Source organism: Salvelinus namaycush, chromosome 23 (genome assembly GCF_016432855.1).
Source record: "Salvelinus namaycush isolate Seneca chromosome 23, SaNama_1.0, whole genome shotgun sequence".
NCBI lineage: Eukaryota > Metazoa > Chordata > Actinopteri > Salmoniformes > Salmonidae > Salvelinus > Salvelinus namaycush.
In genome coordinates this window covers 34812657-34934552 of record NC_052329.1, presented here as the reverse complement: position 1 = coordinate 34934552, position 121896 = coordinate 34812657, and the positions used below count along the sequence as shown (strand labels likewise).

General features: G+C 44.9%; 5 protein-coding genes across 8 annotated transcripts; 4 read left to right on the top strand and 1 right to left on the bottom strand.

Moving 5' to 3' along the window:
* Positions 1–207: 207 nt before the first annotated feature.
* Positions 208–9626, top strand: LOC120018362 (tubulin-specific chaperone cofactor E-like protein). Of its 2 annotated transcripts, none has more exons than XM_038961519.1 (8): positions 208–320; positions 2842–3079; positions 3275–3414; positions 3610–3791; positions 4070–4326; positions 4622–4748; positions 5516–5632; positions 5848–9626. In XM_038961519.1, the coding sequence occupies exons 2-8, from the start codon at positions 2869–2871 to the stop codon at positions 6230–6232; spliced, it is 1419 nt and encodes a 472-aa protein (XP_038817447.1). In that variant the 5' UTR covers positions 208–320; positions 2842–2868; the 3' UTR covers positions 6233–9626. The 2 variants fall into 2 exon arrangements, with proteins under 2 accessions (XP_038817447.1, XP_038817448.1); XM_038961520.1 differs by having other exon boundaries at positions 279–320; positions 2906–3079.
* Positions 9627–10170: 544 nt separating this feature from the next.
* Positions 10171–57243, top strand: LOC120018361 (ubiquitin carboxyl-terminal hydrolase 2-like). 3 transcript variants are annotated; one of them, XM_038961516.1, is made up of 13 exons: positions 10171–10353; positions 12757–12874; positions 25437–26233; positions 49138–49188; positions 50110–50236; positions 50368–50479; positions 54202–54312; positions 54542–54606; positions 55086–55189; positions 55313–55472; positions 55847–55951; positions 56047–56167; positions 57076–57243. In XM_038961516.1, the coding sequence occupies exons 3-13, from the start codon at positions 25481–25483 to the stop codon at positions 57158–57160; spliced, it is 1794 nt and encodes a 597-aa protein (XP_038817444.1). In that variant the 5' UTR covers positions 10171–10353; positions 12757–12874; positions 25437–25480; the 3' UTR covers positions 57161–57243. The 3 variants fall into 3 exon arrangements, with proteins under 3 accessions (XP_038817444.1, XP_038817445.1, XP_038817446.1); XM_038961517.1 differs by lacking the exons at positions 10171–10353; positions 12757–12874; positions 25437–26233 and adding an exon at positions 44837–45309 and having other exon boundaries at positions 57076–57235; XM_038961518.1 differs by lacking the exons at positions 10171–10353; positions 12757–12874; positions 25437–26233 and adding an exon at positions 44838–45309 and having other exon boundaries at positions 55316–55472; positions 57076–57235.
* Positions 57244–86414: 29171 nt separating this feature from the next.
* LOC120018360 (TLC domain-containing protein 3A-like) lies at positions 86415–90728 on the top strand. Its single transcript, XM_038961515.1, has 5 exons — positions 86415–86582; positions 87221–87304; positions 89048–89264; positions 89725–89823; positions 89950–90728. Exons 1-5 carry the CDS (start codon positions 86464–86466, stop codon positions 90247–90249), a joined length of 819 nt encoding a protein of 272 aa, XP_038817443.1. The 5' UTR covers positions 86415–86463; the 3' UTR covers positions 90250–90728.
* Positions 90729–90772: 44 nt separating this feature from the next.
* LOC120018359 (gem-associated protein 4-like) lies at positions 90773–96992 on the bottom strand. Its single transcript, XM_038961514.1, has 3 exons — positions 96891–96992; positions 96705–96795; positions 90773–94097 (listed from the first exon to the last, which is right to left on the bottom strand). The coding sequence occupies exons 2-3, from the start codon at positions 96715–96717 to the stop codon at positions 90844–90846; spliced, it is 3267 nt and encodes a 1088-aa protein (XP_038817442.1). The 5' UTR covers positions 96718–96795; positions 96891–96992; the 3' UTR covers positions 90773–90843.
* Positions 96993–97291: 299 nt separating this feature from the next.
* On the top strand, positions 97292–103863 carry LOC120018358 (tapasin-related protein-like). The gene is made up of 8 exons (XM_038961512.1): positions 97292–97407; positions 97583–97765; positions 97877–98155; positions 99212–99541; positions 99823–100158; positions 102478–102576; positions 102730–102746; positions 103432–103863. The coding sequence occupies exons 1-8, from the start codon at positions 97362–97364 to the stop codon at positions 103444–103446; spliced, it is 1305 nt and encodes a 434-aa protein (XP_038817440.1). The 5' UTR covers positions 97292–97361; the 3' UTR covers positions 103447–103863.
* Positions 103864–121896: the final 18033 nt, after the last annotated feature.

The window sequence follows — 121896 nt, the reverse complement described above, 5'->3', positions numbered from 1 at the left end:
GCAAGTATAATCCTGATGACCTGGATACAATCACGTGATCCTTCCTTAACCCATATGAAGTCCCACCCAGTTGACTACTTTAAAATGGCGTAAGCACTCAATGGCAATGTCCATGCCAAAACAGGTTCATCCATCTAGAGTCAAACTATGGGAGTAAGAGAAATGTGTACTTCCTTTTATACTAATGTTACTCGCAAGTCCGTCCCACCAGCACATGACTGGCCCTCAATTCCAAAAACTGTGTTCCTCTGACAGGCCTTCTCTGCAGAAACCCACAATGAGCTGTGATAGTGGACTGGTGGAGAGGAACATTGCTGGAGGTAATACACTACAGAGCACACTTGTTCCTGTATTATCATTGTACTTTATACTACCTATTATTTTCCTCACACTCATGTATGTTAATGACATCATTTTGATCATATTAGTCAATAGCCTAATAACAACGTGTCAGTTTTGTGCAATGACAAGTATATTATGGATACTGTAATCTATCATTTCCTTTTATGGTTGTTGTAATATAACAGATATAGGAAAATTCCACTGTTGAAGAACATGTCATCATAGGTAATATTTCTGTAACATTTCATTGCCGTTCTCTTGCACTTATCAACATGACACTGTGGAACATAAAACATTTACACGCTGTGACGACCATAAACACTGACTTAGAAACAATGAGTATACAACAGGAGTTGAAATACATAAGAAAAAGTGGAAAAGTGTTTACTGTGACCTACACCTGCTGGTGAAGTACTTTAATATGATACTATAACTTTCATTTCAGTAAAACCTCAACATTATTTATATAGCCAGCAGCAGATGATGGTTTATCTAGCACAACCTGCGAGGCATTCAAAAATGTGTTTTGTTTTTTTCACAGTTGAATATCGTTCTTTTTGTCTTTTTTGTTGTTGAAATTTCACCACTTGACAACCTCATTCATCATCTCCAGCACCACCCCAATATCAACATATTTGAAAATGACGGTTTCTATGTTTTGTGGTCAAACACTACTAACGTTTGCCTGCTCATAGTTGTTTAAAATCACATGATGCACACCAGATGATGTCATCAGTGTTTCGTCAAACTTTGCCTGCTCAGTTGGTTAAACATGAAATATTATGGTCAAAGAGCAGAAGTCTATCCACGTTTTCAATTAATTCATTTTTGGTCTCAAGTACATAAAAAGAGAATCACCGGGATAGGCCTACCCTTTCCTCAGGCGTTCAGAGGGCTTTAAAGTTTAAATGGCAAAGTCTCACTGCGTTTTACTGATAAGGACTTTAGGACAGACGACTCCCTCCGTCACTCCCTTCTTTAGTATTATCACTGAGCCTCCTTTTCCCTCTTATAGGGAAATACATATTGAAATACATATTATTATGCTTTGGCTGTTTTGTCTCCAAGGAATTTATATCAAGCAGCATCAACTGAATGACCATGTAAAATAGTAACTGTTTTTTTTTAAAGAAAATGTAATTGAACCTTTATTTAACTAGGCAAGTCAGTTAAGAACAAATTCTTATTTACAATGATGGCCTACTGGAGTACAGTGGGTTAACTGCCTTGTTCAGGGCCAGAACGACAGATTTTTACCTTGTCAACTCAGGGATTCTATCCAGCAACCTTTCGGTTACTGGCCCAACACTCTAACCACTAGGCTACCTGCCACCCCAGAATCTAGTTGATCTAATCTGTTAACATTCCTGATTGAAATACTGTAGATGAAAATGGAATGTGTCGTATGTGAATAGCATACTTTTCAGTGAAGACTGGTATGTATTGTAAAGTGCATTCGGAAAGTATAGAAACCCTTATTCTAAAATGTATTCAATATTTTTTTCCCGTCATCAATCTACACACAATACCCAATAATGACAAAGCGAAAACAGGTTTTTAGAAATGTTTGCAAATGTATTAAATATAGAAAACAGAAATACCTTATATTACATAAGTATTCAGACCCTTTGCTATGGGACTTGAAATTGAGCTCAGGTGCATCTTGTTTCCATTGATCATTCTTGAGATGTTTCTACAACTTGATTGGAGTTCACCTGTGGTATATTCAATTGATTGGACACGATTTGGAAAGGCTGACAGTGCATGTCAGAGCAAAAACCAAGCCATGAGGTCAAAGGAATTGTCCGTAGTGCTCCGAGACAGGATTGTGTCGAGTGGCCAGACGGAAGCCACTCCTCAGTAAAAGGCACATGACAGCCCGCTTGGAGTTTGGCACCTAATGCACTCTCAGACCATGAGAAACAAGATTCTCGGTCTTGATGAAACCAAGATTGAACTATTTGGCCTGAATGTCAAGTGTCACGGTGGAGCATGGTGGAGGCAGCATCATGCTGTGGGGATGTTTTTCAGTGGCAGGGACTGGGAGACTAGTCAGGATCGAGGGAAAGATGAAAGGAGCAAAGTACAGAGAGATCCTTGATGAAAACCTGCTCCAGAGCACTCAGGACCTCAGACTGGGGTGAAGGTTCACCTTCCAACAGGACAACGACCTTAAGCTCAAAGCCAAGACAGTGCAGGGGTGGCTTCTGGACAAGTCTCTGAATGTCCTTGAGTGGCCCAACCAGAGCCCGGACTTGAAACCTATCGAACATCTCTGTGTGTAGATTGATGAAAAACAACAATTCAATTCATTTTAGAATAAGGCTATAACGTAACAAAATGTGGAAAATGTCAAGGGGTCTGAATACTTTCCGAATGCGCTGTATGACCATAAGTGTTTAGAAGGTGAAACGGGCTAGGCTAATGTCAGTGATGGCCGAGCCCCTCCGAGGGATTGGATGTGGGCGTGAAGGTGAATGACTTCCACTATTGTCTCAGCCAGCTGACCCTGCCAGGCTAATCTCTATGAGTGTTTGGCTCTTTTACCACTTCGGCGACCCAGCCGACCCAGAGGGGATGTGGGACAGTGGGGCCGTGGTTCCACACGAGGAGGAGGGCCGCACCTTCATGCAGGTTCTCAGCGAGAAGTACAGCCCGGAGAACTTCCCGTACCGCCGAGGGCCCGGCATGGGCGTGGTGGTAGTGCCAACTCTCCCACAAGGCTCGCCCATGAAAGGTGAGGTCTTCGATATGATCCATCCACAGTTTTACCCATTTGAACCCTGTTTTAAAAATGCCATTGGCATCCCTGAGTAGGTTCTTTCCTCTTCAGCAGCTCAGTTAGGATGATGATGATGATGAGGATTTTGATGATTGAGCGGTGGTATAGATAGGCCTGGTTTACTCAAGTTATTCTGCTCTCTCTCTCCAGATCGTTTGAACCTTCCCAGTGTGCTCGTCCTGGCTGGCTGTGGAATCAGCCATGCGGGAGAGCAGAGAGAGATCGCAGCCTTCTGTGCCCACGTGATGGAGCTTGACCTGTCCCACAACAAGCTCCAGGACTGGCATGAGGTGGGTAGGCTCAACTAGGATACTCTGCCAAGATGGGAAACATTGAGTACAAGAATTGGGTACATTTTATAGTAACTTTGTACAATAATTCCTCTACCAGTATGCAATCTCACCCATATCCTTGTAGCTATTTACATGTATGTATGAATAATTATATTGAGGATGTCACACTAAGTTTCAAGCCACTCTTTTCAGATCAGTAAGATTGTGTCAAACATCCCCAACCTGGACTTCCTCAACCTGAGCTCCAACCCGCTAAGTGAGGTTGTCTTGGAGCCTAGCCGTGCTAAGGCCTTTGCCCGAGTCCGACGCCTGGTCCTCAACAACACTCAAGTGTCCTGGAACACGGTGCTCGTACTAACACGGGAGATGCCTGAGTAAGATAAACCTTGATGCTACACTGCTTTTAAACGCCTTTTTATCAAAGGCAACTCTGATTGTTCACTTCTCAAGAGAGAGAAATATGTGTTTTCCTAAGTCAGTGAGAGGGATTTTGTGTCTTTCTCGAGTATTGTGGACTGGAGAGAGTAGTGAGTGGTCATCTGTCATGAGGTCCAGGTTTGCTGGCAGCCAACAGTACATTACAGTAGAAGCATTAAGAAAAGTTAATGGTCTATATACTGAGCCTTGTGTTGCTCCCTGCCCTGCCCGCCAGGCTGGAGGAGCTGTTCCTGTGCCTTAATGAGTACACCACCGTGTCAGCCTCTACTGTGCCCTGCCCCACACTGCGCCTGCTGCACATCACCGACAACAACCTGCAGGAATGGGCCGAGGTGCGCAAGATTGGCCCCATGTTCCCCGGCTTGGAAACTCTGGTCATGTCCAACTGTAACCTGAGCTCCATTCAGGACTCAGAAGAAATGCTGCGGCGCCTCTTCCCCAACCTACGCAGCATCAATCTGCACAACTCAGGTATCAACCAGAGCAGAATCTATTGGGGTTGTGTCCTTCACTGGAAACTGTCCTTGGACTCCTTTCAGTTCTTGAGATTGATATTTGAAGTTTACCCAACATCCTGATCGCTAACACTCACCTCTACTTTCTCTATATTTATCTCTCTATCTATCTCAACCGTTTTGTGTCAGAGCCGGGGCACAAATGTAAAGATCATTCTGTTTGACTGTTTATGGAAATGTGTTGAATAAGGTGTGTGTGCGTGCTTATGTGCATGGGTGTGTGGTCTGCTATGCGTCTCTGTGTGTGCCAGGTCTTAACCAATGGGAGGACATAGAGAAGCTGAACCAGTTTCCTAAACTGGAAGATGTGAGGCTGCAGGGGATTCCCTTACTGCAGACCTATACCAACACAGAGCGTCGGAGCCTCATGGTATCACAGTAAGTTTCTCTGGGAGCTACTGGGTGAGTGAGGCAACCACACAGACCTCACTACACAAATAGTTGAAAGATATAATTTTTCGGCTGAGTACGGTTACATGCACACAATAATGTGATTATTGTGGAATGTCAGATGAATATAATAGTTTGATTCAAATGTTTACATGCTTTGCTGGAAATAACAATTTCCCAAATAACCCTGTTTACATGGACACATCTGAAATCAGGCTGCCTGATGGGACTCTGATAAGTGCAGAAAATCGGCACTCGAAAAAAACATTCTACCACAGCAACCATGTTGTTTTTGGGAAGCAATTTTCATCCGAAGGTCGGACATATACATTTTGTATGTGAAAACTACTTCTAAGACGGATACGTTATTTTGTTCCGAACTCACTTCACTCGCTCTAATGAGGGAGACTCACTCTGCTGGTGCTGGCACATGTGCAGATCAAAGACACTGCTGGAACGCCAATTAAGTTGTTCATATGTCCTAATAATTTGAAAGATTATTCAGAAAACCAGGTGTTTTAATCGGTGTATGCTTACTTCGATTTTGACCTTGCGCCAATTATGCTAAACAGAGTAAGGTGTTGACATGACTATTGCATAATCTGCCTACTGCCATAATCAGTTTAATATCAAATTATTCCTCTGCATATAAACGTACTCACTGTGACATTGCGTTAACACACACACACACACACAATACTGCAACAGTGCCATATATCTCAAGATAGTGAAAAGCTCACCCTTTATCCTCGCAGCCTGCCCTCTGTATCATCACTCAATGGCAGTGTGGTGACGGACGGGGAGAGAGAGGACTCCGAGAGGTTCTTCATCCGTTACCATGTCGACTACCCAGAGGAGGAGCTACCTTACAGGTATAACACACTATGCTACTCCTTTAACTGGTCCAATGAGACTGCATATATCCATTCAATAGGATTTGGCACATACTTTACTGGCTTAATTGTAGTATCAGGTGCCTATTAAAATGTGCACATTCAAAATAAAATCTTCATGTTCGTTAACAATAATGACTAATATATTTAGTACGTTTGTGTGTTGCTAAACCCGTCTATACCTGCCGTTCTAGGTACCACTGCCTGGTGACCAAATACGGGAAGCTGGAACCCTTGGCTGAGATCGACCTTCGACCCCGCTGCCACGCCAAGGTGGAGGTGCACTGCGAGGACAAGGTGGCGGAGGTGAGTATCCGCCTGGACCAGACTGTGGCCGAGCTGAAGAAACAGCTGAGGACAGTGGTGCAGCTGTCGGCCAATCAGATGCGTCTTTACTACATCGACAAGGAGTGTGTCTTTGGGCCGGAGGAGATGAGGTACCACACCAGAGCCCTCCACTCCTACAGTATCCAGGACGGGGACGAACTCCTGGTGGTGCCTAAGGCTGGCCGAGGGACTACCACCACTGCCAAACCACTATCAAACCTTAACTCCAAAACCTTAACTCCCCCGCCATAGAAATAGAATTACTAGAACGGTCCACCTATCATGGCACATTGATTTGAAGGGGGGTGCGGTTCTAGTAATTATATTTCTATGCTCATACCCTTCCCCATCCTAATCTTGTCTCAAGCACTTCCTGCACCCCTCCTTACGAACGTCCTATGTTCTACATTCAGTGTGGGACACACTATCAGGAATAACAGCGACTCTGACTATGATTCTGACTGGCTTGTGTTTCACCTCACTGCACCACACATGCACGCACACCAACTAATCACAACAAATGTGTATTGTATGCTGCCTTCTAAAGTTGTGCATATTCTGTGTGACTGAGTCCCCTCTTCGTATTGGTGTAGCACCTCTGCCCTTGACTCCTAAAAAGTATTATCTTCAGGGGAGGAGCACAGGAGATATTGCAGAGTACAACCAGTGTATCTTTTATCTTTAAGACAATCAATCTCCCATTGCATACCCTGTGGTATGCAGAGGATGTTGATAAAAGGATATGGTATACTGCTGTGCCACAGACTCTGTTTTGAGTGTACTAGGGAAATGTACTGTAACGGAAGTCTTCATTGCGCTGTGTCATTCCACTTCCTCACAAGACCGAGCCATAGTTTTTGATGGGTTATTCTAAGTTAGGTTTAGTTATTCTAAGTTGTGTTCAGTAAGATTAGTATTTTTGGAGGATACTTGATATTCAAACTCAAATCACCTTGAGTTTTCAAATTGGCTTTCTTTGGCCAGTTGTACCGTAGTGTTTTTAGGCTATTGATGCCTCTGACTGAAAAAATTGATGTACCATATAGTGCTGCATGACAATGTCCTTTGCGAAGTATGTTTTTATGTAGTTTGTGTTCAGTTTTTTTGCATTAGTGTGGATCCTTCCATGTCTGGGACCATCAGTACATGTTAGGTCTAGGTTACGTTTGAACACCTATTGACACGTTTGCTTCTGTGCCAGAACCACAGTATTTTAGGTCTAATGCAGACAGAGAATTTGTGTGTTCACCAAAGATTTGTATGAACTCTGTGTACTATTCATTGCTTTGTTGACGCATTTTCCTTGTGTGTAGAGGCTCATGCTTGGTGTTATTTTTGTCATCGCGAGGGCAAAGGTCACTAGGTCAGTAGCTGGGACAGTAGAACTAAGGCATTGCTTGGTACTTCACAGCTGAGGGGCACCGCCACTTTAAATGCAAATTTCCAGGCTGCTTGTTTCCCTGAAATTTACAGAATTTTTTAGCTTTATGTCATCGTCAGATTTGGAAGACAGTAAAGTATTGGAAGATGCACTTAGCAGAGTTGGATCTCTCAAAAGATTGAACATTAAACCATAGCAATATATTTTATACTGCTTGTTGTATTTATTTTGCCATTACATAGTAATAAGCAGTAAGGGTCCATTATTTTCGTTAGGCCTAATCTTTTTATGTGGCCTAGATGGCTACTTGGTCTACTCTAGACAGCTTCCCTTGGTTAGTGACCCCACGCTTTAATGGATTCAGCATGCACTGGCAGGCACACTTAATGCATGAATGTTACTACTGAGAGTGGCACTGTATAAAGGGATAAAGATTTAATCAAATATAAAGGAATAAAACATTCATTTGAATCTGGAGTCGTGGCTCCATGTACATTTAGATAATGTCATAGGCCTAGATGTAATGGCTTCCCGTGGTTTCTGAAATAACGTTTTAGTGTAGGCAGTAGGCACCACTGCTTAGTGTGATAATTGAGAGTGGCACAGTACAGTAATTTAAGGGAAATTTAATCAGCTATTGGCTAATGGTATGCGACAGTCATCTGAGCCTGTAACCATTGCTCCCTGGACGTGCAGTTCTTACTGCAATGGTTTTGTTTCAGTTTCATCAGCATAAACATTGCACATTTTAAGGATTCTGAATCAAGTTATCAACTTCTATCTGCTAGAGTTTGACATGTTTGAAGTGCAAAAACTTGTAATACATTTTGATGGATTTATTTGTGTGTGATATGCTTTCCCTAGTAGTGTCAGCACACACTGAATTGGTGCACTAGTTATGTTCAAGATCGGTATGTTTTAGTGTGAAGGATTTGTCTTTGATCTATTCCATGTCACCACCTCACTCTTGTCTGGCTTTAATAGCCAATGCTTTAGAATTCATTCATGTGTTATTTGTTCCGGAGTAGTAAAAATATTTATCATTGTTGTGGGTCAGTGCCTATCCTGAACTGCTAATGATTTATAAAGCCATTATGCAGCTCCACAATAATCAGGTACAGTACATATATCTCCTGCTGTTGTGTTGTAGGTATGAAACCTTCTGCTTATTCAACCTAACCCAGTGTATTCTCATCATTGTGTAAAATGTGGGAAGAAGGAAGGAATACTAAAGTAACGTACCACTTACTGTTTTATTGAAGGGAATGGGTTTATGTGCGGCAAAATAATCGGAAACATTTCAGCCATTACAGGCTAGGTAAACTGGGCAGCTAGCTACATCGAAATTAGCATGATTCTAAACACCTGATATATGTGTGTTCCATGAGTTCAACCAGTATAGAGACTGTTTTCTGATTGTCTGCCTCCTGGATGTAACAGTGCTGTACAAATGTGCTTACATGCAAATGTTTAGAAAAGGTATATCTGTGTGGCATAAATATAAGTATGGAACATGGATCATTCAATGATGGCTTTATGAGTTTACATGATTGAATGCAATTTGAATGGTAAATGAGCAGACTGATGTAATTCCTCTGAACTCCATATTACTTACCTGTGTAGAGAAAGATGCATACAAGAATACATCTTTCTACAGTGTAGCATTCAATTATTCTACTGTTGCTTTGATTGTGAGATGTTGAAGACATTGATCTTGTCTATGCAGTCATTGCTATCAGCCTCCATTTTGTAAGGCTGGCTTATTATGAAGTTGCCTGTGGTATTGTTTCCAGTCCCAGTTATTTTACTTTCCATTGCATAGGTGGAAGTTACAAAAAAATGTCCCCATTTCAGCACAAATACATTGCAACACTATAAATCCAAATAAATGTGGCACATTTTTTTAGGGCATGGGACTTATAGAAGTGCTGCTACAATAATGTTAAAGATTATGTTGGCTTTCTAAACCATTATTTTCATAAGAGGCAGGGCAGGTGATAAAACATTCAATGACACAGATTGTAGATTTATGATTTGTATTATGTGAATTATCTGTGTCCCCCTGCTGAATTACAAAAAAAAGACAATTGGTCGCTGCAGTGTGAGTAACTAGAATGCAAATAACTAAATTATTCTCATCAGCTTTGGTAGCTGTGAAACAAACTAAAGGATTTGTAACCAAGGGACACACATGCACCTTTAATTTAACTCATTGAATCTTGCATTAAACATGTATTAAATATTGTATGGTGTTGGGTGTGTGAATTATGTGTTATTACTGAATTCCAAATCAAACATTTTGAAGTGTCAACCACTATCCTTATCCTTAGCCATGACGTCTATGAAAATGTCTGTGTGGTTATGTGACCAGATGGATTGTAGAAAAGCTTTGTTGTGACGTAACATGCACTCATTATGACACAACACTGCCCTCTTCCGGAATTGTCGTTTTTTTAACTTGATTATTTTCCTCAGCCGTGTGTGGTCTTGGCCACAAACAGCAAAAAAAGGAAAGGAAAGCGACGGGAGTGAGTCTAGAACTCAACGGGACGCAAGGGGAGTTGTGATAAATATACAATTGTTTGCAACCAGTTGTGTGAGCAATGTCAGGTCATATGTTAATGTGAGTGTGTGGACCTGAATCAGTGTGAAGGTCTGCTTGCTGTTTACGTCCGTCACTAAGGTGATCGTGTGGGAGGCGGTCCTCTGGTTTTACGTTCGTGGACAAGAATAAACCAATCCAGGACAGCTATTTGCTGAACCAACGTCACAGTTAAAGAGAAACGTCCGTTACTTGGTCAGCTAAAAACTATTGAAACGCAAAGGCAGTGATAGCGAAAAGTATCTAGCTATTTTGATCTGTCAAATGTTATCGGTTCAGCATACCGATTTTCAAAATTGTGGTCTAACGACTCCGATAGACTAGCTAGAAGCCACTTTGGGGACGCTCTGCCAGCCGGACTGACAATAGACGGGATGATCTCGGACTGGGGTGAGTGAAAAATGCAGTGGCCAGTAGCTGCAGGCAAACCTTGATCAGTTGCTTTGTTGCCACTCGGATAGTTTATCTAAAATGATGTGTATGCCTCATATGGGTATGCTTCATCTCTTAATATGAATGCATCTAAGCTAAAACCGGTGGTCTTGAGTCACATTCAGGTGCTTAGCTAAAACCCCCTCTGCCCCTTATAAAAAGAAATACACGCCCGCGCTCTGACTAGTTCGCGTGCACGCTCTGCTAACAAGTTAGCTAGCCTAGCTATCCAACTTGCCTGCGCTGGGAGTGGTACGAGGTTCCAACCAACTGCTGCAGTATATCATTTTGGGGAGCTGCTAGCTCCTAGTGTGTTAACCGTTAGTCCTTCATCCACTGCAAATGCATAACCGTTAATCGAGATAATTCATGAATTGCTATAGAAGCTTAAAACAACTTCTGGCTGACTTTTTAGGTCGGTGTCATAGAGGCTTGCTCTCATTGAATTTGGCGCTGACAGTAGCTAGCTGTAATGTTACTGCTTCCTCGCCCCCGTACACCCACGCCCATCCCTGCACTCAAAGTAGCTGTCAGCTCAGAGTTTCAGTTTTCATCACTTTCAACTATCCATTATTATTATTTGACCATGCTGGTCATTTAGGAACATTTGAACATCTTGGCCATGTTCTGTTATAATCTCCACCCGGCACAGCCAGAAGAGGACTGGCCACCCCTCATAGCCTGGTTCCTCTCTCGGTTTCTTCCTAGGTTTTGGCCTTTCTAGATAGTTTTTCCTAGCCACCGTGCTTCTACACCTGCATTGCTTGCTGTTTGGGGTTTTAGGCTGAGTTTCTGTACAGCACTTTGATATATCAGCTGATGTAAGAAGGGCTATATAAGTACATTTGATTTGATTATGTGATGTGCATTTCAAACCAGACTATGTAATATTGCAGGTGAACTACCCCCATTTTTAAAATAGGCCTAACGCAAATTATGACAATAGCTGCCTGTCTGTATCCAAATGGTGTCATACACCCATTATAATATAAGTATAATTTATATTTTTAATATAAAACTAGCCATGGTTAGTAGATATAAACAATATTTTCATTAGTCTTTCTCCACTTTTGGATGAAATTTATGGGGACATTTCACTGACTACCATTCCTTGTAGGTCTACAATGAAAACACCTTCAGATAACAGAGAGAGCACATCCCAGTGGTTGCTGCTGGCCTACATTGCATGGCCTATTCATGGCCTATTCGTGGCCTATAAAAAACCTTAATGCTAGTCCTTTAAGAGCAAATTGGAATGCCAGTGAGTGTTGAGTGACCTGTGGAGGTCATAGGCAACTGCTATATTTACCGTCTCTGTAACTTGATCTCTGGCATTCTGGATCGCTGTGCTCATACAATCCCTCCCTGGCTCCTTTCACTCTGAGGCTACAGCCTCCTATACAGCACCCTACTCTGCCTGTCCGCTTGATACGCCACTGGTGAGCCTCTCCACCAATTTACACGCTGTTTCCTTTTTACAAGGGTACCTTTCTGTTATTTTACCTGACAATCATTGTGTGTGGTATTGGCTGTTTGAAGCCTAGGCCTACTGTTTTTTTTCATTTTGCTTATCCATATTTTGTTTTGTTAAAGAGACAAGGGATAACATTTCTCAGAAAATCATCTTGAGAACTATTTATTAATTGGCAATTGTCTGTTGGCTGTGCTAGGCCTATTCATTGAACTTCATTGGCTGTGCCAGGGTTGTGGGGACGCAGGTCTGTTGGTATGGTGTGTTTGGACCATATTGGGACGCAAGCGCTGGATTATTAAGATACTCAACAAGTACAGTATTTCTGAAACAGGACTTTAAATAGGCATGCAAAATCTTTTTTTCCTGAAACCATGTTTTCAAGGAAGATAATTTTTGTGGATTTGACAACAAACAGTCATTATGATTTTTTATATTTTTTATACAGATGAACCTAAAATACTGACCACTTGTTGACTGGAGACCTGTGGTGAATGATCACTTGGACCTATTTCTATGCCTGTCAAGTGATGCAGTTGATGAGGAGGCATGAGGTGTAGCCTAGGCTACTTTAGGCTACCCGTAGATTTTTTTGTTGTGGGATGTTTTGCTCCTCCCAGAAAGCAGTCATAGAGCAGTCTTGTTTTAATGCAATTCATTGAATTCTGTGTAAATTGAAGAGGATAATTGGACATGATGGAATCAGTAATGCTAGAACATGTATGTTCTAATGGCTCAACATGGATCTGCTAGCCTCATGGCAGTGGCATCCAACAAAGTCCACATTAGCGAGACTGCAAATCCATTACCTTAGTCATTTTTGCCCAGGTAATGTCCGCATGGCTGTGTGATGTGTGTCTCTCATTTGATGTGTCTCTGTCTCCCCACAGGTCTGATCAGTGAGAGGTCCCTGTGACTGTGAATGTGTCTGTGAGGTACATTAGGATGAGCGGGCCCCACTCTATCGCTGCCTACGGGGACTGAGAGACACCGCTCTATACAAAGCAGGTGATCATAACTGAATAAACACACGCGCACATGCCCACATACACACAGTCAGCAATTAGCATGCATCTCACAAACACGATGAGAGGCAATACTTTCTCAAGGACTGATGGTACTTTGGTAGTGAAAACATGTTTAAAGAATGCAGTGGCTCCGACGCTCACGCAGACACGAGGCTTAAAGGGGCAATCAGCAGTTGCGACATCCATTTGTGGACTTCTAAGTGAATGATATGTACCCATTGATTCTTGAAGAATATAACCTATAAATTCCTCATGAGCTTAGTTAGATTGTCATACCCCATCAGGACCCATAATATAAACTTGCTTGTAAACAAAATAAATGTAAACAAACAGTGTATACTGTAGCCTCAAAACACGGTTAAAACTATATGTGCGAGTGTTTTTTGAGAGTGGTTACATTTCTCCAACCCCATTTCTCAGCTTGCTTTTTGCCGAAACAGGGGCGGGGAATCAATCAATCAATCAAGTTTATTTTATATAGCCCTTCGTACATCAGCTAATATCTCGAAGTGCTGTACAGAAACCCAGCCTAAAACCCCAAACAGCAAGCAATGCAGGTGTAGAAGCACGGTGGCTAGGAAAAACTCCCTAGAAAGGCCAAAACCTAGGAAGAAACCTAGAGAGGAACCAGGCTATGAGGGGTGGCCAGTCCTCTTCTGGCTGTGCCGGGTGGAGATTATAACAGAACTATGCCAAGATGTTCAAAATGTTCATAAGTGACAAGCATGGTCAAATAATAATCATGAATAATTTTCAGTTGGCTTTTCATAGCCGATCATTAAGAGTTGAAAACAGCAGGTCTGGGACAGGTGGCGGTTCCATAACCGCAGGCAGAACAGTTGAAACTGGAATAGCAGCAAGGCCAGGTGGCCTGGGGACAGCAAGGAGTCATCATGCCCGGTAGTCCTGACGTATGGTCCTAGGGCTCAGGTCCTCCGAGAGAGAGAAAGAAAGAGAGAAGGAGAAAATTAGAGAGAGCCAAGATTTTCAAAATGTTCATGAATGACAAGCATGGTCAAATAATAATCAGGAATAAATGTCAGTTGGCTTTTCATAGCCGATCATTAAGAGTTGAAAACAGCAGGTCTGGGACAGGTAGGGGTTCCGTAACCGCAGGCAGAACAGTTGAAACTGGAATAGCAGCAAGGCCAGGCGGACTGGGGACAGCAAGGAGTCATCATGCCCGGTAGTCCTGACGTATGGTCCTAGGGCTCAGGTCCTCCGAGAGAGAGAAAGAAAGAGAGAAGGAGAGAATTAGAGAGAGCCAAGATTTTCAAAATGTTCATAAATGACAAGCATGGTCAAATAATAATCAGGAATAAAAGTCAGTTGGCTTTTCATAGCCGATCATTAAGAGTTGAAAGCAGCAGGTCTGGGACAGGTAGGGGTTCCATAACCGCAGGCAGAGCAGTTGAAACTGGAACAGCAGCAAGGCCAGGTGGACTGGGGACAGCAAGGAGTCATCATGCCCGGTTTGCCGTGACGTATGGTCCTAGGGCTCAGGTTCTCAGAGAGAGAGAAAGAAAGAGAGAACGAGAGAATTAGAGAGAGCATACTTAAATTCACACAGGACACTGGATAAGACAGGAGAAGTACTCCAGGTATAACCAACTGACCCTAGCCCCCCGACACATAAACTACTGCAGCATAAATACTGGAGGCTGAGACAGGAGCGGTCAGGAGACACTGTGGCCCCATCCGAAAGATACCCCCGGACAGGGCCAAACAGGAAGGATATAACCCCACCCACTTTGCCAAAGCACAGCCCCCGCACCACTAGAGGGATATCTTCAACCACCAACTTACAATCCTGAGACAAGGCCGAGTATAGCCCACAAAGATCTCCACCACAGCACAAACCAAGGGGGGGCGCCAACCCAGACAGGAAGATCACGTCAGTAACTCAACCCACTCAAGTGACGCACCCCTCCTAGGGACGGCATGAAAGAGCACCAGTAAGCCAGTGACTCAGCCCCTGTAATAGGGTTAGAGGCAGAGAATCCCAGTGGAGAGAGGGGAACCGGCCAGGCAGAGACAGCAAGGGCGGTTCGTTGCTCCAGAGCCTTTCCGTTCACCTTCACACTCCTGGGCCAGACTACACTCAATCATATGACCTACTGAAGAGATAAGTCTTCAGTAAAGACTTAAAGGTTGAGACCGAGTCTGCGTCTCTCACATGGGTAGGCAGACCGTTCCATAAAAATGGAGATCTATAGGAGAAAGCCCTGCCTCCCGCTGTTTGCTTAGAAATTCTAGGGACAATTAGGAGGCCTGCGTCTTGTGACCGTAGCGTACGTATAGGTATGTACGGCAGGACCAACTAGGAAAGATAGGTAGGAGCAAGCCCATGTAACGCTTTATAGGTTAACAGTAAAACCTTGAAATCAGCCCTTGCCTTAACAGGAAGCCAGTGTAGGGAAGCTAGCACTGGAGTGATATGATCAAATTTCTTGGTTCTAGTCAGGATTCTAGCAGCCGTATTTAGCACTAACTGAAGTTTATTTAGTGCTTTATCCGGGTAGCCGGAAAGTAGAGCATTGCAGTAGTCTAACCTAGAAGTAACAAATGCATGGATTAATTTTTCTGCATCATTTTTGGACAGAAAATTTCTGATTTTTGCAATGTTACGTAGATGGAAAAAAGCTGTCCTTGAAACAGTCTTGATATGTTCGTCAAAAGAGAGATCAGGGTCAAGAGTAACGCCGAGGTCCTTCACAGTTTTATTTGAGACGACTTTACAACCATCAAGATTAATTGTCAGATTTAACAGAAGATCTCTTTGTTTCTTGGGACCTAGAACAAGCATCTCTGTTTTGTCCGAGTTTAAAAGTAGAAAGTTTTCAGCCATCCACTTCCTTATGTCTGAAACACAGGCTTCTAGCGAGGGCAATTTTGGGGCTTCACCATGTTTCATTGAAATGTACAGCTGTGTGTCATCCGCATAGCAGTGAAAGTTAACATTATGTTTTCGAATAACATCCCCAAGAGGTAAAATATATAGTGAAAACAATAGTGGTCCTAAAACGGAACCTTGAGGAACACCGAAATGTACAGTTGATTTGTCAGAGGACAAACCATTCACAGAGACAAACTGATATCTTTCCGACAGGTAAGATCTAAACCAGGCCAGAACTTGTCCGTGTAGACCAATTTGGGTTTCCAGTCTCTCCAAAAGAATGTGGTGATCGATGGTGTCAAAGGCAGCACTAAGGTCTAGTAGCACGAGGACAGATGCAGAGCCTCGGTCTGACGCCATTAAAAGGTCATTTACCACCTTCACAAGTGCAGTCTCAGTGCTATGATGGGGTCTAAAACCAGACTGAAGCATTTCGTATACATTGTTTGTCTTCAGGAAGGCAGTGAGTTGCTGCGCAACAGCTTTTTCTAAAATTTTTGAGAGGAATGGAAGATTCGATATAGGCCGATAGTTTTTTATATTTTCCGGGTCAAGGTTTGGCTTTTTCAAGAGAGGCTTTATTACTGCCACTTTTAGTGAGTTTGGTACACATCCGGTGGATAGAGAGCTGTTTATTATGTTCAACATAGGAGGGCCAAGCACAGGAAGCAGCTCTTTCAGTAGTTTAGTAGGAATAGGATCCAGTATGCAGCTTGAAGGTTTAGAGGCCATGATTATTTTCATCATTGTGTCAAGAGATATAGTACTAAAACACTTAAGTGTCTCTCCCGATCCCAGGCCCTGGCAGAGCTGTGCAGATCCAGGACAGCTAAGCCCTGGAGGAATACGCAGATTCAAAGAGGAGTCCGTAATTTGCTTTCTAATGGTCATGATCTTTTCCTCAAAGAAGTTCATGAATTTATTACTGCTGAAGTGAAAGCCATCCTCTCTTCGGGAATGCTGCTTTTTAGTTAGCTTTGCAACAGTATCAAAAATAAATTTTGGATTGTTCTTATTTTCCTCGATTAAGTTGGAAAAGTAGGATGATCGAGCAGCAGTGAGGGCTCTTCGGTACTGCACGGTACTGTCTTTCCAAGCTAGTCGGAAGACTTCCAGTTTGGTGTGGCGCCATTTCCGTTCCAATTTTCTGGAAGCTTGCTTCAAAGCTTGGGTATTTTCTGTATACCAGGGAGCTAGTTTCTTATGACAAATGTTTTTTAGTTTTTAGGGGTGCAACTGCATCTAGGGTATTGCGCAAGGTTAAATTGAGTTCCTCAGTTAGGTGGTTAACTGATTTTTGTCCTCTGACGTCCTTGGGTAGGCAGAAGGAGTCTGGAAGGGCATCAAGGAATTTTTGTGTTGTCTGAGAATTTATAGCACGACTTTTGATGCTCCTTGGTTGGGGTCTGAGCAGATTATTTGTTGCGATTGCAAACGTAATAAAATGGTGGTCCGATAGTCCAGGATTATGTGGAAAAACATTCAGATCTACAACATTTATTCCATGGGACAAAACTAGGTCCAGAGTATGACTGTGGCAGTGAGTAGGTCCAGAGACATGTTGGACAAAACCCACTGAGTCGATGATGGCTCCGAAAGACTTTTGGAGTGGGTCTGTGGACTTCTCCATATGAATATTAAAATCACCAAAAATTAGAATATGATCTGCTATGACTACAAGGTCTGATAGGAATTCAGGGAACTCAGAGAGGAACGCTGTATATGGCCCAGGAGGCCTGTAAACAGTAGCTATAAAAAGTGATTGAGTAGGCTGCATAGATTTCATGACTAGAAGCTCAAAAGACGAAAACGCTTTGTTATTGTTTCTACTGCTGATTGCCTCTTTAAAGGAGACACAACGTTTGAGTTGACCATTGTCCTTTAAGTATTCAGTACAGAACAACATTTCACACAGTGGCACAGAGCACGGATTGATAGTGTTTAAAATAGTAATGACGTCTAATTGAGCTAATCTTTAGGCCAATGAATAAGGAATTAAGTCACTTATAGCAGAGATTAGAGCATCAATCACGCACACATACTGCCATTTTTGAGGTCACTTTTAGCTAATGCTTTCATCTGAGTTACGAACAGAAGAAAGGGGTTGTGGTTAATTGTGCTATAACTGAGTAGGCCTATCTCTCAGCTGATCGGATGATATCAGAGTATAATCTTTACAAGTGTATGGTAGACTGTAAAAAAGCACATTTAACCAATTGCCTAATCAGCGTTATTCTGTGAGTTGGGTGCACTTCAGAAGGACAAGAAATTGAGCTAATGTGTGAACGTTTGTTCACTCAACAAACTTTGCTCACAGTGAGCTGAATGTATAAAAATTTGTTGAGGCGAATTACAAATTCATGTTTGCCTTTGGAAGGTATGTTGGTTCAGCTAGATTATATGCCCAAATGTTTAGCAAACTCACAACCCTATTGCCTCTGGTTTCCTAACAATTGTACGTTGAATCAACAAACTCAGCTTGAAGTGAGCTGAATTTGAACAAGCTTGTTGAGTAAAATTACAAATGTATGTTTGCTCAATTTGGCGGTCATTCTCAATGCAGGTTGCGGGTGATTTAAGCGCCAATAATAATGTGACTTGCAGGCTGGATGTGGCATGTAAAACAGTAGTTTCAGACCACTGCATTAGGGTGTAACTACCCATTGGGCAAACATGGGTTGAAGCAATGTTGTTTCAATGTAATTTGTCAACGTATTGTGACATGGAATCAACATGGAAAATACATTGGATATGAAAAAATGTAATAACTAGTACTGTTTTCATCTCATTTCAACCAGCGCTGTAAACATTGATATTAGGGTAAAACTTCAATATAAATATATTGACTTAACAGGTTGTTGCATCAATCTAATTTAAACATAATTATCAGAACTATGTATACGTTGAAATTGTGTTGAAAATTTCACACAGGATGAAAAATATATTTTACGTTACTATGTTCAATATACAGTACACTGAGTGTACAAAACATTAAGAACACCTTCCTAATATTGAGTTGCAATGGACTCTACAAGATGTCGAAAGCGTTCCACAGGGATGCTGGCCCATGTTGACTCCAATGCTTCCCACAGTTGTGTCAAGTTGGTTGGATGTCCTTTGGGTAGTGGACCATTCTTGATACACACTGGAAACTGTTGAGTGTGAAACACCCAGCAGCGTTGCAGTTCTTGACACAAACCGGTGCGTCTGGCACCTACTACCATACCCCGTTCAAAGGCACTTAAATCTTTTGTCTTGCCCATTCACCCTCGGGAATGCCACAGATACACAAACAATGTCTCAATTGTCACAAGGCTTAAAAATCCTTCTTTAACCCGTCTCCTTCCCTTCATCTACACTGATTAAAGTGGATTTAACAAGTGACATCAATAAGGGATCATAGCTTTCACCTGGTCAGTCTATGTCATGGAAAGAGCAGGTGTTCATAATGTTTTGTACGCTCAGTGTATATTGGGTGGTTGAAATTATGTTGAATTTTAGATTAGATGAGACATATTTTATTTGACCTTGTTTCAATGTTGATAGTAAAATGGTATGTTCGAATCAACTCAATTGTTTCAACGTCATGCTATCAACCTAAATAAAGACTTATATTGAACTAAAATGTGATGCCACAGTCCAACGATTTCTTCCTGAACAGGGACTCCTACTGGTATATGAGGGGTATTGCACTTCAGTGTGAACTAGTCCACCATCCAGATGCCTTCCTCTATGTACCCTGCTTGGCTTTTGGAATAAGCGGCGTTATTTTCAGCTGAGCTATGACGTCAACACATTTATACATTGATCACCTTCCATCAGCTTCCATTTGCATTGACTACCTAAATAGCGTTGAAAGTAACTCTAACTTTTCTTACATGTGACCTTTATTTAACTAGGCAAGTCAGTTAAGAACTAATTCTTACACAAGATGTATGTGAAAGTAAATTTGGAGTGAGGTTTGGTTGATGTAGGCTACATTAACATCTGATCTGCCCAACAAAGGACACCATGATTTCAACATCTAGCTAGGTACTTTGATTCATCCATGGCTGATTGGATCTTTGGAAGTTTAGAAGTAGTTACCATTAGCCCTATAAATAGGATACCAAATGTATGATATTGATAATACACTTTTACAGTGTCACATTTTTGGGGGAGGGCGGGGGGTGATTTCCATTTTTTGTGATTCTTTTTTATCTGCTGAAAGTTGCTTCATGGTTATCGAGTCTAAGAAGGCTGTAGGATCAGTTCAACTGTTATTTCATTCTGATTGATACAGATTTTCAAAGAAGCTTTTAAAATTGTTATTAATTAATAGTGTTGTTTTTTCTAATTAAAGCATTTGTATCCTTATCTTTCAAAATGATAACTGGTTTGCCGTCTATTCGTTTTGTGAGGGCTGCGAGGTGTTTACCAGGTTTGTTTGCCATTAAATGGTGTGCTTTATTTGAGTTTGTAGTTGTTGGCTCTCTTCAAAAGTAAAAGATCATAATTCTGCTTAAGTTCAGAAATGGTATTTTCTTTACCATGTAAAGATTTTTTGATGGTATTTTTTTAAGATAGTGATTTCGAACTCAGATTTAACTTTTGCCGAGTAAGAGATTATCATTCCCCTAATGCACGGCTTTAAAGCCTCCCAAATCGTGTTGGCTATTCTCTGTCCTCTATGTCTACATTTGTAATGGTAAAGGTCTTTATTTTTTTGTTTCTGTATTTAATACATTTCGGGTCTTGAAGATGCGCTCTGTTCATTCTCCATATTCTGTCGCTAAGCGTATTTTCTGTTGGTGTAATTAAGCATGATACAGGGGAATGATCCGGTATCACTATATCATGGATTTTAGATCCCAATGTGTTGTTGAGTGCATTTTGTTTTTAAATGTAGTCAATTCTTGAATAGCTTTTCTTACTTTGAGAAGAAGAAAAAAACTAGTCTTTTGTAGTTGGGAATTATAATAATCTCTGGGTGTCCTGTAGGAGTAACTTTGAACTTTTCAATGTTATTTAGGTAGTCTACGTAAATGAGTATGGAAGCTGATCAATGTCTAAATGTGTTGGCATGATAGCTCAGCTGAGCATCTGGATGGTAGACTAGTTCTCACTGAAATGCATTACCCCTCCTATATACCAGTAGATGTTGGACTGCGGCTTCACACTTTATTTCAATCTTTATTTAGGTTGCTATCGCGTGACATTGAAACAATGTGGATTCAGACAAACCATTTTACTATCAACGTTGAAAAAAAGGTCACATGAAATATGTCTAATCAAATATGAAATTCAACATCATTTCAACCAACCAATTGAATATAGGATGAAAAAGTTTTGTCAAAGTCATTTCAACGTATACATAGTTCTGATGATTATGTTTAAATTATATATATTGATGTAACAACCTGTTAAGTCAATGTATTTAAGTTGAAGTTTTACCCTAATTTCAATGTTTACAACACTGGTTGAAATGAGATAAACAGCACTGGTTGACTTTTCTCAAATTTGATATTTGTATTGTATTGTCATAAAGAATTTAATTTTACACTGGGAAATATGCAAATATGGTAGAATAAATTCTCAAGTTGAATTGTATGTTTGCTCAACCCAAAATTAAAAATTGAGTGAACATACATTTCAAATTCAGAATGTATGCTGGTTCAGCTATATGCCCAAATGTTGAGCAAACTCACAATCCTATTGCAGCTGGTTGCCTTACAATTGTACGTTGAATCAATGAAGTTTTTTTTGTGCATAGCGTTGTGATGTAGACTAAGCTGGCATGGACAGTTTGGTGCGATTGCCGTTGGGCCGAGTTAGGGCTTTGGCCTCAGTGTGGCACCTCACAGACACGAGTCTCTTATCTGCTCACATTTCAGGGTAAATATAGCTCCCCTCTAAGATCCAGCCAACAAGGTACATTACGTGCACTGATTTCTAACAGTATTCCCAATAGCGTTTGGTTTTGTAAGATGACCTTATATATATATATATATAATAGTGAAGACATCAAAACTATGAAATAACACATATGGAATCATGTAGTAGCCATAAAAGATTATTGCGTAGCCACCCTTTGCCTTGATGACAGCTTTGCACACGCTTGGCATTCTCTCTGAGAGAAGATCACTGTTACATTGTGATAAGTGGGAGAAGTAGGAATGGACAGACTGTGGGAAAGAGTGGCTCAGTGTGAGGTTTCAGAGTTTAGGCCCTATTCAATTATATAGCCTACACCTGCTTGGGAATCACTGGATTTTACAGGTAAAGATGGTAACAGGAATATATCCTCTTCGGCAATAAACTTGGATTAGGCCTATAGATTGAAAAGACTATCTTCCCTTTCTGTATGCTCAAGTAGAGTCCCATCTACTGGGCCCTAGGCTATAGCTATATGGACCTTATATTTCTGCAGGGCAAGGGAATCAGGAAGTCAATGGGATCAGGGCAACACCTGCTTTCCTGTTTTGACACTGAGATTGTGTGGCAGTCAAATGGTGCTTGTTGCCATGTAGTCATGGAAACCAACGTTTAACAGAGCCTTTGGGGAGGCTGAAACGCAGGGCAACTAGCATATTTGTGTGTTTTGGTTTGAGAAGTGAATAACATAATAGTGCTGTGCTACCGCCATCTTACAAATCCCATGTCCATTTAGGCTGTATACCCCATGGATGTTGTTTGCGTTTTCTTTTTTGAAGTGACGCGCCAGGCTAGCCTGAACTTGTCTCAGTCAAGGCCCTCATTTTTTTGGACGAGACACCTGCAGCAGCCTAAATGATGTGTATGTTTATAGTGAGGGCAATTAGGAATGGGTGGAAGTAGGAGTCAGGGATTACAAGTACAAGCACTCTCGGGTTTGTACATTTAGATAGACATGGCCAGGTTTGCCTTGTAGTGCAAATTGGCACTGTCACTGTTGTTTGGTAATGTGGTGGAGGGAGGGTTCTACGTTTGTTATCACCTGTTCTCTGCCTATTTAAACAACACACTAAGAGAGGTTGACTTGAAAACATTCATCCCAGCGAAAACAGGGAATCACAAACAAGCTACATTATGTCTGCGTACTTTAGGACCTAGGGGTGTTATAGTACTGCTGTTTTATTTAGGGGGGGGTTAACAAAACAATAGTGATGCAGACTACAGTAAATTGACTTGAGATACTGGCCCATGTTTATCAGCTGTGTACCTTTACAGTCCAGCCATCTTTGCGCAGGATATAGGCGAAATGGTAGGGTGCATAGGCAGAGGCCTATTATACCCACAGTGGGGTTTTGGTAAGAGCCTAAGGCTCGGTTGGGCATGGCCTAGCTAGGCTAACCTAGCAGTAGTGCTCCGGCTGGGTCTAGCTAGCTGCACAAAGCGGTATGTCTTGGCCTGGCTCCAGTGCTCTGCCTATTCCAGATCCATATGCTGAATTATTGATATATATATACACTGCTCAAAAAAATAAAGGGAACACTTAAACAACACAATGTAACTCCAAGTCAATCACACTTCTGACAATAAATTTCACATGCTGTTATGCAAATGGAATAGACAAAAGGTGGAAATTATAGGCAATTAGCAAGACACCCCCAATAAAGGAGTGGTTCTGCAGGTGGTGACCACAGACCACTTCTCAGTGCCTATGCTTCCTGGCTGATGTTTTGGTCACTTTTGAATGCTGGTGGTGCTTTCACTCTAGTGGTAGCATGAGACAGAGTCTACAACCCACACAAGTGGCTCAGGTAGTGCAGCTCATCCAGGATGGCACATCAATGCGAGCTGTGGCAAGAAGGTTTGCTGTGTCTGTCAGCGTAGTGTCCAGAGCATGGAGGCGCTACCAGGAGACAGGCCAGTACATCAGGAGACGTGGAGGAGGCCGTAGGAGGGCAACAACCCAGCAGCAGGACCGCTACCTCCGCCTTTGTGCAAGGAGGATTAGGAGGAGCACTGCTAGAGCCCTGCAAAATGACCTCCAGCAGGCCACAAATGTGCATGTGTCTGCTCAAACGGTCAGAAACAGACTCCATGAGGGTGGTATGAGGGCCCGACGTCCACAGGTGGGGGTTGTGCTTACAGCCCAACACCGTGCAGGACGTTTGGCATTTGCCAGAGAACACCAAGATTGGCAAATTCGCCACTGGCGCCCTGTGCTCTTCACAGATGAAAGCAGGTTCACACGCACATGTGACAGACGTGACAGAGTCTGGAGACGCCGTGGAGAACGTTCTGCTGCCTGCAACATCCTCCAGCATGACCGGTTTGGCGGTGGGTCAGTCATGGTGTGGGGTGGCATTTCTTTGGGGGGCCGCACAGCCCTCCATGTGCTCGCCAGAGGTAGCCTGACTGCCATTAGGTACCGAGATGAGATCCTCAGACCCCTTGTGAGACCATATGCTGGTGCGGTTGGCCCTGGGTTCTTTCTAATGCAAGACAATGCTAGACCTCATGTGGCTGGAGTGTGTCAGCAGTTCCTGCAAGAGGAAGGCATTGATGCTATGGACTGGCCCGCCCGTTCCCCAGACCTGAATCCAATTGAGCACATCTGGAACAACATGTCTCGCTCCATCCACCAACGCCACGTTGCACCACAGACTGTCCAGGAGTTGGCGGATGCTTTAGTCAAGGTCTGGGAGGAGATCCCTCAGGAGACCATCCGCCACCTCATCAGGAGCATGCCCAGGCGTTGTAGGGAGGTCATACAGGCACGTGGAGGCCACACACACTACTGAGCCTCATTTTGACTTGTTTTAAGGACATTACATCAAAGTTGGATCAGCCTGTAGTGTGGTTTTCCACTTTAATTTTGAGTGTGACTCCAAATCCAGACCTCCATGGGTTGATAAATTTGATTTCCATTGATAATTTTTGTGTGATTTTGTAGTCAGCACATTCAACTATGTAAAGAAAAAAGTATTTAATAAGAATGTTTCATTCATTCAGATCTAGGATGTGTTATTTTAGTGTTCCCTTTATTTTTTTGAGCAGTGTATATAAATATATATATATATATATAAATAAAAGAGAGAGAGAAGCCTCCCCCACTGAACCCAACACGGATCGACAACACTAGATACTTTTATTTATTCAGACGCTGCACTGCCTGTCTCTCCTCAGGAACAGACTGTGCCACCAGAAACATTCGGTGCTTCGTTTAGGTGCTTCTCCCATTACAGGATCCCCAGGGGCGCGTTCAGCTGGCAACAACGTTGTGCAACCCATCGATACGACAGTACATCACATTATCAACCATGACTTTCCAGTTGGTTGCGTAAACAGTGTTTCAGTGTTGATATTGTGTTATGTGTTCCAAGGAGGGTCACATAACATTGCTTGTCAAATGTCTGTATCCTGTACACGAGTAAAACCTCAGGCTCAAGCAATGAGCCATGGTACATTATATTCAGCCCGTTGATAAATAGTGCACCCATATGTTAAGAGTTGGATGATGCCCTAGTGACCTTTGGCATCCTACCTCTCTCGTGATCAGATGGCATCCTACCTCTCTCGTGATCAGACAAGACTAACCCATAAAAACTGAAATTGAATTTGGTGGTTATAAAGATTCAAATGTTGCTAAATAAGTTTTCATTTTTGGAAATGAAGTTTTTCCCGCTCACAGTCTGAAAATAGAAACGCACTGATTTCTGTTCTTTCTCTTGTCTTGCAGTCGATGCGGTCTTCCACCGCATCACACGTGGCTGAGAATCCAGCATGTCTCGCGTCTCCACCACCGCCAAGCGTTACACCGGCTCCTCCTATACCAGTGCCTATAGCTCCTATGGCTCCTCCCTGACGCCCTCCTCCCTCAGCTCCTACACCTCCGACCGGGACAGGCTGCCCTCCTACAGGAGCAACGCAGCCTCCTCCTCGGGCTACTCCTCCTCCAGCTACCTGAGCAGCGCCGCCAGCCGCGCCCGCAACTACAGCACCTCCTCGGAGCTCGACCGGGGCCGGCACATCCCCCGCACTGACCTCCTGAGCAGCAGCAGCCGGCGCAGCGAGAGCCTGAGCCGCACCCCGGTGAAGACCTATGGCTCGTCGGGCCTGAGCGGCGGCTCCGGTTACACTGGCTACAGCAGCTACTCCTCGTCCACCACGCCCAGCCGCTCCAGCTACCTCTCCTCGTCGCCCGGGGCCTCCAGCATCTCCCTCAGCCGCCGGAGGTCGTCGAGCCAGAGTGACCTGACGCGGGACCTGTCGTCCCTGGGCCTCACCGAGCCCACGTCCCCCTTCTCCTCCTCCTCCAGCGCCCTGAGGGGTTACCGGAGCAGGGCCAGCGATGTGGCCGACTCCTACAACAGCAGCCTGCAGAGCTCCAGCTATGGCCTGTCCCACAGCGCCACACAGGAGGCCTTGAGCAGCAGCAGCCTGAAGAGCGGTGGTGGTAGCCGCTTCACCTCCTCCTATGAGAGGAGCGACAGCAGCAGCAATGGACGATCCAGCTCCCTCACCAGGGACTCCCTGGTAAGACCAGTGTTCTTCTGTTTGTTCAACTGTTTTGCTGTGATCTTAGATTTAGCCTCTCAGGCCACTGACATGGCAGACTGACACCATGTGGGGGCACTCATGGTCAGTACAGATGCTCTGCACAGTTACTGTACAGTACTAAGATCCTGTGTTGGGGAACACTGTCACTCACTGTATAGTATAAAATAGGCCTTACACAATTGTCACAGTATTCATTCATTCGTACAGGATTGAATTTGAAAATGCATCTAGGTCAGCTAGCTATATTAGGTCTATTTCCTATAAGAAAGGAAATGAATCTCACAGAGACAAGAACATGCTTAACAAAATCTCCATGCCCCTGTATGTAAGATTGTAAACATTCCTGTTGCCATAGCTTCCATAAGGCCTTCAGAAATTTAAATTCTCCCTATGGTGATGAATCAGGAAGTTCCTCAGTGAGTCCGTAGCTATAGCCTGGTCCCAGATCTGTTTGTGCTGTATTGCCAACTCCTATGGGTCCTGCATGTTTGACGTGACAATGACCATAGGGGTTGGCAAGGCAGTGGGACCAGGCTAGCCAAACAGGCTGTGTGTCTGTCTGTGTGTCACTAGCTATGTTTCTATGAACTTGTCCAGTGATAAAAATAAAAAAAAGTAGATAAAATAGATTTATTTAACTATCGTGTGTCGTTAAAAACAGCTGGATGTAATGATGTCATACCAACAACAAAAAATGACCCGTTTAGGCAAATTGCGCATTTTATAAATCGTCGACAGCCTGATATCCCCCCTATCATGTCTCAGGTAGACCGCAAAATCCAGCATGGATAGAATGCAATAATTTACAAATTTTGCCATATTCTAATCATTCTTATGTGCCAACGTATCGCCATGGTTCGTGCCATGGTGAGACTTGCACTCCCGTAGATCTGTAATAGTTGGATGGTGAAACTTGCCAGCCAACCAGAAAAGCAAGGCAAAGCAATTCAGGCCTTTAAAGTCAGGATAATCCTTGTCCTGCAAAGAAACTTTGTTGTTGAAAGAATCGATTTTGCAAGCAGTAGCCATGTAGAATTAAATCAGGACTGGAGCTTATAGTTACGCGATTACGTCATAATCAAAAACACTGTTTCCATCATCATTGGTCGCAATAAAGAAAGTTAGAAGAAAAATCCACCCCTGTGGAACGGATAAAAATGTTGTCAATCTTTAGAAAATGTCTATATCTGCTGTTTCCATTACAAATTTCGCAAACATTTTTTTTGCGACATTGCTTTATTCGAATAAACCTGGGTCGATGGAAACCTGCTTACTGACTGTCAGAGAGGTAGGTGTCCCATTGACTAGACTCGTGAGACTTGTGTTCCCTCTATGACGCATGGAGAGTAAATAAAATAAAATGAAAAATATTGGTACTTTTTACCCCTTTTTCGTGATATCCAATTGGTAGTTACAGTCTTGTCCCATTGCTGCAACTCCCGTATGGACTCGGGAGAGGTGAAGGTCGAGAGCCATGCGTCCTCCGAAACACGACCCTGCCAGGCCGCACTGCTTCTTGACACACTGCTCACTTAACCCGGAAGCCAGCCACACCAATGCGTCAGAGGAAACACTGTATAGCTGGCGATTGAATTCAGTGTGCATGCGCCCGGCCCGCCACAAGGAGTCGCTAGAGCGCAATGGGACAAGGACATCCCGGCCAAACCCGGGTCTGTAGTGACGCCTCAAGCACTGTGAGGCAGTGCCTTAGACCGCTGCTCCACTCAGGAGGCCTCTCATTAGAGAGCGGAGTGTGAATTAACCCACTTACGGGATTAGCCCTGATTGCTGACCACTGTGGGAAGGAGAAGGAGGAGGACATTTGTTTCGCAACCAGCCAAGCCAATCTCTTTGACAAGGCTGTTTTGTTGTTGTTACGGGGCTGCTTTCGCAAACATCTATCACAATTAGCGTCAGGCTCAGGCAGGCAAAGAGGCTGTTGAGGTGCTGTACTGAAACTCTTCAGTGAAGGATGCATCGAGGCTAACGGTTGTTTGCCACCATATCCGCATTACTGAAGCCACTCAAAGGTTGTATGGAATCTTCTCGGTAATTAACAGTTATCAATCAATGAGGGAATGAATCTCCTGGACTTGGAACAGTGGAACTGGGTTGCCTATTGGACCAAGAGGTTCAGATTTTGTAATTAATGTCACGAGAGGATTTCGTGAGCCCTGTGCTCGAATGTTCTCATCAAGTCATTTTAATTATCTTTCCTAATTCTCATAATGTTCCACCCGGACCGGTTTAGAGCAGGGAGTTTATACAATAAATCCCCTTACTATGACAGGAGAGTAGCCAGAGCAGGTGAAGTAAGGGCTAGGGGGGCATGTATGCAAACTTTGTGTGATAACTGTGATTGCGCTGTATGTGGGTTTGATTTAGGAGATATGGGCTGATAGTTCACCCCACTCTAGAAGATCAACTTGCCAAAGAGGTTTCTAACCGCAAGGGTCTTTCCTGGTTAAATAAAGCTCAGCATAAATAAATATCTGCGCTGAATCTTCGTCCTGACTGTCAGGCAACCATGATTGCTGAGTCACAATGTTCCGTCAGCTCATCCAGTCCAATTGTTGAAAAGAAAGCCTTTGTTTTCGTTATGGATTAGGAGGAGTTTTTATGGAGTCATGTTTTGAGGAATGTGTTGGATTATGACTCAGAGAGACCAGTAGGACCAGCAGCTCCTCATCAGAGCAGCTCTCTCCCAGGCTGAGTGCTGGAAGGTCAGGATGGAAGAAGAGAGGTTGTGTAGGTCAAGTACACTACTGTATTGATCATTCTAGGAAGACTGATTTTCGGCCCCTCCCTGCCCACTCTCAGACATCTAATTATTCACCTCTCTCTCTCATTGATGAACAAGATGTTGTGTTTTACACAAGCACCAAAAGACAACTGGCCTAGCTGCTTACTTTAACCAGGTTTCCATCCATGAATTACCTGATGCATGAAAAAAGTCACGACAGGGCTGATGGAAACAGGACATTCCGGTACAATTTAATAATTGTTGATAAACAATTTGTTTGCTCGACGTGGTGGGATGTTTTTGTCTGTAAAATTAATGATGCGAGAAATTAAGGTGGACACGTCTTTATGCGCAAATATTGATATAATAAGCACCATATCGAAGTAAACTTGAGCTGTGTTCAAATACTCATACTAACCACACTAACCGTACTATTTGTGACATGAATTGAGTATATTGTATGCTTATCGGTCATAGTATGGATATAGTTAGTATGCCAAAAGTTCCCGGATGTCGTACTAAATTCACCAAAATATGAAGTATACACGGAGAGGAAACTATTTCCGTACTTTCTGGCCCATAATGCAATACTTCAGGAAATGGGCGTGGCTTCACATCGTTTCCAGATTTGAAGAAAATGGCGGAAAATATGCAGTCGAAGTTAAGCAATGTAATAAAGTAATGACTTTTCAAATAAATTACCTTACACGTTATATTGGCAGAATATTTGTTAGCTACAGTTTTGAAGTCGGAAGTTTACATATACCTTAGCCAAATACATTTAAACTCAGTTTTTCACAATTCCTGACATTTAATCCTAGTAAAAATTCCCTGTCTTAGGTCAGCTAGGATCACCACTTTATTTTAAGAATGTGAAATGTCAGAATAATAGTAGAGAGAATGATTTATTTCAGCTTTTATTTCTTTCATCACATTCCCAGTGGGTCAGAAGTTTACATACACTCAATTAGTATTTGGTAGCATTGCCTTTAAATTGTTTAACTTGGATCAAATGTTTCGGGCATCCTTCCACAAGCTTCCCACAATAAGTTGGGTGAATTTTGGCCCATTCCTCCTGACAGAGCTGGTGTAACGAAGTCAGGTTTGTAGGCCTCTTTGCTCACACACGCTTTTTCAGTTCTGCCCACACATTTTCTATAGGATTGAGGTCAGGGCTTTGTGATGGCCACTCCAATACCTTGACTTTGTTGTCCTTAAGCCATTTTGTCACAACTTTGGAAGTATGCTTGGGGTCATTGTCCATTTGGAAGACCCATTTGCGACCAAGCTTTAACTTCCTGACTGATGTTTTGAGATGTTGCCTCAATATATCTACATAATTTTCCTGCCTCATGATGCCATCTATTTTGTGAAGTGCACCAGTCCCTCCTGCAGCAAAGCACCCCCACAACATGATGCTGCCACCCCCGTGCTTCACGGTTGGGATGGTGTTCTCGGCTTGCAAGCCTCCTCCAAACATAACGATGGTCATTATGGCCAAACAGTTCTATTTTTGTTTCATCAGACCAGAGGACATTTCTACAAAAATTACGATCTTTGTCCCCATGTGCAGTTGCAAACCGTAGTCTGTTTTTTTATGGCGGTTTTGGAGCAGTGGCTTCTTCCTTGCTGATCTTCCTTGCTGAGCGGCCTTTCAGGTTATGTCGATATAGGACTCGTTTTACTGTGGATATAGATACTTTTGTACCTGTTTCCTCCAGGATCTTCACAAGGTCCTTTGCTGTTGTTCTGGGATTGATTTGCACTTTTCACCCCAAAATACGTTAATCTCTAGGAGACAGAACGCATCTCCTTCCTGAGCGGTATGACGACTGCGTGGTCCCATGGTGTTTATACTTGCGTACTATTGTTTGTATAGATGAACGTGGTACCTTCAGGCGTTTGGACATTTCTGCCAAGTATGAATCAGACTGGTGGAGGTCTACAATTTATTTTTCTGAGGTCTTGGCTGATTTCAAATCAAATTTATTTATATAGCCCTTCTTACATCAGCTGATATATCAAAGTGCTGTACAGAAACCAGCATAAAACCCCAAACAGCAAGCAATGCAGGTGTAAAAGCACGGTGGCTAGGAAAAACTCCCTAGAAAGGCCAAAACCTAGGAAGAAACCTAGGCTATGAGGGGTGGCCAGTCCTCTTCTGGCTGTGCCGGGTGGAGATTATAACAGAACATGGCCAAGATGTTCAAATGTTCATAAATGACCAGCATGATCAAATAATAATAATCACAGTAGTTGTCGAGGGTGCAACAGATCAGCACCTCAGGAGTAAATGTCAGTTGGCTTTTCATAGCCGATCATTGAGAGTATCTCTACCGCTCCTGCTGTCTCTAGAGAGTTGAAAACAGCAGGTCTGGGACAGGTAGCACGTCCGGTGAACAGGTCAGGGTTCCATAGCCGCAGGCAGAACAGTTGAAACTGGAGCAGCAGCAATCTTTTGATTTTCCCATGATGTCAAGCAAAGAGGCACTGAGTTTGAAGGTAGGCCTTGAAATACATCCACAGGTACACCTCCAATTGACTCATGATGTCAACTAGCCTATCAGAAGCTTCTAAAGCCATGACATCATTTTCTGGAATTTTCTAAGCTGTTTAAAGGCACAGTCAACTTAGTGTATGTAAACTTCTGACCCACTAGAATTGTGATACAGTGAATTTTAAGTGAAATAATCTGTCTGTAAACAATTGTTGGAAAAATTACTTGTGTCATGCACAAAGTAGATATCCTAACCAACTTGCCAAAACTACAGTTTGTTAACAAGAAATTTGTGGAGTGGTTGAAAAACGAGTTTTAATGACTCCAACCTAAGTGTATGTAAACTTCCGACTTCAACTGTAATTACATTACATTACATTACAAAAGAACCACATAGGATATCATTACAGCAGTATGTACCGGTATGTTGTTAGCTAGCTACCTAATGTTAGTTGGCTAATAATACTTCAAACTTGCCAGTATATTAACTATAGGCTGTCTGACTAACTACCCAACGTTTATTGACTTGATTATTCTCGTCATTCTTAGCTTAGCTAAATGGTATAGTCTTTGTGCGTTCTCAATGGATATTCGGGTGCTTTCGTAAATTCGCTGGCTGTCTACTCCAATTTCGGAGGACTCTTGTCTGAGTGTACCAGAGCACAGAATAATTCATTTACGAGCGCTCAACACCCGTTGAATATGGCCGATGTCAGTAAACGTCGGCAAAAAAAGCGTAATTAAATTGTCTACACATTGTCTACATACCACCACAGACCTAGGCTGGCACTAAAACCGCACTCAATGAGCTGTATTCTGCTATAAGTAAACAGGAAACCGCTCATCCAGTGGCGGCTATCCTAGTGGCCGGGGACTTTAATGCAGGGAAACTTAAATCAGTTTTACCTATTTTCTATCAGCATGTTAAATGTGCAACCAGAGGGGAAAAAATGAGAGATCACCTTTACTCCACACACAGAGACACGTGGACTTCCTGACGGGCCGCCCCCAGGTGGTAAGGGTAGGTAACAACACATCCGCCACAATGATCCTCAACACGGGGGCCCCTCAGGGGTGCGTGCTCAGTCCCCTCCTGTACTTCCTGTTCACTCATGACTGCACGGCCAGGCACGACTCCAACACCATCATTAAGTTTGCTGATGACACAACAGTGGTAGGCCTGATCAACGACAACGATGAGACAGCCTATAGGGAGGAGGTCAGAGACCTGACCGTGTGGTGCAAGGACAAGAACCTCTCCCTCAACGTGATCAAGACAAAGGAGATGATTCTGGACTACAGGAAAAGGAAGACCGAGCACGCCCCCATTCTCATCGACGAGGCTGTAGTGGAGCAGTTTGAGAGCTTCAAGTTCCTTGGCGTCCACCTCACCAACAAACTAACATGGTCCAAGCACACCAAGACAGTTGTGAAGAGGGCACGACAAAACCTATTCCCCCTCAGGAGACTGAAAAGATTTGGCATGGGTCCTCAGATCCTCAAAAGGTTTTACAGTTGCACCATCGAGAGCATCCTGACAGGTTGCATCACTGCCTGGTATGGCAACTGCTCAGCCTCTGACCGCAAGGCACTACAGAGGGTAGTCCGTACGGCCCAATACATCACCGGGACCAAGCTTCCTGCCATCCAGGACCTCTATACCAGGTGGTGTCAGAGGAAGTCCCTAAAAATTATCAAAGACTCCAGCCACCCTTGTCATAGACTGTTCTCTCTGCTACTGCACAGCAAGCAGTACCGGAGCTCCAAATCTAGGTCCACAAGGCTTCTAAACAGCTTGTACCCCTGACTCCTGAACAGCTAATCAAATGGCTACCCAGACTATTTGCATTGCCCCCTCCCCATGCTGGTGCTACTCTCTGTTATTATCTATGCATAGCCGCTTTAATAACTCTACCTACTTGTACATAATTACCTCAATTACCTCGACACTGGTGCCTCCGCACATTGACCCATTGACTCCTTTCCCCGCTATTGTTATTTACTGCTGCTCTTAAATTATTCATTTTTCTGATCTCTTACTTAAAAAAATTTGGTTAAGGGCTTGTAAGTAAGCATTCCACTGTAAGGTCTACACCTGTCACGTTCCTGACCTGTTTTCTGTTGTTTTTGTATGTGTTTGACGGTCAGGGCGTGAGTTTGGGTGGGTAGTCTATGTTATGTGTTTCTATGTTGGTTAAAGGGTGACCTGATATGGCTCTCAATTAGAGGCAGGTGGTTTTCATTTCCTCTGATTGAGAGCCATATTAAGGTAGGTTGTTCTCACTGTTTGTTTGTGGGTGATTGTTCCTGTGTCAGTGTATACCACATGGGACTGTTTCGTTTGTTCGTTCGTTTAGGTAGTCTGTTCCTGTTCGTGCGTTCTTCGTCTATATGTAAGTTCATTTGTTTCAAGTCTGTTGACTTCGTTTATTGTTTTGTAGTTTGTTCTAGTGTTTGTTAGTGTTTTCGTCTTGTTGTAATAAATTCAGAATGTATTCATCACCCGCTGCGCCTTGGTCCGTTCATGCACCACAAGACGAACGTTACAACACCTGTTGTATTTAGCGCATGTGACAAATAATGATTTGATTTGATAGTATGGGTATTCAAACACAGGTTTTGAGTCACGAGATGGCATGTTGTGTGGTCTTCCCACTATGACTCGGGAAAGCATGCTGTTTGTTGTCTACAAATGAACTTCGTTGATGAACTTTCCACAGGGTGGTGAAAGTGCGTGGTGATGATCTTGATACTCCTTTCCAATAAATATTGAGGGTCTTATTCTGGTGACATGATGATCGATGCATGGCTGCCATTTGACAAATATCAACTGATCTCGCTCTTATCCAAGATAATCTCATCATAATGTAGGCTAGCCTCCCGCTCTTGCTCTTGCTGGCTAGAGCGCAGGTGCCAAGACCAGAGTGGGCACATTTGCTATAATTTAATGCAACAGTTTTTGTGACAAAACCATCGGTAGAGTTTAAAATGCAATTTGTATTCTGTACATGGGAATTTAACTGCAGAAGTTATTTTCATGTGCACTACGTCATCACGCACACTTTGATGGAAACATCTATTGTGGGAACATTTTGAATATTCAGGTGAAAATCTGTCGCCAATTAAAGGGAAACCTAGCTAATGATATCAATCAATCAATTGTATTTTATAAAGCCCTTTTCCCTTGTTAATGGTCAACAGCATCATGAACTCTACCCAGTACTGGGACATTTTAGCCAAAAACCTGGCTGCCTCTGCCAGGTGGCTGAAACTTGGCTGCAAGTGGATCTTCCAGCAAGACAATAACCCCAAGCACTAATCAAAATCCACAAATAAATGGTTAATTGACCACAAAATCTACATTTTGCAATGACCATCTCAGTCCCCATTGAAAAGCTGTGGTTTGAATTGAAGAGGGAAGTCCATAAGAGCAGACAAAGGATTTCAAGGATCTGGAAAGATTCTGTATGGAGGAATGGTCCAAGATCCTTCCCAATGTGTTCTTTCAATGTCATAAAACATTTTAGAAAAAGGCTGTGTCGTTATCCTCACAAGGGGAGGGTGCTAGAGTATTGAAAACAGGGGTGCCAATAATTTTAAACCCCTATCATTTTTAGATTTGTTACTTGTTAACAAAATCTCTTTCTCTGAGCAATTGTATTAGTATGAAATAATATACATTTTTGGAGAATACAATATAGTTCAGTATTTGTATTATTAATTTTATACTGTATTCCTTGCTCATCTTTATCAAGGGTGCCAATAATTTTGGCTATTGCAGCATAGATACTGGGAACTGAGACAGGGAGGGTCGGAAGACACTGTAGCCCCGTTCAAAGTTACCCCTGGCCAACCATGCAGGATATAACCCCACCCACTTTGCCAAAGCACAGACCCCACACCACTTAAAGAGCAACTGCCCCTAAAAACCGACTTCTCATTTAGAAAACAGCCCATGTGGCATCGATGTGAGTCAAACATTTATTCTACTGTCAAAATTTACGACAAAGTGAAAATAAGATAATTTTTAGAGTTCTGTGAGAATTGTGGTCGTGACTGCATCACAACTTTAATGAAGGTTGGGTTTGTTACAATCCTGCCCACATGCCCACAGCTGGCATTACACAAGTAATCATCGATTTGGACTGCAGCTGCCTATTGGGCTAATTTGGACCATTGGTAAATTACACAATGTACATGGGACAATATGTTAAAATTCCAATATCTCCAAATTTCAATTACTTAAAAACCTCAAACCAATGATAAATTGTAGAAATTCATATACAAACATTAAAAGCATTGAATGAAAAAAATAAAAGGTGTGAAACATGAAAATATTGTCTAATTTACATTGTGTAATTTATTGACGGTCCTTAACTATCCCCGGGAGATAGGCTATCCAATGTCAAACCAACTTTGCCATGGTCGCACACCAGCTGGCTAAAGCCAATTGGCAAAATAATTTGAAACTCACGTTTGAATTCAGTCATGGCCACTACCATTTCTTAATGAACCAAATCTAAAACGAGGCCAAATCACGAAGGGCAGTTGCCCTTTAAGTGATATCAACAGACAATTGACTTACTACCCTGAGACAAGGCTGAGTATAGCCCACAAAGATCTCTCCCCACCGCACGAGCCTGAGGGGGCGCAGAACCGGACAGGAAGATTACGTCAATAACTCAACCCACCCAAGGGAGTTGAGTATAGCGAAAAAAGCCTGGCATGACAAGATGCGCTCCGGTAGGGACAGAATGGGAGAGTGAGAGCAAAATAGTGACTCAGCCCCCGTAATAAGGTTCCTAGTGGAGAGTAGGGTGGTTCGTCACTCCAGTGCCTTGCCGTTCACCTTTGCACCCCTGGGCCAGACTACACTCAATCGTAGGACCTACTGAAGAGATGAGTCTTCAGTAAAGACTTATAGGTTGAGACTGAGTCTGCGTCTCTCACATGGATAGGCAGACCATTCCATAAAAATGGAGCTCCATAGGAGAAAGCCCTGCCTTCAGCTATTTGCTTAGAAATTCTAGGAACAATAAGGAATCTTATTGACCGTAGCATACGTGTAGGTATGTACGGCAGGACCAAAACAGAGAGATAAGTACAAGCAAAACCTACAAAGCATTGTATGGACAACAGTCAAACCTTGAAAGCAGCCCTAGCCCTAACAGGAAGACAGTAGAGAGGCTAGCACTGGAATAATACAGTATGATCAAATTTTGGGGTTCTAGTCACAATTCTAGCAGCTGTATTTTGCACTAGCTGAAGTTTTAGTGCCTTATCCAGGTAGCCGGAGAGTAGAGCATTTCATTAGTCTAATCTTGAAGTGACAAAAGCATGGATTAGCTTTTCTGCATCGTGTCTGGACGAAGTTTCCGATTTTTGCAATGTTACAAAGATGGAAAAAAGCTGGTCTTCAAATATGTTTTTACATTTACATGTTCGTCAAAAGAGAGATCAGGGTCCAGACTCAGAGTAACAACGAGATCCTTCACAGATACTGATTCCAAGGTAAACTCTATGTATTCGGCTGTGATGATGCCTAGTCAACTGAAACCGTTCCTAATTAAGAGCGTCAGAAGTGGGTAGGATGCCGTGTGATTGGGTGCCACTTCCTGTGACTGTTAGCAAGCGGCATTGTAAAATATGCCTCAATGCCTATTATACTGCGCGTCCTTGGGAGTCGATCCACATAGGCCTACTGCGTGGGATTTGTGTTCAGCCTCACAAAGCTGACTGACCGACGAACCATGGGAAAACATTGTGAAGGAAATGTCCAGTTAGTTAAAACGAATGCTTTTGTGACGCCATCCTGATCTCACATCATGCCATTTTAGGTCATCCAGCCAGGCACGGCCAGGAAAATGGTTTAATCCTAAAGCTCAGTGCTGCCTGCTCCAGCTGTTGCACACTACCCAGTGCCCTGGGTTGTATTCATTAAGGCACACTGTAGCAAAATGTTCTGCAACGGAAAAAGAAAATGAGGGTTTCTTATCGGTCAAGTTCAGGTACTCCTTCCCTAATTCAGTTAGTTTTCTTCCATTTGGAGCATAATACGACCCCAATACACAGCTCCTAGTTACAACGAACAATGGCATCGACATTAGAAGTGGCACTGAGCATAATAGCTCAGTTATTTTCACCAAATCCCATAAAGTCATTTTCAATGCAAAATCACTGGTGTGGTGGCATCTAACTCTAAACTCCCTCGTGGCAGTGGTCCTAGAAATAGCCCTGGCAGTAAAGTCAACTCCATCATCCTAACTCTTTACCCGGGGCGAGCTGGCTGGCACAGTCCTGGACACAGTAATAATAACGCTGTGTAGTGCTGCACCTTCATGCACAGCCTACTGTTCTGTCTTTATACTGTACTAGAGGTCGACCGATTATGATTTTTCAACGCCGATACCGATACCGATTATTGGAGGACCAAAAAAAGCCGACACCAATTAATCGGCCGATTTAAAAATAAAAAAAAATGTATTTGTAATAATGACAATTACAACAATACTGAATGTTCACTTATTTTAACTTAATATAATACATCAATAGAAATCAATTTAGCCTCAAATAAATAATGAAACATGTTCAATTTGGTTTAAATAATGCAAAAACAAAGTGTTGGAGAATAAAGTAAAAGTGCAATATGTGCCATGTAAAAAAGCTAACGTTTAAGTTCCTTGCTCAGAACATGAGAACATATGAAAGCTGGTGGTTCCTTTTAACATGAGACTTCAATATTCCAAGGTAAGAGGTTTTAGGTTGTAGTTAATATAGTATTTATAGGACTATTTCTCTCTATACCATTTGTATTCCATATACATTTGACTATTGGATGTTCTTATAGGCACTTTAGTATTGCCAGTGTAACAGTATAGCTTCCGTCCCTTTCCTCGCTCCTACCTGGGCTCGAACGAGGAGCACATCGACAACAGCCACCCTCGAAGCAGCGTTACACATGCAGAGCAAGGGGAACAACTACTCCAAGTCTCAGAGCGAGTGACGTTTGAAACGCTATTAGCGCGCACCCCGCTAACTAGCTAGCCATTTCACATCGGTTACACCAGCCTAATCTCGGGAGTTTATAGGCTAAACAGCGCAATGCTTGAAGCACCGTGAAGAGCTGCTGGCAAAATGCACGAAAGTGCTGTTTGAATGAATGCTTACGAGCCTGCTGCTGCCTACCATCGCTCAGTCAGACTGCTCTATCAAATATCAAATCATAGACTTAATTATAACATAATAACACACAGAAATACGAGCTTTTGGTCATTAATATGGTCGAATCCGGAAACTATCATTTCGAAAACAAAATGTTTATTATTATCGCATATACCCTGACTCTGCGTGCAATGAACGCAAGAGAAGTGACACAATTTCACCTGTTTAATATTGCCTGCTAACCTGGATTTATTTTAGCTAAATATGCAGGTTTAAAAATATATACTTCTGTGTATTGATTTTAAGGAAGGCATTGATGTTTATGGTTAGGTACACGTTGGAGCAACGACAGTCCTTTTTCCGCGAATGCGCACCGCATCGATTATATGCAACGCAGGACACGCTAGATAAACTAGTAATATCATCAACCATGTGTAGTTGACTAGTGATTATGATTGATTGATTGATTGATTGTTTGTTTTTTCTAAGATAAGTTTAATGCTAGCTAGCAACTTACCTTGGCTTCTTACTGCATTCGCGTAACAGGCAGGCTCCTCGTAGAGTGCAATGAGAGGCAGGTGGTTAGAGCGTTGGACTAGTTAACTGTAAGGTTGCAAGATTGAATCCCCAAGCTGACAAGGTAAACATCTGTCGTTCTGCCCCTGAACAAGGCAGTTAACCCACCGTTCCTAGGCTGTCATTGAAAATAAGAATGTGTTCTTAACTGACTTGCCGAGTTAAATAAAGGTGTAAAAAAAAAAAACGGCTAAATCGGTGTCCAAAAATACCGATTTCCGATTGTTATATCGGCCCTAATTAATCGGCCATTTCGATTAATCGGTCGACCTCTATACTGTACTATAGTCTGGGGTGGAAAAGCCTGGGCTTTAAAAACCTTTTTGAAAGGTTTTGATCCAGTAGCCTAGCTTTTAGGCTACTTCTCTATCACCCTTAGCACTAAGTTTGAGTTACATAGGCCTACTGTGTTCTATAATCCGCAGAGCAACCCTTTTCCCTTTACCTCAGAGGGCTAGGAGGAGTTTTGGGTGGCTGAATTAGTGGCCAGGTCATTACAACAGGTATTAACACACTTTCAGAACCATTGTACAACTCCTGTCAGATGGGACCCCCGGCTTCCCATTATGTGTCCGCAACTCTGCATAAGTGATGCCAGCCTATCACACGTGGGTGAAATTTGTCTTTCGTTTGTCTCTTGGTTGCTTTAGCCTAAGTCTAGACTCCCGTGGAACCAACAATGTTTTGCATGTCTGCCACCTTGTTCAGTCCGATACAGTAGCATAATGCTTTGATTAAAATGTAACGCCAGTCTGGTCTGTGTGAGAGCTTTAATACTGAGCCCTCTGGAAAACAATTACCCAGAACGCATTAGGCATCGTATTAATTCTGAGGAGTTCAGAGGGCTGGATCGTGAGAAATAGGTCTACCACTCAGCAAGCTGCCCATGATGTCAAACAGTAGCCTAACATTCACACTGCTCAACGTCAAAATCTGGTTGGCTGTTGAATTTAAAGCCTTGGGGAGTGGATTCAAACAGTTCAGTGTGTAGCCAAACTGTATCTGTACTCTACTTGGCACTGAGAACAGCAGGCCTTTTGATGTTGGTATTTTAAGTGCAACGATGACCATTCAGAGCGTTTTCCGTTACAGTCAGTGCCCGCAGAATGACGAGTAGCCTAAATATCAACAGAAACACAAAGTCTTTTTCATTAATGTTGTGTTCTGTATTTGAGTGACCGTTGCATTTAGCCGAGTTTCAGGACTTTGAAATGTAGCCTAGCCTAGCTTTATGCTGAACCACGGTATTACTTTCCTTTTGGTTGTGCTAACCAATTTGGGCGTTTACTTAAACAAATGAATCTCCTTGATGTGCCCTTATCTAGGAAAGGTGGTTGGCAGATGTACATTGATCAAATGTGTAATGATTTGCCTAGCTAACCAGGTCTTTATCTCAGAAGTCAAAATACAAAAATTGATTTCTTTGTCGTATTTTGTAGTTTGCTATCCTTTAGGCTCTGTGTTTTCTCGCATCTCCCCTCAAGGTGGGATTGTTTTACACACACACACACACACACACACACGCTCAGCCTGGTGAGTAATGGAATGTGTTCCTTGGCTGTTTGTTGTGTACACATGCTAGGTCACAAGACTGAGCTGAGGACATACTGCTCTCTCTCTCTTTCCCATTTAGCCTACACATCACTTCAATGAAACCCAGTATGTACAATATACCTCCCCTCTTGACTCACATTCATGTTTTGATTATTTTATTGAACCTTTATTTATCAAGGTTTGTCTCATTGAGATCAAATCTATGTTTCAAATGAGACCTGGTCCAACCAAGACAGCAGTTGTAGGGGGAACAATGTTTCAGACAAATATCAGACATCACAACTTACAGACCTAGACACCATCAACAGAATGTGGTCGTAGACGACACATACATTACAGAGACAGACGCAATGCTCACGGCTTTTAATACAGTTAGTCTGGTACAATTTAGCTCAGATGAGCATGAGTCACGTCACAGCCAGCGATGCTTTTGGTAGGACATGCGAATTTAACGTCAGATTCCTTCTAGATCAGAAGCACAATTACAGAGGAAGACATTTCTAAAGCCCAAAGGCTAAAGAAGTAGCTGTGGCAGCATGAAAGCAGTTTTGGTTCATTAACCCATAATCTATGGCAGTGTTATTATATTTTAGAAGACCTATTTAGTAGATCATTTCATATGGAATCAAGGCAATAGTCTAGGTAGCCTATAGGTAGACAGGCCTCCTGGCAGCAGTCTGCTGTTCACGCTAGGCCTATGCTACTTTCTGCAGCCGTTCTCCGACTCTGACTGAGGCTGACTTGACTTGATGGCTGACGATGTTTAGACCCGCTTCATAATGTCTCCGGTTTACCAATCCCCTTTCTTGGCAGACCGCTGTTCTATGTGTGACTGGTATGGGGAAATGTCATTCTGATCTCCTCAAATGTAATAGGCAACATCATTGCAAATACAATTAGCTGTGTCAGGGACACTGTACTTTTCCAATGCTTATGTAATTTGTTTGGTTTTAAGAGAGGTGGTGAAATTGAAATGGAGTGATGGAATTTTAGCCGCATAAAGCCATCTGTATTTTCACACTCACTTTTTGAGTCCTAATAAATCAGGGTATTTTTAAACTTTGAGCAAGAGGGGTGAGCAACAAGATTGAGTGTTGAAGCCTGTAAACAAGCAAACAAGTTTGTCTCCTCATAGGTGAGAGTTCAGAACTAACAGTGCTAAATGTTTATTACAGAGGGTGCAGTCAACACTTTTGTTTGTATTGATTAACAGCAAATTGACAATGGTTTGTCAATTAATCCTATTTGTTCCATGAGGAAAACATGTTCTACCCTACAATCTGTTTTACCATGTTGTAAAACCTCACCTTTTGTACTTCTCACCTTTGGTACTGAATGTAGCTAAAATATATTAGGCCTACCATATTCTCCTTCAGCAGAATTTTCACATTGCAGAGAAGGAGCTCTTCTTTACTAGGAATTTACAAAAGGTTTGATCCTGATGTTTCTCCCCATCTGCCACAACGAACAGAAGAGCCATACTGTAGGCATTTTTACATTTACATTTAAGTCATTTAGCAGACGCTCTTATCCAGAGCGACTTACATTTAACCTTTATTTAACTAGGCAAGTCAGTTAAGAACAAATTCTTATTTTCAATGACGGCCTAGGAACAGTGGGTTAACTGCCTTGTTCAGGGGCAGAACGACAGATTTGTACCTTGTCAGCTCGGGGATTTGAACTTGCAACCTTTCGGTTACTAGCCCAACGCTCTAACCACTAGGCTACCCTGCCGCCTCATCAGCATCACAGTTTGACCTTCAAATAGCCTGAAAACCTCATGCTGTGGCTGAGTTGCAGGTGTCAGAATAACAGTCTTCCTCTGTGAAGCTAACTACAGTTGAAGTCAGAAGTTTACATACACTTAGATTGGAGTCATTAAAATTTGTTTTTCAACCACTCCACAAATGTCTTGTTAACAAACTATAGTTTTGGTAAGTCGGTTAGGACATCTACTTTGTGCATAACACAAGTCATTTTTCCAGCAATTGTTTACAGACAGATTATTTCACTTAAAATTCACTGTATCACAATTCTAGTGGGTCAGAAGTTTACATACACTAAGTTGACTGTGCCTTTAAACAGCTTGGAAAATTCCAGAAAATTATGTCATGGCTTTAGAAGCTTCTGATAGGCTTATTGACATCATTTGAGTCAATTGGAGGTCTACCTGTGGATGTATTTCAAGGCCTATCTTCAAACTCAGTGCCTATTTGCTTGACATTATGGGAAAATCAAAAGAAATCAGCCAAGACCCCAGAAAAAAAATTGTAGACCTCAACAAGTCTGATTCATCCTTGGGAGCAATTTCCAAACGCCTGAAGGTACCACGTTCATCTGCACAAACAATAGTACGCAAGTATAAACACCATGGGACCACGCAGCCGTCATACCGCTCAGGAAGGAGACACGTTCTGTCTCCTAGAGATGAACGTACATTGGTGCGAAAAAGTGCAAATCAATCCCAGAACAACAGCAAAGGACTTTGTGAAGATGCTGGAGGAAACAGGTACAAAAGTATCTATGTCCACAGTAAAACGAGTCCTATATCGACATAACATGAAAGGCCGCTCAGCAAGGAAGAAGCCACTGCTCCAAAACCGCCATAAAAAAGCCAGACTACGGTTTTCAACTGCACATGGGGACAAAGATCGTACTTTTTGGAGGAATGTCCTCTGGTCTGATGAAACAAAAACAGAACTGTTTGGCCATAATGACCATCGTTATGTTTGAAGGGAAAAGGGGGACGCTTGCAAGCCGAAGAACACCATCCCAACCGTGAAGCACGGGGTGGCAGCATCATGTTGTGGGGGGTGCTTTGCTGCAGGAGGGACTGGTGCACTTCACAAAATAGATGGTATCATTAGGAAGGAAAATGATGTGGACATATTGAAGCAAAATTTCAAGACATCAGTCAGGAAGTTAAAGCTTGGTTGCAAATGGGTCTTCCAAATGGACAATGACCCCAAGCATACTTCCAAAGTTGTGGCAAAATGGCTTAAGGACAACAAAGTCAAGGTATTGGAGTGGCCATCACAAAGCCCTGACCTCAATCCTATAGAAAATTTGTGGGAAGAACTGAACAAGCATGTGTGAACAAGGAGGCCTACAAACCTGACTCAGTTACACCAGCTCTGTCAGGAGGAATGGACCAAAATTCACCCAACTTATTGTGGGAAGCTTGTGGAAGGCCACGCAAAACGTTTGACCCAAGTTAAACAATTTAAAGGCAATGCTACCAAATACTAATTGAGTGTATGTAAACTTCTGACCCACTGGGAATGTAATGAACGAATTGAAAGCTGAAAGAAATCATTCTCTCTACTATTATACTGACATTTTACATTCTTAAAATGAAGTGGTGATGCTAACTAACCTAAACAGGGAGTTTTTTACTAGGATTAAATGTCAGGAATTGTGAAAAACTGAGTTTAAATGTATTTGGCTAAGGTGTATGTAAACTTCCGACTTCAACTGTATGAAGAGATGTATTATTACAGCCATGGTCAATAGCCTAACAGATTATGAGCATGTAGTACAGTAGTAGTAGCCTACTCTCCCCAACACGATATGCTGTACTCCTCTGAAATGTAGTCCTGCATTGAATAAATGGGTCTCACGCTGAGTAGCCCTTTAGAAAGGCCATATTCGACAGTGAATGTGTTGTATCTCATTGCTTGATGTATGGACAACGGGAATGAATGTTCCACGGGTGTCCTGTTCCACGGGTGTCCTCGGAAGCACCATTCGAGTAATAAGCATAAGCGTAATTCGTAGAAATGTGAATGGACCACTCTGACTGTGTTTGACGTCGGAGAGGTTTGTGGCAGCGGCTGACGTCTGTAGTACTAATCCGAAAAGAGGCGTGTCCTCGGGGTTGTAAAACGATGGAGAGGCAGTGGTCATTTACTTCTCAAACAGCCCGGTGATTGATATACTGCACGAGGGAAATTGTTTTGATTTGCGTATACTGAAGGTCTTCGATTTCTGAAATATATAGGGGAGAAAATAAGACATTGCTCAGTCTGTTTTCATTGCGAAACTATTTACTTCATGTAGTGTTTATGTGTTTTTTCATGATATCAGGAGTGCCAGTCTGGTATGTATCGCTTGTAAATCGAGTGTAGATGAGATGAATGGCTCGGTTTTTTCATGACAACCGCAAAAAGGAAACGAATAAGCTCGAGCAAAAATACTAATATATTCGTAACGTAGGCTACACTTTCATACAAAGGTCCTGCGACATATAATATCAGGAGATCGAGCGCAACTCCCGGTGAATCAAGAGCGCACCGGCTCTATCTGCCTGATACCGGCAGAGCATCAGAACACACCGGTAGCCGACTATATCAGACAGTCATCATGCCCAGCATGAGACAGTCATACACGGTGACCGTTCCCGAAGAACCCCCGGCCTCGGTTTTCCCGTTCTTGAAGCAAGAGATGCGGCGGAAAACCTCGAGCATGTCTGGCTCGGTGCTGGTGTCAACCTTTGTAGGACTTCTCATTAATCAAGCCAAGGTAAAAAAAAAAAAAAAAGAGAGGATATATTGGCACCAAGATAATCTATCGAATGTTTGTCTGCGTATTAGTTACAGTAATATATGTGTTGTTAATCAATAAGGAGGATTGATGTTGCGTTTCCTGGATGACAATCACTAGGGGTTCTTCTACACGGCATTGCCAGCGATATAACATTGCAGCCACTCTAGCAGTAGCCTAAACCCCGCTAAACCTCTGTGGAGGATCAGTATTCTGGCAGGTCATTAGACTAGTTATATAATCTCAAATTAATCTCACTCCATAGCAGGCCTTTGATAAATTATATTACATAGCCTAGGCCTGTATCAAAATATATTTAGAATGGGGTTTTGTATTCTTTTTTATTATGCAACATCTGTAATATCATATGGGACAATATGTCCCACCCTCTCGCTATTTTTATCCATAATTCCATGTCCTTAGAGAGAAACAAATCAAGGTAGAATTGTTGGTCAAGGGGTCTATTTTCAGACTGATGTTGAAATCATCTGACATGAGCTAATGGTGTTTACGGCTCTAGCAGTGACTGGATAACTCGTTGGTCAACAGTCATCCACTATAGTCTAATGATTAACGATTTTATTACAACCTTCAACGTTGACACTTCATTGATCGTCTTCAATAATCCGGGTTCATCCTAGAGAGAGTGTATTGTATTGAACGTTTCAATGAAACAAACTCAATAGAAGGAGCGGAGCGGCATGACTGAAAGCACCTGGCTACTCTATCTTTGGCTCCCAGGCTTCGCTCTCATGAGGTGAAAGCCTGTGGCAGACGCTGGTATCTGGCTATCACAATGAAGAGTGTGGTTTTTTTCTTCTCTCGCTTGTCCCTCAAAGGTTTTATCTATGGCTCATATTAGGTCTTGTGAGGCTTTTCTATAACCTGTTTTGGGAACGTGTTGCTATTGTTTCAGTGCATTATCTTGGTCTTGAATAGTCTGAGAGACAGTGGATGTAAATATCAATTGATTAAGCTGGTCCATGACTGGTCCATCCATGACTCATCCATGACTGGTCAGTCACTCCATGTGAAGACAGTTGGTGGGTTGCTGCTGTTGTTGTCCCCTAGCAGGGGCCAGGCACAGGAAGGTCAGAACATGCTGTTCTCCATCTCCAGCAGCTCTCACTCAACACAACACAACACTGCTGCCAGCTAATGATTATAGCGCATTCCATGGAGCAAGGTGGAACCGTGTCAGGCAGGCCCATGCCTACTCAACCCATTCAGGGCTCAACTTGTACCTGGCTGTTTCATCATGAGATAGTTCAGCTCAGTATCAATGTCAGTGACAGTGACTGCTAAGGGCCACGGAACCCAAAACAGCTAAACAACAGATAACATTTAAATCAAATGTCTCGGATTGATAGTGTGGTGGCAGTAATCATGTTATGTGTAAATACATTGAGAATGCAAGGCAATTCATTAATCAGTCTCTGTGTTATGTGAAAACTAGGCCAAATTTGTATCTGTAAATGGAATGACAGTAGACTAGAGATTGGACTACTGTAGCTACAGTTTGAACCAAACACTGCCTATTACCGAATGGCCTCCATCATGGATTGGAGTAATGGATGTGCCTGGGCATGTTTTAACGCTCCACATAGCCTGGTCCTAGAAGTGTTCTTGCATGACAATAGGAGTTGGCAAGACAGCATGGGACCTGCACGGCTAGCATTCAGACAGAGAGTACAATATTGGTCCATTTGCACAGATATTCTTCATGTTTTGCTGTCACACAACACAGGTTGGGTGCAGCACAGGGGCAGTATACAGGGATATTGAAGCCGGTAACGCTGCCTGTTCTGCAAATTTCACCGCAGGCAGCTCGGGGGGTTTGAACCGGCAACCTTCTGATCACAAGGTGATTAGTGCACTGCTATGATGATTAACAGCAGTGGGCTTCTTGCATGTGCCAGGGCTTGTCACACCACTGTGAAGACTAGAGTTCTATAACTAAGTTTATCATCAAAGGTTAATGAATAAGACATTTTCATAATGGGTGACACTGATTCATCTGTTGCTAGTCCAAAGAAGAACACTGGTCGGTCAGTCAGTTAATCAGTAAGTCACACTAAAGCCCTTGCCAGATGTTGTGAGTGTGACCAAGTGCGTTTGTCATATTGTCCTCTAGCTTGTTCATGTAAAAATAGCGTTCCCTGGGAGAGAGGCTGTCAGGATGACTTCTGCAGTGACAGTCACACCGCTCTGACAGCAACCAGCCAATGAGAACGCGGCAGCAAGTTCTGAAGGAAAGGTGCTATTTTGGGCTCTGATGATATTACTCAGCAAAGTACGGCACATGGTGACGTCATGGGGCTCATTCCGGGAAAACTGTTCTGGAGGTGAAAAGCGGTGTGAGTTTGTTATGAGCATTATCCAGTATGATCCTTGCCTTGCAGCGACCTAATAATCTGCCCGTCCTCCTGAAGTGTAGCCTACACTCGCACACTACTTGCCACCAATGTAAAAGCATTGGATTTGTGTAGGCTACAAAAGGAATCATACCAGTCAATTCCTTTCAAATGAAGGGAAGTGAACAAGTGAATACTAGGGGGAAATGAGATTATTGTCTCGGACAGTAGGAACCAACCCACTACAAGGAACTGACTGTATACCAATAACTGACAACAGGGAATGTTTTGTTCATGTGGTCGCGGACTAATAAATCACTTTATTTTACGTTGGAATTGAGAAAGAAGGATTTAGATAATCCTGAGTTAATTAAACTGTTGGATGGGTTTTTCTATTCTGTTGGGAAAGGGGGACAGATGGCGTGGGGTTATTTATGTAATAGTAAAACGCTACAGCCCGTCCCAAGTTTGTGTTCTCATAACTGGAACAAACTGTCTGGTTGAACTCCCAGACACCAGGAGCACATGGGTGTGTGTCTGTTTTTCACTGTGTGTCCCGTGGTGATTGGTCACTCCTGCGGTCATGGGGAGAGACTAGGGAGGGAGGCTATATGAGCCAGAACAGAACATGCAGGTGAGAGTTACTGGAGAGCTTAAGTCAGGGTCACTTCAGTGTTATATTGAGTTCCACTGGAAGCTGGATTGGGTTTCCTCTCCTGTTCCCCAGCAGCGCTGTGCTCTACATCAACCCATAAAAACATAATTGTGTCAGGTTTTTGGCCTGTCTGACTGCGTGAACTGTACTCTACCTATCCCAGTCTCCCTTCCTCCTGGTCTAAATGTGGGGACTGTATCATTGTGATGGGGCCTTGTGTTCACTTATGTTCAAAGTACTAGGCATAAATAGTTGATTGTAGCATTTCTACAGAGGCCTCAAAGCACAACACATTGCATTCCATATTAAAGAGATATGTACTTCATGTAAAGTTTTGTCCACAGTCGTATTGGTGCTTTGGTAATTACTTCCATTACTACTCAATTATAAAACGACAGAACTTATATAATTAAACTGCAGTGACGTCAGTCATGTTCTTTTCTACAAAGCCCTTATTCTACATTTGTAGACCGTTATCCACTTTAAAGCCTTTAGGCTATTGCTAAGCCAAGATGTTTCAGTTGTGTAGGAAACGCTGCACATCTGAGGTGGTGCGTACGGCGTGATTCCCTCTGAATTGAAACAAGACCAGGCTAATGTTCGACAAAGAATATGTCCATCTTTACATCGTATAGCATTTCTAGTAGCCTAACCTACAGTAGAACGGCCCCCGTTTTCTGAGCATGGCCCCCCATGTGTATCGCACACGTCCTTCCACCGTAGGCCCATGTAGAGATCCCATTCTCTCACGTGCTTTTGTCGTAAATGTTTTCCTTGTCGTGTTCTTCTCCTCCCCAGAACTCCAAGAGTGCCCAGGGCCTGGTGGGCCTACGGAACCTGGGAAATACCGTAAGTAATGGCCTGGGTGCACACACACACTCATACATGTGTACACACACACACATATTTCTACTATATTTAGGCCTCTATTCATGTGTGTTGTGTAATAAACGTGGAATATTGTCAGTGTACCGAAAAATAGTGTAATCCACATGTCCTATCCTCTGCCATCGGCTTAAGGGCTGTGTTTTGATATCACGAACACTTTTCCTTAGCTAGTCTATTTCCATTTGCTGAGATTATTTGCCATGCCATCTCATGGCTCTACAAACAGGAGGGGAGGGGACAGGGGAGGGGGCATTTGCCAGGCAACAGCGAGAAGGATGGGTCCCGAAATAAACTGTCTACTTGCACAGTAACCTTATCAGAGTGCTTCTGCTGCACTCTGTACCGGCTGGGGGACTTGACTGTCTCTCGCTCTCTCTATCCCTGCTACCTTTCATTCACTCAGCCGGCTGTTCCTCGTTTTCCCCATGCTAGCATGTGTAACGTGATGTTAATTGTTCATTTTTTATTTAACAAGGCAAGTCAGTTAAGAATAAATTCTTATTTACAATGACGGCCTAGGAACAGTGGGTTAACTGCCTTGTTCAGGGGCAAAGCAACAGATTTTTACCTTGTCAGCTCAGGGATTCGATCTAGCAACCTTGCGGTTACTGGCTCTAACCACTAGGCTACCTGCCACTCCATGCATGCATGTATGTAACAAAAAAAGATCTAAAAATAACTTCAGCAGACACGATTTCACCTCTGCACATTTGTCTTCAACATTGAAACCGTTATTGTCAAATTATTGTGTATGCAGGAATTATTTTTTAAATATATTTCTCAACAATCTCGATTTTGAAGCTGTAACTTCCTGCACCACAAACAGCATGGTAGTGTGTGTGTTAACCCTCTTCTGAAGACTGTGTGTGTGTGTCTCTACAGTGCTTCATGAACTCCATCCTGCAGTGTCTCAGTAACACACACAACCTCCGGGACTACTGTCTGCACAACTCCCACCGACGCGACCTTAACAAAAACAGCCGCACCAACACCGGAGCGCTCATGGAGGGTGAGACAGCTAGCCTAAGTCCCCTGCAGTCAATGAATGCTGAACATAGTATTTACCAGCCAGTCCCCCATTTGACAATGTCTGCCCCTATTCCGAGGGAATCTGATCTATCTTCCTGGTTGTGCTTCTAGAATTTGCCAAGCTCCTCCAGACCATGTGGACGTCCTCGAGCAGCGAGGCGGTCGGCCCCTCAGAGTTCAAAACTCAGATCCAGAGATACGCCCCCCGATTCGTGGGATACAAGTACGTGTTGTTCCTCAACTAACTATTCACCAAGGCTACCTGTGAAATGGCACCCTATTCCCTATATAGTGCACTACTTTTGACCAGAGCCCTATGGCACCCTATTCCCTATATCGTGGACAACTTTTGACCAGAGCCCTATGGCACCCTATTCCCTATATAGTGCACTACTTTTGACAACAGCAGAGCCCTATGGGCCTTAGTGTAAAATGTGTGCACTTTATACAGATGTAGGATCTTAATTTGAACCAGTATGCTACAGCAGGGAAATAATTCTGCAGCAACAGGTAATGTGAATTATTATGTGGATTATAATTAACAGACATTTTTGTAGAGGTTGATCCATTTTTCGTAAGGGAAAATCAAGTCAGAAATTTCAAAGTGGAAATGACTGTCACGCCCTGGCCTTAGTATTCTTTGTTTTCTTAATTATTTTAGTTAGGTCAGGGTGTGACATGGGGAATGTATGTGTTTTTTGTAGTGTCTATGGTGGTTGTAAGGTTTAGGGGGTTTATTAGAGTAGTTGGGTTTATGTTTAGTATAGAAGTCTAGCTGTGTCTATGGTTGAGTGTAGGTATCTAGGAAAGTCTATGGTTGCCTGAATTGGGTCTCAATTAGAGACAGCTGGTTATTGTTGTCTCTGATTGGGAGCCATATTTAAGGCAACCATAGGCTTTAGCTGTTTGTGGGGAATTGTCTATGTCGAAGTGTTTTGTGTCAGCACTTATGTTTGTATAGCTTCACGGTCGTTTGTTGTTTTGTTTTTTCCTTCTTTAAATAAAAAGAAGATGTACTTTCCACGCGCTGCGCCTTGGTCCTCTCTCAGTCCCTTTGACGATCGTGACAGAATTCCCCACCAATGCGGGATCAAGCAGCGTGAAAAGCGGCAACAGGAGCAGCGCAAGGAGGAATGGAAATGGGAGCGTAATATGGACTACACTACGTGGGAGGAGATCGACAGGTGGGCGATCGACCCAGGGCGAGTGCCGGAGCCAGCCTGGGATTCTCTGGCGCAGTGTGAGGAGGGATACCGGCGAATGGAGGCAGCACGACGACGCGGTAGGAAGCCTGTGAGTCAGCCCAAAAAAATTCTTGGGGGGGGGGCTTAGAGGTAGTGGGCCGAGGGCAGGTAGGAGACCTGCGCCCACTTCCCAGGCTAACCGTGGAGAGCGGGAGTACGGGCGAACACCGTGTTACGCAGTAGAGCGCACGGTGTCTCCTGTACGTGTTCATAGCCCGGTGCGGGTTATTCTACCTCCCCGCACTGGTAGGGCTAGATTGGGCATTGAGCCAGGTGTCATGAAGCCGGCTCAACGCGTCTGGTCTCCAGTGCGTCTCCTCGGGCCGGCATACATGGCACCAGCCTTACGCATGGTGTCCCCGGTTCGCCTACATAGCCCGGTGCGGGTTATTCCACCTCCCCGCACGGGTAGGGCGACGGGGAGCATTCAACCAGGTAAGGTTGGGCAGGCTCGGTGCTCAAGGGAACCAGTACGCCTGCACGGTCCGGTATTTCCGGCGCCACCTCCCCGCCCCAGTCCAGTTCCACCAGTGCCTACACCACGCACCAGGCTTCCAGTGTGTCTCCAGAGCCCTGTTCCTCCTCCACGCACTCGTCCTATGGTGCGCGTCTCCAGCCCGGTACCACCAATTCCGGCACCACGCACCAAGCCTCCTGTGCGTCTCCAGAGTCCTGTGCATCCTGTTGCTGCTCCCCGCATTAGCCCTGAGATGCGTGTCCCCAGCCCGGTACCACCAGTTCCGGCACCACGCACTAGGCCTAATGTGCGTCCCCAGGGTCCAGTATGCCCTGTTCCTTCTCCCCGCACTAGCCTGAAGGTGCGTGTCCTTAGCCCGGTGCCTCCAGTTCCGGCACCACGCACCAGGCCTACAGTGCGCCTATTCCGGCCAGAGCCATCCGTCTGCCCAGTGCCATCTGAGCCATCCGTCTCCTCAGCGCCATCTGAGCCATCCGTCTCCCCAGCGCCATCTGAGCCATCCGTCTCCCCAGCGCCATCTGAGCCATCCGTCTCCCCAGCGCCATCTGAGCCATCCGTCTCCCCAGCGCCATCTGAGCCATCCGTCTCCCCAGCGCCATCTGAGCCATCCGTCTGCCCAGCGCCGTCTGAGCCATCCGTCTGTCCCGAGCCATTAGAGCCGCCCGTCTGTCCCGAGCCGTCAGAGCCGTTAGTCAGTCAGGAGCCGCTAGAGCCATTCGTCAGTCAGGATCTGCCAGAGCCGCCAACCAGACAGGATCTGCCAGAGCCGCCAACCAGACAGGATCTGCCAGAGCCGCCAACCAGACAGGATCTGCCAGAGCCGCCAACCAGACAGGATCTGCCAGAGCCGCCAACCAGACAGGATCTGCCAGAGCCGCCAACCAGACAGGATCTGCCAGAGCCGCCAACCAGACAGGATCTGCCAGATCCGTCAGCCAGCCATGAGCAGCCAGAGCCGTCAGCCAGCCATGAGCAGCCAGAGCCGTCAGCCAGCCATGAGCAGCCAGATCCGTCAGCCAGCCATGAGCAGCCAGATCCGTCAGCCAGCCATGAGCAGCCAGATCCGTCAGCCAGCCATGAGCAGCCAGATCCGTCAGCCAGCCATGAGCAGCCAGATCCGTCAGCCAGCCATGAGCCGTCCAGCCAAGATCCGCCAGAGCAGTCATCCAACCAGGATCCGTCCCTCAGTCCGGAGCTGCCGTCCCTCAGTCCGGAGCTGCCCCTTATCCTGGTGCTGCCCCTTATCCTGGTGCTGCCCCTTATCCTGGTGCTGCCCCTTATCCTGGTGCTGCCCCTTATCCTGGTGCTGCCCCTTATCCTGGTGCTGCCCCTTAGTCCGGTGCTGCCCCTTAGTCCGGTGCTGCCCCTTAGTCCGGTGCTGCCCCTTAATCCAGTGGGGTTAATGTGGAGGGTGGCCATTTGGAGGAGGCTACGTAAGCGGGTAGTGACTATGGTGGGGTGGGGACCACGACCAGTGCCGGAGCCGCCGCCGTGGACGGACGCCCACCCAGACCCTCCCCTAGACTATGTGCTGGTGCGCCCGGAGTTCGCACCTTAAGGGGGGGGGTTATGTCACGCCCTGGCCTTAGTATTCTTTGTTTTCTTAATTATTTTAGTTAGGTCAGGGTGTGACATGGGGAATGTATGTGTTTTTTGTAGTGTCTATGGTGGTTGTAAGGTTTAGGGGGTTTATTAGAGTAGTTGGGTTTATGTTTAGTATAGAAGTCTAGCTGTGTCTATGGTTGAGTGTAGGTATCTAGGAAAGTCTATGGTTGCCTGAATTGGGTCTCAATTAGAGACAGCTGGTTATTGTTGTCTCTGATTGGGAGCCATATTTAAGGCAACCATAGGCTTTAGCTGTTTGTGGGGAATTGTCTATGTCGAAGTGTTTTGTGTCAGCACTTATGTTTGTATAGCTTCACGGTCGTTTGTTGTTTTGTTTTTTCCTTCTTTAAATAAAAAGAAGATTTACTTTCCACGCGCTGCGCCTTGGTCCTCTCTCAGTCCCTTTGACGATCGTGACAATGACAAACTTCAGAAGCGTTTTTAAACTTCAAATACACTGCAAGTTTGACATTTCCTAAGATCCTACATCTGTAGGGAATAGGTTGCCATAGAGGCACTCGAAATCGAATACCTTTGTATCAGTAATGGTATTGTAGATGATTTTCCAATGCGTAAAAAAATGACTTGTGTTTTGTCTGTCTGTGTCCCTCCCTCCAGCCAACAGGATGCCCAGGAGTTCCTGCGCTTCCTGCTGGACGGGCTGCACAACGAGGTAAACCGGGTCACGGTGCGGCCGCGGGGCAGCTCGGAGGACTTTGACCACTTGCCGTGAGTGTCTCCTGCTCTTTCTCTCTCCATGAACTACCGTGGGACTATGGTCAAGAGAATGTTAACTGGGAGAGTAGGGCACGGCCAGGGCTGCAGCATGTCCCATATTATTAGTACGCATCAGTCGGTGTGGAGGCGTGACGCCTCGTGGATTTACAAGAGGGGAGGCGTGGGAGCAGTGAGCATGAATACTGACACACCCTCTCCTGTCCGGTCGTCCCTCCCACAGTGACCGAGAGAAAGGGGATAGAATGTGGAGCAAGTACCTGGAGAGAGAGGACAGCAAAGTAGTGGGTAAGGGCACGCATCAACACCCACAGGGGTTGAGTAACACTGTGTGCTGTTAATAAATTGTGTTTCCATGTGTAGTCTGTTGATTGATGTAGTGCGTGTGTGCGCAGGTTGGCATTTATTGTCATGAATCTTTCCCTGGGGGCAGCTCTGCAGAGTGGTCACTAGCTGGCACTGCCACAAAGTCAAATAAATCTGTTTTTTTAACCTTAATCTTAACTACATCGCTAACCTAAATGCCTAACCTTAAATGAAGACCAAAAAGCAACTTTTTGTTATCATACATTTTTACGATATAACTAGGCAATTTTGACTTTGCAGCTGGCCCATCTAGAGGAAATTGCTCAGTTTTGCCTCCAGGGCAAGATTCATGACAAGAAACATCAATCTGCCGTCTGTGTCGTCTGTGTCTGTGTCTGTGTCTGTGTCTGTGTCTGTGTCTGTGTGTGTGTAATGGTCTCTCTCTGCCCTGTCCTCCACAGACCTGTTTGTGGGTCAGCTGAAGAGCTCGTTGACATGCAGCACATGTGGCTACTGCTCCACTGTCTTTGACCCCTTCTGGGATCTCTCGCTACCCATCGCAAAGGTCAGTGTCGACAATGCACACCAGCTTCTTCCCCACAGTGTTGCACATTCACCGTTCACCAGACCCACATACAGTCCCAGCGTTTTTATGTCACCTAAATGTGCCGCGTGTCCATGTGTCAAGAAGGGCTACGGAGAAGTGAGTCTGATGGACTGCGTGAGTCTCTTCACCAAAGAGGACGTGCTCGACGGAGATGAAAAACCAACGTGCTACAGGTGTAAAGCCAGAAGAAGATGCACAAAGAAGTTCACTGTACAGAAATTCCCCAAGATCTTAGTGCTTCGTATCCTTTCTCAAGCTGCTCATATTTGTAGGCTCCATTTGTCCGATAGTACTCTATCCCATTAGATGTTATAGAGGAGAGAGGAGTTGGCTGACGCCTGGTCCCAGATCTGTATATAATGTACTTATGCCAACACATCATGTATGAGACAATTGTAGTCCGAGGAGTTGGTTATGGTTCAACTAAAGCACACAGATCTGAGACCAGCCTAGAAGTGCTCTCTGTTGCTATAAGAGGCTTGCCTATGTGTTAATGTATGTATGTGAACCTTCATATGAAACCCACCCAAGGTTCCATATGAAGCCCCTGTCTCTGTGTATTTACGGACGCTTCCGCCCTACACTGCTTTTTCCTTTACCCACCTACTTGTCCAGATCTGAAACGCTTCTCTGAAGCGCGGAGAACCAGCAAACTGTCCACATTTGTCAACTTCCCCATGGAGAAACTGGACCTCAGGGAGTTTGCCTCGGAAAACAGCAGTGAGTACCATCGTCTGTCGGGTAGAATCGTCTGTCGAGGTACGACAATGGCATTCTACTGATTCCTCTCTTTCCCCTGTCCCTTTCCCCCACAGTAAATGCAGTTTATAACCTGTACGCAGTGTCCAATCACTCAGGCACGACCATGGGCGGCCACTACACAGCGTACTGTCGCAACCCCACCTCGGGAGAATGGTACACGTTCAATGACTCCAGGTATATCTTTCCCTCTCCCTTTATCAAACTACACTACCCACAAGGCTCTGCTAGCAAACCATACTGCTCAGAACTGAGCTCATTAGCGTTGAATCGACTGGAAATCTTAGAACACTGGAAATACTCCTGTTTAGAACATTCGAGCACTCTTCCACCTCACTCCATACACAGGGTACATCTGAAATGGCACCCTATTCCCTTTATAGTGCACTACTTTTATCACTAGTCTGGTCAACAGTAGTGCACCACTTTATACAGTAGGGAATAGGATGTTGTTTAGAATGGACCACCACATTGTAGGACCTCTGTGTAACAAATGATCTGCTGGGTCTCATGTTGAGAGTGCTAGAGCAGAGAGTGTCAGGGAGAGGACATGTCCTGCTTGCTGGCTACATACCATTCACCCAGAGCTACTTGCTTTCTTAATAACAGTGCTTCCCCTAAATTCTGTCAAGTGTGCAGTAGCCTACCTCCTCCCTCTCTCCGCCTCCCCCTCTCTTCTCCTCGCTCTCTCACCTCTCTCCCACTCATTGCCTCGTGAGAGCCTCTCTCTCTCTCTCTCAGCAGCCACCTGTCTTCTTTCCCTGCTCCTCCGCTCTCATTCATTATGCAGTTCTCTCTCTCTCTCCTGTTTTTTCCCTCCCTTTCCTCCTTTAACCTTATCTATGCTTAATGCACAGTATGATAGTACCCACGCAATGTTACTCTAAAAACTCTCTGCCGTAAAACTAGTACCTTTGTTAGAAAACAACTGTCTGAATACACCATCCATTTTCATGGTTTTGTGACATAATAGTGGAACATAATTGCATTTCTCCAATAACATTGTCAATTCGTTGCACCGTTATGACTGTCAACAACATTACAGCTCATTCACATGCATCCCCTCTTCCTCTCTCCCCTCACAGAGTATCGCCAATGTCCTCCAGCCAAGTGCGCAGCAGTGACGCCTACGTGCTGTTCTACGAGCTGGCCTCCTCCTCGCGGATGTGAGGGCCTCCCGGAGGAGGAGGTGGAGGGCACTGCGGATGGCGGGAGGGAGGAGGAAGAGAAGGAGGGCAAAGCCAGGCCCTTTAGGACTAATCACATCCACAAGAGACTACAACTCCCCCCTCCCCAACTCCATCCACAACAGAGAGAGGCTACTACTCCCCCCTCCCCAACTCCATCCACAACAGAGAGATGCTACTACTCCCCAACTCCATCCACAACAGAGAGAGGCTACTACTCCCCCCTCCCCAACTCCATCCACAACAGAGAGAGGCTACTACTCCCCAACTCCATCCACAACAGAGAGAGACTACTACTCCCCCCTCCCCAACTCCATCCACAACAGAGAGAGACTACTACTCCACACTCCCCAACTCCATCCACAACAGAGAGGCTACTACTCCCCCCTCCCCAACTCCATCCACAACAGAGAGAGGCTACTACTCCCCAACTCCATCCACAACAGAGAGAGACTACTACTCCCCCCTCCCCAACTCCATCCACAACAGAGAGAGACTACTACTCCACACTCCCCAACTCCATCCACAACAGAGAGAGACTACTACTCCCCCCTCCCCAACTCCATCCACAACAGAAAGAGGCTACTACTCCCCAACTCCATCCACAACAGAGAGAGGCTACTACTCCCCCCTCCCCAACTCCATCCACAACAGAGAGAGGCTACTACTCCCCAACTCCATCTACAACAGAGAGAGGCTACTACTCCCCAACTCCATCCACAACAGAGAGAGGCTACTACTCCCCCCTCCCCAACTCCATCCACAACAGAGAGAGGCTACTACTCCCCAACTCCATCCACAACAGAGAGAGGCTACTACTCCCCCCTCCCCAACTCCATCCACAACAGAGAGAGACTACTACTCCACACTCCCCAACTCCATCCACAACAGAGAGAGGCTACTACTCCCAACTCCATCCACAACAGAGACTACTACTCCCCCCTCCCCAACTCCATCCACAACAGAGAGAGACTACTACTCCACACTCCCCAACTCCATCCACAACAGAGAGAGACTACTACTCCCCCCTCCCCAACTCCATCCACAACAGAGAGAGGCTACTACTCCCCCCTCCCCAACTCCATCCACAACAGAGAGAGACTACTACTCCCCCCTCCCCAACTCCATCCACAACAGAGAGAGACTACTACTCCACACTCCCCAACTCCATCCACAACAGAGAGAGACTACTACTCCCCCCTCCCCAACTCCATCCACAACAGAGAGAGGCTACTACTCCCCCCTCCCCAACTCCATCCACAACAGAGAGAGGCTACTACTCCCCCTCCCCAACTCCATCCACAACAGAGAGAGGCTACTACTCCCCCCTCAACAGAGAGAGACTACTACTCCCCCCTCCCCAACTCTATCCACAACAGAGAGAGACTACTACTCCACACTCCCCAACTCCATCCACAACAGAGAGAGGCTACTACTCCCCCCTCCCCAACTCCATCCACAACAGAGAGAGGCTACTACTCCACACTCCCCAACTCCATCCACAACAGAGAGAGGCTACTACTCCCCAACTCTATCCACAACAGAGAGAGACTACTACTCCCCCCTACCCAACTCCATCCACAACAGAGAGAGACTACTACTCCCCCCTTCCCAACTCTATCCACAGCAGAGAGAGACTACTACTCCCCCCTTCCCAACTCCATCCACAACAGAGAGAGGCTACTTCTACTGCTGGACGTCCACCCTCAGACTATGGAAACACTACAGGAATCTGTCATCTTTGCAGTTGCCGTTCAACTCAGCCCTCCTCACTCTCTCTTCTCTCTGCCGCATCGCTCTCTCTCTGCTCTTGGAGAGCAGGGTGGTCGGAGTAGTCGGCCTGTGCCTGTGCTTGTGTGGTGCGCGTGTGTCTCAGAGAGTATGTGTGTTAGGCTAAGACAGGGGAGCATCTCCAAGCAATAAAAACCAATCGTCTCCGAAGTCACTCTCTATGCACTGCAACAAACCAAACTCTCGTCCCGACCGCACCTTCTTCTCTTCTTGTTCGAGATCGCCTCAATATTCAAAGACATTGTTTCAATTTTTGTTTTGGATTTTCTTGTTGATTTTTGTATTGGTATTACCACCACCATCACGGTGGAAGATCAACTGAACTGTGTTGCTGCGTCGCCCCCTGCTGACGGGTTGGAGTAGAACAATATGGAGCCGTCAGAAAGTCTTCTTACCACACAAACCTGAGTGCCCCCTCCTGCTGACACACTGCAATGTCTCATCCCAGTTTCTCTGTTCAGCTGTGTACAGTACTACTCTGTCCTCTCACTGCTGCTCTCTCTCTCTTTCTATCCTTGTCCTGCATCTTCCTCTCTGAAGGTGGGGGGGGCAGGTTGTCCTCTTGAGAGTGCTATGTGTTCAGAGGATGCCCTGTACCTTATGTTATTTTCTTCAGTGTGGCTGCTACTGATGTTTTAAAGTGCTGTGAATGAAAGGACGATCCAGTAGGAAGTAATACCATTGATCACAATCTTGTCAGTATGGATTTGTTCATCCTCAATTGTCATGCCATTGAACAACATGGAAAGAATGTTTTCAAAAAAAACATATCTGTATATTTTTATATTCTGATGCAATATAGAGAATGTACTATACAGTGGTGCTGAAAAGACCTGTTAGTGTGTTCAGTTCATTTAACAGGTGAATGAGAAAGGCTCTTAATTATGCTTACAGGTGACTTACATGTGATACGAGTCATACTTTTTAACAGTGGCAGTCAAAACACATGAATTTATTATATATATATATATAAATTAATTTAAAAAAAAATTGTATGTTGTGTTTATGTTAAGTCAGTTATGGGTTTTATATTTTTTTCATTACAGACATGAGAATAACATTGTGCTGCCAAGGCACGTAGCCCTTACAGAGCCTGGATGCTTGTGCACGTGTTTTAAAATATTCACGTTATAAAACAACTTGCTTTTTATTCGGGCAGCTAATAGAGCAAACAGATCTTCACCTATATTTGATTATCATCATCTACATCATATCGAGTAAATCAAGTGCATTGTTGGGTTTCTCCGTCTCTTCATACAATGCCACCCTGTGTTGTGGCTTTAAATGGTCGAAGACCGTGGTTGCAATGGTTTATGGGTTAGAGCATAGTGCCAACAACACCAGGTTTATGGGTTAAATTCCCGCTTGGTTAACATACTGAATGTGTATCACTTTCAATTTTGACCGTGTTGTAATCTCATTCACCAAACACTTCCTCCCAATGCTCGAAAACAAAGACACTGATTAACTTCCCCTTTCAGCTGCTATACACAATTAGCCTGGGGACGAGGTTAACAGTTCTGTTGCTCTGGATAAAAGGGTCTGCTAAATGATCGTGTTAATAACAAACCACCAAGCTCATCCAATGCTGTATGTCCACTTGATTGGCATGTATTCTAAAATGATTTCCCTGTATTGAGAACCCCCCCCCAGCCATTCAACACTTTGTTTATGGGAATCCCAGACTTGCCTCCTGGACTGAGGTGTTGTTCCCTTAGCTGAGACCTATTTCTGTAGCCTATGGATGTCACTGTCCTGCCGAGGGCTGATACCGTGTAAGTACAACACTCAGGAATAGTACTGCTTACTTTGCCCCCTGGTTACAATGGATGACATCACTCAACAGAGAATACTGGGAGGAGTCATTCTTAAAGACATAATGGGAAGTACATTTTTACCTCTGGTTTGCTTTGAGTCTACAGTATATCAGTAAATACACTGAGTATACCAAACATTAGGAACCCCCCCCCCCCTGCCCAGAACAGCCTCAATTCATCGGGGCATGGACTCTACAAGGTGTCGAAAGCGTTCCACAGGGATGCTGGCCCATGTTGACTCCAGTGCTTCCCACAGTTGTGTGAAGTTGGCTGGATGTCCTTTGGGTGGTGGACCATTCCTGATACACACTGATAACCATTCCCTTCGTCTACACCGAGTGAAGTGAATTTAACAAGTGACATAAATAAGGGATCATGGCTTTCACCTGGATTCACCTGGTCAGTCTATGTCATGGAAAGAACAGGTGCTCATAATGTTTTGTACACTCAGTGTATATTAGCTTGAATCAACACACGTATGACACGCCTGGTTGGTTGCATATTAACTAGAACAACTTCTGAAGAACTGTAAAGTGTCATTTGGAACTGTTATGAATGCCTTGGGCATGACTGGTCTACGATACCACTTATCATAGGGTGGGTTTGTTATACTAATCAATGGGTACTTTTGAAGCAAATAGGAGGTACTTTCTTCACAATGTAGCAGGCTAGGGAAGAGAAGAGATGTTGTGTTATCGCCGGAACGTAAGTCACAGGAGCATGGACTTGGCTGTCGCAATCTACTGCACTTCTCAATCGTAACATGAAGAGTGGCACCTTCAAATGGCAGCTCACAGTTCAACCACGCTTGGTAAGTCTTTTGACTGTTATTCTATTCTTGTATCATTAATAGTGCCACACATGCATTAGCTATAATTATAAACTGGGTGGTTCGAGCCCTGAATGCTGATTGGATGACAGCCGTGGTATATCAGACCGTATACCACGGGTATGACAAAACGTTTATTTTTACTCCTCTAATTACGTTGGTAACCAGTTTCTAATAGCAATAAGGCACCTCAGGGGTTTGTGATATTTGGCCAATAAACCACGGCTAAGGGCTGTGTCCAAGAACAGCCTTTAGCTGTGGTATATTGGCCATATACCACACCTCCTCGGGCCTTATTTCTTAATAAGATCATGTGTTGTTACTCAATAAAATGAAAGCATGAATAGATATAAAATACGTTTGAGGTGTGTTTAACTCTTTAACTCCATTAGGTCAAGGCCCATGTATTTCAAAGCGGATCCTGCTTTTACTTGGAGAGAGACTGAGTGGAAAGAGCTCAGTGGGGAACACCATCTTGGGCAAGAGGGGATTTGAAACAGGGATAATGACAACTCACAGCTCCAAGAGGAAGGGCACTGTTGCAGGAAGACAGGTGACTGTGGTGGACACGCCTGGATGGTACGTGGGGAGCAGCACCCCTGGCAGCGTGGCACAGGAGCTGGGGCGAGCCCTGTCCCTCTGTTCCCTGGGGCCCCATGCCATCCTCCTGGTGGTCTCTGCCATAGGGGACTTCAGGCAGGGAGAATGGAGGGCCATGGAGGAGCACCTGAGGCAGATCCAGGCCCCTATCTGGCAGCGAGCTATAGTGCTCCTCACCCACGGAGCTGAGATACCAAGAGGAACCACCGCTGAGGAACACATCCGAGGGAAGGGCAAGAGTCTCCTGTGGCTTGTGGAGAGGTGTGGGAACAAGTTCCATGTTCTGGACAGCCAAGCCAGGGACAACGAGGTTAAGGTCCAATTGCTGTTGGAGAAAATTGATAGGATGGTTGAGATAAATATGCGTCCAAGGGAAATACAGGAGAGGTTGTACACCCAGGTGAGAGAGAGCTTGAGGATGGGGGGAGGGAAACAGCAGGGAGAGGACATGGAAATGCTTGTCATGCAGGACATGAGGACAAGGCAGAACCAGCAGGTCACAGCAGTGGTACCCATAGGTAAGTCCTCTGCTCTCACAAGGCTCAATGATGAGCTGGGGTGTAAAATTGCATGTTTGTGGCAAAGGTTAAAGAATACCATTGCAAATAGAGAACATTAGGCTACTTAGTAGCATTGTATAACTGCACAGGCTATATTCAGATGTTTTTGTTTATTTTTCTGACAGAGACATCTAAATGTAGGCCAGCTGCATTTGGCCTTGTGCTGCTGGGAAGAAGATTTTCTGGGAAGAGTTCAGCAGGAAATACCATTCTTGGCAGAAGAGAGTTTGGTAGTGGCAAAAGAACAGTCCATTGTGTGGTGGGACAGGGAGAGGTGGAAGGGAGGACGGTCACGGTGGTGGACACTCCCGGTTGGAGTCTCTACGGTCTGTCCAACCCGAAGAAGGTCAGACTGGAGATGAGAGGCAGTGCATCCCTGTGCCCCTATGGGGTAGTTTGTACATTCCTCTTGGCCATACCTGTTGACTCCTTCAAAGAGAAAGATAGGTGTGCTGTGGAGAAATACCTGAGTGTTTTGGGTGAGGGGGTATGGAGAAGCACCATGGTGCTTTTCACCTATGGTGATGAGTTAAGAGGCAGAACCATTGAGGAGCACATTGAGGAGACTGGAGAGCCCCTCCGTGAGCTGCTGGGGAAGTGTGGTCACAGGTACCACGTCTTAGATAACAATATTAATGCCGATCGAACCCAGGTTATTGAGCTGTTGCAGATGGTGGAGCAGTTGTAGACACTGGATCATTCACCTCTGCTGAAAACACCCTGTTATATAAACATTTTAAATTATACATTGATGTTATTTGCGCAAAATTATTTAAAGTAAGTTCTTGTATGGCCTTATCTAAAACAATGTTTATGTTTCTCTGTATCCAGTCAAATCATTTAAAGGTCCACTGCAGCCAAAAAATGTGGTTTAATATATATTTCCACACCATGAGGTTGTAATAATACTGTGAAATGATTATGATAATGCTTTTAAAGTAAGAGCTGTTTGATAAAGACCACCTGATATTTCTGTCTGTTTTGGTGGGATATAGTTTTGGTCTTTCCATGGTGACATCACCATGTTGTAATTTGACATTCCTTGATTAGACTATATTTGTCACGATCGTTATATGGTGGAAGAGAGGAGGACCAAGGCGCAGCGTGATAACAATAATTCTTCTTTTAATTAAGCGAAACGAAGAACACTATACAAACGTGACGCTATAAACAAATAGTGCTGAACCAACCACTACACATAGACATAGACAATAACCCACGAACTACCCAATGAATATGGCTGCCTAAATATGGTTCCCAATCAGAGACAACGATAGACAGCTGTCTCTAATTGAGAACCAATCTAGGCAAACATAGACATACATACACCTAGACTAGACACTGCCCCATAAACATACAAAACCCCTAGACAATACAAAACACATACATCCCCCATGTCACACCCTGACTTAACTAAAATAATAAAGAAAACAAAGATAACTAAGGCCAGGGCGTGACAATATTTGAATGAAAACATAGATTATATGAATTAAATCATGATTGGCTTGATTAAGTTACCAATGTTAGATGTAGACAGTTCAAGAATACTTACTTTTTCCCTTTTGATAAGAAATTATCATACTGTATTAGGACTGTATTAAGTTTTTATTAATGTATTAAATACATTGGAAATTAAAAGTAAGTAAACCAACACAAGCTTTACATTAATAAAATGTGTCGAGTAAATTGCCACAGTAGATTCTCTCTTGTAAACGAGGAAATACCTACTATCAATTTCAACGGAATTGATAGTTCTTAAATAGTTAAATCTATGCTTAGTCTGCTCAAACATTAGGTTTAATTTACACCGAACGTAATACCCACCAGAGGGGTAAAGAGTCTTGAAAAATGTTGGCAGCAAACAGTGCAGTCAACATTGTTTTTCCTGTGTTTTGTATCACATTGTACAACAGCTGATGAAACTAACACTGTAAAAGTGTGAGAAAATGTGATCACTATAATTTCCTGATCATTGCTGGTTGAAAATACAATCTACACAGGATTTTCTAATCAGCAGGTTTGCATGGGCGAGAGTTTCGGCTTTCCATAATGGCATCACCATGTGTTAAATTGGTTAATAGCGAACCACAGTATGAGACATAATACTAATAAGTAAAATTGCAGTATTACCCAGTACTGAAGGAAGTCCCGCCTTCGCGAGAATCCCATGTGGCTTCGGCCTTAGGGATAAGTGACCCTAGTGGTGAATGTACCCTAACATTTGAACTACGGTTTACACTTATGATAATCCAGCCAATCTCAATTGATTGGATGTAATCGTCTCATTCAATTTAATAAGTTAAATTGTCGAACATACCTTTTCAGGTTCTTCCAAGTAAATGAGACATTTAAACTTTTCCATATTAATCTAGATGAAGCAACACTTTCAGGTTAAGTAAAGTTTACACAATGACTAAGTTGGATGACAGGTCAGCAGAACTCATTGAAGTCGCTGACCAAATGAATGATGAGAGAACTCAGGTGAGGCAGATGGAAATATTGATTTCTAAGCAAGCGGAGGAAATCTCATCACTGAATCTCTCATACTCATGACCTCTATCTGCAAACCATGACAGATAAGTATGAGACCGAAAGTAGCAAGTGCGACACTCACGTGTCCAAAATCAGTAGTCTAAGCGCTCAAGTGGACTCTGCAATGCAGCAGAATACCACCCTTAGGTACAATCTGGTGGAATTCCAGAACGGTCATGCGCTACAGCGTGACTACCCAACCAAGCAACCGGTATTCATAGGAGTGAAGACGATAGAAGGTTTCAGACTTTGCCTCCCTCATGTGTCCCTCAGTCTTCTCCTCTTGGCCATTTGGCACTGAGCAATATGAGCCTATTCGCCAACAAAGCCAAAGCTTGGCTTCTCCTCTTGGCCTTTCGGCCCCAATTTCCCCAAAGGATGAAGCCAACCCTCTCCACCCGCTTTACGCGGAACGCCTTGACAAACTCGCCAAAAACTCGCAAACATGATAGCTCAATGACTAACACTGTCAAACAAGCTCGGAATGAACACCCCCAAGCTTACTATCATAGGCTTCGTTCAGCTTACTTTGGCCTACTCACTGAAACAGGAATGGAAGAGCTGTTACCATTCAAACAAATGTTTCTGTCAAACATGTATCCCACCTTCATTACCTACTTGGGTCCTACAGCCCACGTTGGCTTGCCTATCTTACAACTCAGAAAGCTTGCAAGCACAGTTTTGAGGCATCAAAAGCTTGCCACGCTAAGAGCTCTGACAAGTCGGTTTTGAAGTTTGACCAGGAGCACTCACGCCAGTTAGAGGGTGCATTATCAGGTATTGGAGCATTGAGAGATGACGCACAACAACGGTTTCTACCACGAAACCACAAATCCAATAACCACCGCGGTTGACTGTAAAGTATGTCGCCAACGAAACGACTACCGCTACAATTGACCTGTTCTCTACGTTCCTGCACCCAACCCACACATAGTGTCAGAGCACAAGGTTAACTAAGGGTTAAAGGACGATCAAAACGTAGACCAATGTTCTCTAGAAGTTCCACTACGTGAAGAACTAAAGCGAGAATTATTTTAGAAAAGGGTAAAAGATAAGTCACAAGGACTAGACGGGGAATTGCCGGACACCAGGTCCGCAGGAATGAACACCCTTAGCAAGGAAGTTAAAAATCTAATTTCTCCCGCTCTCACTCGAGACCCTATCAAGGGCCCGCTCGATCGAGAAACAAGCCCACAGGCTTTGTCTATTGACTCTGATATAAAGGTTGCTTAGAAAAAGGTTAAAAGCTTCTCTAAAGCCAAGCCCACTCAAAATCAGAAAAGTCGATCTGCTTTCACCTTTAACAGAAATGGCACATGACGTCGTTGCGAACAACCATTCCACTTTGTGGGGAATATGTCCACCAAACACAACTCTAAATGGCCATACCTGGAAACAGTCCTGGAGGACTGCTTAACTTGTCATGCGCTAATTGATTCGGCGCGACAATATCGCTCATCTCTCAAACATTGCTCGATGATCTCAAAAGGGTTTTGAAGCCAACTAAACGTTGGTTAAAAGTGGAACGATGCGACACTACATTTTGAGGTTTCACTCAGACTACCTCGCCTCTCACATTGAGAGTCGCTCGTATCGCTCGTTCACCCTGTGTATGTTAAAAGTCTTGAATCTGAACCCCTGCTACTTGGAGCAGACTTTATGGATCGGTTACTCCCACTGATGGACTGACTACACTGTCTTCACCTAACGCTAGCTGCAACGCAGTCATTCATGAGGGGTATCTGTTAGGGGCACCCCTTGGGAAAAAGACGTTTCGAAACCTTTTGGTGCAGAATCCGATCCAAGGAGATATTGCGATATCTCAACACATTCCATCAGCAAACCTGATTGACCATTATTTTCATGATTTTTAGCCAGCAGTCTCTGTGAATGAGCAACTTCCCTCCTCCTTGAAGTGGTGTAATACGCTAGTTGAGATGAACTTCTCTTGCCCTTCGGACACTTCCGCAAGCCTTGCGGCCGCCTCAGCAATGACTCCCACTCAGCAATGACTCCCACCCGATGACTCCCACTGGTGAAACACTTTGCGATATCACAGACAGATATCCTCGTCTCAGTTTGCAGGTACTGAAGAGGTTGCCACACGCAGACGTGGTGGTGACTGACAGGCCTCGACAGCCACTGAGCGTTTTGAAGCACAAACACCAGGAGATTTGGTTGAAAGGTTACAGCCATTCTCATAACAATGCGCCCGCTGACAACTCGTACATAGGGTCCGATCTTTTCGTTTGTACCTCGGATACCAACACCAACCGCTGGTGGGAGGGTCCCGAGACACAAAGGGGGGTAATACTAGCCCAGACCCATGATGAGCCTCATCGAGGCCGATGGGGGAATCGAGACTACGTACAACACCGTACGAGGCCTCCAGAGCAGAAAACAAATCTAGTTGTAAACTTCCCCAGGAGAACAGAGAGGAGAGGACAGGCCCCTCTCACCAGGGGCCGAGTCAAAAATAGTGCACATGAAATGACACCAGATATAGATTCTACAGACCTTACTGACTACTTCCAACCCCATTTTTACCTCTGCACAAAGAATGTTTTTTTCTCTATAACCCAATTTTTATTTCATATATAGTGTTTTGCATTGGGGGCAATGGAATAGGCGGAGTACGGAGTGCTGCTGGATATTTATGACACAGTTCCCCTAAAAAACTAAACATTTGGTTAGTAGAGACCTTACTGAATAATTTCCACCCCCTCTAGCTGAAACATGTAGTCAAGTATTTTTCTTTATGGCCATATGTATTTTGTATACGGTGTATTGGATTGCATTGCAATGAATGGGGTGGGTGGAGTAAGGAGTCACCAGCACTCCGTATTTAACCAGTTGCCCAGCACAAGAGACCATTTATATTCTACAGAATCTATTGAGTAATTCCAATAACATATAAAGTGTGTTTCATTAAATATACATAATAGTTTTTAACATAACAGTATTTGTGTAAATCTTCAAAAGAAATGCTGTTATAAATAATACAAAATATAAAAGCTAAAAATATATTTTTTCCCCAAGGTCTTTGTTCTTACAGAAACACAGAAACTTCTCTCTTCTCCTCCAGACCTTCCGAACAATCATGTTTGTGCTGCCAGCATAATTTCCTGCTGCTGGGAGAATGGAATACAATTGTTCTCATATTTTTCACAACAACATCACACCCCAATCTAGCTAATATGTCTTGACTTGAGGTTCAGCAAGAAGTTACAAATCCTCCCTTCAAGTCATAACGATGCTAAATGTTTGCGCCAGGGTGGCGAATGAGGGATATGGCTTCAAAACGTTCCTCGATTCAGGGGTGAAAGGTGTCGCTTGTACTGCTCAATTTAGCGGCTGGGATAATGGGATAAAGTTCTACAGCTGCACCATCGAGAGCATCCTGACCGGTTGCATCACCGCCTGGTATGGCAACTGCTCAGCATCTGACCATGAGGCGCGACAGAGGGTAGTGTGTACGGCCCATTACATCACTGGGGCCAAGCTTCCTGACATCCAGGACCTATATACTAGGCGGTGTCAGAGGAAGGCCCAAAAAATTGTCAAAGACTCCAGTCACCCAAGTCATAGACTGTTCTTTCTGCTACCACATGGCAAGCGGTACCGGAGCGCCAAGTCTAGGACCAAAAGGCTCCTTAACAGCTTTTACCCCCAAGCCATAAGACTGCTGAACAACTAATCAAATGACCACCCATACTATTTACGGGTGGTCATTTGCTAGCCTTGCATGCTGACGAAAAAGGCAGTTTAATTAACCTAGCAGAGCAATAGTAATGGTGTATTTTTGTAGGCACAAACTCAGCCATGGCTCATTGGCCAAAGCCTATGGGGAAATGAATGTTTAAAAAAAAGAAGAAGATTTTTGGATAAACACCTTAAATATAGTAAACACAGGCTTAGGAGATCTTAAGTTTTGTCCTATGAGATAATATTCATCAGCTAACGTAACTTTTTGTGGATTTTGAAGCATTTATGTAATTAAACAAGCACATAAAGGCTTCATCATTCATAAAGGTCATGTTATTGGCTGATCAGATCACAGCTGTGCACACTCTTGAATTTGCAGACGTGTTGCTGTGCGTTTTGTTGCTGTGCGTTTTGTTGCCAACTTTACTTTGCTAGCTGACAACTTTACGTTATTTTTTTTTATTTTTTTAATTACCGTTTATATTTTTAGTTTTTCCATCGCAACTTTTTTCCCTCATTCAACTTTTTCACTCCGGACGCTTTATCTGGACATGGTTCGTCAGCACCTTCAACAGCCGAAGCTAAGTAGTAACATTAACATGATGCCTTCTAATTGCAGTCGCTGTACTCATAATATACAGGAGAACGATCGCCTTACGGCGAGGATAGCTGTGCTGCAAGCCCAGCTTCAGACGCAATCGTTAGGCAAGGGTAATTTCAGTGTAGGAAAGGAAGAAACAGCGTCTGTGCCACCAGTAAGTACAGATACTAACGTTAGTATAAACCCCCCCCGCACAGTCCCCGCAGCCGGACAACTTTCTCATGGCTTCTGGAGGGAAATGCTGTTGGAATGCTCAACTGGTGTCGCTCATTCAGCCGACAGAAACTTTCAACCGGTTTTCCCCATTATGTAGCGAGTCGGAGTCTGAGTCTGAGTCTTCTCTTGTCTCTACTCCTCCCGCTACGGGGTCTGAGACGCCGAAGGCTCCAACCATTAGCTCTGACAAATTGAAAACCCTAGTCATTGGCGACTCCATTACCCGCAGTATTAGACTTAAAACGAATCACCAGGCGATCATACACTGTTTACCAGGGGGCAGGGCTACCGACGTTAAGGCTAATCTAAAGATGGTGCTGGCTAAAGCTAAATCTGGCGAGTGTAGAGAGTATAGAGATATTGTTATCCACGTCGGCACCAACGATGTTAGGATGAAATAGTCAGAGGTCACCAAGTGCAACATAGCTTCAGCGTGTAAATCAGCTAGAAAGATGTCGGCATCGAGTAATTGTCTCTGGCCCCCTCCCAGTTAGGGGGAGTGACGAGCTCTACAGCAGAGTCTCACAACTCAATCGCTGGTTGAAAACTGTTTTCTGCCCTCCCAAAAGATAGAATTTGTAGATAATTGGCCCTCTTTCTGGGACTCACCCACAAACAGGACCAAGCCTGGCCTGCTGAGGAGTGACGGACTCCATCCTAGCTGGAGGGGTGCTCTCATCTTATCTACTAACATAGATAGGGCTCTAACTCCTCTAGCTCCACAATGAAATAGGGTGCAGGCCAGGCAGCAGGCTGTTAGCCAACCTGCCAGCTTAGTGGAGTCTGCCAATAGCACAGTCAGTGTAGTCAGCTCAGCCATCCCCATTGAGACTGTGTCTGTGCCTCGACCTAGGTTGGGCAAAACTAAACATGGCGGTGTTCGCCTTAGCAATCTCATTAGGATAAAGACCTCCTCCATTCCTGCCATTATTGAAAGAGATCGTGATACCTCACATCTCAAAATAGGGTTACTTAATGTTAGATCCCTCACTTCAAAGGCAGTCATAGTCAATGAACTAATCACTGATCATAATCTTGATGTCATTGGCCTGACTGAAACATGGCTTAAGCCTGATGAATTTACTGTGTTAAATGAGGCCTCACCTCCTGGTTACATTAGTGACCATATCCCCCGTGCATCCCGCAAAGGCGGAGGTGTTGCTAACATTTACGATAGCAAATTTCAATTTACAAAAAAAAAAAAGACGTTTTCGTCTTTTGAGCTTCTAGTCATGAAATCTATGCAGCCTACTCATTCACTTTTTATAGCTACTGTTTACAGGCCTCCTGGGCCATATACAGCGTTCCTCTCTGAGTTCCCTGAATTCCTATCAGACATTGTAGTCATAGCAGATCATATTCTAATTTTTGGTGATTTTAATATTCATATGGAGAAGTCCACAGACCCACTCCAAAAGTCTTTCGGAGCCATCATCGACTCAGTGGGTTTTGTCCAACATGTCTCTGGACCTACTCACTGCCACAGTCATACTCTGGACCTAGTTTTGTCCCATGGAATAAATGTTGTAGATCTGAATGTTTTTCCACATAATCCTGGACTATCGGACCACCATTTTATTACGTTTGCAATCGCAACAAATAATCTGCTCAGACCCCAACCAAGGAGCATCAAAAGTCGTGCTATAAATTCTCAGACAACACAAAAATTCCTTGATGCCCTTCCAGACTCCTTCTGCCTACCCAAGGACGTCAGAGGACAAACATCAGTTAACCACCTAACTGAGGAACTCAATTTAACCTTGCGCTATACCCTAGATGCAGTTGCACCCCTAAAAACGAAAAACATTTGTCATAAGAAACGAGCTCCCTGGTATACAGAAAATACCCGAGCTTTGAAGCGAGCTTCCAGAAAATTGGAACGGAAATGGCGCCACACCAAACTGGAAGTCTTCCGACTAGCTTGGAAAGACAGTACCGTGCAGTACCGAAGAGCCCTCACTGCTGCTCGATCATCCTACTTTTCCAACTTAATCGAGGAAAATAAGAACAACCCAAAATTTATTTTTGATACTGTTGCAAAGCTAACTAAAAAGCAGCATTCCCCAAGAGAGGATGGCTTTCACTTCAGCAGTAATAAATTCATGAACTTCTTTGAGGAAAAGATCATGACCATTAGAAAGCAAATTACGGACTCCTCTTTGAATCTGCGTATTCCTCCAGGGCTTAGCTGTCCTGGATCTGCACAGCTCTGCCAGGGCCTGGGATCGGGAGAGACACTTAAGTGTTTTAGTACTATATCTCTTGACACAATGATGAAAATAATCATGGCCTCTAAACCTTCAAGCTGCATACTGGATCCTATTCCTACTAAACTACTGAAAGAGCTGCTTCCTGTGCTTGGCCCTCCTATGTTGAACATAACAAACGGCTCTCTATCCACCGGATGTGTACCAAACTCACTAAAAGTGGCAGTAATAAAGCCTCTCTTGAAAAAGCCAAACCTTGACCCGGAAAATATAAAAAACTATCGGCCTATATCGAATCTTCCATTCCTCTCAAAAATTTTAGAAAAAGCTGTTGCGCAGCAACTCACTGCCTTCCTGAAGACAAACAATGTATACGAAATGCTTCAGTCTGGTTTTAGACCCCATCATAGCACTGAGACTGCACTTGTGAAGGTGGTAAATGACATTACCTTTTAATGGCGTCAGACCGAGGCTCTGCATCTGTCCTCGTGCTACTAGACCTTAGTGCTGCCTTTGACACCATCAATCACCACATTCTTTTGGAGAGACTGGAAACCCAAATTGGTCTACACAGACAAGTTCTGGCCTGGTTTAGATCTTACCTGTCGGAAAGATATCAGTTTGTCTCTGTGAATGGTTTGTCCTCTGACAAATCAACTGTACATTTCGGTGTTCCTCAAGGTTCCGTTTTAGGACCACTATTGTTTTCACTATATATTTTACCTCTTGGGGATGTTATTCGAAAACATAATGTTAACTTTCACTGCTATGCGGATGACACACAGCTTTACATTTCAATGAAACATGGTGAAGCCCCAAAATTGCCCTCGATAGAAGCCTGTGTTTCAGACATAAGGAAGTGGATGGCTGAAAACTTTCTATTTTTAAACTCGGACAAAACAGAGATGCTTGTTCTAGGTCCCAAGAAACAATGAGATCTTCTGTTAAATCTGACAATTAATCTTGATGGTTGTAAAGTCGTCTCAAATAAAACTGTGAAGGACCTCGGCGTTACTCTTGACCCTGATCTCTCTTTTGACGAACATATCAAGACTGTTTCAAGGACAGCTTTTTTCCATCTACGTAACATTGCAAAAATCAGAAATTTTCTGTCCAAAAATGATGCAGAAAAATTAATCCATGCATTTGTTACTTCTAGGTTAGACTACTGCAATGCTCTACTTTCCGGCTACCCGGATAAAGCACTAAATAAACTTCAGTTAGTGCTAAATACGGCTGCTAGAATCCTGACTAGAACCAAGAAATTTGATCATATTACTCCAGTGCTAGCTTCCCTACACTGGATTCCTGTTAAGGCAAGGGCTGATTTCAAGGTTTTACTGTTAACCTATAAAGCGTTACATGGGCTTGCTCCTACCTATCTTTCCGAGTTGGTCCTGCCGTACATACCTATACGTACGCTACGGTCACAAGACGCAGGCCTCCTAATTGTCCCTAGAATTTCTAAGCAAACAGCGGGAGGCAGGGCTTTCTCCTATAGATCTCCATTTTTATGGAACGGTCTGCCTACCCATGTGAGAGACGCAGACTCGGTCTCAACCTTTAAGTCTTTACTAAAGACTTATCTCTTCAGTAGGTCATATGATTGAGTGTAGTCTGGCCCAGGAGTGTGAAGGTGAACGGAAAGGCTCTGGAGCAACGAACCGCCCTTGCTGTCTCTGCCTGGCCGGTTCCCCTCTCTCCACTGGGATTCTCTGCCTCTAACCCTATTACAGGGGCTGAGTCACTGGCTTACTGGTGCTCTTTCATGCCGTCCCTAGGAGGGGTGCGTCACTTGAGTGGGTTGAGTTACTGACGTGATCTTCCTGTCTGGGTTGGCGCCCCCCCTTGGTTTGTGCTGTGGTGGAGATCTTTGTGGGCTATACTCGGCCTTGTCTCAGGATTGTAAGTTGGTGGTTGAAGATATCCCTCTAGTGGTGCGGGGGCTGTGCTTTGGCAAAGTGGGTGGGGTTATATCCTTCCTGTTTGGCCCTGTCCGGGGGTATCTTCGGATGGGGCCACAGTGTCTCCTGACCGCTCCTGTCTCAGCCTCCAGTATTTATGCTGCAGTAGTTTATGTGTCGGGGGGCTAGGGTCAGTTGGTTATACCTGGAGTACTTCTCCTGTCTTATCCAGTGTCCTGTGTGAATTTAAGTATGCTCTCTCTAATTCTCTCGTTCTCTCTTTCTTTCTCTCTCTCGGAGAACCTGAGCCCTAGGACCATACGTCAGGACTACCGGGCATGTTGACTCCTTGCTGTCCCCAGTCCACCTGGCCTTGCTGCTATTCCAGTTTCAACTGTTCTGCCTGCGGTTATGGAACCGCCACCTGTCCCAGACCTGCTGTTTTCAACTCTTAATGATCGGCTATGAAAAGCCAACTGAAAATTATTCATGATTATTATTTGACCATGCTTGTCATGTCACGTTCCTGACCTGTTTTCCTTTGTCATGTATTTGTTTTAGTTGGTCAGGGCGTGAGTTGGGTGGGTTGGTCTAGGTTTGATTTTCTATGTTGGGATTTTGTGTTCGGCCTGGTATGATTCTCAATCAGAGACAGCTGTGAATCGTTGTCCCTGATTGAGAATCATACTAAGGCAGCCTGGGTTTCACTTGTGTTTTGTGGGTGTTTGTTCCTGTGTCAGTGTTTGGGCCACACAGGACTGTTTCAGGTTAGTCACGTTTGTTGGTTGTTGTATTTTGTAGTGTTTGTTGTTTTCCTATTAAAATATGAATACTTACCAATCCGCATCTTGGTCCGATCCATGCTCCTCCTCGTCTGAGGAGGAGAACGACTACGACAGCCGTTACAGAAACACCCACCATAACAGGACCAAGCGGATTGGAGAAGGAAGGCAAGAACAACAGCAATGGGGAAAAGAGGAATGGACTTGGGAGGAAAGCCTAGACGGAAAAGGACCCTGGGCAGAGCCAGAGGAGTGTCGCCGCCCCAAAGCGGAGCTGGAGGCAGCGAAAGCGGAGAGGAGGTATTACGAGGCGAAAGCAAGGCAGAGCGGTTGGAAGCCCGAGAGGCTCACCCAAAAATTTCTTGGGGGGGGGGCTAAGAGGTAGTGGGCCGAGGGCAGGTAGGAGACCTGCGCCCACTTCCCAGGCTAACCGTGGAGTGAGAGGGCGTCGTACTGGTCAGACACCGTGTTATGCGATGGAGCGCACGGTGTCCCCAGTACGCATGCTTAGCCCAGTGCGGGCTATTCCACCTTGCCGCACTGGTAGGGCTAGGTTGGGCATCGAGCCGGGTGCCATGAAGCCGGCCCAACATATCTGGCCTCCAGTACGTCTCCTCGGGCCGGCGTACATGGCACCAGCCTTACAGGTGGTGTCCCCGGTTCGCCTGCATAGCCCAGTGCGGGCTATTCCACCTCGCCGCACTGGCAGGGCTACGGGGTCCATTCAACCTGGTAGGGTTGGGGAGGCTCGGTGCTCAAGAGCGCGTGTCCTCCTTCACGGTCCGGTATATCCGGCGCCACCTTCCCACCCCAGCCCTGTACCATCAGTGCCGACACCACGCACCAGGCTTCCAGTGCGTTTCCAGAGCCCTGTTCCTCCTCCACGCACTCTCCCTGTGGTGCGTGTCTCCAGCCCAGTGCCTCCAGTTCCGGCACCACGCACCAAACCTCCTGTGCGTCCTCAGAGCCCTGTACTCACTGTTCCTTCTCCCCGCACTCGCCCTGAGGTGCGTGCCCTCAGCCCGGTACCACCAGTGCCGGTACCACGCACCAGGCCTATAGTGCGCATCGAGAGTCCAGTGTGCCCTGTTCCTGCTCCCCGCACTAGCCTTGAGGTGCGTGTCTCCAGTCCGGTACCACCAGTTCCGGCACCACGCACCAGGCCTACTGTGCGCCTCAGCGGGTCAGAGCTGCCTGCCTGCCCAGCGCCGTCTGAGCTGCCTGCCTGCCCAGCGCCGTCTGAGCCATCCGTCTGCCCAGCGCCGTCTGAGCCATCCGTCTGCCCAGCGCCATCTGAGCCATCCGTCTGCCCAGCGCCGTCTGAGCCATCTGTCTGCCCAGCGCCATCTGAGTCATCCGTCTGCCACGAGCCATTAGAGCCGCCCGTCTGTCCCGAGCCATTAGAGCCGTCCGTCAGTCAGGAGCCGCTAGAGCCGTCCGTCAGTCAGGAGCTGCCAGAGCCGCCAGCCAGTCAGGAGCTGCCAGAGCCGCCAGCCAGTCAGGAGCTGCCAGAGACGCCAGCCAGTCAGGAGCTGCCAGAGACGCCAGCCAGTCAGGAGCTGCCAGAGACGCCAGCCAGTCAGGAGCTGCCAGAGACGCCAGCCAGTCAGGAGCTGCCAGAGCCGCCAGCCAGTCAGGAGCTGCCAGAGCCGCCAGCCAGTCAGGAGCTGCCAGAGCCGTCCAGCCAGGACCAGCCAGAGCCGTCCAGCCAGGACCAGCCAGAGCCGTCCAGCCAGGACCAGCCAGAGCCGTCCAGCCAGGACCAGCCAGAGCCGTCCAGCCAGGACCAGCCAGAGCCTTCCGCCAGCCAGGATCCGCCAGAGCCTTCCGCCAGCCAGGATCCGCCAGAGCCTTCCGCCAGCCAGGATCCGCCAGAGCCTTCCGCCAGCCAGGATCCGCCAGAGCCTTCCGCCAGCCAGGATCCGCCAGAGCCTTCCGCCAGCCAGGATCCGCCAGAGCCTTCCGCCAGAGCCTTCCGCCAGCCAGGACCCGCCAGAGCCTTCCGCCAGCCAGGATCCGCCAGAGTCATCCAGCCAGGATCCGTCCCTCAGTATTAGCTGCCGTCCCTCAGTCCGGAGCTGCCCCTTATCCTGGTGCTGCCCCTTATCCTGGTGCTGCCCCTTAGTCCGGTGCTGCCCCTTAGTCAGGTGCTACCCCTCGGTCAGGTGCTACCCCTCAGTCAGGTGCTACCCCTCAGTCTGTTACTGCCCTTTGGAATAGTGGGATTGACATGGAGGGTGAATATTGGGAGGAGGCCACGGAAGCGGGGGTTGACTATGGTGGGGTGGGGACCACGACCAGCGCCAGAGCCGCCACCGTGGACAGACGCCCACCCAGACCCTCCCCTAGACTTTGTGCTGGTGCGCCCGGAGTTCGCACCTTAAGGGGGGGGGGTTCTGTCACGTTCCTGACCTGTTTTCCTTTGTCATGTATTTGTTTTAGTTGGTCAGGGCGTGAGTTGGGTGGGTTGATCTAGGTTTGATTTTCTATGTTGGGATTTTGTGTTCGGCCTGGTATGATTCTCAATCAGAGACAGCTGTGAATCGTTGTCCCTGATTGAGAATCATACTAAGGCAGCCTGGGTTTCACTTGTGTTTTGTGGGTGTTTGTTCCTGTGTCAGTGTTTGGGCCACACAGGACTGTTTCAGGTTAGTCACGTTTGTTGGTTGTTGTATTTTGTAGTGTTTGTTGTTTTCCTATTAAAATATGAATACTTACCAATCCGCATCTTGGTCCGATCCATGCTCCTCCTCGTCTGAGGAGGAGAACGACTACGACAGCCGTTACAGAAACACCCACCATAACAGGACCAAGCGGATTGGAGAAGGAAGGCAAGAACAACAGCAATGGGGAAAAGAGGAATGGACTTGGGAGGAAAGCCTAGACGGGAAAGGACCCTGGGCAGAGCCAGAGGAGTGTCGCCGCCCCAAAGCGGAGCTGGAGGCAGCGAAAGCGGAGAGGAGGTATTACGAGGCGAAAGCAAGGCAGAGCGGTTGGAAGCCCGAGAGGCTCACCCAAAAATTTCTTGGGGGGGGGCTAAGAGGTAGTGGGCCGAGGGCAGGTAGGAGACCTGCGCCCACTTCCCAGGCTAACCGTGGAGTGAGAGGGCGTCGTACTGGTCAGACACCGTGTTATGCGATGGAGCGCACGGTGTCCCCAGTACGCGTGCTTAGCCCAGTGCGGGCTATTCCACCTTGCCGCACTGGTAGGGCTAGGTTGGGCATCGAGCCGGGTGCCATGAAGCCGGCCCAACATATCTGGCCTCCAGTACGTCTCCTCGGGCCGGCGTACATGGCACCAGCCTTACAGGTGGTGTCCCCGGTTCGCCTGCATAGCCCAGTGCGGGCTATTCCACCTCGCCGCACTGGCAGGGCTACGGGGTCCATTCAACCTGGTAGGGTTGGGGAGGCTCGGTGCTCAAGAGCGCGTGTCCTCCTTCACGGTCCGGTATATCCGGCGCCACCTTCCCACCCCAGCCCTGTACCATCAGTGCCGACACCACGCACCAGGCTTCCAGTGCGTTTCCAGAGCCCTGTTCCTCCTCCACGCACTCTCCCTGTGGTGCGTGTCTCCAGCCCAGTGCCTCCAGTTCCGGCACCACGCACCAAACCTCCTGTGCGTCCTCAGAGCCCTGTACGCACTGTTCCTTCTCCCCGCACTCGCCCTGAGGTGCGTGCCCTCAGCCCGGTACCACCAGTGCCGGTACCACGCACCAGGCCTATAGTGCGCATCGAGAGTCCAGTGTGCCCTGTTCCTGCTCCCCGCACTAGCCTTGAGGTGCGTGTCTCCAGTCCGGTACCACCAGTTCCGGCACCACGCACCAGGCCTACTGTGCGCCTCAGCGGGTCAGAGCTGCCTGCCTGCCCAGCGCCGTCTGAGCTGCCTGCCTGCCCAGCGCCGTCTGAGCCATCCGTCTGCCCAGCGCCGTCTGAGCCATCCGTCTGCCCAGCGCCATCTGAGCCATCCGTCTGCCCAGCGCCGTCTGAGCCATCTGTCTGCCTAGCGCCATTTGAGCCATCTGTCTGCCCAGCGCCATCTGAGTCATCCGTCTGCCACGAGCCATTAGAGCCGCCCGTCTGTCCCGAGCCATTAGAGCCGTCCGTCAGTCAGGAGCCGCTAGAGCCGTCCGTCAGTCAGGAGCTGCCAGAGCCGCCAGCCAGTCAGGAGCTGCCAGAGCCGCCAGCCAGTCAGGAGCTGCCAGAGCCGCCAGCCAGTCAGGAGCTGCCAGAGCCGCCAGCCAGTCAGGAGCTGCCAGAGCCGCCAGCCAGTCAGGAGCTGCCAGAGCCGCCAGCCAGTCAGGAGCTGCCAGAGCCGCCAGCCAGTCAGGAGCTGCCAGAGCCGCCAGCCAGTCAGGAGCTGCCAGAGCCGTCCAGCCAGGACCAGCCAGAGCCGTCCAGCCAGGACCAGCCAGAGCCGTCCAGCCAGGACCAGCCAGAGCCTTCCGCCAGCCAGGATCCGCCAGAGCCTTCCGCCAGCCAGGATCCGCCAGAGCCTTCCGCCAGCCAGGATCCGCCAGAGCCTTCCGCCAGCCAGGATCCGCCAGAGCCTTCCGCCAGCCAGGATCCGCCAGAGCCTTCCGCCAGCCAGGACCCGCCAGAGCCTTCCGCCAGCCAGGATCCGCCAGAGCCTTCCGCCAGCCAGGATCCGCCAGAGTCATCCAGCCAGGATCCGTCCCTCAGTATTAGCTGCCGTCCCTCAGTCCGGAGCTGCCCCTTATCCTGGTGCTGCCCCTTATCCTGGTGCTGCCCCTTATCCTGGTGCTGCCCCTTATCCTGGTGCTGCCCCTTAGTCCGGTGCTGCCCCTTAGTCAGGTGCTACCCCTCGGTCAGGTGCTACCCCTCAGTCAGGTGCTACCCCTCAGTCTGTTACTGCCCTTTGGAATAGTGGGATTGACATGGAGGGTGAATATTGGGAGGAGGCCACGGAAGCGGGGGTTGACTATGGTGGGGTGGGGACCACGACCAGCGCCAGAGCCGCCACCGTGGACAGACGCCCACCCAGACCCTCCCCTAGACTTTGTGCTGGTGCGCCCGGAGTTCGCACCTTAAGGGGGGGGTTCTGTCACGTTCCTGACCTGTTTTCCTTTGTCATGTATTTGTTTTAGTTGGTCAGGGCGTGAGTTGGGTGGGTTGGTCTAGGTTTGATTTTCTATGTTGGGATTTTGTGTTCGGCCTGGTATGATTCTCAATCAGAGACAGCTGTGAATCGTTGTCCCTGATTGAGAATCATACTAAGGCAGCCTGGGTTTCACTTGTTTTGTGGGTGTTTGTTCCTGTGTCAGTGTTTGGGCCACACAGGACTGTTTCAGGTTAGTCACGTTTGTTGGTTGTTGTATTTTGTAGTGTTTGTTGTTTTCCTATTAAAATATGAATACTTACCAATCCGCATCTTGGTCCGATCCATGCTCCTCCTCGTCTGAGGAGGAGAACGACTACGACAGCCGTTACATGTCACTTATGAACATTTTGAACATCTTGGCATAGTTCTGTTATAATCTCCACCCGGCACAGCCAGAAGAGGACTGGCCACCCCTCATAGCCTGGTTCCTCTCTAGGTTTCTTCCTAGGTTTTGGCCTTTCTAGGGAGTTTTTCCTAGCCACCGTGCTTCTACACCTGCATTGCTTGCTGTTTGGGGTTTTAGGCTGGGTTTCTGTACAGCACTTCGAGATATTAGCTGATGTACGAAGGGCTATATAAAATAAACTTGATTGATTGATGTTAACTGTGTCACGCCCTGACCTTAGAGAGCCTTTTTATTTCTCTATTTGGTTAGGTCAGGGTGTGATTTTGGGTGGGCATTCTATGTTCTCTATTTCTTTGTTGGCCGGGTATGGTTCCCAATCAGAGGCAGATGTCTATCGTTGGGATCTTGTTTTTGTACAGTTACTGTGTAGCCTGCAGAACGTTACGTTCGTTTATCTTTTGGTGTTTTTTTGGTGTTCATCAAAATAAAGAAAAATGTACGCTTACCACGCTGCACCTTGGTCTCATTCCAACAATGGACATAAAGCAAACTGACAAATCATAGAATAAAATCTATAAGATCGCCTAAGCCTGCATTTATGTAATCAAAACAAGCACATAAAGGCTTTATCATTCATAAAGGTCATGTTAACTGTCTGATATCATCTCATAGAACAACACGTATAAGATCACCTAAGCCTATCCCCAAACCCCATTAATTTCCCCTTCAGAATGGCTGAATAATCCAGAGGTAACTCATTTCCGTTTTTTAGGACCACAATTTTTATTTTATTTTTATTTCACCTTTATTTAACCAGGTAGGCTAATTGAGAACAAGTTCTCATTTGCAAATGCGACCTGGCCAAGATAAAGCAAAGCAGTTCAACAAATACAACAACACAGAGTTACACATGGAATAAACAAACATACAGTCAATAATACAGTAGAAAAAGTCTATATACAGTATGTGCAACTGAGGTAGGATAAGGGAGGTAAGGCAATAAATAGGCCATGGTGGCGAAGTAATTACAATATAGCACACATATACAGTGGGGAGAAGAAGTATTTGATACACTGCCGATTTTGCAGGTTTCCCTACTTACAAAGCATGTAGAGGTCTGTAATTTTTATCATAGGTACACTTCAACTGTGAGAGACGGAATCTAAAACAAAAATCCAGAAAATCACATTGTATGATTTTTAAGTAATTAATTTGCATTTTATTGCATGACATAAGTATTTGATCACCTACCAACCAGTAAGAATTCCGGCTCTCACAGACCTGTTAGTTTTTCTTTAAGAAGCCCTCCTGTTCTTCACTCATTACCTGTATTAACTGCACCTGTTTGAACTCGTTACCTGTATAAAAAGACACCTGTCCACACACTCAATCAAACAGACCCCAACCTCTCCACAATGGCCAAGACCAGAGAGCTGTGTAGGACATCAGGGATAAAATTGCAGACCTGCACAAGGCTGGGATGGGCTACAGGACAATAGGCAAGCAGCTTGGTGAGAAGGCAACAACTGTTGGCGCAATTATTAGAAAATGGAAGAAGTTCAAGATGACGGTCAATCACCCTCGGTCTGGGGCTCCATGCAAGATCTCACCTCGTGGGGCATCAACGATCATGAGGAAGGTGAGGGATCAGCCCAGAACTACACGGCAGGACCTGGTCAATGACCTGAATAGAGCTGGGACCACAGTCTCAAAGAAAACCATTAGTAACACACTACGCCGTCATGGATTAAAATCCTGCAGCGCACGCAAGGTCCCCCTGCTCAAGCCAGCGCATGTCCAGGCCCGTCTGAAGTTTGCCAATGACCATCTGGATGATCCAGAGGAGGAATGGGAGAAGGTCATGTGGTCTGATGAGACAAAAATAGAGCTTTTTGGTCTAAATTCCACTCGCCGTGTTTGGAGGAAGAAGAAGGATGAGTACAACCCCAAGAACACCATCCCAACCGTGAAGCATGGAGGTGGAAACATCATTCTTTGGGGATGCTTTTCTGCAAAGGGGACAGGACGACTGCACCGTATTGAGGGGAGGATGAATGGGGCCATGTATCGCGAGATCTTGGCCAACAACCTCCTTCCCTCAGTAAGAGCATTGAAGATGGGCCGTGGCTGGGTCTTCCAGCATGACAACGACCCGAAACACACAGCCAGGGCAACTAAGGAGTGGCTCCGTAAGAAGCATCTCAAGGTCCTGGAGTGGCCTAGCCAGTCTCCAGACCTGAACCCAATAGAAAATCTTTGGAGGGAGCTGAAAGTCCGTATTGCCCAGCGACAGCCCCGAAACCAGAAGGATCTGGAAAAGGTCTGTATGGAGGAGTGGGCCAAAATCCCTACTGCAGTGTGTGCAAACCTGGTCAAGAACTACAGGAAACGTATGATCTCTGTAATTGCAAACAAGGGTTTCTGTACCAAATACTTCTTCTCCCCACTGTATATATATGCATGTGCAAGTAGAGATACTGGGGTGCAAAGAAGCAAGATAAATAAATAAATACAGTATGGGGATGAGGTAGTTGGATGGGCTATTTACAGATGGGCTATTTACAGATGGGCTATGTACAGGAGCAGTTGGCGAGCCCTAATTCAATCTTCGAATTATCCCAGATCCGTGTACGGCTCGTTAAATCAATATCCGAATTTAAACAGCTAAGACGCATAATAATTTAAACTGCATGAATAAATGTTTCTTATGTTGTCCACAAGATTGAATTAATGAACAGAGATGTTGCGGAGCAGCAACAAGTTTCTTGTGCTAGCTGTTTTCAAAGTAAAAGCTGTGTGACTATCTGAAGTTACCTGACCATTGCTCCAGCTAAACTCAGCAAAAAAAGAAACGTCCTCCCACTGTCAACTGCGTTTATTTTCAGCAAACTTAACATGTTCATACAAATATTTACACATAACAAGACTGAGACATAAACTGAACAAGTTCCACAGACAAGGACTCATTTTACTGTGGATATAGATACTTTTGTACCTATTTCCTCCAGCATCTTCAAAAGGTCCTTTGCTGTTGTTCTGGGATTGATTTGCACTTTTCGCACAGAAGTACGTTCATCTCTAGGAGAGAACGCGTCTCCTTCCTGAGCGGTATGACAGCTGTGTGGTCCCATGGTGTTTATACTTGCATACTATTGTTTGTACAGATGAACGTGGTACCTTCAGGCGTTTGGAAATTGCTCCCAAGGACGAACCAGACTTGTGGAGGTCTACAATTATTTTTCTGAGGTCTTGGCTGATTTCTTTTGATTTTCCCATGATGTCAAGCAAAGAGGCACTGAGTTTGAAGATAGGCCTTGAAATACATCCACAGGTAGACCTCCAATTGACTCAAATGATGTCAATTAGCCTATCAGACGCTTCTAAAGCCATGACATAATTTTCTGGAATTTTCCAAGCTGTTTAAAGGCACAGTCAACTTAGTGTATGTAAACTTCTGACCCACCGGAATTGTGATACAGTGAATTATAAGTGAAATAATCTGACTAAACAGTTGTTGGAAAAATGACTTGTGTCATGCACAAAGTAGATGTTCTAACCAACTAGCCAAATCTATAGTTTGTTAACAAGAAATTTGTGGAGTGGTTGAAAAACAAGTTTTAATGACTCCAACCTAAGTGTATGTAAACCTCCGACTTCAACTGTAATTACATTTCTTCCCAAATCAGCGGCATTGTGGCACTAAGTGATGGTTGTATGGGGAGCTTGTTTATGGCTCTATCACTTCCAAAGTGTCAAAGGAAATGAAACTAAAAGGAATGAAAGCATAAAAAAAGACATACAAAATATACTTATCACACCTTCTAATTGGACTGTATTCTATTTACGTCCAAGGTCTTGGCAAAATGACCCTATCATGGCATTGTCTAATGTCATATCTAAGGTGTTCCTAATATGCAGTGTGTTGCTTAGGGCACTATCCTAAGTCGATAACTACACGATAAGTCTACAGCTAAGGCACCAGCTTCGGGCAGTCTACAGCGATGACCTATGGACCTCTGTGGAGAAAATGGTGAGTACTGTAGCTGTAGAGTCAAAAGGCCTAAGAGTAACTTTTCAACTTCACGAAGGCTGGTATTTTGTTCGGACCCTTAAGTGATCCGAGCATAAATCCTTATTAAATGTTCCGTTGTACGTGTGCGTTTGTGCTTCCACAAGCGCACATACCAAGGGAAAGAAACCAAGTATCCGGATAGGCTGCAACCTATTCAGAATGAGTCTGATGTCATCAGATCATTTCCAGGTCAATGCCTGGAGGTCAGTAAGAATTGATGTCGACCTCAAGACGTGTTAAGGGGACCTGTAGTAGTTTTACTACACGTCAATGTGTCTTACACCATTGTAGTGGTGATAGGTATGAAGGAGTCTATTTCATAGCTATGTCCTCCACAGAGGAGCTAACCTCACGACGGAAGTACTGTACTCTATAAGCTCTGAACCAGTCATACGTGGTGTGATCATGGTTCATGACTTATAATAATATCCTGAATGGAGGGTTTTATTTATTAGTGGCATGTGTGTTGACTATCAGAAGATTGTTCTGGAGATTCCCTTACACGTGTTGCAATCTGAGTGACTACTAACTCCTCTGTCGCTGTTATCAATAGCAATTTGACTTGTGAGGTCTCTAACCTTCTTACTGATTGTGACTGGACTGACTGTGCTGGCATTGGTACTGGTACTCAAGGGGACCAGTTGTCCTACTGATTTATTCTGAAATGTTATCCTACAGGAACACATGATTAGAGCATTGTACTAGTTGTACTGTAGTTGAACCTACACATGGCAAGGCATGACCATTTTTGTCATTTGTTTTAGAGGTGGAACGACCAGATACACCTCCGTAATATCTTAGATGTGTTCTAAGGTTATCTCCATCTGAGTAGGAGATCAAATTTGAATATTGAAACAATGTTGCAAATATCGGAGAGACAGACAGCAAGGTTTATACAAATCTCCGCTGTTGAAAACTAAATGTTAGTTTACAAAAAAGTGAGATAATGTCTAGATGCTTTTTATAGTGGAGATAACGTTTATAAATTGCCTGGCTGGGCTGATGAGACAATGTGCAGTCAGATGGAACAGAGTAAATAGGCATTTTAACATCATAGATTTAGCTGGTGGCAACTTGTGGAGACACTGGCTGGAATGGGGGTTTAACCAATCAGCATTCAGGATTACACCCACCAGTTGTATAAATTCTATTATTCTACAGGAGAGGTGATGGAGCCTGAAGGTCTGGAGGGGAGATAGGAATAGGAGAGGAATGTGGAGAGGATGGGAGGACTCGGAGAGAGGAAAATGAGGGAGGAGAAGAGAGAGAACAGAGGGGAGGGGAGAGTATAGGTGTGTATTGTGTGTACAAGTATGCAAAATATGTTGTTGGCTTGAGGATATGTTGCTTTAACACTCCTTAGTCTCCCATGAAAATGACATCAGATATAGATTCTACAGACCTTACTGAGTAGCTCCAACCCAACTTTAACCTCAGCACAAATAATCATTTTTTCTCTTTAACCAAATGATTTCCATATACTGCGTATTGCACATGTCAAACTCATTCCACGCAGGGCTGAGGGTCTTCGGGTTTTCACTCCTCCCTTGTACTTGAGTGATGAATTAAGGTCGCTGATTAGTAAGTAACTCCCCTCACCTGGTTGTCTAGGTCTAAATTGAGAGGAAAGACTAAAACCCAGCAGATACTAGGCCCTCCATGGAACGAGTTTGACACCCCTGGTGTATTGCATTGGGGGCAATGAAATAAGCGGAGTACGAAGTGCTGCTGGATATTTAGAACACAGTCCCCCTAAAAAGAATATATGGTTAGTAGAGACCCTAATAATAAGTACTTCCAACCCCTCTTTTATCTCTGAAGTTTTTTTATTTTTTATTTTTTTATTTTTTTTACATCCAATTATTGTATACCAGTCTAAACATATATATTTTTTTAAATATTAGTCATTTTTTTCATGAATATTTATCATTGTTTTCATAAATTCCTTGTTGTATTTGCTTATTAGCACAATACAAATGGCCACTGATTAATGTTAATATCTTTTTTAATCTACATTGCAATGTTTAGAAATGAGGGCTTTTATTTTGAAGGTTTCCTCATTGAAAAACAGGAAAGTCTCTGCACATTATTTTATTAGTAGCTGAGCTTTAAACGCTCAGCTACTATTAATTTGCATCTGCACCGTGAATGTTTTCTTCCTGCTTCCTCGCACTTTGACCTTGAGGCGGGTTAATGCGAGTGTATCATGTTTATGTTAGCTTGGGGCACTGCATTTTTCCCGGGATTGTTCTTCATATCCAGGAAAGTGCTTAAATCAGCTTTCAAAAGTTGGAATGATGCAGATGTGTTTGTGGTCAGCGAAAGGTAGACTTTATTACATTAATATTTACATATGCATAACCTAGCTAGTTGTTGTCCTTGAATGACTTCGCTAGTAACTGACAACGGGTATTTCAGTGAGCAGATGTCTAGTTATATCAAAACAACTCCGGAGATCAATCTATCAGAACTGAACCACAACCTGAATTTACAGGAGACATTGAATTTGGCGATTCTCCTTCAAACCCAGGAGCCATCCAACTTGCAATTCACCAGCTTTTCAATCTTAATAATGTCAAAATACGTTCGGTACTTAACAAATAATGGAGTTTCACTGAGCAATTACAGCCGCCACGGCCGATGGACTTCCAGAATAGGTCTAAATAAAAATACATGTAACCGAAAAAATGCCTTATCTGAAAATAATCCATTGTTTTTGACGAAGTGTGGATGGGCCAAATACCTCTTCTGTACCTCCTGCAATATTTGTAATGTCATTTTAAATACACAAAATATAGCCTATCTAGAAATATACAACCACTAAAACGTAGCCTATATTGTCTACTTAATAACTGGCATGACAATAAATACAAATTCGTTTATTTTAAATTAATATCAAAACAAATGAAAAACCAATTGTGTGCACTTTCATAGCCTCATCATATATCCCATCTCTTTGCAAGGTTGGTGTCCTCCATCCATGCCACTTTGGCTACTATTGTTGGGTTCATAATTGCTACTGCCTCCAGTGATGTGATGTCTGACAGGTAAGAATTCATATTTTGATTATTGCCATCAAACCAGCAATCATCACTTGTAGTGATTGAGTCATCTCCTCCCCTCTCCTCTGAGTGAGACTTGAACCAGTGATACTTTTGTTTGCCGGCTGAATGCACTACCTCCGGTGCCATAAAAACAAGCTTTTGGGGCAGAGGCAGTAGTACACTCAGACACAAGACTGACCTGTATAGGTGCCCATCACTAGAGTGATCTCTAGAGATCAAAACTTCCCCCCTGCTCCAGGCTGCAGAACATCTTAACACTGGTCAATTTACACAACCATTCCCAATGATCATATTCTCATTATCAGCAGGGGTTTGCTGTGTTTATTTCCTTAGTGACTGAAACTGTATCTCAAATATTCATAGTACTCTATACATGATCATCTCATACCAAACACTCTATTCACATCACAGGGCACAGGTTATAGATTAGAATAGGTAGGCTTCTAAGTGCAGTAGTATTAGTATTATATCGCCTTATAAGCCTACAAATATCGACTAGTCAGCTGGCATTGATGATCAGTTTATGATATAGTTTGTCATCGCTCAAGAATTATACTTTATAATTAGGGCCCTGCGTTTTGGTTAATCATGTCACATGACCTAGATTTTCCTGCCTTTTCCTGAAATTAGAATTACACCAAAAATGAAAGCAATTGTCTGAGGATGGTTCTGGACCATCTGACATAAAAGGGGTCCGTTTGTTGAAAAAGCTTTAAAGGTCATGAACAGTCAATCATGTTTTCATGAAATGTGATGATACTTGGATGAAAACAGATCAAAGTATGAAACATTACTGTTGCTTCTACAATGATAAAGTTTGATCATAAAGTTACTGGTCGATCCCCTACCCTGTGTCATAAGTGCCGTCTTGTAACCAACATCAAAGAAGGCTTGTTTGCAGAGGGGTGTGGTTTATATAGCGAGATGGCTACACGACTGGTGCCAAAATTTGACTGTAGGGTCTCAGTAAATAGAATTAAAAGTTGACCCTATTAATCTATGGCAAAGATACTTACGGTATGTTTCCCCTTTCATCTGTGTCTGGGGTTAGATATTTATTGTCTAGCTAGGTCTTCAGCCAGCATGGAACAAAAGGGGGTGTGGGGGGGGTTGTTCAAAACTCCAACGCCGTTGTCAAGTCAACACCTGTCAGTGCTGCTGTGAACCGCCTCACAAGAGACATGCCAAATGGAAGATGTATTAAAAAAAAATTACGGCATTGATGCAATTTCAGTGTTTGAGTTGCTTTGTGTATCACCAAATTTGCTTGATGATTTTACTGCAACACTTCATCCAAGTTGCTTGACATGGGTGTTTCAAAGAGCTGTCACTCAAGGCGAGCTCATGAATATATGCTCCCCGCCCACTCAGCCTGTCTTTCTCAAATTTTGAGTATTTCTATCCAAAGCAAATATTTAATGGCTGATTATTTTAGTCACTCAAAAGGTTATTTTACATGGGAATCAGAATGACTGACTGTTCGGGACCTTTTTTAAATAAATGTTCAAATCCAGGTCATGTGACATGATTAACTAAAACACAGGGACCTAATTCATATTACTTTTCTCAAAGCTCCAAAGTTGCATTTGGTGGAGGAAGAGGATTCTGAGATTTTTATAAGGATGAAGTCACATTTCTATTTGTTTCACACAACAACAAAAATCGAGTTTAAGTGCTTACTTTCATCATGATCCTAATGTACCGGTATGTCACCATCTTCTTTAGGCACAGACTGACCAATGAATTTGTGTGGTTTGGCGCTCCTTACATGGCGTTTGATATTTACGCCATGTATCTGAGTAACTACCACAGTCAAAAGGTCAAAGGGCACGAGGCGTACAGAAAGCACTCCCTCCTTACCATCAAGCTGTTCCTCCTCCGGCATCCCCTGCTGGTAGTCCATCACATGGTCCTCCTCACGGTCTTCATGCCCACCATTCTGGTGAGGAAGGAACACAAACATTACTGGACCGTAACATTAGGTCTGATGTGTTACAACAGCAGTTGAAATTTGTCATTATAAACTGGTTGGTTCGAGCCCTGAATGCTGATTGGCTGACAGCCGTGGTATATCAGACCGTATACCACGGGTATGACATTTATTTATACTGCTCTAATTACATTGTTAACCAACTTATAATAAGGCACCTCGGGGGTTGTGATATATGGCCAATATACAACGGCTTAGGCCTGTATCCAGGCACTCTGCGTTGCGTCGTGCTTAAGAACAGCCCAAAGCCGTGGTATATTGGCCATATACCACACCCCCCCAGGCCTTATTGCTTAACTATAGTCCAGTTTCTGTTATTGAGGATCTGCCGTGTCATCCTCAAAAGCTGGCTGTGATCATTTCTCAGTAAGTTAGTGTTTAATATTCATATAGTGCTGTTTTTTTCCCTCAGTTCCTCAGGACTGGTCTTGGTGGAGACTTCTTCATTGGCTGTTTCTTCATGGCAGAATTCAGCACTCCTTTTGTCTCGTTAGGAAAGGTTCTGATCCAGGTAAAGCCACACCCAGATTTATAAGCCCCTTTGTTTTTGTTGTGCTTTAGGAAGTCTGAGCATAGTATTAAGTGTACTATAACTCGCTGTACAATCAGTAAACGTTCCCTATATTTTCCTCTCTAGTTGGGACTAGAGGACTCATGGCTTCACAGAGTCAACGGTGTGATGGTTCTGCTGAGTTTCTTCACCTGCCGTATCCTGCTCTTCCCCTACATGTACTGGGTGTATGGTCAGCAGTACACCATTCCCTTCCACAAAGTGCCTTGCCATCTACCGCTCCACTGCAACTTAGCCAACCTATCCATACTGGCACCTCAGATCTACTGGTTTGTGCTTTTGTGTCACAAGGCCTATCGCCTCTACCTGCGTCAGACTAGGTCAAAGGGTCAACTTGCTCGCAAAGATGGCTCAAAAACAGATTAGAGTTGCCATCTAATTCTATGGTTAGCAACATGTAATGTCAATTATGCTTATTTTGCTGCTGGTCTTCCATGCCATGAGTTAGCAGTTATTTCAATCCTTCCCTCTGATGGAACAGTCTGTGTGGAATTTAGGACCTGCAACTGCCTATCAATACAAAATGACCAGTATTTATCAAAATTCTCAGGGGTCCGTGTGTTATACTGTCTGTACTACTACAGACGCAGCTCGCAGGAAATATTTAGTGATTTATCAGGATAACTTTTCATCCCCAAATTATTGTTCAAAGTTAACTTGAATATTTGTTAAAGATTGCACAGGAAAATATAGATTTGACATAGAAAAATGAAGTAGAGGTGAAGCACTGAAAGACCAAGCTTTTGTCAAGTTGTAACCTGGTCTTGTGTCCTAGTGTGGATGATCAGTTTTTCAATAGATGAGTTTTGATTAATAAACCATTGAAAGACATGCAATTTGTCTGTTTTTATTTTATTCAAAATAAAATAATTGTATTTTCAACACAAGGTCAGAACACATATTTTTATTTGAGGCTGGGAACAATAAACCCTCATTCATGTGCTGTCTGAAAAAAGTACATCAACCTGAAGACGACAGCTGAGCAATTTTCTGATGCAACACGGCCTTCATCTCGGCGCTCTCCAGGTTGTCTGTGATGGTGGTGAAGAAGTGGCGAGTGTTCTCGGTCTCCAGGTGGGAGCTGCTGCTGGGGTGTGCGGCCAGCACTGCCTCGTAGTGGGTCAGGATCTCCAGGGCACACAGGAACAGAGACTCGCACTGCCCGCCGGGCATCATCACATGAACGTGCTGAACATGGCAGAAGAGCTGGCTCAGTACAAACAGCACCTCCTGGCTGGCGGTGGTGGTAGCTGCCCTCTCTACCTTTGAGTCTTTGGGTGAGGTGTTGGAGGAAGACGGCGACAGCTTTCCCCTCAGGGAGTCTATGACCTCTCTCATGGCGCTGGCGTACAGCAGCCCCACGTGGGCCCAGCCCTGGCCGGGCAGCCAGTCTTTGCAGCTGGAGCCGCAGAGCAGCTGGAGGACACGCAGCAGTAGCACGGACAGACGCAGCTCGCAGGAGAACGGCCGCAGGTCCAGCAGGGGGAGAAAGTCCACATACTCCAGAGAGTAAGGCACGTGGAGCCGGCCTGAGCGGAGCAGCTCTCGCATGGCTCTCAGCAGCCTGCCCCACTCGGTGATGGTGCACCAGGGTAGGGTCTGTGTCACGGCCACCAGCAGGCCTTTGCTGAACATGTTGACGTCGTCGGGCCGGTGCTGGTCCAGAGCCAGAGAGGTCAGCATGGTGTCCTGAACCTCGTCAGAGAGAGCGCAGCACTCCATCCACGCCAGCAGCCCTGTGCCCTGCCCATACCGGGCCAACTTTAGGCCAGACCACTCCTGCTCCGGCAGCTCGCACACAGCCAACAGTGAGGACGGCACCTCGTTTTTGAAGTGATCTCCCCACACTACCTTAAGATGGAAGCGAACAGTCCAGTCCAGGGCCTCCACTTTATTGTAGAGCCAGAAGAGGGCTCTGGACCAGGTGTTGGGGGCTGAGGCCACCTCCCGTCCCACCACCTTGCCCAGTGCAGTCAGCACAGTGACGAGCATCTCCTTGGACTCCGTGGATAAGTGGTGGGGTGCGCCCTCTACAGGAAGCTCCCAGCACCTGCAGCCCTCATTCAGAATCTGGCAGAGGACGTAGAGGAGGGGGAACGGGGAGCAGTTCATGACCCAGTGTGGAGATAGATCCTGGGATTCCAGAGAAAAGGCAGAGTGGAGCAAACGCAGGCACAGCTCCAGGCTGCAGGTGCTATAGCCAGAGGAGGGGGAGAGGTGAGGCAGGACGAAGGCACACACAACCTCTTCAGGGTGCAGGAAACTCTGGCTTCTCTCTGAGCTCTCCGAAATGCTCGGCTGCATAAGTGCAACCAGGAAGTGCAGGAACTGGTCCTCCTCCTTAGCCGAGGACAGTTTAGTCATGGCAGTATCTTGAAGACAGCTGCACAGTAAGCTCCCCGCAGAGCTGCCCGTCCCCTCTGTGCAACCGGGGGCACCGCCCCTCAGCCCTGAGAGCTGCTGGAGTATGTTGGAGAGGAGGCTGTGGGCCCCATGGTTCACCACCGCTAGATGGCAGCACCGACGCAGGGTGGCCTCGGGGTTCTGAAAGGCCACGCGGGCTATGGCGGCCACGGCCAAGCTGAGGTTGTTCTGCACCGCTCCCCCCTGGATGATGCAGTTGAACGTCATGTTGAGCTCCTCACTAAAGCCCTCCATCACAGCCAGGGGCAGAGAGCCCTGGAGACCCCTCTTGGAGCAGGTTAACATTTCTGCTAACGTTGTGTTTTTCTCAGCTAAGGGGAGCTCTGCGAAAATGTTCACAATAATGTCCTTCAGCTTTCTGCAGTGCTCTACTTCACTATCCATTTGGCACTTTACAATGAGAGTGGAGACTAATTTCATGACAATGTCCTTTCGCTGGAATGCGGTTTTGTTTCTCTCCAGACAGCTGATCCACTCCTCCACGCTCAGGGACCAGCTCAGTTCAGTGGCAAATAGCAGAGTGAAATCTTGGAAGCCCTCCAAGCGGTGGTTAATGATGGCTACGGCAATGTGGGCCATTTCCTCAACGTTGCTCTCTGTGTCGGGGAAGGACAGTGAGACTAACAAGCCTCTCAAAGTGCTGTGCACATTGTTCAGTGTCTGGCGCTCACCCTCATCCATGGTCTCAGACATGGACCGTTCCTCTAGGGATTCGAGCACTCTGGCCAGACTGTTTTTCAAACGGTGTGCCAAGTCACTGGGGTCACCGCTGTCTGTCATCTCCAGCAGCCCTCTCTTCTCCCAGGCCTGAGTGAGCTGTGAGACAGTCTGCAGGGCTTGCATTAGTGTCATTCCACAGGGTTTAAACTGGGAGGGTGTGTGGGCTGCCTTCAGGTCACTGTGGGCCTCACTTATCACCTGGACCAGGTCAAACTTCTCTATCCCAGCACACCTCTTTCTGACAGTCACTGCACTGGTCAGGCTCTGAAGTTGCACCTCAGCTGGGAGGATGATTGCTTGGTCTATCAGATGCGAGGTGTACAGGGAGTCGAGGCAGTTGGATAGGGCACGGTAGCAAAGGTCAGAGGTGCTCAGATGCTCTTTCATCTCCTCCAGAGCATGAAAAAGAATGGACAGCACATCAGTGGTGGACGATGGTGATGTTGGGGTGTCTGGGTCTGACTTGAACCTCTTGGCAGCCTGAGGTGAAAGGCCGGTGGTGTTGGTGAGGCTGGTCCACCGGTTAGTAAAGACCTTATCTAGGTCGTCCTCCTCTTGCCTTCCCCCCCTGCCCTTCCACAGCTCCCACCACACCTCCAGCAGGACGCGGACATCCTCCTCAGTGCTGTTTCGGGTAACGTGTTGAACTAGCTCCTTTAGCTCTGCACTCAGGTTTGCCAATGGGAGGCAAAGCAGCAGCTGGGCGTAGATCTGAGAGAAGCCTGTCAACTTGACCAGCTCAAACAGCACTATGCGGTTAATGTCAGGTAGGCTGTTCTGCAGAGAGAAGAATGGATTCTCCCTCCAGCCTATTTCCATGTCTTCTTCGCGCTCCCTCCCCAGTAATTTGCTCCATAAGACGCAGATGATTTTCTTCTTCCAGCGGACACTGCTCAGACCGCTACCTCGCTCCTGCCCACAAATTTCTCTGACAGCCTGTAGAATTGGGTGGCCAACCTTACTCCAGTCCTCCTTCTGCAGGGCACTGAGTGACGCTGGCTGGCATAGCCTGTTGGCCAACAGAAAGCCTCCCTGGAGAACGGCAGTCTTCTCACAGCTCAGCCAGGAATCTGAAAGCACAAGCAGAACAGTGAGAACGAATGAACACATGAGTAGACTAGAGAGTAGTTAGTTCAGTACAGAAACCAGGTTGCCAGGGCCAAGTGTAAATCCATTTGAATATAATCACTTTGACAGCATCCCTTTTGTTTAAAAAAAGAATTAAATTACTTTGCATACATGTAACCTAATGCCGAAACATTCCAGAGATAAAGGAGCTCAAAGTTTACCCATTTTTCATACCCCACTATACCATGTGACATCCATGTCTTCAACACCGTAAAATAATAAATGATATCAAACTCAACCGTTTAAAAGCTTACAAATAGGGTTGCAAGCTTCAGTTGAGACAATGTGTTCTTGGATACAGGGTGGGTGTCATTTCAATCATAGAAATAGAATGGACCTATTCTTCAACTTAACACCACAAAGATGTACGCTGATCTCCCCATATTCAAATGTCAACTGAAAGGTGCCACACCTATAATTTCCCCCCCATGTGGAAGCTAGGTGAATTGCAACGGCACTAGGCTGCATTGAAAACAAAATCTCCCCCTCCACCGCATCCCATTTCCCCATAACATGGAAGAGACTTGCGCTTGAGCCTTTTACTTTAGGTTTTGGTCCACCAGCTTCAAACAGATGTAGAAACAATATTTTTCTATTTGAGATTTCACAGCGATTTAGATGGTACAATGATTCCCTACACTATTCAGTGCTTGTTTTTTGTAATTTATTTTTATTTATTTATTTCACCTTTATTTAACCAGGTAGGCTAGTTGAGAACAAGTTCTCATTTGCAACTGCGACCTGGCCAAGATAAAGCATAGCAGTGTGATTAGACAATTGAACGACATTGTAGAATTTTAGCAACCAAGAAATGACACAGCGATTTCTACATTGGCCACTTGACTCGATTTCCACTAGATAACACAGCCACAAAGTCAAAACAGCTTTCCCATTTTGACACTCTCAGGCAGAAGAAATCAATAGGCGAATATCACAGCCATTCACAACACTGGAAGGTAAGTAATACTGTGAAACACACCATCATTCCACTATTACTGCAGATATTATGGACGTTTTCTGAAATTACAACGCAATTTAAAATAATTGTGGCACCTTAAAAATGGTCACGTCTATTCTATTATCTATGAGGATTAACAGTAATTTAAAACCCGATATTCCCATTCAAGTCAACATTCCAACCATCTTTGTGATACCATTTGAAAGTTGAAATTTTTACTTATTAGTACATTTATCAGCCAAAACATGACACCCACCCTGTATTCAAGAGCATGTTGTGTCTCAACCTATGGCAGTCAAAGAACCTCAGATGATGTCAAATAGGGTCCAAGGTACAACATACAGTACCAGTAAAAAGTTGACACACCTACTCATTCAAGGGTTTCTTTATTTTGACTATTTTCTACATTGTAGAATAATAGTGAAGACATCAAAACTATGAAATAACACCTGGAATCATGTAGTAACCAAAAAAGTGTTAAACAAATCAAAATAGTTTATATTTGAGGTTCTTCAGAGTAGCCACCCTTTGCCTTGATGACAGCTCTGCACACACTTGGCACTCTCAACCAGCTTCATGAGGCAGTCACCTGGAATGCATTTCAATTAACAGGTGTGCTTTGTTAAGTTCATTTGTGGAATTTCTTTCCTTCTTAATGCGTTTGAGCCAATCAGTTGTTGTGACAAGGTTGGGGTGGTATACAGAAGCTAGCCCTATTTGGTAAAAGACCAAGTCCATAATATGGCAAGAACAGCTAAAATAAGCAAAGAGAAATGACAGTACATCATTACTTTAAGACATTAAAGTCAGTCAATCCAGAACATTTCAAGAAAGTTTCTTTAAGTGCAGTCACACCCGGGCTTGAACCTGATCTAACGTCTCTGGAGAGACCTGAAAATAGCTGTGCAGCGATGCTCCCCATCCAACCTGACAGAGCTAGAGAGGATCTGCAGAGAAGACTGGGAGAAACTCCCCATATACTGGTGTGCCAAGCTTGTAGCGTCATACCCAAGAAGACGCAAGGCTGTAATCGCTGCCAAAGGTGCTTCAACAAAGTACTGAGTAAAGTGTCTGAATACTTACGTGAATGTGATATTTCAGTTTCTTACTTGTAATACATGTGCAAACATTTCAATAAGGCTCTTTTTGCTTTGTCATTATGGGGTATTGTGTGTAGATAAGGGGTTTAAAAATAAATCAATTTTATAATAAGGCTGTAACATAACAATTTTTTAAAAAGTCAACGGTCTTAATACTTTCCAAATACACTGTATGTCTCATGGTATAGTTGGGTATGCAAAATCGGTGAACTTTGAGCACATTTATCTATAATGTTTAGCCATTCGGGTCCAAAAAGTCACTACAAATCGGCAAATATGTATGAAAGGTTTAGTTCAAATCAAAAGGTGTCCTGTCAAAAAGTGATTCAAATGGTTTTACCCGAACACATCGCTACACATTTCACTGCAGGTACTACTGACAGTAAATAATGTATATTCAGCGTCAGCTCGCTAGTTATGCAAATTCATACAGCTAACATGTTTAGAGCTATAAACAAAGCACATGCATTCAACTTAAATCTCATAGTTACCTTGAGTCATCATTGTGTTTGGGTGAGGCGCAGTTCAGTCTTCAATGTGCATCCTTTCATCCACGCTGGACCCAACAGCACGCCAGGCCAACTACAACGAAGAGCACGTGCACATTTTTGTTCAATTAATTATTATACTGATTCATAATAAAAGGAGACAAGTTAATAAATTAAATATATACTTACTTTCCAATGCGATATGACAAGAAACCAATAAAATAAACGTGTTGAACTTTTTTTTTCTTCGATCATTCAAAACAACTCGTCGTACGTCCGCATCAACGTCACGTGGGCGGGATTTTTTTTATTGAAGAGCGACGAAATGTATTTTCAAGACTTTACAGCGCCACTCATGGCATGGATGTATGGGGGGGTTTAGTTGAAGTTTTAAAAATTGTATTCCTCATTCACATATTATCTGATGATATTAGTTTACTACTACAAGACATTATTAAAAATCTAACGTTAACTTGTCTTACTGCACGGAGTGAGGCTGAAATCAGCTTTTTAGACTGTTTTAACGTATAATATTATGACTTACGAGCACGAGCAGATTCCATTTTTTTCACTTGCGTCAAATTGCCGAAATGAAAGTGAAAGTTCTTGGAGTCGAATGGCACGGGGAAAGACATCTCCTGAAGACAGTTTTGTCACATTATGCGTTTAAACGTCAATATTGGTATCTGTTTATTCCTCTGTGCAGGTATTCCTACCGTATGCGAGTATTTCTCTTTCCCCAGACGGTTTCACGCATGCTGTGCTCATTCAGAGTTCTTATGAATGGACTATTTGTTAGCCGATAATTATGATTGATCTTTAAAGGTGAAGTTAAATGTTAAACTCATTGTGATTATTCTACTTATTCATCTATTTTACAGAGGTGTCAGGAATCCAGTCTTTAGAACAGGTGCCTTGGCTGCCCTGTATGCTGGTGGATGAACGTGTAAAGTTCAATGAGGGACATGCTGAAACCGAGTACCAACACAGAGACGCTGGGCTGCAGTTTGGACATCCAGGGGACAGTGCATTGAACCCTAATGCCATCACCTTCCTTGTTACAGGTGAATGAGAGAAACAGCTAAACAAATGTGAGATTTGGTTATGTTTTCTACACTGATGGTTCATGTTTGGTGTTTCAACACTGAGAGGTGCTCTTCAAACCGTGTGTTCAGGCTCTAAGGTGGACATGAGGAAGTACATTGAAGGAGCAGTAGTGGAGCACCAGCTGCAGTGTGAGATCCGCAGGTACAGCACAGAGGGTATCCAGGTGCGTTGGCCAGGTTTAGGAGCCCAGGATCACGACATCTGGTTCACCTGCACCTTACGGCACACCGACGGCCTCTTCGTCATCACCAGCTTCCTCAGACATACCCCTGCCACGCCCACACCTGGCCAGGCAGACTACCGCAACTGGGCCGCCATCGCAGACAGAGAGACGCTAACCACCTCAAGTAATTCAAACTTTTAATGCCGTCTATTTGTTATGCAGTAGATCTCATGTCAAGCTCATTCCACGGAGGGTCGAGTGTCTGCGGGTTTTCTCGAAACACTTTTTTAAAACTTTTATTTTACTGGTCAGTTAAGAATAAATTATTATTTACAATGACGGCCAAACCCTAACCCGGACGACGCTGGGCCAATTGTGCGCCTCCCTATGGGACTCCCAATCACGGCCGGTTGCGATAAAGCCTGGAATCGAACCAGGGTCTGTAGTGACGCCTCTAGCACTGAGATGTGCTCGACCGCTGCGCCACTTGGGAGCCCAAAACTTGATTGATGAATTAAGGTCACTCATTAGCAAGGAACTCCCCTCACCTAGTTGTCTAGGCCTTAATTTAAAGGATGAACCAAAAACCTACACTCGGCCTTCTGTGGAATGAGTTTGACACCCCTGCTGTAGATGTAGACTGTACTCTGGTCCAGTGCTTCCAATTCCTGGTCATGGGGACCCCAAGGGGTGCACATTTGAGTTTTGAGCCTAGCCCTAACACCTGATTCTAATCAAATGCTTGATAAATTGATTAGTTGAATCAACTGTGTTAGTGCTAGGGCAAAAACAAAAATGTACACCCCTTGGTGTCCCCTGAACCAGGATTGGGAAGCACTGCTCTAGTCTGTAGCGTATGTCAGTGGAGGCTGCTTAGGGGAGGACGGCACATAATAATGGCTGGAACGGAGCTAATGGAATGGCATCAATCACATGAAACCATGTATTTGATACCATTCCACCTATTCCGCTCCACCAACCTCCTGGGGTCAGTGTTTCCTTTTATACCCTTGTTAATTTACTTTAGGCAGTTGTTATCTTGAGTTATGATCTATTGTAAAGTACTTCTCTCTCCTGAAAGTCTGAGTCACATTCTGTGCAGTATGTCTGTGTCACACACAACAGAATAAGTCCCTAGCTATAACCTCCCTTTTTCCCCCCAAATTCCTCCCTCTCCCTCCTCTGCACCCCATGTCCCCCTTCCTGCCCTGCCTTGGCTGTGACCTGTGTCTGTGTGTAGCTGTGATGCTAGTCTTCACCCGCACTCCCTCTGTGTGGGTGGGCCTAATGAAGCAACCGAGCCTGCACTGTCAGTTTGACGTGGACCACAAGGCAGCCGACCTGACAGTGGAATGGCGTTTGCAGCGACGCGGCGAACGCACCACGCTCTTCAGCCACTCCAGCCGCTCGGGCCAGAGGGAGGGGGGCGGGGTGGAGCTTAAGCGCATCGGTAGGGGCGACGCATCCCTGACGCTCCCCCTCACCAAGCAGAGCAGCGAGGGGACGTATGTCTGCCTTGTCTCGGTGCCTCCGCTGTTTGGCAGCCATGAAATCGCTCTGCACATCATGGGTAAGGTGGAGGGGTTAGGGGTCACGGGACATGAGGCAGATACATTTAATTGTTGAAACTTTGCTCACTCATTTGTGCTATCATTGAAAATTGAAATGATAAACAAATTACTTTTATTATCACTACCTGATATGGTATACACATGTATGAATATGTACATATCTATGACATGATGACCATAACAACCAATTAAAGATGTCATAGACTGCCATTTTGATCACTCGGTATATACCGCCAACATCCTAATTGTAATGCCAGTCATTTCTGACATCGTCCCTCAGAGCCTCCTCGCGTGTCCTTGACCGTGGACTCTGTCATCTCCTTGGTGGACACGGAGAAGCAGAAGGTGGTGTGTGAGGCAGGGGGTTACTACCCCCTGGATGTGGAGATGGAGTGGTTCAGGGAGCCCAGTGGTGGAGGTGGAGGCCTCCTACCAGAGAAGCTGGACACTGTCCTGTACTCCAGCCACCGCCACCACCAGGACGGGACCTACTCTCTGTCGGCCTTCTTCCTGCTCCACGCTTCCCTGCATGACTCGGGCTCCACGTACTTCTGCAGGGTGTCTCACAGCTCCCTGCGCATGCCCATCCGCAAGAGCTTCACCCTCATCGTCACAGGTTAGGTGGTTTAGGAACTTCTCATGAAGTCTTCAAGTAAAGGTAGTTTTCTCAGGCACAGTTGAGTACCTTACAACCCAATCTGATTACGTACAGTGATACAGTATGTGTTCATACACATTTCTGCAGATTTACAGAAGCATATTTTAAATATACAGTTGAAGTCAGAAGTTTACATACACTTAGGTTGGAGTCATTAAAACTCATTTTTCAACCACTCCACAAATTTCTTGTGAACTAACTATAGTTAACAAACTATAGACATCTACTTTGTGCATGACACAAGTCATTTTTCCAACAATTGTTTACAGACAGATTATTTCACTTATAATTCACTGTATCACAATTCCAGTGGGTCAGAAGTTTAGATACACTAAGTTTTGACTGTGCCATTAAACAGCTTGGAAAATTCCAGAAAATGATGTCATGGCTTTAGAAGCTTCTGATTGGCTAATTGACATCATTTGAGTCAATTGGAGGTGTACCTGTGGATATATTTCAAGGCCTACCTTCAAACTCAGTGCATCTGCGTTGAAATCAGCCAGGTCCTCAGAAAAAAATTGTAGACCTCCACAAGTCTGGTTCATCCTTGGGAGCAATTTCCAAATGCCTGAAGGTACCACGTTCATCTGTACAAACAATAGTACGCAAGTATAAACACCATGGGACCATGCAGCCGTCATACTGCTCAGGAAGGAGACGCGTTCTGTCTCCTAGAGATGAACGGACTTTGGTGCGAAAAGTGCAAATCAATCTCAGAACAACAGCAAAGGACCTTGTGAAGATGCTGGAGGAAACATTTACAAAGGTATCTATATCCTCAGTAAAACGAGTCCTATATTGATATAACCAGACAGGCCACTCAGCAAGGAAGAAGCCACTGCTCCAAAACCGCCATAAAAAAGCCAGACTACGGTTTGCCACCGTACATGGGGACAAATACCGTACTTTTTGGAGAAATGTCCTCTGGTCTGATGAAACAAAAATGGCCATGAAGACCATCGTTTAGTTTGGAGGAAAAGGGGGGAGGCTTGCAAGCCGAAGAACACCATCCCAAACGTGAAGCACGGGGGTGACAGCATTGTGTTGTGGGGGTGCTTTGCTGCAGGAGGGACTGGTGCACTTCACAAACTAAATGTCATCATGAGGCAGGAAAATTGTGGACATATTGAAGCAACATCTCAAGACATCAGTCAGGAAGTTAAGGCTTGGTCGCAAATGGTTCTTCCAAATGGACAATGACCCCAAGCATACTTTCAAAGTTGTGGCAAAATGGCTTAAGGACAACAAAGTCAAGGTATTGGAGTGGCCAACACAAAGCCCTGACCTCAATCCTATATAAAATTTGTGGGCAGAACTGAAAAAGCGTGAGCGAGCAAGGAGGCCTACAAACCTGACTCAGTTACACCAGCTCTGTCAGGAGGAATGGGCCAAAATTCACCCTACTTATTGTGGGAACCTTGTGGAAGGCTACGCGAAACGTTTGACCCAAGTGAAACAATTTAAAGGCAATGCTACCAAATACTAACTGAGTGTATGTAAACTTCTGACCCACTGGGAATGTGATGAAAGAAATAAAAGCTGAAAGAAATCATTCTCTCTACTATTATTCTGACATTTCACATTCTTAACATGAAGTGGTGATCCTAACTGACCTAAAACAGGGAATTTTTACTTGGATTAAATGTCAGGAATTATGAAAAACTGACTTTACATGTTTTGGCTAAGGTGTATGTAAACTTCCGACTTCAACTGTACACAGTTGAGTCAAGTTGCCTGGATGTCCTTTTGGCGGTCGACCATTCTTGATACATACGGGAAACTGTTGAGCATGAAAAACCTAGCACCATTGCAGGTGTTCACACAAACCGCTGTGCCTGGCACCTACTAACATACCACGTTCAAAGGCACTAAAATATTTTGTCTGGCCCATTCACCCTCTGAATGGCACACATACATAATCCATGTCTCAATTGTCTCAAGGCTTAAAAATCCTCCTTTAACCCGTCTCACCCCCTTCATCTACACTGATTGAAGTGGATTTGACAAGTGACATCAATAAGGGACCATAGCTTTGACCTGGATTCACCTGGTCAGTCTATGTCAAGCAGGTGTTCTGAAGGTTTTGTATACGCCGTGTTTATATAGTCTTCAGAGGATATTGATCCAAACACATACTATACTGTATGCAGCACCAATTCATGGCCACTTGATGGCAGCCCCAATACATACAGTATGCACTGTAGTATGCTTTGAGAGGAGAACATACCACAAAAAACTGCATTGACTGATACAACTTTGGTTGTTGTGTTTTATCAGAGGTTGACAGTTGGAACTTGCTGTGGTTGTTCTTTGGCTGTGGATTCATCCTGGTCATGGTGGCCACTTTGTGTGTGATGCTACCCCGCCTGAGCTCAGGTGAGCGTCTCTAGTTCTCCACCGACTCTGGCCTTTACCTTTTAGTCATTGCCAGGTTCAGTTTTGTTGATGAGTTCACCCAATTGAGATCTTGCTAGTTGTTGTTTGCTTGCTAGGACAACCTTTTGAACTTTTACTGTTTTTCTTTCACAGCAAGAAAAGCAAACAAGGTGGGTACATCTTCATACATAACGCGGGTGTGCGTGTTTTCAAGTGTTATTAGTCGTATATACGGGATGCGCATGGTATACATCATCAAACGAAATGCTTACTTGCAGATTTCGTCTCGACAATGCAACAACCATAAGAAATAATAAAATATAAGAATATGAACATAAAGTAAATGGCAGTAGAATACAATAAATATTTTAGCATAAGTATAATACAGGAAGGCAAAATATATAGTCCAATATTTACATGTGTATTGGGGGGAGAGAAGTGTTTAAACTGAGCAGTATATTAAGAGTTTGGTAGCAGCAGCTGTGATGTGTGTGTAGAATGAATGTAGGGTTGTCACGATACCAGCATTGCGATACTCCGAGGTATCGTGGCAAGGAAACAAAACATGAAGCAGACTACATTTCCTGATGGAAAACAGTCCTAATGTTGGAAACAAGCAGCCTTATGTTGTCACCCAGAATCACATGTTTCTTTAACAAGCTATAGCACACAATATTATACATAAAGCAGTCTGCTTTGTGTTTTCCTTTTTGCCATGGAGAATCAGGTATTGTAGTATCGCAATTCTGGTATCGTGACAACCCAACATGACTGTATACGTGTGGGTGAGAGAGAGAGAGAGAGAGAGAAAGACTTCCCTGCTCATTGTGTGTGTTCTGTGTCTCTCCTGTTCAGAGAAAGCCCTACTGAGAGAACATGCCAGAGTGGTTAGAGCTGATCTCCATGGATACAGACAGTCCATTCCTACCCTCCTTCTTCTCCTCCTTCTCCATCTCAGTACTTCTCTATCAGGGGGTTTATTTCGGGAATGTGGGTATAGTGTGTGTCCATCAAGTCATTTGATATAGGGTAATGTTTCTCCCGATTCTACCATTATAAAAGTACAGTAAATATAGAGAGATTGATCATGTGTTTTTCATTATTTGGGAACGAGGGACTATCCCACAAGGTCATAGTACTGCTCTATGATAATACCACTCTAAGATTGTGTAAGGTAGCTTAATTTTGCTATGACAAATACTTGACATGGAATAATGATTTTCTTTTATAAAAATGCATGATCATGTTTGATATGAAAATGTGCACTAAGAAATGTATTTGTTTGAAGTTGTTGTTTTCATTTGTATTTAATAGTTGCTGTTGTTTTGACTGTTTTTGCTCTAGAGAGTTCTACTAAGTTAGCGGGTCAGAGAGAGTGTGTGATGTCATGTCCAATCAAGCTTTATTTATACAGCACATTTCCGTCATGGAATGCAACGCAATGTGCTTCACAGGAAGAAAAACAATGAAAATAAAAACTGAAATATTTACTACACAAGAGGATAAAAACAGAAAGAATAACAATGAAAACTGAAACACTATAAAGCACCCTAAGGAAAAGCAATGCTGAAAAGGTGTGTTTTAAGATCTCTTTTAAATATGTCCACAGTTTTGGCCCCCCTTGGATTCTCTGGCAGGCCATTCCAGAGGCTGGGGGCATAATAACTGAAGGCTGCCTCTCCATGCGTCTTGGTCCTAGGCTTTGGGATAGTTAAAAGGCCAGTGCCAGAGGACCTAAGGGACCTACTGGGTACGTAACTTAAAAGCATGTCTGACATGTATTGGGGTGCACAATTGTGGATTGATTTAAAAACCAATAGAAGAATATTAACATTAATTCTAAAACTCATAGGCAGCCAGTGCAGAGGCCTTAAAACCTTTGTAATATGTGCTCTCCCTCTGGTCTTGGTCTGCAGCATTCTGTATGTTTAGCTGTTGACCAATGGCTTTCTTGGGCAGACTAGACAGAAGAGCAGAAGTCAAGCCTGCTTGTAATAAAAGCATGGATGAATCTTTATGTATTAGCCTGCGAGAGAAACGGCCGCACCTTGGCAATGTTCCTCAGGTGGTAAAAAGCTATTTTGGTCACATTCCTAATGTGTGATTCGAAATTGAGTTCAGAATCTAAAATGACGCCTAGGTTTTTTACCTGGTGTTTTATCTTTATTGCCCATGAAATTAAAATGTGCGGCCAGATTCTCTCTGTGTGCTTTGGCTCCAACAATAAGTACCTCAGTCTTGATTTAGCTGGAGGTTAGCTGAAGTTGTGAGCCATCCATGTCTTTAAATCACAAATACAGTCTAATAATATATCCTTGGAGCTAAAATCCTTTGGTGCCACAGAAATGTAAAGTTGTGTATCGTCTGTCTAGCAGTGAAGTGCAATGCTGTGCTTTCTGATAACACTGCCAAGAGGCTGTCTGTTTGGATGTGGCCTTTTTCAACCTTACTGGAGCTCTAGCATCAATGGTTGCCCTTAATTTCCTATTAAAGTTGTCAACTAAATCCTACAAGAGGACTGCAGAATAGGTGATGGAGTATTGTTCATGCATTCATTAAAATCTGTAGCAACTTCAGAGTTTTTAAATAGCGTTTCTTCTTAATAATGCGTTCAATATTACCCTGCGCTATGGTCAACAGGGTAGTAAAAAAATCCACTGTGGTGATCTGATAAAGCAACATCAACAATACAGGATATGTCAGTAGAAAGCCTCTTGGTAATAACCAGGTCCAGAGTATGGCTGTGGTTATGGGTGGGCCCAGTAACATGTTGGATACAGTCCATAGAGCTCAAAAGATTCATCAATTCAATGGCCTTGGAGTCAGTCTCTTTGTCAACATGAATATTAAAATCACCCAAAACAATGATTTAATCATAGTTCTCAAGGACAATAAACAATAGTTTAGAGAAATCTGTAAAGGAAGTGGGGCAGTGTTTTGGTGGCCTATACAGGGTTATGGCCAGCACTGGTGGCTGACATTTAAAAAGTATAGCATCAAACGAAGTCGCCAACGAAATGTCCTTACAGCTGATGGCATTAGTAAAAATAGAGGCTGTCCCCCCCACCATTTTTCCCTTTTCTGATAGAGTATGAAAAGCTGTAGTTCGATGTGTTCGACACACTATTGTCTGTCTTCTGCTGAAAACCAATCTGTTTCCTAGCTGGAAGCCTCATAGGCTTTGGAGTATTCTTGGTTATAAGGTCTTTAGTACCCTACAAATGGAGAAATACTGTGCCAAAACCCTATCTCTCAGTTGCTACATAGTCAAGTATACCATAAACCAGGGTACTCAAGTACTATTTGAGAAGGTCTGGTCATACATATTTCCGAGATGGCAAAGGTCCGGATGGATAATGTAATTTATCGGCGTAGTAACAAACCCCCACCTCGCGACCCCAAACTGCACAGCCCTCTTGTTGGCGGAGAGAAAATGTTGCAGTTTTAAAGCTAATTTCCTGCAATTCTATGCGTTCTTCAATGTCTTCTGTGTGTTTATATGATACCGGGGGTTGATGCCCAAAACATAGAACATTTTAATTATTTATTTTTTACTCGGGACGTGCCGTCCGTATTGACCCCGTTCTGAGTCCGGATCCAGTCCGCGGTCCACCAGGTGAGTATGGAAACCATAAACACTTCACTCTGGAATGGCAGCTGTTCTCAAAGGGCACGTTGTACACCACTCACCCTCACCATCACCCTCTCTTACACTTATTCAACCCCTCATTCACTAGCCCGCTTTTCCACTTTCAAGCTTATATATGTATATACTCAAGTGAACCTCCCATATTCTGCCATTCACCAAGGCATTGAAGAGATATCCCATCCAGAAAAATACTTGATTCTTCAGTGTTTCATGCCACTGCACGGACGGTGGGTCTTGAGAGGCAGAGCTCCCCACCCCAGCACTTAATTTCACCCAAGAGTAGATGCTCAGTGGCTGACTCTGGGTCTACAGTCAACAGACAGGCATGCACTCCAGAGCTGTCCAGTGGAGTACATGCCAATGCCCTGCTAGTGCAAATGCCAAGCCATACCTCTGGACTCTAGTGTTGGCACATGGGGAGAAGTGTGGCTCTGGAGAGGCTATCATCACAGAGCAGAGCCAGTGTAAAGCTGCGTGCCTGGTGGGTCAGGAGTCAGCTGAGGGCCAGGGCTCCGCTCTGCCACACAGCCCAGCTCAGAGCTCCACCAGTGGAAAGGGCTGTAATGGGATCAGGAGGCTCAAGGATGCACAGAGTAGACCCACGGGTAGTTCTAACTAAGCATCTGCTTCCTGTAAACTATGATGATGCACAATCTGGGGTCAGGATTGGTTGTGGTCTAGCTCTATTATAGTCAACTATTGTTGTGGGTTATATATTTAGTCCCTCAGATGGACTCCATTGAATATAAACTGGGAAAGTGAAGAGACAGATCTGGATGGTAACTTCCCTTCAGTAAATGTTTCCAGATGAGTTTTCGGAGATATAGTCCTTCATCAAGGGATTGTCAAAAAATCTAGGTGTAGCAAGTGTATTTGCAACAATGATTCATGCCAATTGTTGAAAAGCATGTTCCTCTTAAGAAACTGAGAACTGTGAGCCCCTGGATTGATGATGAATTGAAAAATTGTATGGTTCAAAGAAATTATGCAAAAGAGGTGGCAAACAAGTCCGGCTGCTCAGCTGATTGGTTGGCATACTGTAAATTGAGAAATGACATAAAACCCAATGGAAAAATACTTTGGAGTACCTTCAATGATATCATGGGCAGAAAACCCAATTAATCTCCAACGTTCATTGAATTTGATGGGTATAACAAATTGGAAAAACTCAGATGTGAAATGACAACATTGAACAGTGAACCATCATATTTTTGTATAAAATATCTAATAATGAAGTAGAAGGATTGTTGTTTTGAATTTCGTCAAGTTAGTGTGAGAGAGGTGGAAAAACTATCCATCAATAATGATGAGTCACCAGGTATAGACAACCTTGATGGGAAACTATTGAGAATGGTAGGGACTGTATTGCTACCCCTATTTGGTATATATTTATCCAAAGCCTAAAGGAGTGTGTTTGTCCACAGGTGTGGAAGGAAGCTAAAGTCATTCCACTGCCTAAAAATAGTAAAGCACCCTTTAGTGGCTCTAACAGCCGCCCAATCAGTTTGCTGCCTGTTCTTAGTAAACTGATGGAGAGGATTGTTTGACCAAATACAATGCTATCTTTCAGAGTACACGACTTTCAGCATGCATATAGAGAAGAGCGCTCAACTTGAATTCCACTAACTCAGATGACTGATGATTGGTTAAAATAAATGGATAATAAGATGATAGTTGGAGCTGTATTGTTATATTTCAATGCTGCCTTTTATGTTATTGATCATAAATTGTTATTAAAAAAACTAACTTGCTATGGCTATATATCACCTGCCATCACGTGGTTGGAGAGTTATTTATCCAATAAAACCCAGAGAGTGTTCTTCAATGGAAGCTTCTCTAACATCAGATATGTACAGGGCAGTTGTCTTGGGCCGCTACTCTTCTCTATTTTAACAAGTGATTTGCCACTGGTCTTCCACAAAGCTAGAATGACTATGTATGTGGATGATTCCACACTCTACATGTCAGCACCCAAAGCCATTGAGCTCACGGAAATGTAAAATAAGGAGTACAGTCAGTATCAGAATGGGTGATTTAATAATAAACTGGTCTTAAATACATTTAAAACTAAAAGCATTGTATTTGTTTCAAAACATTCTCCTAAACCTCAACTGGAGTTGTGTATGAAGGGTGTGACCATTGAGCAAACTGAGGAAGCTAAACTCCTAGGTATAACATTGGATGGTCAATTATCATGGGCAAGTCATATTGACAAAATTGTTTTGAAGATTGGGAGTGGTATGTATGTTGTAAAAAGATGTTCTGTGTTTTTAGACACATCAACTGTACTAGTTGTTCAGGCTCTGTATTTATAAAGCCTTTTTTACATCAGCAGATGTCACAAGGTGCTATACAGAAACCCAGCCTAAAACCCCAAACAGCAAGCAATGCAGATGTAGAAGCACGGTGGCTAGGAAAAACTCCCTAGAAAGGCAGGAACCTAGGAAGAACCCTAGAGAGGAACCAGGCTCTGAGGGGTAGCCCATCTTGATTACTGTCCAGTAATATGGTCAAGTGCAGCATAGAAAGACTTAGCAAAGCTGCAGCTGGCTCAAAACAGAGCAGCACGCCATGCCCTTACTTGCACATACAGGACTGTCATCAACACCATTCATGCCAGTCTTTCCTGGTTGAGGGTTGACTAGAGATGATCTGCTTCTCTCCCTAGTTTTTATCAGAAATATTACTGACTAAAATTCCAGATTGTCTGCATAATCAAATAACATTCAGCTCAGACACCCATACATACCCCACAAGACATGCCACCATGGGTCTCTTCACAGTCCCCAAGTCCAAAACAAATTCACGGCAACGGACAGTTTTATACAGAGCTATGATCGCATGGAACTCCTTTCCAGCTTACTCAAGCATACAGCAAAATTACCTTTAAAAACAGATTTAAAAACAACTAATGGAAAGGCGGGGACGGTGAGAGGGGACACGCAAACACACAGACACACTAACACAAATTGATAATTTTTTGGTGACATTTTTTTGTATATCATTGTATTTTACATTTGTGTGACTGTCTTATCAGTGTTTTGTTTCTTGTCATGTCGTGTTTTTTGTGGACCCCAGGAAGAGTAGCTGCTGCTTCTGCTAAAGCTAATGGGGATCCAAATAAACAAATAAGTATACAGAGGACAACTCAACTGAGTTGAGTCAGTCTGTCAGGGATAAAAATTTGCCAGAAGGATAAACAGAGTTTAGGTGGGACCAGATGGAAGGGCTGTTGAGTTGCCCTCATCCCTGGTCCCCTGTCTACAAACAGTCTACCCTGGGACCCATGGGGCCTCTCTGCTGCTGCTGAAAGGGCATGTGGTGTGGCCCCTGGCTTAATCAAATATGCCAATGGAAAACAAACAGCACTAGATCTCACTGGGAGGTGGAAGAAGGTAGATGGAGGCTTGTAAAAGAAAATGAAAGCTAAGGCAGAAGAAACGGTGCTTTGGTTTTCCAGTGCAGTGCCAGACTTGGCTTTCCTCCAAACCAGCCACCTGTGAACCTGCTGGTGGAGTGTAAAGCTTGTTCTGGGAGAAAAACACTAATTATAAGGTAAATGATGGTAAATGTGCTGGTAGAGTAGCTTTTACCGGAGGGTGAAATCAAGGTTCAACAAGAGCAAACAGATAGGACAATAGGAAGGGAACAGAAACAGTAGGAGTTGTGCCAGTTGGCTAGGATTAAACTGACTTCATTGAACAACACTTGCCCAGTTTCTGAGACAAGGGTAAGTTATGTGTAGTTTAAAGGCCACAGGCACAGTAGTGGTTTCGCTTGAGTTCAGTTATGCTGCTTGTATAATCCATTCGAATGCCACAGATGTTGTTACACTAACTAAAAAATTAGCTCAGGATACGACCTTAGTGTCTATAAGAGGCTGCAGACATCATGTATACAAAAAGCCACAGCATTTTACGAGTGGTGGAAAAAGTACCCAATTGTCATACTTGAGTAAAAGTAAAGATGCCTTGATAGAAAATGACTCAAGTAAAAGTGAAAGTCACCCAGCAAATTTCTACTTCAGTAAAAGTCAAACTATTTGGATTTAAATATACTTAATTATCAGAGGTAAATGTAATTGCTAAAATATATTTATTTAAAATTCCTTATTAAGTAAACCAGAAGGCACCATTTTTTTATTTTTATATAAGGATGGCCAGGGGCATGCTCCAACACTCAGACATCATTTACAAACGAAGCATGTGCTTAATGAGTCCGCCAGATCAGACGTAGTAGGGATGACCAGGGATGTTTGTTCTCTTGATAAGTGTGTGAATTAGACCATTTTCCTGTCCTGCTAAGCATTCAAAATGTAACGAGTACTTTTGGGTGTCAGGGAAAATATATGGAGTAAAAAGTACATCATTTTCTTTAGGAATGTAGTGAAGTAAAAGTTGTCAAAAAATATAAATAGTAAAGTACAGATACCCAAAAAACGACTTAAGTAGTACTTTCAAGTATTTTTACACCACTGCATTTTACCTCCCCTCATAAAATGAACTTGCTTCTAGTATCCTTAACCGTTTTCATATGTCTGGCCTCTGGCCATAGCTTTTGTCTCATTTTTGGCCCCTTGTGCCTCAGTCAGTCTCACCCTCCTCCTATTGCTGTTCTGTTTTTTTGTACTTTTATCCCCTTTTTCTCCCCAATTGGTAGTTACAGTCTTGTCCCATCGCTGCAACTCGGGAGAGGCAAAGGTTTCTTAAAACTCTGCTCGCTTAACCCGAAGCCAGCCGCACCAATGTGACGGAGGAAACACCGTCCAGCTGGCAACCAAAGTCAGCTTGCAGGCGCCCAACCCGCCACAAGGAGTCACTAGAGCGCGATAGGACAAGGAAATCCCAGACGGCCAAACCCTCCCCTAACCCGGACAACGCTGGGCCAATTGGGCACAGCCTCATGGGTCTCCCGGTCACGGCCGGCCGTGACACAGCCTGGGATCGAACCTGGGTCTGTAGTGATGCCTCAAGCACTGCGATGCAGTGCCTTAGACCACTGTGCCACTCGGGAGGCCCAGGCCATCTCTCTTTTCATCAACTTGTGTTTGTGTATGTTTGAACATTATCACACACAAGATGCGCGTCTGCCCTCTATTTGACAGGTAGTGACCCTGTCGCCATGTTGTCTCCATGCAGACCTATGGAAAGCCTAGCTAGCAGGGTGTAATGTCGAGGTCAAGACCAGGGAAAGTCCCCCCGAGTCAGAATTAGTAGCATACCGGGCCTTGTGACGAAGCCACAGTCCACACACTTTAACTGGCACTAACTTAATCAACATCCATGCAGAGCAAGTGGAAAGACTTGTGTGTGTGTCCATCTGTCTGTCTGTCTGCCTGTCTGCCTGCATTCATCTGTCTGTGGCAGTTCTCTTATAACCCAACACTCATTGCCCTCTCTCCTCACGAGTAATCCCACAGTTTCTTATTATCAACTCAACTTCCAGCCTGGGACCATTTTCTACTCATTACTGTATGTACTATAAACAAAATACCATGTGCTCTTATTATGCAGCAGTCTCTAGAGGATAGAGTGAACCTGACTGCCCTCAATGCCCCATCCCAATTCAGTTTTGTGACCTGTTGTGAAGTTTCAGAACTGTTTTGTTGACTAGATAGCGAGAGCAAAATATTGTGTACCACATGTAAATTGAACACAGTCCCAGCCAAAGGATCCTAATCTCCCAGTGCTGCTTATCCACCTGTCTCTGGGCTGGGTCATGTTGCCTGAACTGGCCTCACCAAGACATGGGTTCAAATACTCTGAAGTTTTTCCAAAACCTTGAGTGTTTGCGTTAGCCTGCCTGGAGTGCCAGATGTGCGGGTTTCACAGTTTTTGCGACTGTTCTGTTGGTTCAATTGCACCAGGCAAGCTCAAAGGCAGCTAAATTCATTGAAATATATATAAAATAATATTTGAACCCAGGTCTGGCCTCACCAAGTGTGTAATGAAAGGTATAAATACAAGCAGCAAATTGGAAGAGATGACGTCATGTGAAAGACACATGCATCTTGGCACCTCAGCAAATGAGACACAACTCATCATCGTTGCCCAAAGTACAAGCAGCTTCCCCTTCTCTTTCCTCTCTCTTTGTCTTTCCCTCAGTTGTCTTCTATCTTCTTTCATTAAGAGCTAAATAAATCAGTGTAGAATCCTAGCACCACAAGGTCTGCGTTCCTGAGCTAGGCATGTCCAGTTGCTCTCTATCCCTCTGTGTTCTGTTTACACATCCTATCATTACTCACTGCTAGTTGTTCAGCAGGATCCACTCTGAGTTTTCCGTCTATGTGTAGTCTTCTGCGGGAGTCCTTTACTGCCTGGAGTACCAGACGGGCGCGTTTCAAACATTTTGTCACTGTTCTATTGCTTCCATTGCACCAGGCAAGCTCAATCAAAGGCAGCTAAAGTAATTGAAAATATATCAAATATTATTTGAACCCAGGTCTGGCCTCACCAAGTGTGTAATGAAAGGTATAAATACAAGCAGCAGCTTGGAAGAGATGATGTCATGTGAAAGACACATGCATGGACTTTTTTTCCTTCATGTTGAAACGTTGTGTAAATGGCTACAGTATGATTCATATGGCTTTCAACAGCTAAACATGAAGTACGATCAGAAAAACACAAGTGTCATAGGGTAGTTATGTTATGTGGGCCAATGTGAATATGAGTATGAGTATGAACTCTCAGCAGCTAGTTAAACCAGAAGAGGCTTCAGTTTCTAAAGGCCCTGTGCGATTTTACCGAGAGGTGGCTGTGTTTTGTATGGCTCTGAGGCCAGGCTGAGAAGTTCAACTGTAAAGTGCACCATGGTGATAGGAAGTGGGGATGGTGATGGCAAGCATTTGAAAGCTGAAGTTGTTTTGACTCCTGAGATTTGAGATACGCATATCATGTTGAGTAACAATATATTTTTAACATTTTAATGCTCGGACTGTTGACATGTTTGTTTACATGGAAACTGAAAGGGATATACAATATGGGAGTTAGTCCCCTGAGATTGAGTGGTAATATACCTGTCTGAGTGCTCGTTAGTGGGCTATATTCATCCAGGATCCAGTGATAAAGGAGAGGCATCCAGACAGACACAGGGGAGTCAGAGGGGCAAGCAGAGGGGTCACATTATAAACATTATCCTCGTAACCATTTCTTTGGTGCATGTCGCTGGCTAGGTTTATGTCTGAAATGGCCTCCTATTCCCTATACACTGAGTGTGCCAAATATTAGGAACACCTGCTATTTCCATGACATAGACTATCCAGGTGAAAGCTATGATCCCTTATTGACGTCAGCTGTTAAATTCACTTCACTCAGTGTAGATGAAGGGGAGGAGACAGGTTAAAGAAGGATTTTTAACCCTTGAGACAATTAGGAAGGTGTTCCTAATGTTTTGTACTCGCAGTGTATAACGCACTGGTCAAAAGTAGTACACTGTGAATGGAGTGTCATTTGGGAAGCACCTTACAGTACGTGCTCAGTTATTATACTGAGTCTGGCCTGGACCTGGACCTCCCGGTACCTCTCTGTCATCTCACCAGTTTGTAGTAACAAATACAAAAAAGTACTTGATGCCACTCACTGACGACCTGGGGATAATTCCATCTCGCACAATCCAATAAAAGAGAAGAATCCAAGAATACGTTTAGTCCGTTTATTTCCCTTATTTTCTTAAATCATTATCACAAACAGAAAGAATACCTTATGATACGGTTGAAAATTGTCTGTGCTCTCAAGCACACTAGTTCCCACCCACAACATTTTCATTTATTTTTATTTTACCCTTATTTTACCAGGTAAGTTGACTGATAACACATTTTCATTTACAGCAACGACCTGTTACAGGGGAGAAGAGGGGGGGATGAATGAGCCAATTGGAAGCTGGGGGATGATTAGGTGGCCATGATGGTATGAGGGTCCAGATTGAGAATTTAGCCAGGACACCAGGGTTAACACCCCTACTCTTACGATAAGTGCCATGGGAACTTTAGTGACCACAGAGAGTCAGGACACCCGTTTAATGTCTAATCCGAAAGACGGCACCCTACACAGGGCAATGTCCCCAATCACTGCCCTGGGGCATTGCGATATTTGATTTTAGACCAAAAGAAAAAAAGCCGTCCCTTGTAGTCTAGGTAGGGCTTCATGTGTGAGATCTCTAATAGCGTCATTCTAGTGGAATCCAGAAAGAACAAAACCCTGACCTCAAACATTTTACATTTTATGTATTTAGTCTTCATCATCCTTCATCGATTTGGTATTTTTTTTAATTCTTAGTGCAAATTTTAAAGACCTAGCTAGCTAAAAGACAAAGTCAACCGGTTCCTTTAAAAATTGAAGTTCATTATCTCAATCACCTGGCAGCCATATATAATCAATGGTAAAAAAAATCTAAATCGGGGGGGGGGGGGGGTGGTCAGCTGCTAAACAGATAAGTATAGGGAGGAAATAAATAGAACATAAATATGATAAATAGCTCCTACAACCCCCTCTTCCCTATATAATGCACTAGTCAAAGGTAGTTTACTGAGAATAGTGTGCCCTTTGGAACACACCCCACGTGCTCAGTCATCTCGCTGAGTCTGGCCTTGGCCTCCCGGGGACCTCAGTCCTCTCGCTGAGTCTGGCCTTGGCCTCCCAGGTACCTCAGTCATCTCGCTGAATCTGGCCTTGGCCTCCCGGGTACCTCAGTCCTCTCGCTGAGTCTGGCCTTGGCCTCCCGGGTACCTAAGTCATCTCGCTGAGTCTAGCCTTGGCCTCCCGGGTACCTCAGTCCTCTCGCTGAGTCTAGCCTTGGCCTCCCGGGGACCTCAGTCCTCTCGCTGAGTCTGGCCTTGGCCTCCCAGGTACCTCTATCATCTCGCTGAGTCTGGCCTTGGCCTCCCGGGTACCTCTGTCATCTCGCTGAGTCTGGCCTTGGCCTCCCGGGTACCTCAGTCCTCTCGCTGAGTCTGGCCTTGGCCTCCCGGGTACCTCTGTCATCTCACTGAGTCTGGCCTTGGCCTCCCGGGTACCTCAGTCCTCTCGCTGAGTCTGGCCTTGGCCTCCCAGGTACCTCAGTCCTCTCGCTGAGTCTGGCCTTGGCCTCCCGGGTACCTCAGTCCTCTCGCTGAGTCTGGCCTTGGCCTCCCGGGTACCTCAGTCCTCTCGCTGAGTCTGGCCTTTGTCTCCCGGTACCTCAGTCATCTTGCTGAGTCTGGCCTTGGCCTCCCAGGTACCTCAGTCATCTCGCTGAGTCTGGCCTTGGCCTCCCGGGTACCTCTGTCATCTCGCTGAGTCTGGCCTTGGCCTCCCGGGTACCTCTGTCATCTCACTGAGTCTGGCCTTGGCCTCCCGGGTACCTCAGTCCTCTCGCTGAGTCTGGCCTTGGCCTCCCAGGTACCTCAGTCCTCTCGCTGAGTCTGGCCTTGGCCTCCCGGGTACCTCAGTCCTCTCGCTGAGTCTGGCCTTGGCCTCCCGGGTACCTCAGTCCTCTCGCTGAGTCTGGCCTTGGCCTCCCGGGTACCTCAGTCATCTTGCTGAGTCTGGCCTTGGCCTCCCAGGTACCTCAGTCATCTCGCTGAGTCTGGCCTTGGCCTCCCGGGTACCTCTGTCATCTCGCTGAGTCTGGCCTTGGCCTCCCGGGTACCTCTGTCATCTCGCTGAGTCTGGCCTTGGCCTCCCGGGTACCTCAGTCATCTCGCTGAGTCTGGCCTTGGCCTCCCAGGTACCTCAGTCATCTCGCTGAGTCTGGCCTTGGCCTCCCGGGTACCTCTGTCATCTCGCTGAGTCTGGCCTTGGCCTCCCGGGTACCTCAGTCATCTCGCTGAGTCTGGCCTTGGCCTCCCGGGTACCTCAGTTCTCTCGCTGAGTCTGGCCTTGGCCTCCCGGGGACCTCAGTCCTCTCGCTGAGTCTGGCCTTGGCCTCCCAGGTACCTCAGTCATCTCACTGAGTCTGGCCTTGGCCTCCCAGGTACCTCTGTCATCTCGCTGAGTCTGGCCTTGGCCTCCCGGGGACCTCAGTCCTCTCGCTGAGTCTGGCCTTGGCCTCCCAGGTACCTCAGTCATCTTGCTGAGTCTGGCCTTGGCCTCCCGGGTACCTCAGTCATCTCGCTGAGTCTGGCCTTGGCCTCCCGGGTACCTCAGTCCTCTCGCTGAGTCTGGCCTTGGCCTCCCAGGTACCTCTGTCATCTCGCTGAGTCTGGCCTTGGCCTCCCGGGTACCTCAGTCATCTCGCTGAGTCTGGCCTTGGCCTCCTGGGTACCTCTGTCATCTCGCTGAGTCTGGCCTTGGCCTCCCGGGTACCTCAGTCATCTCGCTGAGTCTGGCCTTGGCCTCCCGGGTACCTCAGTCCTCTCGCTGAGTCTAGCCTTGGCCTCCCAGGTACCTCTGTCATCTCGCTGAGTCTGGCCTTGGCCTCCCGGGTACCTCAGTCATCTCGCTGAGTCTGGCCTTGGCCTCCTGGGTACCTCTGTCATCTCGCTGAGTCTGGCCTTGGCCTCCCGGGTACCTCAGTCCTCTCGCTGAGTCTAGCCTTGGCCTCCCAGGTACCTCTGTCATCTCGCTGAAGAAGCAATTCGTAGTAATTACAGTCTGAGCATTTTAATCAGTGCAGCTTTGCTAAAGACTGATCTGATGTCATGGTCCATATGTGAGTAGATTCTCCAAGGGCATGTCAGAAAATGTGGCCAGGTTTTTCCCCACTCCTCGGCACATTGCACCGATTAAAGAAGAAAGTTGTCCACTGAAAATGTATCTTCTAAAACTCGCTTGACGCCACAAGCTTGAGTGATGGGGTTTACTTCCAAAAAGGCATTTCCCTACATAGCCGTACAGTAATTTAAAGGCAGACATCAGCAGGCAAACGACTATTTAAAATTAATTCATATTGAAGGATGATTTAAGCGACGAGGGATAGAAGTTGGAAAACCTCATGATGTCGTCACATCAGACATCACTCTTAAACTCGCTGGAACTGTAATTGAGACTGAGAGTTGAGGTTCAATTTTATAACTTGTATATAGATAGATAGGATGGAAAACATTATTAACCCCCAAAGGACAATTTTTAAAAATGTGTTAAGGGCCAATGTGGGGGTCACAGATCAGGATCAGACTACCTCCCCTAAAGCATGACACGGGAAAGGTCAGGGGGGCAGATTCCCAGCCAGTAAAACACTCTGAGTGGAAATGTGTGTGTTCCCCTCTCCTCTACCACTCAACGGATTACTGTCTATCCATCCTCCCTCTGGCTGCAGCAACAGGAAGTGAGGTCATGCAGACAGTGTTTTATCAGGCCTTCAGGGAGCCAGTTAATCAGTTCTGTCTGTGTGTGTGTGTGTGTGTGTGTGTGTGTGTGTGTGTGTGTGTGTGTGTGTGTGTGTGTGTGTGTGTGTGTGTGTGTGTGTGTGTGTGTGTGTGTGTGTGTGTGTGTGTGTGTGTGTGTGTGTGTGTGTGTGTGTGTGTGTGTGTGCGCGCGCAGTCAGGTCATACAGTGCATGACTCCAAAAGGTACATTGTGTACTCTGTGTGTGTACTCTCTGTGTGAGAGTGTGGGCCTCTCTTAGCAGCAGAGATCCATCAGTTATGCGGGAGTATGTGGGAGTCCTCTGCAGTGAATTATCTTAGCACCTCAGCAAATAAGACACAACTCATCATCGTCACCCAAAGTACCAGCAGCTTCCCCTTCTCTTTCCTCTCTGTTTGTTTTTCCCTCCATTGTTTTCACTCTTCTTTCATTAAGAGCTTAATAAATCTGTGAAGAATCCTAGCACCACTAGGACTGCGTTCCAGAGCTAGGCATGTCCAGTTGCGCTCTATCCCTTTTGACTGGTACTGTAAATAGATCAAGCAAGTCACTTTCTCTTATTGCTGTCCTTTAGTAGTGGTTTCTTTGCAGCAATTCGACCATGAAGGCCTGACTCACACAGTCTTCTCTGAACAGATGTTGAGATGTGTCTGTTACTTGAACTCTGTGAAGCATTTATTTGGGCTGCAATTTCTAAGGCTGGTAACTCTAATGAACTTATCCTCTGCAGCAGAGGTAACTCTTCCTTTCCTGTGGCTGTCCTCATGAGAGCCAGTTTCATCATAGCGCTTGATGGTTTTTGCGACTGCACTTGAAGAAACTTTCAAAGTTCTTGACATTTTCCGTATTGACTGACCTTCATGTCTTAAAGTAATGATGGACTGTCATTTCTCTTTGCTTATTTGAGCTGTTCTTGCCATAATATGGACTTGGCCTTTTACCAAATAGGGCTTTCTTCTGTATACCACCCTTACCTTATCACAACACAACTGATTGGCTCAAACGCATTAAGAAGGAAAGAAATTCCAGAAATTTACATTTAACAAGGCACACCTGTTATTTGAAATTCATTCCAGGTGACTACCTCATGAAGCTGGTTGAGAGAATGCCAAGAGTGTGCAAAGCTGTCATCAAGGCAAATGGTGGCTACTTTGAAGAATCTCAAATATAAAATATATTTGTTTAACATATTTGTTTAACACTTTTTTTGGTTACTACATGAATCCGTATGTGTTATTTCATAGTTTTGATGTCTTCACTATTATTCTACAATGTAGAAAATAATCCAAATAAAGAAAAACCCTTGAATGAGTAGGTGTGTCCAAACTTTTGACTGGTACTGTATAGTCTTCCAGAGGCTAAATATGAACAAATCTGATGTTTTCCACTCTTAAAGGAAAATATAGAAGCATACTTGGAGGCTGCTCGGAGGCTGGTTGGGTTTCTTCCCCATCCCAAGGCCAGTATAGCTCTACCAGTGTTGCCAGATTCTACTGACACTTTCTAGCAGAATTGGAACCAAAATCCTGCCCAATCCACTAAAAAGTGGATGAAAGATGACAACAAAAAAAAGATGACAACAATCAGAAATAAGGTGGCTAGCAAAGCTATTTTCCAAACTTTGCTAGCTTGCTTTTTTTTTTTTTATCCGTGAGCATTTATACGAGAAACACAACTTTTTCCTCTCGTGGTTGTCTTCATAATCAAGATAGCTACATTTGATAGCTACATTTTAACAATTTGCTCTGTGAGCTGGGTGTGAGGGGTTTTTGTGTTTTCTTGCATCCCATTTTTTGGGGGTGTGGAACTGCCTAATCTGGCAACACCGAGCTCTACCTCCAGGACCACCAGGGGTAGTGAGGGTCTGGGGGAGGGGATAGTAGAGAGGGGCCTGGGGTGGACATGGAGGGGAGGAAGCGGAGGGCGTTGTGGCTACTGGTGCTTCTTCATTTGAACAGAGGTGTGGTCTCCTTGATGGCTTTCTCACACTCCTCTCTCTGGACTGTTAAGCACATTAGGCCCTGATCTCTCCCCCTGCATTTCTTTTCACTCCTCCTATCAGACCAATAGCCCTTTTCCTCTGTGTTGGTCTTCAGCTGTGACAGACGCACAGAAGGGTGTCTCCCCTCCTCTAAAAGCACAGACACACCGGTAGGATTGTCAAACGTTTGCCTGCCGACAGTACTTAGCACCTCTGAACAGGGTGTTGGCAGTCAATCTCTTATGTGTTCACACAGCAAAGACCTTCAGCTACTCAGCCTTGCTAAAATACTCCAAACCAGAAGGTGGCAGTAGAGTTGTTTGGCAATGCATATATGTGCGTATTGCTTATGGTCTACATTCCAACATTATCTGCGCTAATGTTGCTATTTTGTAGAAAGCCCTTGTTGATACTAGCCAGATGGCCTCCGCTAAATAACTACCTAGCAAGATAAAGAAGAAACAATTCAAGTCACTCTCCATGATCCATAGCCTACATTGCATATGAAGTGTGAATGGCTCATCTGTGGATGTACGCAGGAAATGCCATCTTTATAATATATATATATTGTTGGCTCGCCCATATGGGGGTTTGTGCTCTCTGACTGGCTCAAAGTCAAGTTATTGGCCACTGACGAGCATTGCTATTTGACAAGTAGAATCGGTAGGTTGGTCGCTACCGGGTCGGCACGTAGCAGGCAGCGTTTTTGTTCTAGCAAGAGAAGGAACGGCCTCCCCACTGTCATGAATTTGTGGAGTGGTGTGATGAATCACACTTGCTTCTCAATACCAACAAGACCAAAGAGATGTGCATAGACTTCAGGAAGCGGACAAGACCTACCTCTGCAACATCTATCAGAGGTCAGAACATAGAGATTGTATAGGAATACAAAATATCTGAGTGTCCTCTTGGACAATAAGCTTCAGTGGAGTAATTGTACAGACCTGATCTAAAAAAGAGTCAGCAGAGACTATACTTTCTCAAAAATCTGGGATCTTTTAATGTTGACTGTACTATACAGACTCTGTTTTACAAATCTTGAATTGAGAGTATTTAAACTTTTTGCATTGTTTGTTGGTTTGGCAATGCCACTGTCAGCCAGAGAAATATGCTGAGAAGGATTATTACCACGGCAAGCAAGGTGATGAGATCTTTAAGTTCAGGGCCCTCAGCAAGGCTCACAAAAACATTTTAGACCCAAGCCAAACCAGCAAACAATGCAAAAAGTGAAAATACTCTCAATAAAAATGTGTAAAACAAAGTCAGTATAGTACCTTAACTTTGAACTACTCCCCTCTATGTGCAGGTATAGGGCACCCCCCAGCAGGAAAAACAGAACTAGACTATTTGTGCCAGGTGTGATATCCCTCCTAAACAGCTGGTTAATGTTCCTATCCACCAGTAAGGCCAGCAGGCTAGTCTCTTTCATTGGTATATACTGTATGTAACTGTTGTCTACTATATTAAAACGCCACTTTAAAAATGTACTGCAACAAAATGCTCCCATGGGGACAATAAAGTCAGTAAAGTAAAGTAAGTGCCTATCGGCAGTATATCGGCAGTGAGATTCTCAGTGTGTTTCATGCTTAACAGCCCCACCACAGTGTCAACACCGCTGTCCGACCACTGTGCTTCATCTCTGTAGAAACCTCATTCAGACCTAAGACCTCTATAAATGTAGAACGCTCAGGGATGTGGCAGTAACCGATACGGTAAAGACACATTCCTGTATTTCATTACAAACTGTAGTTTATTGTCAAATTTCAGATGAGTTTTTTCTAGTCTGGCTGGGCTAGATCCTGGAGCTCTCATCTGTGCCACAGGCAGATGTCATGTGTTCATCATCACCCACTCCCCCCCACCACACACACACACACATACAAACACACAGGTGAGCTGAGGCACATCTGTCTAAGAGTTATCACTCTCCTCCTCAGTAACACATTCATTAGGAGTTGGCAGGGGCAGCCTGCCTCGTGCGCGCACACACACACACCAACACACACACACACCACTGGATCCACAGCAACTCAAAAGCCTTTTCTGGGAGTGTGAGTGAGGAGGGATCTTTGGGTTGTCCGCCACTCCTAGCAGCCTGTCATTCATCACTCAAACTCTTTTTTAACTCTGCTTCATGCGTTGCCAAAAGAAGTCGCTCTGTTTGTGCTCAGACAATCCAACATTTCACACACACACACACACACACACACACACACACACACACACACACACACACACACACACACACACACACACACACACACACACACACACACACACACACACACACACACACATTCACCTGCATTGCACAAGCCCCAGAAGCACTGAGAATAGTGGGCCTCATTTGGCTCTCAGTCACTGCAGCAAATAGCTAACGCCATAATGAAAGGCTTTTAATATGAGTA

Bases quoted from the DNA above. Each gene is read 5' to 3' on its own strand.
- LOC120018362 (XM_038961519.1), top strand. From the start codon at position 2,869: ATGAGTGTTTGGCTCTTTTACCACTTCGGCGACCCAGCCGACCCAGAG. The intron at 3,080-3,274 runs GTGAGGTCTTCG...CTCTCTCTCCAG, and splicing joins ACAAGGCTCGCCCATGAAAG to ATCGTTTGAACCTTCCCAGT. The intron at 4,749-5,515 runs GTAAGTTTCTCT...TTATCCTCGCAG, and splicing joins CGGAGCCTCATGGTATCACA to CCTGCCCTCTGTATCATCAC.
- LOC120018361 (XM_038961516.1), top strand. From the start codon at position 25,481: ATGTCTCGCGTCTCCACCACCGCCAAGCGTTACACCGGCTCCTCCTAT. The intron at 55,473-55,846 runs GTATCCTTTCTC...CTACTTGTCCAG, and splicing joins CCCCAAGATCTTAGTGCTTC to ATCTGAAACGCTTCTCTGAA. The intron at 55,952-56,046 runs GTGAGTACCATC...TTTCCCCCACAG, and splicing joins GTTTGCCTCGGAAAACAGCA to TAAATGCAGTTTATAACCTG.
- LOC120018360 (XM_038961515.1), top strand. From the start codon at position 86,464: ATGTTTATGTTAGCTTGGGGCACTGCATTTTTCCCGGGATTGTTCTTC. The intron at 86,583-87,220 runs GTAGACTTTATT...TCTCTTTGCAAG, and splicing joins GTGTTTGTGGTCAGCGAAAG to GTTGGTGTCCTCCATCCATG. The intron at 89,824-89,949 runs GTAAAGCCACAC...TTTCCTCTCTAG, and splicing joins TAGGAAAGGTTCTGATCCAG to TTGGGACTAGAGGACTCATG.
- LOC120018358 (XM_038961512.1), top strand. From the start codon at position 97,362: ATGCGTTTAAACGTCAATATTGGTATCTGTTTATTCCTCTGTGCAG. The intron at 97,408-97,582 runs GTATTCCTACCG...TCTATTTTACAG, and splicing joins CTGTTTATTCCTCTGTGCAG to AGGTGTCAGGAATCCAGTCT. The intron at 97,766-97,876 runs GTGAATGAGAGA...CCGTGTGTTCAG, and splicing joins CATCACCTTCCTTGTTACAG to GCTCTAAGGTGGACATGAGG.